The sequence below is a fragment of the Haliotis rufescens genome, unplaced genomic scaffold (assembly GCF_023055435.1).
Source record: "Haliotis rufescens isolate VD_foot unplaced genomic scaffold, xgHalRufe1.0.p SCAF_27, whole genome shotgun sequence".
NCBI classification, from domain to species: domain Eukaryota; kingdom Metazoa; phylum Mollusca; class Gastropoda; order Lepetellida; family Haliotidae; genus Haliotis; species Haliotis rufescens.
In genome coordinates, this window is record NW_025963968.1 from 6,275,543 (window position 1) to 6,397,438 (window position 121,896).

The following is a 121,896-nucleotide window of genomic DNA, read 5'->3' on the forward strand; positions in this document are numbered from 1 at the left end:
TTTGAGTTTTGTTTGTTGTTTAACGCCGCACTCAGCAATATTCCAGCTAATGACGGCTGTGTGTAAATAATCGAGTCTGGACCAGACAATCCTGTGATTGACATCATGAGCATCGATCTACGCATTATGGGATACGCTGTATCAACCAAGTCCCGCTAGACAAGCATAATCGCCTGACAAGCACGTGTTCCTGTAGACCTATTCTAGACCAGATCTTCATGGGTATTGAGCTATTTAATCCATAGAGCTTCCTGTATTTTGTGTACACATCGTCGTCTTTCTGTTTCCAGATTCATGTCTGACGAGTACACAAACCACAGTACAAGACTCTCCGATCCACCACGAGTGACCCGAACGCCATTTGCCTGGATCTCGCCCAACCTCTCAAGCATCTCCCAGCAGCACAGCATCATCCCCATGTCAAGTAAGAGCATCTCCGACGTCAAACAACGCCTTTTCCGGCAGATCTTCTCCTTCTCGTCTGCGTCAGGCGACACCTCCATAGCTGACCACGCCAACAAAACCTTCAACCCTGCTTCCGCGCCAACCACGTCGTCGCCGAAGGACGTCGATGAGGAGTCTAACCTGGCAGAGAGCATCCTCTCGGAAGAGATGAGACCCGACTCTGGATTTTCCAGCCTGCCTTCCTTTGACGGCAAGACCTGCTTCAACCAGTACCAGAAGCGCTTCGAAGACAGACTTGTTGACGTCATGGTGCACATCCTGGGTAAGGTAGAACCCGTTCTAGATGAGCCGCATCGTGGAGCTAAGAGATCCAAGACGGTAAAATCAGCTCTCCCCGATGTCTCGCCATCACCACTTGGACTACAGTCGCCTCCAGAGATCAGTGTCTACACAGCTGACCCCGCGTCATCTTCTCCACTCGACGACGTCTTTTCGTCCCTGCCGCCGTCACATCTGCGATCTTCAGCCGTCTCTGCTGCTCCGTCGCCTATTTCTGCATCATTTTTCGACATCTCCGACATCTCATTAGACTTTTTTGACTCATTCCCCGACAACCCACCACCATCACCATGTTCCGACGTCTTCAACTTTCCAGGATCTCGCTCGTCACACTCCTCTGACGTCCTCTCGTCAACATCGGCGTCATCACTGCTGCCACCACACGACGTCTTCAACGACATCCCGCACCAGCCAACATCACTTGCCACTCCATCCTCTTCACCCGTCCTCAGCCAACAAGTTGACCCTTCCACGAAGAAGTCCAAGGAGTGCAAGATCTGTCACAAGATACTGGCGAGCTCCTCCAACCTCCGGATTCACATGCGCATCCACACGGGGGAGCGTCCATACCTTTGTGTATATTGCTTCAGAGACTTCCGGGACCGCACGACCTTCCGGCGCCACGAGAGACTCCACACGGGCAAACCGTTCGGGTGTGCCACCTGCGGCAAGGCTTTCGTGACCAGGAGCGAACTGAGACATCACATCAACCGACACCACAGCAGCTAAAGACTTACAGAAATGTGTGCATAACTTATTTGAGAGGCATTGTAGTTGGAGTACTAAATAACGATAAGATATATGGATGAACAACTTCTTTATTACAATTAGGGGGCGGTCGGGTAGCCTAGTGGTTAAAGCAGTCGCTCGTCACGCCGAAGACCCGGGTTCGATTCCCGACATGGGTACAATGTGTGAAGCCCATTTCTGGTGTCCCCCGCCGTGATATTGCTGGAATATTGCTAAAAGCGGCGTAAAACCTCACTCACTCACTATTACAATTAGGAGCGACGTTTCGGTGTAGGTTCTAACACCGTTCTAACACTTGCCTGATAACGGTGTTAGAACCTACACCGAAACGTCGCTCCTAATTGTAATAAAGAAGTTGTTCATCCATATATCTTATCCTGACTTATTTGTGAACATGTTGCTGTTCTCGGCACCATACCCGTGGACATCCGCGATCTTGCAGCCATTCGCGGCGACATTGGTTCCTTGGCGGCTGTTGGTGTTCTGAGTTGTAGGTCAGACATGGCGACTGAGAACGTGAACAACCCAAAGACATTTCTTGTGCGAAGACACAATGCATCATGTAGTTAACTGATCTAAGTATTGAGGATAGAAATTATATCTGACCATCCAGTTCTCCATGCATCTCCACATGTATATTTCCCGACGGTGTATATATTGTCATCCCCTCTATTTATTGTATTTATGTATATATCAATCTTATGTACATACTTAAATGTCATTTTCATGGATTTTCAAAATACAAATAATACGAAACTTTCTCGTTATTTTCTTGCTATTTTTCTCACTGAAGCTCAAGTCTTGCTGTTGTGTAACGTTTCCACAGTACCATAACCTTCGTACTGTACGGGTTTTTGTGGAGGTGTGGTTCATATAAACCCGTAAAGTATGCAGAGAAACCCGTGTTACCGGGGTTCTGATTGGGTGTATTCTTTAGTATTCTGAGATAGGTAATCTTCAAATCATGAGTTCCAGACCCTGACGATGGACACATGATGGTATTAATTTACTGTACTGACCAACAAAAGTGAATATACATATTACCCATGTGGACATGTTCATTGGTGACTCAGGGCATGTAGTGGGCATGTAGTTGTTGGTTGTCTTTCCAAAGTCTCGTGGTGAACCATCAATCTCCCAGTATCATGACCAAAAAGGCGGTTTATAGAGCGTCCCCCAAAATATCGTTTCACTGACCTACCTGGGGAGACTTTGTCCAGCGTTCTGATGTCTCCTTGCGGTCCTGTGAAGACCTGGTAGTACATGCCTTGGGTCAGACTGAACCTCTTTGTATTCACCATTAACTGATAGAGTGTGTTTTGTTAGTTTGTGTAAAGCACTCAGCAATATGACGATGGTCTCTAAATAATAGAGTCTGAACCAGAAAAGTCAGTGATTGACATCATGAACATCGATATACGAAATTGGGATACGATAACATACATCAGCCAAGTCAGCGACCACCCGATCCCGACAGTCGCCTAGGACAAGCATTGGTTGCTGAAGATCAATTCTAACCCGGATCTTCCGGGTTCGATAGAATGTGAGCTAGCTCATACATTGTCGTGTTTTGGGGACTTACGTAGAAAACCTTACAGAAGACACCATGTAGGTGATAAGCAGACACAGCAAGTGTGATTCAATTCGTTCGGATGTCTGATAAGTTAAAATCGTATATGACATTCATCGACATTCCACAGTTAACGACTGCCATGATGTCATTCAGTTGCCCAATGGAACCGGGTAGTGAATGGGTACCCGGTAGGATGAGATGGTGATGTGACTGTCAACCTTCTAGCCCCTCACAGGCAGTTTGGGCTGTAAACTCCCAAGGGCGCTGAGAATGGAAATCGAGGCACACTGATCCATCGACCGGGGTAATAATTTAGCCTTTGAGCATGTTTAAGGATGTGGATTTGGGCCTATTATTAGGAGTTGTCTGTCACCATTCATCACCCAGTACCGTATTACGGGATAGGTCTGTCATGTCCTTACAGTGACATTTGACACTACAATATTAAAGGAAGCACGAATGCAGTACACTCTACTCACACAATGATATTACATTCCGATGTCGAAGTGACTATAACTCTTCACTCACTCACTCACTCACTGTTGTCAGTGGTGTCACTGGCTTCTTTATTCAAAGATGTAAACACACAGATGGGATGAATGCCCTCGTATCTAGGTTCGGTCAGCATTGTTTTGTTTTCTGAATCATACTTTTCTAGCCCCACTCATGTGAGAGCTAGCGAGGTTCACACTGGAATGTGAATAAAATGCTTTATAACAGCCAAATGGTCTTCACTATGCATAGCCCAAGCTATGTGTCTGTTCAGCTGTGTGTTGATCTGGGAGTTATTTTTTGTGAAACACTTTGAAACGCATACTACTCTTGTGATGCTTTTAGCATCATCGGGCCTATCACAAGGGCAGATCCAGCGTTTTTAAAAGGGAGGGGGCCAAAATATGTATCACTCGTAGTATCCAGCCTATCACTAGCAGTGGGTTATACCAAGAATTATTACCTGGCCCCTGTTCCATAAAGCGACCTTAGCGCCATGATACTCACATCCTCTGACACAGACAATAGTGTTAAGATCAGGTCTTTACATCACTAAAGCTTATACATCATGGATGTCACACATCATCTTATTAAACCCACAATCTACATAAGAAAATAAAGAATGAGTGAGGGAGTTGGGTTTAATGCCGCTTTTAACAGTATTCCAGTTATATCACAGTGTGTCAGCTTAATGTGGGAGGAAAGCCCGAAGTTGTGCAGGTCTCAGACGTTTACCAATTCCCTGAAAGGAGCACGGGTATGGTGCTGACAAACCTAGAAACATAATCGGGCGAACCTGAATTCGAACCCACAATCATAGGTTTCTGGCATGCCCAAGGGATGCAACTCTACAAGCGAATCGCGGCGCCTTAGACGACTGGGCCACCCCTGCCCCCAGAAAATAAAGAAATGGGATAGCATTGAGTTTAAAGCATGTGTTCGCCACAAGGAAGATCTGGGCTCGATTCCCAACCCTGATTCAATATGTGATGCCCATTTCTGGCGTCGCCTGTTACGATATTGCTGGAATTTAACCAAACCAAACTCATTCACTCACATGAGATATTTATAGTCTTCTTTCTGAAACTTAACACGTCTGATAGATGAACAGATCCACTAACATTCCATGTATTGATGCATCATGGGTAATCATGGCCGTACTGCGTGGCCTGAAAAAAAAAAGAGAAGAAGAAAACAGGACCAGGTGGTCAGGCTTGGTGACTTGTCACCCAGTTGCGTACATTAAAGATCATTATGTTCATCACTGGATTGTCTAGTCCAGACTTGATGCATGTCATCGTATCCCAATTGCGTTGATTGATGCTCATGATGTCAATCACTGTATTGTCTGGTCCAGACTCGATTATTTACTGACCGCCATCAAATAGCTGGAATATTGCTGAGTGCAACGTTAAACAACAACAACAAACAAACAAACAAACAAACAAAATCATGGCTACATAAAAAAGAAAATGTATGAAAAAAATACAAAGTTTATTCCATAAACTCGTTTGGTTCACCATGAAATGCAAACATAAATTATTGCTTTTAACAATGCTGACAAGTGTAATGTTCATGTCTCTCAAACACGTGAGGAGACATACTATCCACTCTACCAAACACAACAGACATTAACTCCTAACAGTAACTATATCCAGTCTGTTTAGTCATACAGTGCCATTATCAATGACCATGTGTTTGTGATCTGCTAAGGCTGTGTATTGGCAGTATAATTGTATTGCAATATATTGCGATACAGGTATCTGTATAGCAATACATATTGAAATATACTTGGAGCTCAAGTGTTCAACAGTGATTGACACTGATTGCATACTACTCAAAAGAAGTTAAGGATCACCTGATTCTTTCATATTACAATAGTTAATCTCTCATGCCATGACAGATTAACATTACCAATATGAAAGAATCGGGTGATCCTTAACTTCTTTTGAGTAGTATACACGCAGATGCTATTTTTTACATACTAAGTAAATAAGGTCAGTGGCCACCATTTTGAAGTCATGGATACAGGGGAGATAACGACATGTGAGAAAAATCATTTCAGACATTTTGACAATCAAAGGAAAACATATTTTGTGAATGAATTTCTGGGTAGATTTTAGGTTAAACGATACAAATATTATAACTTTATTACATATTTTTTTACCCAATATACCGGAACACATTAACAAATACTGCAATACGTATCAGTATCATATACTGGTAATAGTGTGCAGTCTCATATGCTTCCTCCATATTGGTGATCTGTGAATTGAACTGACATTGGATTTAGTGGAGCTGCATCTAATACAACATTTGGACCATTGTCAGTTGACAATACCTAGTTATTAAGTGAGTGAGTGAGTGAATGTGGCTTTAGACTGCTTTTAGCAATATTCCAGCAATATCACAGAAGGGGACACCAGAAATTGGCATCCATAATATTCTCTTCCTATTGTATATCACTTCTAAATGCCTTTCAAAGACTTAATATTTTGGCAGTTATACAAGCTTCATATATCATCACGACATCTAGACACGCGATGCTTTACAAATACTTCCAAATGTTAACAAAAGAGAAAACAATGAAACCCAAACAGAACAGATATTCTATAATTTTGTAAGAGTTACGTCCTTTTCCGAAAAACATCCCAACATCATGCATCATTGTTCACATTACTCAGATCCCCATAAAGCCACTGCCAGAGCTTGCTGTGCTGTGTGTACCAGCGTCCATCAGCTAGGCGGGCAATCTTAGTGCTAAGATGATCGTAACTCCCATACTTCAACGTAGGCTTACGATAGTTGTAGCGCTAAGATCGCTTTGAGGAACGGGCCCATGGACTGCCAGCCTAGCTGATGGACCCTCGTACACATGGGCTCCATGCCTCAAAGAAGTCACTGGCAGAGCTTGTCCATCAGCTGGGCCGGCAGTCCATGTCTCCATCACTGGTCGCCTTCATCTTCTTGAACTCTTCCTGCAGCTGTTTCTCTATATCCAGTATCTCCTTGGGTTTCTGATACTGTGAAGACAAGAAACAATGTATGAATGAAATACTGTGGTAGACACATCGGCTATATCCAACTACACAGATTGTTTTGGTCTAGAAGTTATGCAAAATAACAAGATAACAGAATAAAACTAGTTACTTGTCTCAGACTAACGGACAAGTTGCCATGTCTATCCCTACCAATATCTGAGCATCAAAAAATCTTTCAAATGTATCACCTCAATACATTCATTATTCAATTCACAAAGTGTTTCCTTTCACCAATATCAGTTATAAACGGAGTGCGTAGGGTTTAACACCTCCATACAGTCTATTTCATAGATATGCATTCATACAGCATGCCAGTCTAATGAGTGAAGAAAGTGATGCAGGTCACAGACATTATCGTTTTTGTGTAACCAATGATCATGTATCTGGTGCTGAAAGGATCATATGTATCCTGCCACAGCTAAGAGAAACAACTCTGTACCAAGACTAACACCTTGGACTAATGGGCCACCTTTGACCCAAAATTATCCTGAAAATTCTTCTAATCCTGCCAAACAAGCGATGGAGAACCTACTGATATTATAAGTGTGTTATTGGCATGAGCCAAGTGGATCTGATCAGCTGACAGCTTCAGTCCCAGACGCTCCATGTCAGGAATGGTAAACTTCTTGTAGTATCTGAAATCAAAGCAGAACAAGTTACATAAACTTAAACTGGACACAAAAGTGGCTCCAACATTTGAAATTTTGGAAAATTCACAGATATTGACAACGATGACAGAATACACTTTTATCCACAGACACATTCAGCACTACTAACCACAGTTTCATTAAAATCAGATCTTAGTTCTTGTACCACTAAACAAAGACCTGAGGACAACCCATTACTGGTCAGGTTAGAGCGACCTTTCGCGAACCTTGACAGCCGATAAAATGACTGACAAGAAGTTGACATTAGCCAATCATAAGGCAGTATTCTCGTGCTTACGACACTACTGTCAAATTGGCGACTACGCTTCGAAACATATTTTGACAATTTATTGATTAAAAATTTGCAAATTGTACAAAAAAATAATTTGGAATGGCTGATAGATGGCCTAGATTGTATGGATTCAGTTGCAAAGCCTGCAACTGTCATTCAGAAAACCTTGTGTTAGATGTTGAGAGGTTGCATGATTTAAAAACACATTCTGACAGATACTTTCCTGATCTGGTACGCAACACTTTGATTGGTCAGATGAAAGGTCGTTCTGATGTGACCCTGAATGGGATGTCCTCAGATCTTTGTATAGCGGTAGCTGGAACTAAGGTCTGATTTTAATAAGATTGCTTAAACCATGCAACAGCATTTTAGTGATATCCCTGCATATGTATCAGCTTCATGTGAGAGGAAGACCCAATGTGACACATGAAAAAGTCATTCCCACATTGTGACGACCATGGTACGGATACAGCTCCATAATCACCGGATCTGACAAGCTCCTCACAGTGATAGCCCGTTCGCGGAGCTCTCTATACTATCGCTGCCACCAGTCAAAACTCCCCACTGTGAATAGGTGGCCACAACCATGCTTTGAGTTGAACTCGCAACCGAATGACCATTTTGTTTACAAACAAGTGACGACTGTCGTGACGCCGAATACACTTATCGCTGCTAAATTACTTTCTTCGTTTGTCAATTTAAATTTGTTTCATTAAAACTATCGTGTTATTGATATAGTAAGAATGTAAGGGAGAAGTTGGATGATTTTCTGTTAGTCTGCAATCTCGAACCAATCTGATTATTAAAACAACAAAGTAAATTCATCATGAAAACATGGTCAGTCGTAAACCTTTTCAAAATTAAATATCATGGCATTCCCAAAGACATAAACAAAATTATCAACGTTACTACATATGGGGTTAGAGGGCAAATTTCAAGATTCTTGTAATGGCCATGCCCACACTGGTGGCAACGATGTTACCGAGAGTGTAACGAACGTGTCACGCGCTGGGAAGGAGCTTGCTGATCTGACATCTAAGGGACATAACTCTGTCCAGCACCTTTGTTAATTGGCCTATTTCTGGAAACCAAAGACAACGCACCAACTGAGCTACTACACTGTTGCAGAAGGATCATGTGAGATTCGGGGCTGCTTACTAGTTCTTGCAACAGGTTGCCTGACAGGCCTATATTGTCCTCATAATATCATGTTTCATGTCATGCATACACGCTATGTCAGGAAATCTTCTTTCTTTCTTTCTTTGTCAGGTTCAATGACTTGATGCATGTCATCGTATCCCAATAAAAAAAACTGATGCTCATGATATCAGTAATGGGATTGTCTGATCCAGACTCAATCATTTACAGACTGACACCAGACAGCTGGACTATCCTGAGTGTGGCGTTAAACAATAAACAAACAACATCACATTGTTCTTACTTTTTGTTTGAGGTTCTGATGATGACCTGTGTGGAGGACTCATCTAGACTGGCGCTGTATATCTCGATAGGGTAGGGCAGGTTCCTCACTCGCCACTGGAACTTGCTCTTGATGTCTTTCCTGGTGAAAATGGGCTGTAAATAGGAAATTCATCATATTTTTAACAACAGTATTGAAGTACCATGAAATCACCAACAAACAAAACGTACTGCTTATGAAACCAAAGACAGATCTACAACACAGGGTACCAATGGGTAAATATTTTGAAAGACATACAACATAAATTGGTCCTTCAGTAATTATTTTGTGTTATTTTTATTCAGCTTAAAGAGTTGGCAATAATGGTGCAATTGATGAATGAACAAATGAATGTTGTTATACGCCACTTATTATTACTGGGTATTCCTGTTTTATTAATGCACTTTAGCCACCAGTCCAAAGCCCAAATCTAGTTCTGTCTAGTAAGCTCATAATAATACTCCACATCATAACTTCAAATCTATGCCAAATGATGCCTAGAGCCAAGTTTGGGTCATCTTCCCGAGGCAAGAGAGTTAACTGACTATAAAAGTCCAGTTTCCACCCTTGCTGAACTAGGCTGGTATTAACGAGTCTATGCATAGTCCAATCAAAATCGTGCAACGAAATCGAAATCCGGTTCATAAACTGTCGTGCAGATTTCGGTCGATTGCAGGATTTGCAAAGCATGTGCACCACCAACTCATTGTCAACAGATATTTTCCAAACATTTTTATGTTTTTAATCAAGGTGCTCGCGTTATTTGATGCACTTCGCGATCTAAGACCTGTTTTATCACAATATAGATCTTGATTATGGACCAGATCTTCTTGACTGGGCACCACCGTTTTGTTTGAAACAAATGCAAGTGATGGAATCTGATTGGTCCACAGGAGAGGCTTAGAAGGGACACAACTCGTAATAACCACTGGTGGCGCTACAATCGAGCCCAGGAATTCCAGCCAAGTTCGGCAAGGGTGGAAACTGGACTTTTAATGTCAGTTAACTCTCTTGCCTAGGGATGAGTCCGGGTGAGTAGACTCCAAAGTTTTTGGCACAAACTGCTTTTGTAATATTCCATTTCGGCTTGGCAGAAAAGTAATGGATACTATGATAAGCAAATCTCTACGCATGATGACACACAAACACAAAGATGACCATTCACAAGTTGACTCTCCCAACAACATGCAATATTATGGACCTTTCTGCCCCAAAATACCAACAGGGGATGAAATAACTGACTCATTATATCAGATGATATTTGATTGGTTAAAAGTCTTGTTATCTTATGCCACACATTTGATTTTCTCCAACTTTGATGTGAATCAAAATACGTTTACGTCACTTGTATTGGAGTGTGAGGTTGTGATTACAGGTATCGAAACGCGTACATCTATTGTGACCTACATTGCTGCTACTCTCCACCATGCCCTCCATCTCCATCCTCCGCGGCACAACTTCCTCTCCCACCTCCGTCTCCCACTTGCCTGCCCCGCCCAGCTGCCCTTGCCGACGCCAGCGACGAACTGGTATGAAGTAAAAGTAAATACATGTCAACATTTAGTCAGGTAATGTAAATAAAACTATGGAAAACCACTGCAGGACCATTTTTATATGTGTCTAGTTTATATTTGTATACTTATCCTGCATTACTCCTTAATGCATATTACTGCGTGTTCTTGACAGAGAAAAGAGCTGTGTGATGGTCTTTGCTTGTAGAAAGTTTTCCAACTAGCTGAGAGGCCAATCCATCACGCAGCTCCCATGTGACAACCGGAAGTGACGTCACGGATCCTCACATTACTCTGGAGTACGAACATCGGAAGGCATCGTGGGGAGGTAGTTCCGCGATGGGTGGGTCCCTTTAGACGCAGTAATGCAGGATAAGTGTACAAATATAAAAAATATCTAGGATTTAGGAGTAAAAAAGTAAAAAATATGTTGTGATTATTGCATTTTTGTTTGTCTGTTGTTTAACACCACACTCAGCAATATTCCAGCTCTCTGATGGCGGTCTGTAAATAACTGAGTCTGTACCAGACAATCCAGTGATGAACATCATGAGCATAGATCTACTCAATTAGGATATGTTGACATGCTTCCACCAAGTCAACGAGCCAGACCATCCACTCCCATGGTCACCTCTTATGACAAGCATGGGTTGCTGAAGGCCAGTTCAAACCAGATCTTCCTATAAAAGGAATCAGGATCCATTACCTGAAGAGAATGGGATACTAATCTCTTAATATTGTTTAAAGAGAGAAGGTGATGTGAAAAGGGATTTAATGTCGCGTTCAAAATTATTACACTTATATAACAAAGTGCATGCCGCAGCTTAACATGGACATCTCACTCAGACCCAGAATACTTGACTCCGAGCTGACCAGTCCTTGTTTTCAAACTGTTCATGGTCTTCATGTTACATACCGACGAGCTCACTGGTCTGAAGGTCATACTCCTCTGTCATCTCTGCCCCATCTTTAAATGTGAAATGTATCTTCCTTCTGCCTACAATTGACCAAAATAGTGAGTGAGTGAGTGAGTGATTGAGTGAGTGAGTTGGGTTAAATGCTGCTTTTAACAGTATTCCAGTTATATCATGGCGTGTCAGCTTAATGTGGGACGAAAACCCGAAGTGATGCAGGTCTCAGATGTTTACCACTTTGGTGAAACCCACGAGCATGGGTATGGTGCTGACAAACCTAGAAACATAATCAGGGTGAACCGGGATTCAAACCCACAATCATAGGTTTCTGGCTTGCCCAAGGGACGTCACTCTGCACAGCGAATCGCGGCGCCTTAGACGACTGGGACACCTGTGCCCCCTGTACAAAACAGATAAACTTGTAGTACAGTTAGTCAGGCACATCATCAGTGATGATATCATTTCTTGAGACTCAAATTTCCTCTTAACTTATAGGTATGCTGTTTTTAATTTTATTAGCCCAAGGTGATTTTTCATAGCCTTGGGCCTACAGGTGAGTGTTAATTTCCCAACCTTGTAAGCCACATAAAACACATGACTGACACAAAGTGATTTAAAAAAATTAAAAATAGATTTCAATAAAACAGATAAAGTTTCATCATTGGTTTCATTGGGGTAGTTCTACAATCTTTGTCACATTGGCACTTCTCAGCATCATTGCTAGGCCTAATGCAATGTGATCGTAAGCTGTCGGCATTGTCTGATTATATACATGTGAGATTACATGAGGTGAGGTGAGGTGAAATGGGGTTTAATGTCGCGTCCAAGATTATTGCACTTAAATAGCGACGTGCATGTATGTGTGTGTGTTTGTGTGGCTGCTTGTACTAGTCCGGACTGATGACGATTTATAGTGCTAGCTCACTGAGATACCATGCCCAGTTTAACTTGAATATCCCACTCAGACACAGTATACTGACTCCGAGCCGACCAGTCCTTGTTTAAGCCCCGTAATGCCGAGTGCCAGACAGGGTAACAACAAGTACCATCTTTTAACGTCTTTTGGTATGATGCGGCCGGGGATCGAACCCTGGACCTTCCGCTCTCCGGGCGGACACTCTACCACTGGACCACGGAGGCGGTCGAGATTACATGAGAGCATGGTGATCAACAAAAAGACACTGTCAATGTATTTGGGGGAACAAACAGAACACTATATGGATGTGAAAGATGAATTTTTTGATAGGCATTACTTAGAAGTTGACGGATGACAAGTAGACACAATTTATAGATAACAACTCCTCTAATAATGTAAAGGCAACGTTTCGGTATAGATCCTTATACCATGCTTGACAACGGTATAAGGATCTATACCGAAACGTCACCTTTACAGTATTAGAGAAGTTGTTATCCATAAATTGTGTTTACTTTGATGTGAAAGGTCTCAAAATAAAAACCCGCAATATTTAGTAATGGCTGGTAATTTCTGCCGGTCCCAATGACCAGAGATATGAAACCCACTGGGAACATTAATCAGCTAGGAGAAAGTCTCACAAGTAGGATCGTGAAATGATTTGAACAGTGTACTAGAGGAGGTGAAGTTGTTTTTTAATAAAATATGTGCTCGAAGTGACTTGTGTTTACAGTCCGCCAAAGGCGATGGCGTCTTTCTAACATAGCAATTACAGGAGGTATTCCCGGTGATGGTAAACGAGCGTAGCAATGTGCCACGACGGGTATTAGCATGCCCCAAAGTTACAATGTGTTAACAATATTTTGTTACAGCGGTGAAACTCGGCCGTGTTAATCTCATTTATGAGGTCACCGTAGCAACAGTTTAGGACTACAATATCCGCCGCTTGTTTTCGCAAGCGACATGTCTTGTATGCTTCTCGGGTAGTTGCGCAATGTTACTCAGAACACTTACCATCTTGAACTAAGCACGTTTTCTGTGCCTCTTTCAATTTTTCCAACCACGTTGACGCCATGTTGTTTATTGGATACTGCGGATTTTCCATACTCCAGTTCTAGAGAGTTCTTTGTTTACAAATGTTTCGAGCACGTGTTGCAACCTGTCAAAAATTTGTTTTTCATATAGATCGAGCATTATCTGTCTTGGACCAATAATACCAAGACATAGAACATGTATAGTATCTTTCTTATCTATAATTGATAAGAAAATTACCGAATTAGACATGATTTTAGATTCAACGTGTATCATGATAGAGTTATCCCCCTTACTACACGAAGTGACGATTGGCTCAATACGCCTTCTTTACCGTGCTATAAAATGAAAGTTAATTACTTTAAGGCAAATTAACGTTATGTATTATTGCTCACATATAATTTCAATATGTGGTAACCGTTTTTTGCGATATGCAGCCGCATCGTCATATACAATTTCTCCCCGCCAAAGTTAATTTCGACAGATTTTAAAAAATTCTATTGCATTCGAATTTGTAATGAGTTCTTTCAAAATGAAGTGGTGTATAAAAATACACGTGCTTTGCACACACACAACTGTCATGCAGTCTCTGATTATATCATGTGTATGGTGAATTTAGGAATAACAGGCACAGTAATGAAATTGGGAGATTTTAACGCGCCTAAATGATATTTAAGAGAGGGGAAATTAATGAATGCATTTTCTACTCCGAATTCGATACTATTGCAGCATATCTCCATAATCAGAAAATAATCGAGTCTGGGTATGGTAAACTACAGTGGTTGATAGCAGGAACAACGACCCAATTGTGTTTGATGCCGCACCGTAATATTCCAACTATGTGACGGCGGTCTGTAAAAAATTGAGTCTGGACCAGACAATCCAGTCATTGATATCATGAGCATCGATCTACGCAATTTGGATACGATGCAATGTATCAACCTAGTCAACGAGCCTGAACCATGAAAATACAACCCATCCACCCCCTCCCTGTAAAAAAAAGTTAACTACGGCCTTGCACCCGATCCCGTTAGTCGCCTCTTACGACAAGCATAGTCGCCTTTTACGGCAAGCATGGGTTGCTGAAGACATTCTAAATCGGGTCTTCACGGGCGACCTAATGTTAAGGAACTAGGAATGCCAAATTCCACAATTCACCAACAACACAGTCTATCACACGTGAAAGATATCAATATATCAATAATTTATTGTTGACAAAAACATTCAAAATACCGTAATTTAATTTACAAACCTATATTGATCTATATTAGAAGCGTACCGTCAACTCGACGCATAATTTATCCTTGACATATAAGTATTTTCGCAGAGTAGATATTGACAACCTCGCTTATTTCACGTAACGGTTTGTCAATCAATATTTATGTTAATTTCAATTTCCCGCCATCAGGGTCAAGGTTGGGAATGACATTACGATCCCCGCGAGCATTGTTCACTACTTTTAGAGAAAAAGAATAAAATTGAACAGACAAGTGATATCTTCCAACAATCGGTTTCAGGAAATAAATCGAATTTCTAAAAAAGAGGTACGACGCTTTTTGACACTCAGCCAAATTGCATTCAATCGACAATCGGGTGTGCAACTAAACTCCGCCCTGATTGGTTGAGTGACAGATGACGTCACCGTGCATTCACCGACATAGCTGCATGGGAGCTGCATGTCGGGCAGGTGTTTGATGGCGAAACCTGACTGTTAATGGTGAAAATCTGCGTCCAAAGGGTCGCACCAAAGTAGAAGTAAGTATTGCCCCCCCAATACTTTATTTAAATGGATGTTATGCGAGAACTATCCATCCTTTGTGCTGTTTCCCCTCACTGAACCACTTCCATTCATCTGCTTAGAGGAACCGCTCTATAAATAGACCAATGTGTGTCAATGCGCTTTCTGAGAGCTGCACTCTAAAATTTCAGACCCAACAATGTGGCAGATTTTGTTTCAAGAGAAATAATTACTCTTTCCTGTTTCAGGAGCTTAGAACAAAGTTATCAAGCTTGAGATTTCTTGTGTTGTCAGGATATAATTGTTTTAATGAAACCATGCATTTCACTTCTCAAAAGAAAATTACAGTTAAAGGCACTTAGTGTGATTGATTAGGTTGCAAATTTACTTTTTTTCCAGAGCTAGGAATGCACATTAAATTCCCGACTGTCAACTGAAAGTTTCCACTTGAATGTATGTACCTCTTTCACGGAATGACAGTGTGTTATGTCACTCACAAGTCACCTGCACCACTGTGACATGTTGAAACTGCCTGGTCAATGTGATGCATCTTTTCACAGGGTCACCTTGACATGCTGTCATATGAAACACTTTGTATTATCAGGTCAACTCGTCAGTAACGAATAAAGGAGAAGAATATAATGTCCACTTGATCATAATAACGATGTACAAGGAACTGTATCGCGCCAAGCAGACCAGTTGGTTTGTAGTGATCCATACTGCTCTACTTTTGATAGGGACATATAACCTGAGCTGGTTACTCCTTTTTACATGTACTGTATATAGTGTTTCAGATGGGTTAATGACTACACCTTAGCGGCTGATAGTTATCTTTTGCCATTGAATTGTCCCAAAGATCCTTTTAAGAATGTATACTATTATGATATTAATAAATGAACGTCCTATGCAGAATTCCTAAGTTTATTGGTTGAATTGTAATGGCAGTCTCTGAATTTAAGGGGGTCTTGGGGTCATTGAGCACTTGAATCTAGGGACCCCCAGGGCGGTCTGGTAGCTTCGTGGTTAAAGTGTTTGCTCGTCACGCCGAAGACCCGGGTTCGATTCCTGACATGGGTACAATGTGTGAAGCCCATTTCTGGTGTCCCCTGCTGTGATATTGCTGGAATATTGCTAAAAGTGGAGTAAAACCATAATCACTCACTCATTCACTCACTCACTCGCTAGGGACCCCCAAAAGTATAAACATTTAAAATTGGACTCCTTGACATTAATGTTAAATTTCGAACACTATATGATCCTTTGCTATTACTTTCATACATTTTCTATCCATTGCCCCATTGCACTAGAGCTAATGACTAGGGCTGGGACGATCCGATACGTATCACGATACCTTGCCCACGATCAGATCCGAATCGTGATACTTGCATTAGCACTTATCTGTGGTGCGTAAGCCATCTTTTCCATAGACAGGATTGCCAAATACCTGGACCACTAATGATTAACAGTTGACAGTGTCAGGTATGGCGCAATGGATGAAAATATTTACATTTTCATTACTCATTTCAATGTACTTAGTGTTTGGTGTAACACTATTTTCAAGAAAACATTTGTTTGGTGTGACGCTATTTTCAAGAAAACATTTAAGGTAAGAATCGATACATTTTACTTAGTGTGCTGTGATCGATACTTGTATCAAGAAGTAAAAATCGTGATCAACCGATGTGTTGATGTATCGTCCCAGCACTATAAATGACTAAATAGGCGATAATACAGTCCCTAAGTTCTTGTGTTTGAAATGGGACATGAAAGTTAGGAATCTTCATCATACATGTCCAGAGCACTAGGACAAGGGAATCCTGCTCAAGTCCCTGGCCATGATGTTAAAAGATGATACTTGTTGTTACCCTGCCTGGCTGGGCTGAAACAAGGTCTGGTTAGCTTGGTGTCAGGATACTGTGTCTGAGTGGTTTATCCATGTTAAACTGCGCCATGATATCTCGGCGGGCTAGCACTATAAAATCGGAATTTGTCGGTGCTATGCAAGTAACCATGCACACTCATCGCTATGTGAGTGAAATAATCTTGAACTTTATGTTAAACCCCATTTCACCTCACCTAGTTCCCAGGATATGTTGAAGATTAGCAATCTTCTATTCTGTCAGCCAAGTTCCTTCTTTGTAAAACTATTCAAATAAAGTTGCAGTGATTGTTGATATCGATAAAACCTATTTTAGCCACACAACCTTTCCGAGAAGAAACCAAAAACGAAAAACATGTTCATCATCAATGCTGCACATATTGAAATGTGGTCTAAAGTCTTTTTCCTGTATCTGGTTTGAATCCCGAGGAACTTGTGTTTGAAGTTTGTTAATATTAATTTTGTCATGGGTTGAATCACTGTGCCCCAGCCAATCAAACATGGATTTTTAATTGGTTTCTAAATAATATGTTTTTGTTGTTTAAATTTTGTGTTCATTTTTTCATGATTTCAAAGTTTGGGGCTTATTGTTAGTAATGTCTGAGTGAGTTATTAAAGAATGATGGACATTTAGAAAAGAATATTACTAATGTTGGAGAGGTTGTACATAAACCAATAGTCGGATGACGACCACATGTTACTGATGACTACTTAACAGCTGGTGATGCTAGCCCTTGTTAACTATATAACGTTTGCGCTACCTGTGATGATCCGGGTTTTAGAATTGATCTTCAGCAACCCATGCTTGTTGTAAGGGGCAACTATGGGGATCGGGTGGTCGGATTTGGTGACTGATTGATGCATCTCATATCACAATTGCGTAGATCGATGCTGGTGATGTCAATCACTGGATTATCTGGTCCTGATTATTTACAGACCGCTGTCACATAGCTGGAATATTGCTGAGTGCGGTGTTAAACGACAAACAAACATATAACATTTGTTGATTATTTTATGACATGTTTGACAGCATGAAAATGATTTACACTCAAAGCCTAATAGGATTTGTCTTGGTCTCTGTATTTGTGAGAATTGAGGACTCTGTAATGGATTTTGCTTGTGCAAGGTATTACCATTGCATATCCTTTGTATTTACCGGGTACACATTATATGCCATATTGCATATCCTTTGTATATACACATTATATGCCATATTGCATATCCTTTGTATATACACATTATATGCCATATTGTATATCCTTTGTATATATATACACATTGTATGCCATATAGTATATCCTTTGTATATACACATTATATGCCATATTGCATATCCTTTGTATATACACATTGTATGCCATATTGTATATGTAGGAGGCGACTAATGGGATTGGGTGGTCAGGCTCGCTGACTTGGTTGATGCATGTCATCGATCCCAATTGCGTGGATCGATGCTCATGATATCAATCACTGGATTGTCTGGTCCAGACTCGAGTATTTACAGACCGCCGTCATATAGCTGGAGTTGTGCTGAGTGCGGCGTTAAACAACAAACCAACCAACCGACCGACCATATTGCATATCCTTTGTATATACACATTGTATGCAATATTGCATATCCTTTGTATATACACATTGTAAGCCATATATGCCATAGTATATCCTTTGTATATACATGTTGTATGCCATATAGTATATCCTTTGTATATACACGTTTTATGCCATAAAGTATATCCTTTGTATATAAAAGATAAATTTCGTGGTTTATGCTGACAGCCTGAAATGTTTATATACGACAGATATATTTTTCCAGTATTTATTTGCCCATAATTAAGGGTGCATATAACACACGAGTACGTATTATACGCGAATAAATAAGTCTTGTGTACATTGATCAATCGGAAAGGGTGCTAATTGGGTTTGTTCACTAGCCAATATATTAGCAAATATCGTCGTGGGAGCTTATTAGAGCGGGGCGCTTATTACGTCGAATACAGTACACATATACACTTTGCCACATAGCATATCCTCTTTATAAAAAGGAGGTGCGGGTGATCCAGTCATCTAAGGCACTGCATTTTTCTGGGCAGAGTTGTGTCCCTTGTGCACGCCAGAAACCTGTGATTGTGGGTTTGAATCCTGGTTCACTTGATTATGTCTCTTGGTTTGATAGCACCATACCTGTGGTCGTGGGTTTCACCAAAGTGGTAAATGTCTGAGACCTGCATTACTTATGGCTTTCCTCCCACATTTAACTGATGCCGTAATATAACTGGAAAACTGTTAAAAGCGCCATTCGTATACACAGGGATGATACTCATGTTACAAGGCTTGATTGTGTTACAAAATAACCAAATGTTTGTGTGATAAAGAGGGGATAACTTTTAGGAGAGGGGTGTTCATTTCATCTGTGACGTTTTTTGAGACATTTAACAATGACTGTTGAGTCTTGAGTTTCAAATGATAGTCAGTGTTTTGTCTCTAGACTTGAAATATTTCAAATAATAACATTCCAACTGTCACCTCCAATCCTGTGTTCTGCATTGTACGGCAAAGTGCCACCATGCTTAAAAGAATTCATATTCCATTCCTTCAGCTGTTTGAAGGCCATTGCCCTTAGGGTCTCATGATGAACCTGCCAAAAGCACATGTTTATTAAATACCTCCCAGTCGACAAGCCAGTCATGTGATCCGGCACACTGAATCCGGTTGGGATCTTTAATGTGATAAGCATTTTAATGTGGTAGACTGACAATAGAGGCAGCTAGAATTTCTGTTGGGTCCGTTATAGTTCAGAAGAACCAGCAGTTAATTTGCCATGCATACGATAGGCTGGGATTAAGGGGACATGCTAGCCCTGTGGCACACTGGCAGACCTATTTTGAGCTGAATAATAATTGCATGAGTGGAGTGCCCTCAGGTAAGCTGGTTGGTCCATGAATGTTGCATTTTTTTTGCAGGCTAGATGTAATTTATTGATTTGTTGGTATATGAGTTATTGTGTTTTGTATTTTGGAAGATGTAAAATTACATGTCTTTGAAAGGCATTTAGAAATGATACACATAAGGACGAGAATTTATGGATGTCATCTTCTTTATTATGAGGATCACAACGTTCTGATGAGGGAGTAAGCATGTACTCCGAAACGTTGTGTTCGTCATAATAAAGAAGTTGACATCCATAAATTCTCATCCTTATGTAGAATATAATGTTTACCATCATACTTAATACCAGAGATTTCATTAGAGTCGATTGTTAATTGTATAAACTGGAAATTATGATCCTTTTTGAAGGGATGTCATTGAATATTACAATATCAGTACATCAATAACTTGGTAATGACGATTCTGTATCAATACAAATTTATGAATATCAATATTAAATTAATAATTCAATGCCACAGAAATGTATTATATTACCATGGTTGAAATGGACAATGAGAAAGCAGACAATTATAGACATTTAATGGATCACATACAGAATAACTGCTTTGTTATTTATTGATATCATGTGTCGATGTATTGTGGTACCTCTGAGTCGATATATTGAAACTCAACTTTCCAATCTATAACACCCCTGCGTTCCTGTTAAGTGTCTGCTTCCATGACAGATTATGTTCTGGTGGAGCACACTTTCTAGCCTAAATACCAAGATGCACAATTTGTTCTCAGTATAGACTGGTGGTCACTTACACTAAAGACCCGTGAAGATCCTGGGTAGACCCATGCTTGCCGTAAAAGGCGACTAACAGGATCGCTGTCTTGGGTGACGCATCTCATTGTATCCCTATTGCGTGGATCGACACTCATGATCTGGATCAATCATTGGATTGTGTGGTCCAGACTTGATTATTTACAGACTGCCGTCATATAGCTGGAATATTGTTGAGTTGGGCGTTAAACAACACACACGCACACGCACATGCACACTCACACTTACACCTACACTAAAGACACTTCAATATAAAGTTAGCAAGTTCAATAAAATTTCAGGAGATTATTTTAAGAATAAATGTTGTAGCCTAATTATTTATAAATGTCAGTGGGACGTTGACATACCCAAGGTTTGTACAGGCTTGACAAGGCCTTGAATTTTAAGGTCCCTCTTGAAAAGCCTTGATAATCACAAGAATAGCGTATAAAAAACCCTTTAATTTGTACAAAATAACATACGTGTACTTGTTAATAAAAGTATTAACATTCATGACAGACTATTTTGTTTGTCAGTTGTGAAGAAAATCTTATTGTAATATGTGCAATGTTCCTACTGCTATTTAGGTCTGATGACTGATATATAGTATGCTGGATTTAAAAAAATATTGACTAGGGCTAATAACCCATCTAATGTGCTCTTGAAAATGACCGTTGAAAGCCTTGAAAAGGCCTTGAATTTGAGTGTTCCATATCTGTATGAATGTTGATATCCTTAATACTCAAGATGATACAAGGTGGTCCCGGTATGGCGTACAACAGCTGAACCTCAACAGTGTCAGTCTCAGTCTCCCCCTAAGTTTTTCATGGCCACTTTTTAAACAGGGTTTCTCACCCACACACTGTAGAAAAAGGGGGGCGGTCGTGTAGCCTAGTGGTTAAAGCGTTAGCTTGTCACGCCGAAGACCCGGGTTCGATTCCCGACATGGGTACAATGTGTGAAGCCCATTTCTGGTGTCCCCCACCAATATATTGCTGGAATATTGCTAAAAGAGTCGTAAAACCTCACACTCACTCACTCACTCACTCACTCACTGTAGAAAAAGGACAAGAGGATAATGGTGGTGTAGGATGTCATTCATATCAGATAATGTGTGACCTTGAGTTCATCATAATCAGGGATCGATTTATTTGTGCTAGTAAAACAATAAATATAGTTATTTACTGTTCTTGTAAACATGGTAAGTGTGATTGTCTTTAGTATGCAGGAGGTCATTCCGTAAAAGATTTTGTACTGAGCCTCAAAATGTTGCTTGACACGATGCTCCAAGTATCATGTCGTAGCATTCCGGAATTCTTCCCTGTCCATGTTTCCGCTGCTGTGACACTGTTTGTGGAAATCTGGTACTGATAAACCGGTCCGTCGGTTAGTGAAGTCCAAAGCCGATCAGTGGGGAACACCGCATCAGTTGGGGCCTCGGGTTACTGGGATCTGTGTGAGCAACTTAGGACAGACGCGTAACACAGAGATAACCGCCTCCATGGTCTCGTGGTAGAGCGTCCGCCCGGAGAGCGGAAGGTCCGGGGTTTGATCCCCGGCCGCATCATACCAACAGACGTTAAAAGATGGTACTTGTTGTTACCCTGTCTGGCGCTCGGCATTATGGGACTAAAACAAGGACTGGTCGGCTCGGAGTCAGTATACTGTGTCTGAGTTGGGTATTCATGTTAAACTGCGGCATGGTATCTCAGTGAGCTAGCACTATAAATCGTCATCAGTCCGGACTAGTACAAGCAGCCACACAAACACACATACACGTACATGCACGTCGCTATATAAGTGCAATAATCTTGGACGCGACGTTAAACCCCATTTCACTTCACCTCACCACTTCCATCAAGCAGGTGCTGATGCAAGTTTGGAGGAAAGGGCAGGGTACCTGATGGTGACCTATTATGACATGGATGTGTGTTTTGACTGACCTCTGAGTGAATTCATCAACTTTGTTATGTAAAAAAACAATTCATGAATGAAAATAAATGGTCAACTTGTTTTTCATTGGTCAGTTGATTATCAGTGTGTACGGACTAGTGGAATAGCCATTCTCTCATGAGTTAAGGAGGCAGGTGTGGCAATCAGAACAGTAAGTAGCCAGAAATTGGCAGAAAGTTGCTGGGATTTGTTGAGATGATCTCAGCAGCCGATATCCGATTCAGTCTGCAGCTAATGTTGGTCATAATGCCCGGTTAGGAATTAAAGATATCCCAATCCAGTTTGTGAGAAATATTTGTTATAGGTGATTTTGTTTGACCTCATTAGCATGATTAGGGCTGGCAAAAAAGATGGATAATCAGAATTATCGTCGATGGGAAGAAATATTAATGATTATAATATCTTACATAAACTGTTGAGATGAAACAAAGTTTAGATTTACCAAAACAGATTTGTTATTGTCAGTTATGTCAATTGCTGAAGATGTCCACAAAGTAATCCCTGCATTTTTGTGGAGTGAAATATGTTGATTTTTTTCGGAATTTCACTTGGGTATTTCCTCAAAATTACTTCTGCGATATTTATCGATAATTGAGTGATATTTAGTTTACGATTATCAATCTCTTTGATCTGTATTGAATAGCCAGCCCTAGACATCATTGCATTGAAATCAATGTTAGAATAACTTTGAATGTAAGAATATTACAAAAAACCTACCCACCCAATTTGCTCAGCTGAAAATCATTTAACAAGTAGAAAAACGAATTTTGTGTACCACAGCAGCACAATGTTCCTGTATGAAATGTCGGCTGGCTTTCTGCATGAAATAAACAAGACTCCACACCCTAACATACACAGATGTTTATACACCTACTTGACGATCACATCTCACAAATACAGGGGTTCATACAAATACTGAAAGATTGTGGACAACATACCTGTCATGTCCAATATGTTGTGTGTAAATGTAAATGTTAATGGTCGTATTCAGATAATTTTCTACACCTTTTTATACCAAGGAGAATAACGGGTGGATTTTATTTCAATTAATTGGCACTTGACCATATTGGTTGACACTGAGCATGCTGAGCTGATAAAGAACGGCCTTCAATGGCTGTATGTCTGAGTGGGCTTAGACAAGCTGTGCAGCTGTGGTGGTAAGGTCCAGAGAAATACAGTACTTTGTTTTAAAATGTTTGCTTGCTCAAGAGGATGGGACGATCATGACGATATATGAATTTCAATTACCATTTCTTGTCTTTGTTGAAAATGATGCTTAGCGATATGACCTTGCCGAATGTCACTCCGGAGCTAAATAGGGGACGGATAAGTCCCAGGTATCCTACGATTGCCTCCATGTCGGGATTCCAGGGCAGGATAAGTCCAAGTGGGGATTCCAGGGCAGGATAGGTCCAAGTGGGGATTCCAGGGCAGGATAGGTCCAAGTGGGGATTCCAGGACAGGATAGGTCCAAGTGGGGATTCCAGGACAGGATAGGTCCAAGTGGGGATTCCAGGGCAGGATAGGTCCAAGTGGGGATTTCAGGGCAGGATAGGTCCAAGTGGGGATACAGGGCAGGATAGGTCCAAGTGGGGATTCCAGGGCAGGATAGGTCCAAGTGGGGATTCCAGGGCAGGATAGGTCCAAGTGGGGATTCCAGGGCAGGATAAGTCAAAGTGGGGATTCCAGGGCAGGATAGGTCTCAGTGAAATCCAGGGAGGTAGGTCCAAGTGGGGATTCCAGGGCAGGATATGTCCCACGGTGTCCATGATTATTTCCTATGTGGCGATTCTGGACAGAACAGATCCCCAATGATTACATAAGCATAATAGTAAGAGACGGTATTGTTCATTGATGATTTAAGTATTTGACATGATTGATTGTGTGTCACTGCTCTTTGAAAGCATCAATTGCTTATGTTCTCAACCACTGGGCCAGTATTGATCATTTACAGGTCGTACGAATATAGCCTTTTTGGCAATGATAGCAGCAAAGAAGTAAACAAATATCTCCCCGCTCAATGGCGTTGAGTGCTCTGATTGGTGAATATCACCATGTGCGTTTGTTATGGTTGGAGCACGGACCAATCACAGCACTCGCAATTGAGCGCGGACAGTTTTTGTTTACTTCCGTGATCGACAGCCGTGATTGAGCCAATATTTTGATAAGATCCCTCGATATGGGGAATAAATTGCAAAATGTTAAAATACCATGATGGCGAGTGACATACCATGTCTATTTATATACATGGGTCTGGTGTTTCAGTCATATCACTATCCTGCTTCAGGGGCCTGTGGATAGCAGCTAGGTACTTCATATGTACACCAAGTGTGCTTCCTGTTTCCTTATCAGATGCATGTGACAGAAATAACTTGTTAGTAGTTCAAGATATGCAGTACATTGCTGTGTTAGTCTTCAGTATGTATCAGTGTTGGAATTCAGGGAAGTCACATGTTCCTTGTTCACGCGAATGTTTTAACCACAGGTGTGTATTCCAAGGATTCTTTCGTGTTGGGTTTGTTTGAAGTATTGGTGCATGGTTGTGGCCACAAGGGGATCCGTGATTGTTTAAGGCATCTGACTGAAACTAAAATGGTTTGATTTGACAGGTCCCGAGACGACAAAAACTCTAGCACTATTGAATCCAGCTTTTGTTGTGTCATAGACCCTGGGATTCTGGGTTGGAATGGGTCTCGGCAGCCTACCTGGTGCCGATATGCTTATCAAACGTGTGGATCAGGTGGCCAGACACGGTGGATGGGAAGCTGCATGTTATTGTGCCCTCAATGATTGGGGTATTACTCATAATATCAATCACTGGTTTGTTTTGTCGTGATTCAGTTATTTGTTGGCTGCTCTCAGCTGGAATATTGTTGAGTGTGGCATCACATAACAAAAAAATAAAATGTCTTGGACAGTGTTTTTTTTACCCAAACACATACTTATTAATTTGGAACGTAAACAAAGTAAGCTGTCAAGAAACAAGAAACGAGACATACACCTACAAACAGCAACCAACCTGGATCAAACTTATTGTTATGGTCTCCGAACTTTTGTGTACTCCTGCCAGGTGAGGTACAAAGCTCGAGTGATTGTTTTAACAAGAAGGTTATGAAAAGGACCCCTTGACATTCACCCTTGGAACTGTGTTTATGCAGTGATTTCGGCCAACTGGGCAGACCAACCAGCAGCTGTCACCTGACACAGGTGTTTTGCATCGGACTTGGATCCGATTACTTTACAGGTTGAGTTAACTGTGAAATAAAACCTCGCCCACTCATACAAAAACCCACCCACCCAGCCACACACCCACCCACCTACTCGCTTGCTCGCCCTCCCGCTCACTCACTCACTCACTCACTCACTCACTCACTCACTCACTCACTCACTCACTCACTCACTCACTCGCACACTCACTCACTCGCACACTCACTCCCACACTCACTCGCACACTCACACACCTGCCCACTCACTCTTAAGATATGGTCCTCATATTTTTGGTATTCTCAGAATACGACTTAACTTCAATGGCCCAACTTCAATGGCCCATTCATTTTGCTAGTCTGTATATTGTTTTATGAAGGAGAAATAGGAAGACAACTTGTTACCATCCCTTAAGCATGTTCTGTAAGTCATGGTGACCTAACACTGGAGACAGTAATAATATTAGATCTGTGCTGTAGCGCCTTACCGTAGACTTGGGTAGACTTCTATAAGCTGTACTTGGGGCTTTCATCCAACGGCCAACCTGCCACAGTTAGACTCAAGTACTGTTCCAACCCATGAAACCGTCTCCGTGGTCTAGTGGTAGAGCGTCCGCCCGGAGAGTGGAAGGTCCGGGGTTCGATCCCCGGCCGCGTCATACAAAAGACGTTAAAAGATGGTACTTGTTGTTACCCTGTCTTGCGCTCGGCATTAAGGGGCTAAAACAAGGACTGGTCGGCTCGGAGTCAGTATACTGTGTCTGAGTGGGGTATTCATGTTGAACTGCGGCAAGGTATCTCAGTGTGCAAGCACTATAAATCGGCATCAGTCCAGACTAGTACAAGCAGCCACACAGACACACACACGTACATACACGTCGCTACATAAGTGCAATAATCTTGGACGCGACGTAAAACCCCATTTCACCTCACCTCACCTCCAACCCATGAAACCCAACTCACTTGTTCATAGGGCTAGGCTGATACATCAAGCGTGCAATCCAATACGTTTCACGATATCCTGTTCACGATCCAATATATATCACGATACTTGCATGTGCTTTTTTTGTGGTGCGTAAGCCATCTTTTCCATAGACAGGATGGTCAAATACCTGTCACACTAATGATTTACACTTGGCAGTGTCAGGTATGGCGCATTGGATGAAAATATGTACGTTTTCACTACTCATTTCACTAGTAATTAGTGTTTGGTGTAACATTTATTAAAGGTAAGAATTGATACTTTTCACTAAGTGTGCGATTGTGATCGGCACTTGTATCGAGAAGTAAAAAATCACGACCCACAGATGCATAGGTGTATCGTCCCACCACTACTCGTTCACCTCATTCAAAAGAGTTAATCAAGAATATCTTACAGTTGTCACAATCATTAAAGTGGAATTTCCCCTTGCAGTCATCAGCTTCATCTGAACATCTTGATGGCTATAATTTCCAGGTTATGTTGTTATTAACTGCAGCCTTCTGCCTGTGTTGAGACAGGTGTTGAGTGGGTGTAAGGTGTTCAGTGTAATGTGACAGATTGCAGCGCCCAAATTGACCGTCTGCTATGAGATTGCTATCAAGGTGATACTAATTTCGGCTGACCTTTGTCTCACCCCTGTGTTGTCCAAGGTGTGCAGGTTTATAGAGTTGTTGCAACTGCCTCAGGGGGAGGAAGAAAAATGTAGGAGATAAATTAATAATCAATAAGGATCATTGGCCTGTGAGATGGTGTTCATATATTACACTTTAGGCAGCGAGTGTGAAAACATTCCTAGATGCCCAGGTGAAGTCGTGGGGTTGAACCACTTCCTAGCCATGCACAGGTTTGTGTGATGCCCATGTGCCATAATTATGAAGCCCTTCTCAATGTCCAATCTTTATGGCTATATACTACTCAAAAGAAGTTAAAGAACACCCAATTTTCTCATACGCAGTGCTTGATTTAAGGAGCTTGAATTAACTTGCACCAAGTGCAACCTTGTTGCCCCAGACAAAACCAGGTTGCACCCTGGTCCCATGAATTTATCAAATAACCTTGAAATACCTGCCGTTTAATGTCAAGCCCCCCCAAAGCATGACAAATTACACATAACAGGGTTTATTAATGTAGGTAAATCTTTTAGACGTATTGAAGGTGTTCAAAGATTGATGTTGTGGACATGTATGGTTGGACACAAGTATATAAAATATGTTGACATGCACCTAGTGCTTGTAGACATAAATCTTAGGTTGCGTTTTTCAATAATAGGTTGCACTGATGCGTGTTTTATTTAGGTAGATCGAACCATGCTATGACTCGTTAATCTGCCATGGCTGGTAGGTATTGCTTCACAGCCCTCCAGATGGGGGTGTTGACCTTGTTTTTAGAAGTACCGAAAACTCTGTAATCTGACTTGTGTCTAATCCGACATTGTCTCTAATCTGATAAAATGTTTTGGCCCTGGTACAGCTCCTTATAATTATTATCATATAAGTAAACTATGTGTAATCCGACATCTGTCTAATCCGAATTCTGACATTGTTTTGTGGTCGTATGAGCTTTTCTTGCTTTGTGCAACATGACGGTTAATCCTGAATTGTTTCGTTTCTTGATTGGCTGGATTACCTCGTAAATCATTGAGGGTGCTTTCAGATATGAAACTGTCTGAACCGACATCTGTCTAATCCACATTTCCTCCTGGTCCCGAGCAATGTTGGATTAACAATGTACTGTCTATTACAGCAGCATTGTGATTAGTCCTTACTTACATTCAAGAGTACTTCTGATATCAGTAAAAGATCAGACGCTTATGTCACACTCTAGCAAGACAAGATTTTTTCAATATGTTTTTGTCATTAAGTTGTTAGCATTTGTTTTCATTGATGTGGATTGAACATTTTTGAATCTGGATATGCAACACTTTAGAAAGATCTAAGTATGTTTTGTTTGTTTGTTAACACCGCACTCAGCAATATTCCAGCTCTATGATGGCGGTCTGTAAATAATCAAGTCTGGACCAGACAATCCAGTGATTGATATTATGAGCCTCGATCTACACAATTGGGATACGATGACATGCAATCAAGTCAGCGAGCCTGACCAGCCGATCTTGTTAGTCGCCTTTTACGGCAAGCATGGGTCTACCCAGGATCTTCACGGGTCTTTAGTGTAAGTGACCACCAGTCTATACCGAGAACAAATTGTGCATCTTGGTATTTAGGCTAGAAAGTGTGCTCCACCAGAACATAATCTGTCATGGAAGCAGACACTTAACACTAACAGGAACGCAGTGGTGTTATAGATTGGCAAGTTGAGTTTCAACATATTGACTCCGAGGTACCACAATACATCGACACATGATATCAATAAATAACAAAGTAGTTATTCTGGACCAGACAATCCAGTGACTGATATCATGAGCATCGATCTTCACAATTGAGATACGATGACATGCAATCAAGCACAGCACAGCACAGCACAGCACAGCACAGCACAGCACAGAAAAAGTGTATGATGATCATTAAGAATTGTTTGTTTGTTTGTTGTTTTACGCCGCACTCAGCTGTATTGCAGCTATATGACGGCAGTCTGTAAGTAATCGAGTCTGGACCAGACAATCCAGTGATTGACATCATGAGCATCGATCCACATTATTGGGATACGATGACATGCATCAAACAGGTTAGTCGCCTTTTACGACAAGCATGGGTTGCTGAAGACCTATTCTACCCCGGAATCTTCACGGGTCTCTCTTCCGGTAGGTGGACCACGCTGATGAAGTAATTTCAATGTTTGTTTCTGATGCTGTAGCTTTTACTTCTGTGCTGACACAGCAACGTTTGTTCATCATGCTGAAACCTTGGTTCAATTCCCAAAATGGGTATAATGTTGGATGTCCCTTCCTGCTGTTCCACTGCTTTGATATTGTTTGAACCCCATGGGAATTTCAGGCTGGGATAGGTCCCCAGTACCCTTTAATTGTAAGAGACAAAATAGTGGCTGGACCCGCAAAGGTCCAGGTTAGAATCGGTCTTCTGCAACCCATACTTGTCTTAAGGTGGCTAATGGGATCGGCTGGTCAGGCTCGCTGACTTGGTTGATGCATGTCATCGTGTACCCCAATTGCATAGTTTGATGCTCATGATGTCACTCACTGGATTGTCTGGTCCAGATTTGATTATTTACAGACTGCAGACATATAGTTGGATTATTGCAGCATTGATTGCTTTTCACTATACCCTGATGTTGTGGGTCATTTCTCATAATATCAATCACTGGTTTGTCTGGTCTCATACTATCAATCACTGGTTTGTCTGGTTCAACTTCAAGTATTTACTGCCCTGATGCAGCTGAAATACTAATGACTGCGGTGTTCAACATAAAGAAGCGATAATGGTGTCTATAAAATCTCACTCATAATACTGTGAATGACATAACAGATTCTACCCCTAGAAGTAGACAGCCAATATAGATACTGATGTAAATGATTCAGTAACATGTTTATGCAGGTTAGTCAACATGCCAGAACTAGCGTGCACAGTAGACTTTTTATTCTCCATGTTCAGTGTGATTAAATCCTAGTTTCAGGCATTACATTGGATACAGGAAGTATGGTTGTCGGGTTTAATTGTCTTATCAGGGGTTAAATGGTGCAGTGGTTGGGATGGTGGACAGTCCAAACTCTCCAGACGAAGGGACCGTCTCAAAAGCTAGCAGGCACCTGCAGTCCAGCCATTCTGAGCCCTGAATTGTTCAACCCTAGGTGTTCAGCCCCAAGTTGTTCAGCCCATGTCGTTCAGCCCAAGTTGTTCAGCCCTGAGTTGTTCAGCCCTGAGTCGTTCAGCCCTGAATTGTTCAACCCTAGGTGTTCAGCCCCAAGTTTTTCAACCCTGAGTTGTTCAGCCCTACGTGTTCAGCCCTGAGTTGTTCAGCCCTAGTTGTTCAGCCCATGTCGTTCAGCCCTGAGTTGTTCGTCCCCAAGTTGTTCAGCCCTACGTGTTCAGCCCATGTCGTTCAGCCCCTAGTTGTTCAGCCCTAAGTTGTTCAGCCCTAGGTGTTCAGCCCTAGGTGTTCAGCCCTGAATTGTTCAGCCCTAAGTGTTTAGCTCTGAATTGTTCAGCCCTAGGTGTTCAGCCCCGAAGTGTTCAACCCAAGTTGTTCAGCCCAAGTTGTTCATCCCTAGTTGTTCAGCCCTGAGTTTTTCAGCCCAAATTTTTCAGCCCATGTCGTTAAGCCCTAGTTGTTCAGACCCGAGTTGTTCAGCCCTAGGTGTTCAGCCCTAGTTGTTCAGCCCTGAGTTGTTCAGCCCTAGGTGTTCAGCCCTGAAGTGTTCAGCCCAAGTCGTTCAGCCCTAGTTGTTCAGCTCATGTCGTTCATCCCTAGTTGTTCAGCCCTGAGTTGTTCGTCCCCGAGTTGTTCAGCCCTAGGTGTTCAGCCCATGTCGTTCAGCCCTAGTTGTTCAGACCCGAGTTGTTCAGCCCTGAGTTGTTTAGCCCTAGGTGTTCAGCCCATGTCGTTCAGCCCTGAATTGTTCAGCCCTAGTTGTTCAGCCCTGAATTGTTCAGCCCTAGGTGTTCAGCCCTGAGTTGTTCAGCCCTAGTTGTCCAGCCCTGAGTTTTTCAGCCATTGTTCAGCTACCAAGTCTGCCCTAGTCATTCCGCCCAAGATGTTCAAACACCAGTTGTTCTGCTCATAGTCTTTCAGGCCCATGTTCGATCCCTTGTGTTCAGTAAAACTTAATGTAAGAAATTAGTATTCAAAAAGGATTTGTGAACTTCATATGATGTTGTGATGAGTTATCAGCCTATGAACCAGGATATTACGACACACTGCTGTGTGTGCTTTCAAGAATCCCACAGACACGTGAAGCGACAGACTCTCCGACCTTACGCTCAGGTTCATCGTAGTAATCTGCACTTTCATTATCTCAGTATTTATAGTCACTGACAAGACCCTGACTCTCTACGTTCCCACACCCTTTCAATCCTGTAAACCCTCACTTCATCAACAGTTCATCAACAGTTTTTGCATGCATGGCAGAAATTCTGATGATAATGTTAAGAGCCCATGTGCTCATGGTAAAGGGCATGGCCATTCTATTGTCAATGAAAAGCAAATTTCCTGTTGATATTTAAAATTAGCTGCAGTGTTATGAGAAAAGGTTGCTAGGCATTCTTTCCGTTGAGTAGCGACAGTAGGACCACTTGCCACCAGGATTTGGCGTGAGATCACTTGCTTTGTGTGTTTTCACCTCCATTGTAACTGGTTTTAAGCTGTAAATTTTGTAATTAAATGGTGTATGGTTTCTTAAGTAAGATAATGGTCTAACTGGATTTTCATAACCTTTGTTATCTTTGTAAGATCCTGTGATAATGACTGGAGGTAAATGGTTTTAGGAAGACATCCTTTTTTTAAGTTTGTTTGTTTGTTTGTTGTCTCCCTCTGCAATTTTGCAGCTATGTGAATAATGAATCCTGGACCAGACAATCTAGTGATTTATGGGCGTTCAGGTAGCTGAGTGGTTAAAGTGTTCGCTTGTCATCCCGAACACCTGGTTTCGATTCCCGACATGGGTACAATGTGTGAAGCCCATTTCTGGTGTTCTGAGCCTTGATATTGCTGGGCTATTACTAAAAGCAGCGTAAAACCAAATTCACTCACTCACTCCGAGTCAAACCCCGAGTCTAACCCCGACTCTGCATCTCTACTTCATATTTACTGTTATTCTGATGTTTTACTTCAGCCGTGAAGTATTAGACCACTAAGATCCAGAATATCTAACAAGCATCTGATACCTTTACATTTGCCATTAGGAGTATCTGTTCATCAATAATTAACAAACATTTTTCAGGATCTTCAGAAAAAAAGGAAGAAAAAACTTTGTCAAGCATGATGACTACAGCATGTCAGTGCGAGTGACCGTAGTTGTTGGATGAAGATGTGAGGTTGTCTTATGTTGATACTGATGCTGCTTCCACGTGGTATGCGCATCAGGAAGGAAGGCCAAGGATGTCGCACATGTCAACAAACATTGCATTGCCTGCCTTGGGGCTGTCAACAAATTCGAGGCTGTATCGCATTAGTCGAATTCTGCAAGTAAATTCACAGTGAATAAACAAAGATTTTTGTCCCAATGGGAGTAAATATAGCTGAGAGTAGAGTGAAACATGCTACATCATGTGACTCAACATGCTGCCTCAGCAGAATTAGGAATAGCGACAAGATAGACGACATTACGTAATAGAAGGGAGTTGTACTTGAGTTGTACTTGAGTTGTACTTGGGTCTTTAGTACAGCTGACACAGCTAACAACTTTGTTCTCGTGAGATGACGGCTATGCAGCGAACGCTTTCGTGGTGAAGTTGGGTATTGTCATTTTTTCCGTGCTGCTTTCTAGTGTGTGCATTCTGCACACTTTATCCATGTTGCTCTTTGCAAGCCCATCACTTACTGGTGTCATGGTAACCAAGATGATGATTTATGTCCAATTATTATTATTATAATGATAATTATGATGGGTACTATTTATCATAATGCTTATTATGAAATTGAAGGACTCCTGTTTTTTTCTGCTCAGGGTTTATCTATGAATTCAAGCTACGTACCTGAGGCAGCAAACTGGTGAAAAAATATTTGTCACTATAATTTTTTTTATTCAGTAGTACTTGTGAAAAGGCATTAAACATGTTTAGGCTTTTTTCTTTATGTAGTCTTGTTCTTACATTTGGAAAGCTTAAATGTTATTTAGGATGATAATAACCTGAGTGTGGATATCCTTACTTCTACCACTGCCCCTAGGCCAGAGATGGCCTCTTAGAAAGCCCACATGTGTATCTCCTTGCAGGTTTCTACCTTGAATCTTGTGGCACCATAATTGCTCAAGGTGTTTTTTTTTAGATTTGTTTTATGTTAGGGTGTCTCCTTCAACTTGTGACACTATGACACCTTAATTTTTGACATTAGGGTGTCTCCTTCACTCTAGTAACACGATGACACCTTGATTTTTGACGTATGGGTGTCTCCTTCACTCTAGTGACACCATAACACCCTGATTTTTGACATTAGGGTGTCTCCTTCACTCTAGTGACACCATAACACCCTGATTTTTGACATTAGGGTGTCTCCTTCACTCTAGTGACACCATAACACCCTGATTTTTGACATTAGGGTGTCTCCTTCACTCTAGTGACACCATAACACCCTGATTTTTGACATTAGGGTGTCTCCTTCACTCTAGTGACACCATAACACCCTGATTTTTTACATTAGGGTGTCTCCTTCACTCAAGTGACACGATGACACCTTGATTTTTTACATTAGGGTGTCTCCTTCACTCTAGTGACACCATAACACCCTGATTTTTTACATTAGGGTGTCTCCTTCACTCAAGTGACACCATAACACCCTGATTTTTTACATTAGGGTGTCTCCTTCACTCTAGTGACACCATAACACCTTAATTTGTTACATTAGGGTGTCTCCTTCACTCTAGTGACATGATGACACCTTGATTTTTTACATTAGGGTGTCTCCTTCACTCTAGTGACACCATAACACCCTGATTTTTGACATTAGGGTGTCTCCTTCACTCTAGTGACACGATGACACCTTGATTTTTGACATTAGGGTGTCTCCTTCACTCTAGTGACATGATGACACCTTGATTTTTGACATAAGGGTGTCTCCTTCACTCTAGTGACACGATGACACCCTGATTTTTGACATTAGGGTGTCTCCTTCACTCTAGTGACACGATGACACCCTGATTTTTGACATTAGGGTGTCTCCTTCACTCTAGTGACACGATGACACCCTGATTTTTGACATTAGGGTGTCTCCTTCACTCTAGTGACATGATGACATCTTGATTTTTGACATTAGGGTGTCTCCTTCACTCTAGTGACATGATGACACCTGGATTTTTGACATTAGGGTGTCTCCTTCACTCTAGTGACACGATAACACCTTGATTTTTGACATTAGGGTGTCTCATTCACTCTAGTGAACCATAACACCTTGACTTTTTACATTAGGGTGTCTCCTTCACTCTAGTGACATGATGACACCTTGATTTTTGACATTAAGGTGTCTCCTTCACTCTAGTGACACGATAACACCTTGATTTTTGACATTAAGGTGTCTCCTTCACTCTAGTGACACGATAACACCTTGATTTTTGACATTAGGGTGTCTCCTTCACTCTAGTGACATGATGACACCTTGATTTTTTACATTAGGGTGTCTCCTTCACTCTAGTGACACGATAACACCTTGATTTTTGACATTAGGGTGTCTCATTCACTCTAGTGAACCATAACACCTTGACTTTTTACATTAGGGTGTCTCCTTCACTCTAGTGACATGATGACACCTTGATTTTTGACATTAAGGTGTCTCCTTCACTCTAGTGACACGATAACACCTTGATTTTTGACATTAAGGTGTCTCCTTCACTCTAGTGACACGATAACACCTTGATTTTTGACATTAGGGTGTCTCCTTCACTCTAGTGACATGATGACACCTTGATTTTTTACATTAGGGTGTCTCCTTCACTCTAGTGACACGATGACACCTTGATTTTTGACATTAGGGTGTCTCCTTCACTCTAGTGACACGATAACACATTGATTTTTGACATTAGGGTGTCTCCTTCACTCTAGTGAACCATAACACCTTGACTTTTGACATTAGGGTGTCTCCTTCACTCTAGTGACACGATGACACCCTGATTTTTTACATTTGGGTGTCTCCTTCACTCTAGTGAACCAAAACACCTTGACTTTTGACATAAGGTGTTATGGCAGCATGGGCAAGCCTTTTTCATTATCTGGAACATTTGACATTTTTACCTTGATGCGATACATTCGTGTATGTAATTAATTCCAGAGATGATTTGGGTTATTTCCTTCATTAGATGTTCCAAAGACGGAAAGGTTTTTGTTTTTAAATCAAATTACTGAATCTTCTGTGTTTGACTGAATTCTAAGTAGCTCCTTTCAACGTAATCTACCTTGGCTTAAGTACGCCAACTTGCATGACTCTTAAAACGGATATTTGTTTTGCGAATTTTATTTCCCATGGAGTTTAGGTGTAGGTTTACTTGGGAGTGTACTTCAAGGACTTCACTGTCGTTCCTGGATTAATGATCTTTTTCTCAAAGATAACTTAATCAATTATTTTTTAGAAGTTATAGATAAGACAAACCAAATTCCTGAGATCTGTGTCTGCATCAGATAACAAATATTTTTTTGTAAAACAAGTATGTCAAGAACATATACCAGGTTAAGTCTAACTAAATCTACCGTGTTCGACGTAATAAGCGCCCAGGGCGCTCTCAAAATTAGAAATAGGGGCTCTTATTAGAATATTATTTTGGTGGGGAAAAAAACAGTGTTGAAAGATCGTAAATTTCGTGGTTTATGCTGACAGCCTGAAATGTTTACATACGACAGATATATTTTTCCAGAATTCTATTGCCCATAATAAAGGGTGCATATAACACATGAGTGCGTATTATACACGAATAAATAAGTCTTGTGTACATTGATCAATCGGAAGGGGTGCTGATTGGGATTGTTCACTAGCCAATATATTAGCAAATATCACCGTGGGCGCTTATTAGAGCGGGGCGCTTATTACGTCGAATACGGTATATGCTTGTTTGTCCTGGGGAGCTAATCTTGTGTAGGTGGTTGGTGCCATTAAGTCTTTGTGCAAGGAATTACAAGGTGGAATTCAGATTTATATATGCTGTACAGGGGATCATGTTCTCTAACTGTTTTTGTGTTGTATTTTTTTATGCAATGGCACACAATGTAAACACACAAAGCTTCTCAATTCATGATATGATATTGTCAGCTAAACACCGCCCGTTCTGGCCAGGAAACAAGAAATATGAACTGAGCAGACGCGCCATATACTTGGCGAACAATTGATGAAATTTGAGACTTTGAAAAACCTCTGTCTTCCCTTGCGCTGTGTATTCAACACCTCAAGTCATCCTTTGGAGACTGACCCGTGAAGATTCTGGGGTAGAAGAGGTCTTCAGCAACCCATGCTTGCCGTAAAAGGCGACTATGCTTGTCGTAAAAGGCGACTAACGGGATCGGGTGGTCAGGCTTGCTGACTTGGTTGATGCAGGTCATCGATCCCAATTTCGTGGATCGATGATCATGATATCAATCACTGGATTGTCTGGTCCAGATTCGATTATTTGCAGACCGCCGTCATATAGCTGGAATATTGCTGAGTGCGGCGTCAAACAACCAACCAACCAACCAACCAACCAACCAACCAACCAACCAACCAACCAACTTTTGAGACTGGTGATTCCCCACACAGATACAAGCCCATCTCTGGCGTCAGCTGCTGTGGTTGCAGTATTAGGTGTATGACCAAGCATCCCTCCCTCACTCACTCATTCATTCTAACTCAAGCCAGGGGGATGGGTGCCGAGTCCATGGCTCATCAGTTCGCTGTGCAGAGTTGCGTCCCTTGGGCATGCCAGAAACCTATGATCATGGGTTTGAGTCCTGGTTCACTCTGATTATGTTTCTTGGATTGTCAGCACCACCATACCCATGCTCATGGGTTCATCAAAATGGTAAACGTCTGAGACTTGCATTACTTTGGGTTTTCCTCCCACATGAAGCTGACATGCCATGATATAACTGAAATACTGTTCAAAGTTATTAAACCCAACTCACTCACTCACTCACTCACTCCAGGCACTAGGTGATTGGCCATTGGTATTATAGCATAGAGGCGGTTGCCTTGACGGCGCAGCTAACTTGGGAGTTGGGTTACTTCTTGGATTAGTAACTTCGTTGGATTGGTAACTTCGTTGGATTTGGTAAGGGTCTGGCTGAATTTTTGTGAATTCATACTTTCTTTTATTGATTTATGGTGCCTCCATTACAGTCTTCTTCATCTCATTTGAACTAGGGCACGGTTCTGTGGAGCTTGTGTGCTATGGTTTTCTTTCTTGTGGAATGGCAACAAAGATAGGGCATAAACACCTACTCACCCTGCTATCATGTGATAGATTGCTGGGGTCGTGGCTGGACCATAGTCCAAGGCACTGAAAGTTGCTTGCAGAGTTTTCTCCCTTGTCTGAAAGGATCCGCTTTTGGTTGACATCCATTGATTGAGCCTGATAGTGTTCTGTATGCATTATGCATGTCCTTGATGTTGACATCCATTGATTGAGCCTGATAGTGTTCTGTATGCACTATACATGTCCTTGTGGTTGACATCCATTGATTGAGCCTGATAGTGTTCTGTATGCACTATGCATGTGCTTGTGGTTGACATCCGTTGATTGAGCCTGATAGTGTTCTGTATGCACTATACATGTCCTTGTGGTTGACATCCGTTGATTGAGCCTGATAGTGTTCTGTATGCACTATGCATGTCCTTGTGGTTGACATCCATTGATTGAGCCTGAGAGTGTTCTGTATGCACTATGCATGTCCTTGTGGTTGACATCCGTTGTTTGAGCCTGATAGTGTTCTGTATGCACTATGCATGTCCTTGTGGTTGACATCCATTGATTGAGCCTGATAGTGTTCTGTATGCACTATGCATGTGCTTGTGGTTGACATCCATTGATTGAGCCTGATAGTGTTCTGTATGCACTATACATGTCCTTGTGGTTGACATCCATTGATTGAGCCTGATAGTGTTCTGTATGCACTATGCATGTCCTTGTGGTTGACATCCATTGATTGAGCCTGAGAGTGTTCTGTATGCACTATGCATGTCCTTGTGGTTGACATCCGTTGTTTGAGCCTGATAGTGTTCTGTATGCACTATGCATGTCCTTGTGGTTGACATCCATTGATTGAGCCTGATAGTGTTCTGTATGCACTATGCATGTCCTTGTGGTTGACATCCGTTGATTGAGCCTGATAGTGTTCTGTATGCACTATGCATGTCCTTGTGGTTGACATCCATTGATTGAGCCTGATAGTGTTCTGTATGCACTATGCATGTCCTTGTGGTTGACATCCATTGATTGAGCCTGATAGTGTTCTGTATGCACTATGCATGTCCTTGTGGTTGACATCCATTGATTGAGCCTGATAGTGTTCTGTATGCACTATGCATGTCCTTGTGGTTGACATCCATTGATTGAGCCTGATAGTGTTCTGTATGCACTATACATGTCCTTGTGCTTGACATCCATTGATTGAGCCTGATAGTGTTCTGTATGCACTATGCATGTCCTTGTGGTTTCATGAAAGGGATAAATCATGGGCTGAGGTAACTGAAATACGATTTAAAGCAGCTTTAATTCCAGTTTTCCCAATGTGAGCCTGCTTTTGTCACCATCCTACAAATCGGAGCTGGCTACACCACTATCTGGCGTTAGCTTCACCTATTACCATCCCAAGTTATGTCCATCCCACAATCCAGACCCCTCGCCATATCAGCTGAGATTTGCAAACAATAGCGATTGCGATGCACTTCAGTTGTTTATTCTCCGACTTATTAAAATTGCAGATACAGCCGTCCACGCCAAACTTGACCTATGGGGCTTTACTATTGGAATGTTGGCGGTCGTAGCTGGTGCTGGTTGATTGTGCATGTGATAAGTGTAGTAATCGCCTTATGTCAAGTGACATAAGCAATAAGTCTGTATCCAGTTTCAACCATGCCACACACTATTGTTTACAAACCGTATCTATTGCATTATTATCTCGACTGGTTAGTACAGTGTTCGTGGAGATAGTATCTTGCACAATACCAGCTGCGATTATGTACTTCCAAGTGGAGGGGACCGCCTCCGTGGTCTTGTGGTAGAGCATCCGCCCGGAGAGCGGAAGGTCCGGGGTTTGATCCCCGGCCGCGTCATACCAAAAGACGTTAAAAGATGGTACTTGTTGTTACCCTGTCTGGCGCTCGGCATTAAGGGACTAAAACAAGGACTGGTCGGCTCGGAGTCAGTATACTGTGTCTGAGTGGGGTATTCATGTTAAACTGCGGCATGGTATCTCAGTGAGCTAGCACTATAAATCGGCATCAGTCCGGACTAGTACAAGCAGCCACACAAACACACACACGTACATGCACGTCGCTATATAAGTACAGTAATCTTGGACGCGACGTTAAACCCAATTTCACCTCGCCTCCAAGTGGAGGGAATATCAAGCAGCCCAACCCCTGCTAACCTTTATTTGCACCATTTTCAATTTGATCTGAAATGAAGCTGTGTCATAAAGGAATATCTTCGCGAGCTGCATCTTATGACAATCATGTTGTCGCAGGTTATGTACCATTATGAGAAATATGGTGATGCATTATTTACTGTAATATGACAGTCATGATGTTGCACATATTTACCGTAATTTGACATTTATTGCATTGCACATATTTACCGTAACGTGACAATCATGGCGTCATACCTATTTACCGTAATGTGATAATGGTGTCACACCTATTATGTGTCTCCCCCACTTACAATTTCAGCTGAGTCTCAAATGAGGCAGGGTTCATTCCTGGACCATAACTTAAAACCGTACATTTTAACGAAACTTGGCACATGCATGAAACATTTTTTTAATGTTAGTCCACTTGACCAAGACAAGGAGAATTCATGAAGGACTTATAATAGTCTTTGTTGAGGTCCACTTAAGTAGATCATTTTTCGGGATAAGTGAAAAAACAAATTTAGTTTCTCATTCTGCTACAGCAGCAAACCACATGGACTCTAGGGCCGCCATAATTTTGAACCCTGCTGGCTGATATCATTGATACAAAACAACTGATCTTGGATCTGTGAAGGGTGGATCTGTAGTTGTCATGTTCATGGTGCCTGTATTGATGGGTGGCATGAGATGTTTGTCCAGCCTTTTCATGTCTAAACAAGGCCACATAGTACTTAAACTAATGAATTTGTTATCAAGGGACCTGTTTACAATTTCCATGAATAGTACAGCTGATATTAAATGTTGTGGAACACATTAATGTAGAGTTATGTCCATCACGTTCTTCAGTTTCCATTATATTGATGGATGTTCTGAAGGTCAGCAATAATCGATGATTGATCAGCTACCTTAAGTAAATGCTAAGATTGGGAAGAAAAATGCCATTTGAGATAAACAATTTATTTAAATTGTTCCTCTTTTATCTAAATATAAATTGTCAATGCAAGAGAACAACCTGCCTTGATGTAAATAATTCAGTGTGCAACATCAATATGAAAACAATCAAGTATTTTTATTGATGGAGTACAACTGGAATATTATTCTTAAAACTTTTAATTGATTTTTTAACAGGTTCTTTGACATACAATAACTGGAAAATTTTGAAAAATAGCAACCAATTATGACCAATGATTGATCATTTGGAACAAATTAGTTTTAGTCTGTGATGATTGATAAAATCCCTAATGTTTCTTATGCTGTTAATCTGTACATTGTATAATAATAATATACTCAGCTCTACTGAAACATGGTATAATATACACACCTTTATTCTGAAACACTGTATAATATACACTGTTCTATACTGAAACATTGTTTAACATACACAGCTGTATACTGAAACATGGTATAATATATACAGCTTTATACTGAAATGCAGTATTATATACTGTTCTTTTCTGAAACACTGTATAATATACACAGCTCCATGCTGAAACATTGTATAATATACACATACACAGCTATGTACTGAAACATGGTATAATATACACAGCTCTATACTGAAACATGGTATAATATACACAGCTCTGTACTGAAACATTATATTTTGTACACAGCTCTATACTGAAACATTGTATAATATACACAGATCTAACTTGAAACATTGTATTATTCCTCAGCTCTGTACTGAAACATAAAATATAAACAGCACTGAAATGACAACAGAAACTACCAAGAAAAGAACATACTTTGTATTTACATGATCAAGTAGCCCACAGACACAGTGTGTCACACACAGACTGAGTCACACAGACACAGTGAGTCACACACAGACACAGTGAGTCACACACAGACACAGTGAGTCACACACAGACACTGAGTCACACACAGTGAGTCACACACATACACAGTGTTTCACACACAGACACTGAGTCACACACAGACACAGTGAGTCACACACAGACAGTGAGCCACATACAGTGAGTCACACACATACACAGTGTGTCACACACAGACACTGAGTCACACACAGACACAGTGAGTCACACACAGACACAGTGAGTCACAGACAGTGAGTCACACACATACACAGTGTGTCACACACAGTGAGTCACACAGACACAGTGAGTCACACAGACAGTGAGTCACACAGACAGTGAGTCACATACACAGTGTCACACACAGACAGTGAGTCACACAGACAGTGAGTCACACAGTCACACACACATACTAAGGCACACAGACACAGTGAGTCACACACAGACACAGTGAGTCACACACAGACAGTGAGTCACTTACAGTGAGTCACACACATACACAGTGTCACACACAGACAGTGAGTCACACAGACACAGTGAGTCACACAGGCACAGTGAGACACAGACAGTGAGTCACATACACAGTGAGTCACACAGACAGTGAGTCACATACACAGTGAGTCACACAGGCACACACACTCACACAGACAAAGTGAGTCACACACATACAGTGAGTCACACAGACACAGTGAGTCACACAGACACAGTGAGTCACACAGACAGTGAGTCACACAGACAGTGAGTCACATACACAGTGTCACACACAGACACAGTGAGTCACACAGTCACACACACATACTAAGGCACACAGACACACAGTGAGACACAGACAGTGAGTCACACAGGCACACACACTCACACAGACAAAGTGAGTCACACACATACAGTGAGTCACACAGACACAGTGAGTCACACACACAGTGAGTCACATACACAGTGTCACACACAGACAGTGAGTCACACAGACACAGTGAGTCACACACAGACACAGTGAGTCACACACAGACACAGTGAGTCACACACAGACAGTGAGTCACTTACAGTGAGTCACACACATACACAGTGTCACACACATACACAGTGTCACACACAGACAGTGAGTCACACAGACACAGTGAGTCACACAGACACAGTGAGTCACACAGACACAGTGAGACACAGACAGTGAGTCACACAGACACAGTGAGACACAGACAGTGAGTCACACAGACAGTGAGTCACATACACAGTGAGTCACACAGTCACACACACATACTAAGGCACACAGACACACAGTGAGACACAGACACAGTGAGTCACATACAGTGAGTCACACATAGACACACACACTGAGACACACACACTGAGACACACACACAGACACAGTGAGACACATAGACACACAGTGAGACACACACACAGACACAGTGAGACACATAGACACACAGTGAGACACACACACAGACAATGACACACATATACACACACACACATACACAGATACTCACACTCACGCTCACATCCACACACTGTTCCAAATTAAGGGTTTGCTGGGGTCCTTGAGGGTAGGACCCCAAATCTTTAACATTGGGGTTATCACAAGAAGCCCTTTCAAGCCCTGTGCACATGAACTTTTGTGATAAGGACTATAAGTGTTTTGGCAATGTCTGCTGTGTGACCCTAGGTGAGTGGGAACGTGGTGTTCCGACATGTGTGATACTGACTATAGGTAACAGGTTTGTTGGGCCACTGACAAGTTGCATACACAGCACCCTGTACTGCAGGCAGGCAGGCTGTGTGCATGCGGCCCACACATTGGGCAAGCTGACAGACCGGGAGTTCACTACCAGTGTTTAACAGTAAGTAAACCATACACCAGAACCACTCCGAGTGGTCATTTGTGGTATGTCATTAATTTATATTTCACATTACCATGACTGATGTGGATTTCTGTTGTCAAGGCGTTATAGTCGTAGGTGTTTGTTTTCTGCTTGTTTTTCAGTATCGACTCCTTCAAATTTCATTTTTAACATAAATGCAGGTTTAGAAATTAATTGTTATTTACCCCAGTCTGTAAAAGTCATCTCATACAGTTTTCGTCTAGCTAGTGTAAGAGTGGTAGTCCACAGGGAAATGTCACTAGGCCTTCCTACATTTTACTAGATTCTGAGTTTGAACCCTGACAAGGTTATCACAAGGATTCTTAGACCTTTATTATTGGTTTCAGACACTTCAAGGATGTTATTTTGTTGTCATTCAGGTTTGTGACTTTTATGCTGAGTGTTTTCTTTTTCCTCTAAGATTTGTATTCATGATTGGGACGGTTGGGTAGCCTTGTGGTTAAAGTGTCAGTTTGTCATTCCCAAGGCCTGGGTTTGATTCCTGAAATGGGTACATGTGTGTCACCCATGTGACATGAATATTGCTAAAAGCGGCTTAAAAACTCACTCACTCACTCACTCACTCACTCACTGTATTGATGATGAGACATATCACTCGCTCACAGTATTCATGATGTGACATATCACTCTCACAGTATTCATTATGTGACATATCACTCTCACAGTATTCATGATGTGACATATCACTCACTCACAGTATTCATTATGTGACATATCACTCTCACTGTATTCATGATGTGACATATCACTCACTCACTGTATTCATGATGTGATATATCACTCATTCACTCACTGTATTCATGATGTGACATCACTCTCACAGTATTCATGATGTGACATATCACTCACTCATTGTATTCATGATGTGACATCACTCTCACAGTATTCATGATGTGACATCACTCTCACAGTATTCATGATGTGACATATCACTCACTCATTGTATTCATGATGTGACATATCACTCTCACAGTATTCATGATGTGACATATCACTCTCACAGTATTCATGATGTGACATATCATTCACTCAATCACTCAGTATTCATGATGTGACATATCACTCATTCACCCACTGTATTCATGATGTGACATCACTCTCACAGTATTCATGATGTGACATATCACTCACTCACTCACTCAAAATATTCATGATGTGACATCACTCATTCACTCACTATTCATGTGACATCACTCTCACTGTCTTCATGATGTGACATTTCACTCACTCACTTTATTCATGATGTGACATATCACTCACTCACTCACTGTATTCATGATGTAACATATCATCCACCCACCCACTCACTCACTCACTCAGTATTCATATGTGACATCACTCTCACAGTATTCATGATGTGACATATCACTCACTGACAGTATTCATGATGTAACATATCATCCACCCAACCACTCACTCACTCACTCACTCACTCACTCACAGTATTCACGATGTGACATATCATTCACTCACTGTATTCATGATGTGACATCACTCTCACAGTATTCATGACGTGACATATCGTGTACCATCAACATGATCAAGTCAACTCACCAGTGCCAATTTGTGGTTGTCAATGATTGATCAGCTACACTGAGGCAAACCCTTACGCATCATTACTGTAATAAGTAATGAATAATTCCTCTATGTATATTGACTTGTCTGAAATTGTGTAGACAACCGAGGAGAAATGATATTTTAAACATAGCCTAAGCTAATATTCATGACTTGGTATTAATACGAATTTAGGTCATGGTTCATTTGTCAAGTACTAGTTTATTGATATAGGGTCTTGGCTTATCCTGTGTAGATCATGGCTTATTGATATAGGGTCTTGGCTTATCCTGTGTCGAGCATGGCATCATCAGACTAGCTACGAAAGAAATGTAAAACCGAAATAACAAATGCTTGGTTCTGGTGACATGGCTTTCCCTTCATTACGCATGCGATCCTTAAATTGAAAAAACGTGTGTGTGTTTCTTGTTTAAAGCCACACTCGGTAATCAATGTTTCAGTTTATTAGGGGGTAGTGGGGTAGCCTTGTGGTTGAAGTGTTTGCTCATCATGCCGAAGACCTGGGTTCGATTCTCCACATGGGTACAATGTGTGTCCCCACCGTGATGTTCCTGGAATATTGCTAAAAGTTGCGTAAAACAATACTCACTTACTCACTCTCTCAGTTTATTCAAAAAATTTAGGGTCCCCATGACAGATGTACGTACTGTTATGACTTCGCCATAATCAGGATAATTTTTATCTAAAAATTATGATATTATGAGGCTAAATTCAACTATTATGGAAATAATATAACTATCAATTTGTTAAAAAAAACAGCGTACATTTTGTATTTTACTCATCACATAACGTGTAATTTGCTCTCAAGATTAACATGACATTCTATCCGGGAGTATACTGCAGGGAGCTCCTAATTATTATCTAATTCAGAATTATTCGGTTGTTTCTAATCTTTGTCAATAACAGTTTGGCGAGTATGTGAAAATATGTAAACACTATTCCAAATGTAAATGCGTCTTGACAAGCGTGCTCAGTACTATAGCGATGATATCACTCGCAGTGGCGGGTGGTGATAGAAAAAATTCGCCAAAATGCAAGATTCAGCTATTAACCCAGTCGTAGGGTCATTACTGACAAATAAGTAAAATGACTGAAAATAACTCCTATTTTATCCAGATATTACTGATAAGGCATTAAATGGGTGGGCACCTTTGCGTTAGAATTTTGACAGTTTGAGTGCAGCTGCTTTGTATTTCAGGGACAGACTAATCTAGTAGTCGACTATGTTTGTAAACCAGTTTGCAGCTTTTATAAGGCAAATAATGATCATCAGAATTAGATATTACAATGCCTTATTGTAAAATATCTTCCGGAAATTAAGAAGTTATGGGTAAAGATGTTGTAAACAAAATGTGCTATTAGCATGATGAAGGGACGTTCATGTTCAGTGAACATGTTGTGTAATTAAGACTTTCTTGTGATAATTGCTTTAAGCAGCATGAGAAGTATTGTGTTAAGACCTGCCCAGAATATAGTCTTCATGTATTATTGAAAAGGCTTTTGACTAACAAGGATTTGAACGATTAGCCTTTAACTGACGTTGATCGATTTTACCTGTTTGGGAAATTACACATTAATTAGACTAATTAGATTTCCTGTTTTATTGATTAAGTTTAGATCAACATTTTTTGTAAAACAATAGTTGAATTCTGTCAGGATATATCTGATGTAGGAAATTCTTCCATGACCGCAGGAAATCTGCAACCATCTTGGAGATATACCTCGTAGGGCATCATTTAGATCATACTCGTTTTGAGTTTTAATTAGTTGCCTTTGTGGGGAGTTCGGGTTAGAATAGGTCCCCACCAACCTATTCTGGTTGTAAGAGGCGACCATATGCATTGGGTGGTCAGGCTTGGTGTCTTGGTTGATTGTGTGTCATCGTACCCAGACAACATGGTTCCTTGTTTACGATACCAGTAACTGGATTGTCTGGTCCAGACTCGAATATTTACATTCCGCTGTCGTGTAGCTGGAATATTGTTGAGTGCTGCGCTAACATCAAACAAACATACATTCATTTGTTAAGAAGGTTTGTACCCTGTTCAGGTGGTAGTAGGATTGTTTATCCCCGCTGCTTCAGGTTGATTATACTGCTCAAAAGAAGTAAGGGACCCCTCTGTTCTTTCATTATGTTCCATAACAGATTAACCATACCCGATTCTTTCATATTACTAGAGTTAATCTTTCATGGCTTGCCTATAGTAATATGAAAGAATTGGGAGGTCCTTAAGTTTACATTGATCGTGCGGCGATAAACAACAAACAAACAAACAGATGAAAAACTAAAGGAGTAATCATACGGTGGGGTCACGATACGCTATGTATCCCGCTATTTTGGGTGCGATACTATTCGTATCCTAACAGAGTACTTTTATTTCACAAGTTGATATTCTTTCTTTTTGCAGGTGAATCACAACCCTGAAACATTTGTAACTAAATTTCAGAGATCAAAGATGGGATATTGTTGGCCAGATATATTGGCTAGAGGGCGCTGTGAATGTCCAGCCAGGGGCGGTTGGGTAGCCTAGTGGTTAAAGCGTTCGCTCATCATGCCGAAGTCCCGGGTTCGATTCCTGACATGGGTACAATGTGTGAAGCCCATTTCTGGTGTTCCCCGCCGTGATATTGCTAAACCATACTCACTCACTCACTCACACACTCACTCACTCACTCACTCACTCACTCACTCACTCATGTCCAACCATGAAATACAAGATATTCTGCGTAAGCTGACGGTTGAACAGCTTCTGTTAATATCCAAATGTTTTTTCAACAATATAACTTGCATTGAATGTATCCTATATATCATGATACAGGGCTCGTAAATCGATGAATTGTATTGTGTCCTCTATGGTATACAAAACTGTATCGCTGTATCGTTACACCACTTTTAAAAAACCTATATTCACTGTACTTGAGGAAAATTGATTCAAACCCTTTGCCACCTGTATCACGGTTGTAGTATTTGTGAAATGTTTGATATGCTAATCTTTCTTCTCGGTCTTGTGTATATGTTGTAACAAGGTATTTTGTGTTGACATATTGTAGGTGTGACTTTGAATGGAATAGATTCAAGTTGGTGGGTTTCCTTTCTACAACTGCTAGCTGGCATTATGTTGTTGGGTGTTTCACAAGCAGTAAATATAGCAGACGTCAGACTGTGGTGCATCTCAGCCTGTGGTCATGCTCTGAATCTAGCTGACTGAGACTTGGCGAGTTAGCTTTGTGTATCCTGAGTTGTAACTCTGTTTGGTGATCAATCGACTGTGTGCTGGTCATGTTGTACTTGTTTGCTTGTTTGTTTGTTTAACGCCACACTCAGCAATATTCCAGCTATATGACGGCGGTCTGTAAATAATCGAGTCTGGACCAGACAATCCAGTGGTTGACATCAAGACCTCTTCTACCCCGGATCTTCATGGGTAGCATGGTATTGAAATGGGAAAGCAGTGTTTGAATTTAATTTGGATCCTGCGGTCCTTCATATAAATCTAGGGATCTAAGCAATTTGATGACCATTCACTGAAATGTAAAAATCAAGAATGACCCCAACTCAGCAGAGGAATTACATGGCCCACGTATGATATTTCGGATGAATTGGGGCATAAGGTTTTGGTTCTGAAACTATTCTATCTCTGGCAGTCAGTTTTCAAAGCTTATCTTTCTTCTGATAACCGATCAAAACATTTATATTTCATGATTCCCTACATTTTAAATATATTATGTGGGCCGTTTCTTAGATTCTTAGATTCATATAATACACAGAAACAAAACTGATAACAAAAACATGAAATATTGAATGAAAAAATATTGCAGCACTAGCAACCATTTAAAAGCCAAATACTTCTGGAGATAAAAGATTTTTTAGGATCTGTTTTCTTCTAAAATGTGGCATTACGTATCGCATTCCAGAAGGTAAAAGAAAACAGGGATAGAAATTAACACTCGCCCGTAGGCCCAAGGCTAGTAGAAATTACCTCTGGCTGAGATTATAATTCTACTCGCCTGGAGGACCTGTAAGTGTTTTCACATGTGCTGTTCAAGATCCATTGTCAAACTGTCGTACATTGCCACCTGTTAATTCTTTGAGGTTAGAAATTTAATTTTACACTATTAACCTTTTGTATGGCTAGCCAAAACAATTTTGATATTCCTGTTGGCTTATGTGGTTTTTGAGTTAATTTCCCTGGAAAACACACCCACCAAATGTGGCTTGGCTCTGATAAAATTTTATTGAAAAGATAAAAAATGTGCATGTCATGAAGGACGGAGAAAAGGAAGAATGAATTTTACTCACCATTAAAATGATTTTGTTGAGTAAGATCTGTTTTTGACATTAGGAGAACTTTACCACAATTCAATTGAAAAGGTGAAAATACAGAGGTGGAATAAAGATATGATGTGAACTAGTGGAAATTGCTAATTGTTGGATTGGTTGCTGCAATGAGGTTGCTGTTATTACTGAATGCGACTCAATTCTTAATGACCCGTGAAGATCCGGGGTAGAATAGGTCTTCAGCAACCCATGCTTGCAGCAAATGGCGACTATGCTTGTCATAAGAGGCGACTAACGGGATCAGGTGTTCAGGCTCACTGACTTGGTTGATGCATGTCATTGTATCCCAATTACGTGGATCAATGCTCATGCTGGATTGTCTGGTCCAGACTCGATTACGTACAGACCGCCATCATATTGCTGCAATATTGCCGAGTGCGGCGTTAAACAACAAACAAACAATTCTTAATGATCATGTGTATGATCATGTGCTGTGCTGTGCTGTGCTGTGCTGTGCTGTGCTGTGCTGTGTTCGTTATTTGTTGTCAAAATGTGGATTTTGGTGGGTCAGTTCCTTGTTTATTTTCAGCTGATCCACTGACGATTTGCTTGTTGTGATATTGATGTTCTAGCCAGGGCAGAGGATCTTATAGATTGCAGAAATTATCATACCTAAGATACTAAATAATCAATGGGTAATGTCTGCTGATATAAGATTCCTGGTCTCCCCAGCGTGTAGCTCCAAGATTTGCCTCAGGATTTCAATCCGTGATTGAATTTACAGTTCAGAGATCTCTTAAAATTCTGTGGACATTTTGTTGCAGGTGACTGTTTCTAGTTGGGGGTGCCTACATATACTACTCTCAAAGGGTTTAAGCACCACCCAGTTCTTTCATACTGCTGTAGTTAATCTGTCATACCGGGGCGGTCGGGTAGCCTAGTGGTTAAAGCGTTCTCTCGTCACGCCGAAGACCTGGGTTCAATTCCCGACATGGGTACAATGTGTGAAGCCCATTTCTGGTGTCCCCCGCCGTGATATTGCTGGAATATTGCTAAAAGCGGCGTAAAACCGTACCCACTCACTCACTTATCTGTCATACCACTCTGTTTGATTGCTCTGTCTCTTTGGCACTGCCTCTCCTGCAGAAATACTACCTACCCTTTTCATTGCCAGATTGGACCCGGAAAGATCCAGGGTAGAATAGGTCTTGAGCAACCCATGCTTGCCGCAAATGGCGACTATTCTTTTCATAAGAGGCGACTAATGGGATCGGGTAGTCAGGTTCGCTGACTAGGTTGATGCATGTCATCGTATCCCATTTGCGTGAATCGATGCTGATGATGTCAATCACTGGATTGTCTGGTCCAGACTCGATTATTTACAGACCGCCGTCGTAAGCTGTAATATTGCTGAGTGCGGCGTTAAACAAACAATCAATCAATCAATCAATCATTGCCAGATTGGCCTAATGACATCACTGCACCCATGACGTCAATTCTGTATATCATCATTAGATGATGTCATATGCCAGGATTAAAATAATCTGTGGGACACCTGCCGTGGGTCTGAGCTCTATTTATATACACATGATATATGTCATGGAGTGATAATCCTTCCTTGTCATAATTTGCTGCACGAGTTATCAGGAGTTTTAGTAGTCAAAGGTTTTGCTCACCTTTATTCAATTTAAGAGGCAACTACATGCATGGCTTGGTGACTAGGTTGATGCAGGTCATCATATCACAATTGCATGGGTCGATGTTCATGATGTCAATCACTAGATTATCTGATCCAGACTCGATTATTTACTGACCGCTGTCATATTGTTTGAATAATGCCGAGTGTGGCGTTAAAAACAAATAAACTTACACCAACCGATTCTGTAAAACTATTGGACATCTTCAAATGTTAGGAAGATGTTCACAACATCTTTCTTTATGATGAAGAAAAGTTTTGCCTTTGAAAAATCAAAATGGCCGCCTTAAATTGTGTGTATGAAACCCACAGGGGGCCGGTGAAGTAGCCTTGTGGTTAAAGTGTTTGCATGTCACGCCAAAGACCTGGGTTTGATTCCCCATATGGGTACATTGTGTGAAACCCATTTTTTGTGTTCCCCGTCATGATATTGCTGGAATATTGCTGAGAGCGGCGTAAAGCCATACTCACTTTGTTAATAGCAGCGAAAGGATTGTCTCAAAGTTGTGTTGAATTATTATAAACAGGGTTAGAAACTAACAGTTTTTGTCCACTAGTCCTTATAATGATAACATATAACAAAACCCTTAAAATGGGCCAATTTCTTCTAGTCCTTAGGATACCTTTACTATTAGGCAGTTTGGTAAGGACTACAGGACTAGTGCCCATTTCTAACGCTGATAAACAAGATGAATGTAAATTTATTGTTTTCAATCAGTTCAGTCACTAAGGTCCATGTTCCTGGTTACACGACTGGAAAGTTAGCACTTTGTTCTCAACCGGTGTATTTGAAGACCCTACCTCATTTCCAACACCTGATCCCACTGTAAGATCACAACAGTAAACATACCGCTTGTCCTCAATAGTCCATAGATATTATCGCAATAATTTCCTCAGGCCAAATGATAGGCTGTAATAACCTACACCGAGCCATCCTGCTGCCGCCATTGTTCGCGACAGTGCTATTGTGGAGTTTAGTATTTACCGCAACAAAAGAGCAAGTGACTATTGACAAACAGAGAGCTTGGTCGGGCTGACTGGTCGCAATAGGGTATTGTTGTAAGAGATCTGGCTATGGCGGATATAAACATTGCCATATCATGTTCGATCCTGGGTAGTTTTTAAATGAGCTTTAGGATATGAAGTTCTGTGTTGATGGTTTGGTTGTGTTTGGATTAGGTTTCATGATAATTTGATTGAATCGCCTACAAACATTTGTGTATGTAGTAATTGTTATTGTTGTGTTATATTCATCTTTTGATTTTGAAATGTTTGGACTTGTATGCAGGTTTCAGTAGTCTGGAGCACCATTTCGATGTGTCCTATCACATGGTTCACTCTAGGAATTTTCTCACATAGGCCATTTATCAGAAAATTTGCAATATTCCAGAGGTATACCTACACTTGCCAATACAGCACAATGTTAAAATGCACCAATGTCTTTGAAAACGTTGGCCTTGTTTTGAATTAAGGAGCTAAAAGCACAAGCCCCCCCCTTCCCGGAATTATCCCTGCTGGAAGCAAGATTCACTGAATTACAAATGTCGTACTTGCATGTCTGTTTGGTACCCTGAAGGTTAGTTGGGTCTTTTGTGAGTGAGGTGATGGAGTTAATTCCCAATACGTGAGTGAGTGAGTGAGTGAGGTGATGGAGTTAATTCCCCATACATGATTGAGTGAGTGAGTGAGTATGGTTTTACGCCGCTTTTAGCAATATTCCAGCAATACCACGGCAAGGGACATCGGAAATGGGCTTCACACATTGTACCCATGTGGGGAATCGAACCCGTGTCTTCGGCATGACGAGCGAACGCTTTAACCACTAGGCTACCCGACCGCCCCTCCCCATACATGATGTAGAGACCAGTTTTTATCATTCGCCAAAACAGACCTCATTGGACTTAAACGCAGAATAGGTATAATTCTGAATTCTGAAAGGTATAATATTGGATCACTGAAAATCAGTTATGGCACCAGGTGCTTAAGTATCTTGTGGATCAGTTTCAAGATGGCTGTTACATAGATTGTTGTCTACGAGACGTATTGTTAGTCCACTGTTCATCTTTGCTCCAGCCACTAGTCAGTCTGCGACTTTAGGGGCGGTCGGGTAGCCTAGTGGTTAAAGCGTTCGCTCGTCACGCCGAAAACCCGGGTTCGATTCCCGACATGGGTACAATGTGTGAAGCCCATATCTGGTGTCCCCCGCCGTGATATTGCTGGAATATTGCTAAAAGTGGCGTAAAACCATACTCACTCACTCACTCACTCTGCGACTTTAACCCGAGTTAAGTAAAATTATGTTCAGCCAAGTTAAACATATTATAACACAAAAATCTACTGAAAGTGATACCCAGAGCCAAGTTCGGGCTGGTCGACTCGAAAGGAACGAACAAGAATGGTCATGAAAACATCCCCACACGTGTGCTAGCTTGTCAACCGGCTGGATGGTCAGTTCATAGACTTGCACAAGTCTCTATGGCAATAATGATTAGTTTAAATCATAAGTTCTAGATTATGTTAATAATCAGAACATGTCCCTATAAGAGACTGGAGTCCTGTCCACATCTAGACTTGCCTATTAGGAGGATATAATTACTTCACGTCCATGGACTTTTCTTTCAGTACAGCCTTGGAGCAAGTCTAGTCAGTTCACACCAATGGAGACATTCAACGAAGAATCTTTACCAGCCTCCTTGGATGTGTTTGCCTGATGGTTTTTCACTCCACTTTGATGACTGTCATATTAATCCTGTATAGCACTTGTTTGAAGCTAAGGCTGTGTTTCCACATATGCTGACTTGGCTGTTTAGTGGTTGTCGTATTTGCTGTTATCACATGGTTGGTCCTATTTGGTTAACACAGCTTGAGGATACAAAGTTGGAGACGTCCCTCAACAGCCTAGCCAGAAGGAGGCAACATTTAATACAGATGTGTTTCACTTTGATTATATTCACTTCCATTCAACGTGTTTGTTGATTTGAATTTATTTAGACAGGTATAGCAGCCATGTAAAATTGACATGGCTTTTGAAATAGATTTTTGTCATGATATGTTTGAACTTTATGTGATGAGTGAGCTGAACTCATGGAACTCTTTCTTCACCCGTAGGAGAGGTGCAGTGCGAAGTTTGATTTTGATGTTTGGATTTTCTGAAAAAAATACAGCTATTTTTCGACCTAGACATTTTTTACTTTAACACTTGTGCGACTTATACCTATAACTTGAAAACTACTGCATGGATTCTTTTAAAAAAGTAAGCAAACTGTTCCATACTAGTAGAAGTGCACTGCAAAGTTTGATTTTTATATGTCGATAATCTGAGAAAATTTGTGAATTTTTACATATTTTAACTTAACATGTTTTTTTACTTCAACATTTGTGCGACCTATGACTTCAGAACTACTTCATGGATTCTTTTTAAATTTAAGGAACAATCTCTATACTAATAGAGGTGCAGCATCTGAGAAAATATGATTTTTTTCATCTTTTAAACTTAGCATTGCTTTTTACTTTAACATTTGTGCGACCTATAACTTAAAAACTACATCAACGATTCTTTTCCAATTAGGGTACCGTTTCTATACAAACAGGAGGTGGAGTGCAAAGTTTGATTTCAATAAGTGGATTTTCTGAGAAAATATTACTTTTTTTCCTGTTTTGAACTTAGTAATATGTTGGGAGTCAAAGTCAGGGGTATTAGTGAGCCTTGCTCACTTTTTGCCTTTTCCTTGTTATTATTGATATTGAAGTAGTGAGTATCAGATTTAAATTAATTGTTTTTCATTTTTGTGTATTTATCAAAGTAAATAAGTAACATAGAGTGAAACATATAGTATTGACAATTGTTTCTGAAATGAAGTATTTTAATATATAATGGCAAGGAGCCCAGATTTTTAGGAACTGAAGAAATCTAGGGAGTTTGTGATGTTTTTGTAACAGTAGTATAACTGTTGTATAACAATGGTAGTATAGCTGTATAACACTCGATTTGGAGTCCAAGCCAGCCAATCAGAACAGGGAAATATGGTATACCATGCACAGAGAATTGTTATCATTGAAGATTAGTACTCATGGTTATGATGTGTGGGTGGAAACAGGCAGGGTCACATGTGGACTTGGTGGAAACAATATTGGGTAGGTCATGTCGAGGGGATGCTCTCCACGGCACATGTGCCTGGTGACAAGTTTTACAAGCCAAGGTAAGAATGTTATTTGTCATGGTATTAAAAGTCAATATGAAAACTTCTCAATAAAATGCTTGGGCGGTATTCTTTGTTTAGGTAAGTGTTTAAGTGGTAGAGAATGTAACATAGCCGTGTATTGTAGCACTTAACACTTTCTTTATCTATGATAACAGGTATGTAGTGACAGAGTGATTTAGTGCAGACAGAGCTTGGACCATCAACATTTCTCACACACTGACTCATCATATCGTGGGGTGGCCCAGGGGGTGGCACGTGTTGCTTGAGGGGGGTGGAGAGCTTGTGTTTTTTTTTGAAGAGATTGGTGGGGTTGGGATGTTGTTTGAAGAGATTGGTGGGGTTGGGATGTTGTTTGAAGAGATGGGTCGGGTGGGGTGTTGTTTGAAGAAATGGGTGGGGTGGGGTGTTGTTTGAAGAGATGGGTGGGGGTGGGATGTTGTTTGAAGAGATGGGTGGGGTGGGATGTTGTTTGAAGAAATGGGTGGGGTTGGGTGTTGTTTGAAGAGATTGGTGGGGGTGGGGTGTTGTTTGAGGAGATGGGTGGGGTGGGGTGTTGTTTGTAGAGATGGGTGGGAGTGGGATAATGTTTGAAGAGATGGGTGTAGGTGTTTGGGTGTTGTTTGAGGAGATGGGTGGGTTGGGGTGTTGTTTGAAGAGGGGTAGGTTTGAGGGGTGGAAAGGGTTGTTTGATGTGTTGTTGGTGGGTGGGTGGGGTGGTGGGGTGGTATGTATGGACGGTGGTTTCATGTGTTGGGTCGGGAATGGTGTTAGGATGGGAGAGGATGTGTTGGTAGAGGGGTAGGGACGGTGGTTTCATGTGTTGGGTCGGGAGTGGATGTGTTGGTAGAGGGGTAGGGACGGTGGCTTCATGTGTTGGGTTGGGAGTTGATGTGTTGGTAGAGGGGTAGGGACGGTGGTTTCATGTGTTGGGTTGGGAGTGTTGGTAGAGGGGTAGGGACGGTGGTTTCATGTGTTGGGTCGGGAGTGGATGTGTTGGTAGAGGGGTAGGGACGGTGGTTTCATGTGTTGGGTTGGGAGTGGATGTGTTGGTAGAGGGGTAGGGACGGTGGTTTCATGTGTTGGGTTGGGAGTGGATGTTTTGGTAGAGGGCTAGGGACGGTGGTTTCATGTGTTTGGAGTGGAAGTGTTGGTAGAGGGGTAGGGACGGTGGTTTCATGTGTTGGGAGTGGATGTGTTGGTAGAGAGGTGGTTTAAGGGTGGGGAGAGTGTTTTGATGGCATAAAATGATGATGATGATGATGATGATGGTAGGATGTCAGTTGTGATAGGATTGTAGTGATAGGGCAATGTAAGCATGTGATCAGATCTAATTACCAAATGTTCCAACCAAGGACTAAACATCTGCAAGCTTGATATTGTACCACGCCACACCTTACACACTCAACCTTCGGGAGTACAGGACTCACAAGCTACTTAAGCCATCAAGCTTTACATAGGTCTCTAAAGTATCATTTTCCCATAAATTTTTAATGGCATCACAAACAGGTGAGGCTGTAGCAGTAACCTTTGAGAGGGGGCAGCTTGCCAACTTCATGCCGTAACCTGTAGGATAGGGCAACTTTATGCAGTCACAGCACCAACACTTCGCTGTTATCTCGGTGCGCATCTTGTAATACAAATAGTCTCAAGTGTGGGACTCTTGCCGCCCACTTTCAGAAATGTTAACAAACATCAAAGGACATGTGTTAATTTGTTGTTTCATATCAATCAGCCTGTCTTGCTTGAAATTGGGGCGGTCTGGTAGCCTAGTGGTTAAAGCGTTTGCCCATCACGCCGAAGACCCGGGTTCTATTCGCAACATGGGTACAATGTGTGAAGCCCATTTCTGGTGTCCCCCTCCATGATATTGCTGGAATATTGCTAAAAGCGGCGTTAAACCATACTCACTCACTCACTCACTCACTCAATCATGTTTGGGGAATTAACTCCATCACCTCACTCACTCACGTATGGGGAATTAACTCCATCACCTCACTCACAAAAGACCCACTCACTCACTCACTCACTCACTCGGGGGCACGGGTGGCCAAGTCGTCTTAGGCGCCGTGATTCGCTGTGCAGAGTTGCGTCCCTTGGGCACGCCAGAAATCTATGATTGTGGGTTCGAATCCCGGTTCGCCCCGATTATGTTTCTAGGTTTGTCAGCACCATACCCGTGCACGTGGGTTTCACCGAAGTGGTAAACGTCTGAGACCTGCATCACTTCGGGCTTTCCCCCCACATTAAGCTGACACGCCGTGATATAACTGGAATACTGTTAAAAGCAGCGTTAAACCCAACTCACTCACTCACACACTCACTCACTCACACACTCACTCACTCACACACTCACTCACTCACTCACTCACTCACTCACTCACTCACTCACTCACTCACTCACTCACTCACTTGAAATTAAGGTTTGTATTTCATAACTTCCTATGCTGTTAACAGTCAGACCTGCCCAAACGTCAATTCCCCAGGAAAAACAGGTTAAAGGGTTGTGGCACAATGACTATATTTCACTTATCCCAACCACCTGTTTTTTTTCAATTTCTTAGGAAGATAGTACATGATGTCAAGTGTTTGTTCCCGAAGCCGATAAGCATTGCTTATTATGAAAGTATTTATGGGTTATTGCTTCTGTTAAGGTTATGGAGTTGCCAAGTCATTAATTACTACTATTATGTTCCTGGTGACAGCGTGCTACTATTACATACATTCAGTGGATTAAATGTGCCGTTTTGATCTTGCTGGTGAACCGGCACAAGACTTGTGGCATTTGCCGATGTAGTTTCAGTAATTGCATGTTGTAGTAGGTCCTAGCAATGCAATGTCACACTAGAGTGGGGCGGTATTCAGCGACTGACAACCGAACATATTTGTTACGCTCCATTGAACTGTAATCCTGTGTATGGAACATCACACGACCCTCACAAGAATTCACGTCTGCTCCTATGAAGCAGATTCCGGGCAGATTATCAGACAAGTATTGGGACCATGCCAGGCAGCCATTGTTTGCAAATCTCCTTTCAACCAGATTTACATGAAGCAAAAACAGAGGTCTTGTACGCCTGCCATGGTCTTTTCATACTTAGTTGTGAATGTGCAAAGCCGCTTTGATAAACGCTGGCTGAGGTCCAATGGTATCGCTGTGGTGTTTGGGTAATGTGATCAGGATTAATCAGATTGGTAAGTGGACTTCTTTAGCAGTGCAGCTGACCAGTCTACAGTTGGTGTTGACTTTGGGCCATCGTGTCCACATTTCCTGAGCCCAGTACACTGCCTTCACTTGACCTGGGAGACCTCTCAATAGGTCTTCAGCAACCCATGCTTGCCGTAAAAGGTGACTATGCTTGTCGTAAGAGGCGACTAACGGGATCGGGTGGTCAGACTCGCTGACTTGGTTGATGCGTGTCATCATATCCCAATTGCTTAGATCGATGCGCATGATGTTAATCACTGGATTGTCTGGTCCAGAATCGATTATTTACAGACCGCTGTCATATAGATGAATATTGCTGGGTGCTAAATTAAACAACTAATGAAAATATAAAATATGTTCTCGGGAAGAGTCTGTCTTCAGATTTGATGAGGGGCACTAGTGCTCCTGTGGGTTATATCATCTATGTAGAGTTGTGGCCCTTAGTACTACCCGGATACACTGATCATAGGTTCAAACACTGATTCACCCACATTATTGTCCGTATGCTTTTGCAGTCTCCGCCTGTGTTCATAGCTTCACCAAAATGGTGAACGGCAGTACTCAGTACAGATATAGCCCAACAACTTCATTGTCTTGAGCTGTGCAGTGTTTCATCCCATGAGCACACAAGACACCTATGATCGTAGGTTTGAACCCGGGTTCACCCCGATTATTTTCAAGCTTTGTCAGCACCATACCTGTACTGGTGGGTGTCACCGAAGTAGTAAAAGTAGGAGACCTGATTCACTTCAGGCTTTCCTTCCCCAGACCTCCGTGGTCTTGTGGTTGAATGGACGCAATGTTAAACACCATTTCACCTCACCTCACCCCACCCCACCTTTCCTGCCATGTTTAGCTCACATGCAGTGATACAGCTGGAATACTGTTAAACCCAACTCACTCACTCACCCTATCGATCACTCACTCACTCACTCATCCACCCTTCCACTCACTCACTCACTCACTCACTCACTCGATCACTTACTCACCCACCCTACCACCCACTCACTCACTCACTCACTCACCCAACTCACTCACTCACTCACTCACTCACTCACTGAACCCATCACAGCATACATGTAATCAACTTGGACTGACCCCCAATGTGTGCTGTCTGTGATGTGTCAGGCTGACAAGTACTACACATCTGACCAGGTGTACTTTTAGCAGTTGTGACAATACATTACAAGATATAGGCACTCTTTACACACGAGGTATGGCTGTTACTCAATATCAATATGTGATGTATACAGGCAGGTGACCCGTAAGTGTTGCCTGCCCATCTTCAAAGTTGCCTGCCTGCAGTCAGACATTATGAATAGTGAAAAATCCGAAAAATCCGAAAAATAATAAGATTGAATAGGAAAGAATGTCACAAGTGGATAATGACGGTTTGGTTTGAACAAATTAGGCCACTTTTTTTGGTGAACGTTTAACAAACACTGAAAAATGTGGCATGCAATTAAATGTACTGTGTACCTCAATACCTGGTAACATGCTTATAAATAACTGTGTTGCATATCATTTTGTATTGATTCGTATCGATATGTTGGCCAATTTTACAATAGTGGTATTGTGACTTGACATATCAGTGAATCATTCAGTCCAATCAAGGCCAAGCTATGCATATAATTTGGAGTGGAAATACCTTGATGTCCCACATTGTGTGGAATCTGGGTTAGGATTACGATTGGTCTACAGCAGCTAATGCTTGTCTCCATGGTGATTACATGTTAGAATTGGTCCTCAGCAACTAATGCTTGTCTCCATGGTGATTACATGTTGGAATTGGTCCTCAGCAGCTAATGCTTGTCTCCATGGTGATGACATGTTAGAATTGGTCCTCAGCAGCTAATGCTTGTCTCCATGGTGATTACATGTTAGAATTGGTCCTCAGCAACTAATGCTTGTCTCCATGGTGATTACATGTTGGAATTGGTCCTCAGCAGCTAATGCTTGTCTCCATGGTGACGACATGTTAGAATTGGTCCTCAGCAGCTAATGCTTGTCTCCATGGTGATTACATGTTAGAATTGGTCCTCAGCAACTAATGCTTGTCTCCATGGTGATTACATGTTGGAATTGGTCCTCAGCAGCTAATGCTTGTCTCCATGGTGATGACATGTTAGAATTGGTCCTCAGCAGCTAATGCTTGTCTCCATGGTGATTACATGTTGGAATTGGTCCTCAGCAACTAATGCTTATCTCCATGGTGATAACATGTTGGAATTGGTCCCCAGCAACTAATGCTTGTCTCCATGGTGATTTCAGGTTAGGATTGGTCCCCAGCAAGTAATGCTTGTCTCCATGGTGATGACATGTTAGGATTGGTCCCCAGCAACCTATGCCAGTCTTAATGTATTGTCACGATATGGCTGAAATATTGCCGATGTGACTATAAACCTTAACTCACTCACTTAATGGATTGGGTGTTCAGGTTTGTTGACCTTGTTGATTGTGTGTCATCATACTCTGGTGGAGTAGATCGATGCTCATTTAACAATTACATCATTGTTTAGTCCAGACTATATTTACGTACTGCCGGCCGGCATAAAGCTGGAATATTGCCGAGTGCGACGTTACAAACAAGCCTTTGTGTCCCAAACAATTCTGTCAGATGTTCTCAAGAATCTTCTGTAACATGTACCCAATAATTAACTGTTACAAGTTCTATCTTTTGTAAGTCCAGAATAATAGTTTGCATGTCCAGAACACAGCCTATGAAATGCACCCTCAGCATTAAATTGGCTATCAGACATATTTTATTGGTATTCGGTGGTATAAATATTTCATTCAATACGGATTTCTGTGTGGAATTATCTACACAAAGAAGGAACTATTAACAACGAGACTCCTGAAGGTCCGGGTTAGAATAGATCTTCAGCAACCCATGCTTGCCGTAAAAGGCAACTATGCTTGTCGTAAAAGGCGACTAATGGGATCAGGTGGTCAGGCTCGCTGACTTGGTTGATGCATGTCATCGATCCCAATTGCATGGATCGATGTTCTTAATGTCGATCACTGGATTGTCTGGTCCAGACTCGATTATTTACAGACCGCCGTCATAAAGCTGGAATATTGCTGAGTGCGGCGTAAAACAACCAACCAACCAACCAATAAACAACGAATCTTGTAACGACAGTGTATGTAGCTTTTGTAATGTGATCATTGAGGACATCAGCCATGTCTTTTGGGAATGTAATGAAATTAAACAATTTTGGAATGATCTCAAACTTTTGCTTAATAATTATCTTTCACAAAAAATTAAATTAACAAAATATCGTATTTGGTTTGGTTGTAACTACTCTAATACTTTAATCAATCAAATACTTTTATTTGGGAAAATGCATATTCATGTATGTTGAATCAAAGGAACCAAACCGAAAATATATATACTTTTAAGACTACTTAAAACATATGTTCAATGGATAATTTTTTTGCTATAAAAAGGATGACAAAAATAACTTTTATAACTAAACTTTAGGTCACTTTTATTCTCAGCATTTGATTCTTAGCTCTCTGTTGATACATGCTATGCTTGAGTGTGATTGTGTGTTGCAACCTTTTTGGTTTAAAATGTGACAATGTTTGTTTCCAAACCTTAAATTTTTAAAGAGTGTACTGTGTCATTCTATGCAATCTGAAATATATTTTGATGGAATACTGTATTACGCTCAAACTCTGGGAACAATAAAATAACTATAAAAAAATAAAAATGTTCATATTAGGAGTAATATTTTATCAGCTCTAAGTTTTTTATCGATCGTAAAGAAATGTGTAACCTACATAAAACATCTAGAAAAATAGCTTTAGCAATGGGTACGAAATTGATTGCCATCCTGCATATTATGATTATCTGTGTGCATTTCGATATCCTTGAAGAGATTTACAGCGTGCACATTATATCCCATGCTGGGATCGGTGCCAGTGAATGACTCACTGTTTATTGACATACTGGTACTGGCTATTTGCATCAATATATCTTCTTGATAGTCCCCGTGTTTGCAATCCCTCGCTCTCGGAGCAGGGCCTTTGTTCTGTTCAAGGTGTCATTTGTCAGGTGTGTTTGCTGTTGTGAATATTGATAATGTTGATCACACTGCTGAGTATTTGTGAAAGCTTATGTTTGATGTGTGCCTCTCCAAGTGTTTTCATTGGTTTCTGTGTGTGGTTTGTTTCTTCATAATTGATTGGTTTTGTTGTGGACAAAGTCGTGTTGTGAAATATACCTGTGACAGCCCGTCAGGAAGAATGTACCCATGACTGACTCTTTCCTTGTGTTTTATTGTATGTTATCTGAAGTCCTACAATCTTTGCCTGTTTTTGGTGCTGATTCTTGAAGTGGCCCCACCCAGTTGAGGCCAATAGTTCATGCAGGTGATAAATCAGGTATACCCTACAGACATTTTTGCTGTATTTATGATGAGTTGGCAGGAATAATTCCTTTGTTAGTTGTTTACATTTGTGTGAGAGGTGGTGGGTTGCCAAGTGGTTAAAGCTTTTGTTTGGAGTTCTTAAAAAAAGGTTAGTTTTGAAGCTGTGATGGGCCTATTATGCTGTCATCAGCTACTGGCTGTGGTCACTCACTCACTCACTCACTCACTCACTCACTCACTTTAAGAAAGCCTATTTGTCATGTGAATGGAATGTAGATTTTGTTGTTTTGGAATTAATTGCTAAGCCTTTGATAGAAATGATTGTTTGAATAAATGCAGTTATTTGACAAAACAAACAATATGGTGGTGAACAAACAGCGGAGGCGAAAGATGTGCTGGCTGGCAATCATCTTGTTGTCTGCATGTTTTCGATGTCTGATAGTGCTGATGGAGTACAAGGAATGAGGCTGCTGATAGCTCAACACTGCCCAGTCGTTGGCATGACAGGACTCAACCAATATAGTCATTACATGGAAAATGTTTGGAAGGGAACATCTCAAAAGTCATTTACACCATTTTGGACATCAAGTCAGCAGTCTGTGTACTTTAATGGTTCAAAGATTTGTTTTATTTTCTTTCTCAAGTAATATCTATACTTTACTGCCCTTTATTCATTGACACCAGCCCCGTAAAGATCTATGCTTGTTGTAAGAGGCGACTAACGGGATCAGGTGGTCAGGCTCGCTGAATTTGTTGATGCTTGTCATTGTATCCCAATTGCTTGGATTGATGCTCATGATGTCAATCACTGGATTGACTCAGTTATTTACAGACCGCTGTCATATAGCTGAAATATTGTTGAGTGTTACGTTAAACAACAAACAAACAAATCATTGAGTCAAAATCTGTGAAGTTTCGCCTTGATTATGGTTCTTGGTTCATCCAAAACAAACACTTGTGGGTTTCACCAGACGTCCATGAAATGTATTAATTTGGATTTCCTCTACTATTCCACACTGATATGAATGAATACTGTTCAAGGCAGCATTGTATCTCTAAATAATAGAAAACTTGGAACAGACCTACTCCAAACATCTATCTGATTTTGAGATGTCCCCTGGGGTGTGTGAGGAACCATTGTAGAGAATCAGCATCTTCAGAATCAGCTTTCTGAGTATCACAGGCTTCTAGTCTGTCTCCCAGTCCCTGAACCATCTTATATTGACTCCCGCCTAGCCCTGTCTGTAATGCAAAAGTCCTAAATTAAGCAAGGCTAGATTTTTCTTAGGTTCTGAACTTCTTCACTGGAGCTCCTTTTCAATTTACATGGAGTTATTTTTTTCTATCAAAATCATATATTTTCAGTCTAACAGGCTTCCGTCCACTTATCTTGTCACGACTGGGTGTCAGTAGCCTTGCTCCAAGGCTGTACTGAATGATAAGTCCATGGGTGTAGAGTAATTCTAACCTTAGGCAAGTCTGGATAGTACAAATCTACTGACTTCAGATTTATTGCCTGAGAGACTTATGCAAGTCTAGGGCACCAGCAGCTCTCTCGAGGCTTAATGCTTGTCAGTGGGATTATGCCGAGTACAGATAGGTCAGGAGGTGTTTGATCTGACCACGATGTTATTACGTCTTGCACAGTTACCTTGTACTTGGATGCAGGGTGTCGTGGACGGCCTCACTGTATGATTGGCCACTGATTAGTAAGGGCTGTAGATGATTGGATACTGATTGGATTAGTGAAGGTGATATATTTCGTGTTACATCTGAAGTGCTGCACGAGATGAGTATATCCAAACAGTTGTTCTTGATAGTATGTATTGTAGACTGGTTTTGTCTCACATGATGGCCCCTTAGCAGAAAGTCAAGATGTCAAGACTTTCATACAATTTCAAAGAAAGTAATTATTCTGGCCACAGGTATTAACACTAGGGCTGGGACAAGTCCAAATTTACTACCCTGGTACCCACCCCCCTATTACCCGACCCTACCCGGGTACCCAACCCCCTATTACCCGTCCCTACCTGGGTACCCACCCCCCTATTACCCATCCCTACCCGGGTACCAACCCCCTATTACCAGACCCTACTCGGGTACCCACCCCCTATTACCAGACCCTACCTGGGTACCCACCCCCCTATTACCCGACCCTACCCGGGTACCCACTGTAGGTCTGAGGAGATGTCTCAAAACATTTTTAGCCCTTATTAACACTGAACATTTGGTAAAACAAGACGACTAGGAAATAATGTCAGGTAGTTTGTGAAAAGTGTTACCATGGTTACTATTAGTGTGATAAGTGTTACTGTTAATGGATGCCCTGAAGTCATTATGGCCACTGTAGCATGTTTAGACCTATGTATTCTGCTGGTTGGCGATGCTGTGTTACAATTGAAGGATGGAAGTCAAAGGGTCCATGTCATAGTCTTTACGCTGTGAATGGTTGAGTTAAGGGCCCTTTGATTCAAATACTATGCCAAAGACCTAATGCTGGTGATGTTTAATAATGAATATCTTATTCATCAACTCCAAGCCAATGAGACCGCCTCCGTGGTTTAGTAGTAGAGCATCTGCCCGGAGAGCGGAAGGTCCGGGGGTTTGATCCCCGGCCGCGTCATACCAAGAGACGTTAAAAGATGGTACTTGTTGTTACCCTGTCTGGCGCTCGGCATTAAAGGGCTAAAACAGGGACTGGTTGGCCGGGAGTCAGTATACTGTGTCTGAGAGGGGTATTCATGTTAAACTGCGGCATGGTATCTCAGTGAGCTAGCACTATAAATCGGCATCAGTCCGGACTAGTACAAGCAGCCACACAAACACACACATGTACATGCATGTCGCTATAGAGGTGCAATAATCTTGGACGCGACGTTAAACCCCATTTCACCTTACCTCACCAAGCCAATGATGCCTCATTGCATAATTTGTCTTTGAAGTATCCTGATCAGTGTAAGATATATTTGGAAAGTAATAATTTTCAAGATATTGATCTGTTACTTGAAGATGGGAGTTCACGATATATCAAACTACTGAACTATCACAATTGTTCGATCACAATTGATAGTTTCAATATTTATGATTAAAACATATATTATGCAAATTACAAACCTGCCTGTGTGGTTGGTTAGCAAGGATTACGACAACTTCAGATTAGAGTTACTTGAACTTACTTCCCTTTGGTTTGAGTTGCGACAGGAAAATTTACCATGTTTGAGATTGTCAGCATTACTTTGAAGTTGGTTTACTACTATCGCAGTCCTATTGCAAAAGTAAGGGCTACTCTTGCAATACAATCGCAGTAGTGAAAATAGCCCAATCTCATTAAAATCAGATCTTCGTTCTCGCTACCGCTAAACAAAGATCTGAGGACATCCCATTAGGGGTCACGTCAGAACGACCTTTCGTCTGACCAAACAGAGCGTCGCTTTCCAGATCATGAAAGTGACAGTTGGAATGTGATTTTCAATCTTGCAAGTCTTGAAAACTTTAACACGGGGTATTCCGAACGATAGTTACGGGTTTAACGACTGAATCGATACAATCTAGACCATCTAATAGCCATTCCAAAATGTTCTTTTGTTCAGGTTTCAAATTTTTAATCGACAATTTGTCAAAATATGTTTCGAGGCGTAGTCGCCAATTTGAAATTAGTGCCGTAAAGCACGAGAAAGCTGCCTTCTGATTGGCTAATGTCGACTTCTTTTCGGTCCTTCTAAAGGTCGGTCAAAGTTCGAGCAAGGTCAGTCTGACGTGACCCGTAATGGGATGTCCTCAGATCTTTGTTTAGCGGTAGCGACTTGCGAAAACTAAGATCTGATTTCAATGAGATTGGAAAATAGCCCAACTGCTCACCCCTAATTGAAAAGGTCTGTTCAGGGTGTGTCATTGGAGAAATTCATTTGACTCAATCATATTACATCGCTCACTCCAACTGAAACCACTACCTAACAAATGTCATGAAAAATGTGATCGCAATTCCATGTTAACTTGTCTATCAATGGACTTTATGTATTTTTGTGTATTTCAGAGTCCATCAAACACGTGCACTTGGCCCGACCAACCTCCCCCAGTCCAGCATGGAGCTTTCTCTCTCTCGCCTGGGGTCTGAGTTTCAAGCTCAATGATCCGATGTGGTGGCAGCCACTTTCTGATTGGTCAAGGAGTGACCACGCAACCACACCTCCATGGCCCGGCATTGAGCCCCTTCGCACCCTGGTTTTATGCCTTCCAGGCCTCGCTCTTATCTCAGACGATGCTAGCGCTGATAACGGAGAAGCTTCAGAACCAATCTCTTGATGATGCAGCAGCCGCGGCAGCCGCTGTTTCAGCCAATCAGGCAGCTAGACACTTGAAAATACCAGTAAGTTGTATATATGCTACACAAGACAAGTTAAGGAACACCTGATTTTCATATGACTCTCTTTGGCGGTGGGGTAGCTTGGTGGTTAAAGTGTTCGGTCATCACATCAAAGACCTGGGTTTGGTTCCGACATGGGTACAATGTGTGAAGCCCATTTCTGGTGTCTGCTGGAATATTGCTAAAAGCTGCATAAATCAATACTCACTCACTCAATTCATATGACTGTAGTTAATTTGTCATGGCTGGTGAGTATTCAGCAATAAAAGCATTTTATTCTGCTTGTCCTCATAATAATAGCACATATCAAAACACTTTTGAATGGCAAATTTCTAATGGTCCTTAACTGTTGGGTGATTAGGCAAGGACTAAAGGACCAGTGCCATATTCTATCACTGTTATACTAATGCAGCACACAACCTTCCAATAGTGGCTGTTCTTTAACGTGTTAAAAAAAATATATTGGTATTTGGGCTGTTGTTGATTGAAGCATTCAGGGAGGTTTGGGTGATCCAGGGGTCTAAGGATTGCAGATCCTGGTGCAGTGTTGCACCAGGATCTGCTGATTGTAGGTTTGAAACCCTAGATTTCCCTGTCCGTCCACAACATGGTAAATGTCACCCCTGGTCTTTCTTGACTGACATGCTGATGTTATCAGTGAAATACTGTTTTTATCCACCTCACGCAGTCATGTTTACACCCGTGAAGATCTGGGGTAGAATAGGTCTTCAGCAACCCATGCTTGTTGTGAGAGGCAACTAATGGTTAGGGGTGGTAAGACTCGCTGACTTGGTTGATGCATGTCATTGTATCCCAATTGCATAGATCGATGCTTATGATGTCAATCACTGGATTGTCCATTCCAGACTTAATTAGTTAAGGACCGCCTTCATACAGCTGGAATATTGCTGAGTGCAGCGTTAAACAATAAACACTCATGTTCACCTGAGTGAGCAAACTGAACCAAGTTGTAAAGCCTGATTTGATAGCCAACGACTCGTGAAGTCAATTAACAACTGTAAATCATGAACTGAATGCATCGCCAAATGAATGCGAGTGTTGACCCTTGACTTAAAGTGCATCTTGAAATTAATGAGAGTAGCCCTACCTTTGATCTTTAAAAACAGATCAGCAAACAATAACACCAACACTAGACATTGATCGCCGTGAATAGCTCCCCTATTGCTGATTCAACATGAGGCAATAATCACTCTCTCTGTAGACATTGAATTCCATGATATTGTATAGGGTGATAGCGCTTCTGCAGTGAACCGACATGACAGTATACTTCAATGTGTCCCGATAATGATATCGATTTATAATGTGAGCAGGGTCACTCACATTTTTTGTGTAAAATGTGATGGGATTCAAACCATAGACCTTCCGCCTTGACCAAGAAGGTTAACCCCGTCATCAAGCTCACAAGGTCAGATGTCATCTGAAGGATGCCCTGCTATGCTCGCAATACTTTCATGCTTTGCAATATGTATGACAAGATAGTCATAAGTAACGCTATGTTTCCAATATGTAATCAATATTTTGTTGTTGAGTGAACGAGCTTCCACTGTTTGTGAGTAGACATTGAATCATTGAATCATTAATCTACTTGCTTATCTCACGTGGAAACCATTACATGTTTATGTCCAATGTCTTGAGGACAAGAGAGCCTTATGTCTCATTCATGCAAGAAAGACCGCCTCTGTGGTCTAGTGGTAGAGCGTCCGCCCGGAGAGCGGAAGGTCCGGGGCTCGATCCCCGACCGCGTCATACCAAAAGACGTTAAAAGATGGTACTTGTTGTTACCCTGTCTGGCGCTCGGCATTAAGGGACTAAAACAAGGACTGGTCTGCTCGGAGTCAGTATACTGTGTCTGAGTGGGTATTCATGTTAAACTGCGGCATGGTATCTGAGTGAGCTAGCACTATAAATCGGCATCAGTCCGGACTAGTACAAGCAGCCACAAACACACACACACACACACACACATACATGCACGTCACTATATAAGTGCAATAATCTTGGACGCGACATTAAACCCCATTTCACCTTATCTCACCTCATGCAAGAAACTTAATGCCTCAACAAATATTAAGTGAAAATATCTCTTAGAAAACGATGGATTGCCCCAAACACTCTACATTGAAAGCATTTTCTTTCTGCTCAACTAACCTAAAATATTAACTGTTTCACTGAAACAAATTTGTTGGACAGGATATGCTAATTTGTCAGAAGACAATGTCTGAGGATCAATTGTTTATATTTCTTTAGCTTAACAATTTGCAAATTGGAAGTATTTAATATTTAATTACGGGTGTTATTTATTCCTAAGTGTCTTTCCTGACCATGAATGGAGAAAAGTGTTTGATCTGTGATGACCAGGGCTACTTTGTGTGTGGGCATGCTGCCGTACTACATGCTTAATCGCTGTGGGATACAAGAATTGACCAGTGGTCAGCTGGCGACTGCCTTCCCATGTGTTTAACATCAATAACAGGTAGTTTCCACTTCCCGGGTGTGTTTGTCCAGCCAATCCCAATGTGTACATGGTGTTGACCAGGTCCTGAGACTGACCAGGGGTTTGTGGGAAGTGTCACCCCAGGGGTTGGAGGGACCAGATGGCCCAGGTCACAACCTAGGCTTGAACCCAGACCGTGATGGCACTACGTCTGTCAAAGTCAGAGGAGAGGGTGGATGTTGATATAGCCATGGTCCTGGCAGTAAATTTGTGTAACTTAATGCCTGTCATTTCCAACATAGCACCACATTGGTATGGTGTGCTTGTGTCTGCCATGTATATGGGGTCATTATTGCTGTCTCTGCCACGTTGGGATAATATGGACCATACTTCGCCAGTCATATGAACCGTAAGGTGGCAGGTATATGGACCGTACTATGCCATGTATATGGACCATACTGTGGCAGGTATATGGACCATACTATGCCATGTATATGGACCATACTATGCCAGTCATATGGATCCTACTGTGCCAGGTATATGGACCGTACTATGCCATGTATATGGACTATACTGTGGCAGGTATATGGACCGTACTATGCCATGTATATGGACCGTACTATGCCAGTCATATGGATCCTACTGTGCCAGGTATATGGACCGTTCTGTGCCAGGAATATGGACCCTACTATGCCATGTATATGGACCATACTGTGGCAGGTATATGGACCATACTATGCCATGTATATGGACCATACTATGGCAGGTATATGGACTGTAGTATGGCAGGTACATGGACTGTATATGGACCATACTATACCATATATATGGACCATACTGTGGCAGGTATATGGACCGTAGTATGGCAGGTACATGGACCGTACTATGCCATGTATATGGACCGTACTATGCCATGTATATGGACCGTACTATGCCATGTATATGGACCATACTGTGGCAGGTATATGGACCATACTATGACATGTATATGGACCATACTATGCCATGCATATCGACATGCTGCGGCAGGTATATGGACCATATTATGCCAGGTATATGGGCAGTAATATGCCAGATATATGGACCCTACCGTAGCAGGTATATGGACCCTACTATGCCAGGTTTATGGACCTACTCTGCCAGGTTTATGGACCTACTCTGCCAGGTATATGGGCCGTATTATGCCACGTATATGGACCTACTACGCCAGGTATATGGACTGTACTATGCAAGGTATATGGACCCTATGGGCTGTATTATGCCACGTATATGGACCTACTACACCAGGTATATGGACTGTACTATGGACCCTGTTTGGACCCTGCTATCCTGGTATATGGACCCTGTATGGACCCTGCTATCCCTGTAACCACCGAGGACAGCAGGTCGTCGTGAGAGCTCCAGCAGGAGATGTGACAGGCGTGCAGGAGATATCATTGATTGCTGGCTCTGTCCCATTACATGTGATCAATCATGCAGACCCACACAATACCTCCCCTTACCACTTCTCAAACAAAAGAGATTTGTGTCATGTAAATTGCAGGTTTTCTGTTGAAACTGTATTCAGTATTTGACCTACTTCGTGATGCACAATACCCAGAAGACATGCTTGTGTTATTGTTAGTACAGAACGTCTATTCCTATAGCTGGATCAGTTTTATGTTACCTGCCCGGGGACTAGTCCCCTTTCATATGAGTATCTGCTTTACGTCGCTGAATAAAGATGAAATGTTTGATATCGGAGATGTATTGATATTTTACAAGAAATATTTGATGGAAAAGTAAGTAGTTTTGTGTCATAGATCGGCGTTGATTTTGCGAAACTTTGAAACTATAGGTAGTTTTGGAAATAGTATTTTAAGTGTTAAATTTTTATGAGCTGTTTTCTATACTCCTTTTATAGAGATAACACCTGCCAGTCTCCCAGCCCCGTATCAGCACCTGGGGGTGATACCACTTGTATCTTCTCAACCACAGGTGATAACCTTTGTATCACATGGCCAGGCCATATCGGATTAGATATAATCCTCTACTGTTCATGGTTATAATGTATTGATAGTCACTGAAGGGCAGGGCGATCTAATGTTTGTTACACTGTCTTTCTTTACACAGTGGGTTTGTAGTTGTAGGAGATAATTTGAGTAGGTTGGCACATAGCACTACGTAATCAATTCTTGGCTTTATCAGAGGTGACCCTGTTGGTACAGATTCCACGTATTTGTAAATTGGGACGTTTGTTTATGTGGCAGATTAGGTCCAGATTAAGTGTAAGGTCCAGACAAGGTATTGTACATGCAAGTCTCAAGAGTTATCTGTTCTTGAATTCCTCATTTCACACCAGGTATGAGCTAAAAATAAATGATTTGTTTGCCCATTCTGCATTGGAACCAACCCATAAAAAACACACCTGACTATTAATTTGGAACTTGTTCTTGACCAAATTTTTTTTGTTAAACTGTGATTGACATATAAAGAAAATGGAAAATAAATACAAAAAACTTGTCTTTGATAATATTTTCTTGTACATTTTGATATTGGTATATCATCTGTCAGTCCTGTGATGGTTGAACAGCAGTTGAAATACAGTTTGGGTAGGTTGCAAAACAAATGCCAAATAGTTGGGGCAGTTGTTTTTGCTACATCAGCTGATGAAAAATGCTCCACCTACTCACACACACAATTAATGACCAGTTGCTTAGTGGGGTCTTGAGTATATACACAACAATGTCCTTTGTGTTATATTGACATCCATCAATCATTGTCAATCTCTGAGATTTTGTGGATAGGTTAAATTGCTCAGTAATATTGTGGCTAATGCTGGCAATGTGTTTCCTGAAATTATGATGAATGATTTGTTAACAAGTGCAGATACATATTTTAGATTGTTTTGCAGGCTCAATAGCTTCCCCGGTATTTACCATATATATACTTCACAAAAGAACTTAAAGAACACTTACCATTTTCAACGTAATAAGCGCCCAGGGCGCTCTCAAAATTAGAAATAGGGGGCTCTTTTTAGAATATTACTTTGGTGGAAAAAACAGAGTTGAAAGATAAATTTCGTAGTTTATGCTGTCAGTCTGAACTGTTTATATACGACAGATGCATTTTTCCAGAATATAAATGCCCATACTTAAGGGTGCATATAACACACGAGTGCGTATTATACACGAATAAATAAGTCTTTTGTACATTGATCAATCGGAAGGGGGGCTAATTGGGATTGTTCACTAGCCAATATATTAGCAAATATCGCAGTGGGCGCTTATTAGAGCGGGGCGCTTATTACGTCGAATACGGTAATTCTTTTATATGATTAGAGTTAACACATCATGGCCATGACATAATAACTTCAGTCCTGAAAAATTGGGTGCTCTAACAAGTAGTATTTTAGCAGTAATAATTATACCAAACAATAAGCATTTTTAAAATAAATATTTTTGGAATAACTGCATTGTGAGGGCAGCTATTCTTATGATTGTGGGTTTGAATCCTGGTTCGCCCCGAATATGTTTCTAGGTTTGTCAGCATCATACCCATGCTCTAGGGTTTCACCAAAGTGGTTAACGTCTGAGACCTGCATCACTTCAGGCTTTCCTCCCACATTTAGTTAACATGCCATGATATATCTGGAATACTGTTCAAAGCAGCGTTAAACTCACTCACTCATGAAAACGAAACACCTGTGTATCACTTTTTTAGTATATGCTGATCTTGTGAAATAATGTTATTACTGCAGGCGATATTTTTATTGGAATGCATGTGAAAGTATCATAGTAAAATATTAAATTGTTCCCTTGTCTGTTTCCTACTCAACAAGCAGTGGCAAGACAGTGAATAAACAGTTCTCTGTGTTCTGGAGAGTATAAAGTTGCTCTTTACAGGGATGGGCAGGGAGTGTGGGCGTGGGTGTCGTATGGAACGTCATGTGTATTTGGGTGTTGGACAGGTGGCAGGGGTATGCTCTAGGGCTGGCTAAAATGATGGATAATCTGAATTAACATCGATGGGAAGAAGTATTAACAAAAATCGATATGAAATTGTTGTCATCAATAATAATTTTAGATTTACCGAAACAGACTTGTTATTGTTAATAATGTCAGATGTCGAAGAGAGAAAGCAACTGTTTTTGTTACATCTCAAATGTACACACTGCTCACCAGTGGCATAAAATGAGTTGGTTTCTTTCGGGACTTTCTTGGGGCGGTCGGGTAGCCTAGTGGTTAAAGCGTTCGCTCGTCACCCCGAAGACCCGGGTTCGATTCCCGACATGAGTACAATGGGTGAAGCCCATTTCTGGTGTCCCCCGCCATCATATTGCTGGAATATTGCTAAAAGCGGCGTAAAACCATACTCACTCACTCACTCGGGACTTTCTTGCATATTTGCTTAAAGTTACTTCTCGGATATTATCGTTAATTGATCTATGTTTATTTAGCGATTTTCGATCTCAGTTGTTTCTATCGATAGCCAGCCCTAGTATGCTCTACAGTACATTAAATTCTCTTTGGAGGTTTTGTCTTGAGGAAAGCTTGTATTGGAAGTTGTGTCTAAAGGAAGCCTTTGATGGAATTAAGGCTTGCTTACCCAGCTCAGAATCTATACTACTCAAAGAAGTATAGAATGCCCAATGTTTTCATATGACTATAGTTAATCCGTCCTGGCTGGTGGTATTGCAACAAAGCCTTCTAGTTGGGGGTTCCTTAACTTGTTTTGAGTAGAATATATTGAAATAACATTTCAAATCTACCTGTTTTTCTGCATTTTTGGCAGTCTCCCAGACAAAAATAAAAGATTAATAGAGGCATGTGAACAAATTGTTTTCCCTATTGTGAATGAGGTATCTCGCTCAGCTTGCTACACAGGGAATATGTCTGCTAATTACAGGTATAATTAGCTGGCCATCTGTCACGCTCGTGCATGACGGTGAGTGTGATCTGAGTGCAGCAGCGAGCCATGTCTGGAACTAAATGCCTTTCATGCAGCGTTGGTTATGCATGCACAGCAGGTTGTTGTGTGCTGGTTGTGGGACAACTAATTACCCAATGAAACGTTTGTTCATTTCAACTTGAACAGTTTACTTCTGGTCACCGATGTTGTGAGGCCCTACTGAATTTGCTTGTTTCATGGATTCTGTTTGTTAAGATACTACTCAACCTTTGCTGTGGACCACATCTTTGACCAAACATGACTATTGTCATGACTGTTTCATGGATTCTGTTAGTTCACATACTACTCAGCATTTGCTAAGGTCCACACCAAAGATGACTATTTTGGTCCTTAAGCAAATGTTGAGCAGTATGTCAGAATGCTGAGGGGAGACATTTTTGCATTACAAGTACAGACAGTGAACAATAAAGTTTAATATATTTTTTTTTAAAGGACAATAGATCATGAGGCTGTTACTTTTTCCTAAAAACTGATCTCTAATTAATTAGAGAATAGCTTTAAAGAAAGTACTTAATTACCTGTCCTGATCGAAGACGTTTTGTGAGTCACAGCGCACTGGTACAAGATCAGATGAAGTAAAGCAACATTGGTCGTGTAGAGGAGTTGGATTGGTGAGCGTGGTTATAGTTGAAGTACATCTCACACAGGCAAGTAACTTTTGTGAAATATGCCTCTGTCCACAAGCAGTGAATGGGTACCCGGCAGGAAAAGATGGTAATGTGACTGTTACCTTATAGCACCTCACAGACAGCATAGTTGTAGACACATGTTCGTAGCGGCTATTTTTAGACTGACAAAAACGCAGGGATGGGGGTGGGGGTCTTTAGACAAGTAGTAAGTAATTTATTTTCGCAAGTGTATCGCCTTGTATCAATACAGAACAAAACCTATCGTGTTTTGTATCATCGCATGAAAACATGATGTACTGATGCATCGTTTCATTCCTAGTGACAGGTTGATTGCGTGTCATCATTTCCCAATCGTTGAAATGATGGTCATGCTGTCAGTCACTGGATTGTCTGATCCAGACTCCATTATTTCTGCCACAGCTGGAATATTGCTGAGTGGGGCGTTAAACAACTAAGAAACAAATCATGCTATCAACTGGTTTGACTAGATTTACAATCCAGATTGATATGGCGGTAATTTTGATAATGACAAATGTTGATGAATATATGTCGAGTATGTGTGTGTTCCTGATAAATATTCCATGAATACAGCAGACATTCCAGCATACCAGTCATTATTTGTCTTGTCCAACATTGTTGTTTGTGAAGATGTGTGTGTAGTTTCGTTTCATTTTAAGCGGACCGCCTCCATGGTCTAGTGGTAGAGCATCCGCCCGGAGAGCGGAAGGTCAGGGGTTCGATCCACGGCCGCGTCATACCAAAAGACATTAAAAGATGGTACTTGTTGTTACCCTGTCTGGCGCTCGGCATTAAGGGGATAAAACAAGGACTGGTCAGCTCGGAGTCAGTATACTGTGTCTGAGTGGGGTATTCATGTTAAACTGCGGCATGGTATCTCAGTGAGCTAGCACTATAAATCGGCATCAGTCCGGACTAGCACAAGCAGCCACACAAACACACATACGTGCATGCACATCGCTATATAAGTGCAATAATCTTGGACGTGACGTTAAATCCCATTTCACCTCACCTCACCTCATTTTAACGCTCATGAGTTGTTGTTTTTAGGGGGGGAAAATATCACAGTACAGGCAGTGAAAGAATTTGTTGCCCAAGTTGACTAGCCAGGAGGGCTTGTTACAAACTATGTTGCAGGCTCTTATCCTATTTTACCGGTCCTACTTTATGGCTACAGCCTACATACTTTGACTTAACTTTAATTTGTTCTGTGTGTTTAAGACCATTACGCTGAACAGCGACAAAACTGCTTGGCTGCTTGTTACTATACATTTTTCTGAACCCATGAAGATCCGGGGTAGAATAGGTCTTCAGCAACCCATGCTTGCCGTAAAAAGCGACTATGCTTGTTGTAAGAGGCGACTAACGGGATCGGGTGGTCAGGCTTGCTGACTTGGTTGATGCATGTCATCGTTTCCCAATTGTGTGGATCGATGCTCATAATGTCAATCACTGGATTGTCTGGTCCGATTATTTACAGACTGCTGTCATATAGGTGGAATATTGCTGAGTGTGGCGTGAAACAACAAACAAACAAATAAACAAACATTTGTCTGACGTTTATGGTGGTTCTCCGACTTTCACTCACATTGCTAATAACACATGTGCATATCAGTCATAATCAGTGTACAGCAAGGAGTCAGTTTAGTACTTCATGTGGGTTTCTGATAAACTACGAAATGAAAACAAAATGACAACAGACCTTTGACATTAAATGATGCGGACTTGAGACAGTTTTACAGAAATGTTACTAGCCCAGGGTAAAAGTCACTTGCATTTGGCTAGTGGGCAGGTAGTTATTTCATCCCTGAGTACAGGCATTAAGATTTTATGTATGTGATATTTATAAATATATATCACACACTATAGTTTAGTGCACACTATAATATTAGTGTTAGAAATAGGCACTAGTCCTGTAACCCTTGCCAAACTGCCCAATAATTAAGGTATCATAAGAACTAGTAGAAATTTGCCCCATTTAAAGGTTTTGCTATATTTTATCATTATAAGGACTAGTGGACTAAAAATGTTAATTTCTGCCTCTGTATTAATTATATATGGGTCATGTCCTTGTTCAATGTGTATGTCTTGGAAGTGCATTGGTCTTTCCCAATATCATTACAGTGGCACTCCCCCATCAGTGATGTCAGTGTTACCTGGTGTGGCACTCCCCCGCTTCCCTATCAGTGATGTCAGTGTTACCTGGTGTGGCACTCCCCCGCTTCCCTATTAGTGATGTCAGTGTTGCCTGGTGTGGCACTCCCCCGCTTCCCTATCAGTGATGTCAGTGTTACCTGGTGTGGCACTCCCCCGCTTCCCTATCAGTGATGTCAGTGTTACCTGGTGTGGCACTCCCCCGCTTCCCTATCAGTGATGTCAGTGTTACCTGGTGTGGCACTCCCCCGCTTCCCTATCAGTGATGTCAGTGTTACCTGGTGTGGCACTCCCCCATCAGTCAGTGTAACCTGGTGTGGCACTCCCACGCCAGTGATGTCAGTGTTACCTGGTGTGGCACTCCCCCGCTTCCCTATCAGTGATGTCAGTGTTACCTGGTGTGGCACTCCCCCATCAGTCAGTGTAACCTGGTGTGGCACTCCCACGCCAGTGATGTCAGTGTTACCTGGTGTGGCACTCCCCCATCAGTCAGTGTAACCTGGTGTGGCACTCCCACGCCAGTGATGTCAGTGTTACCTGGTGTGGCACTCCCCCATCAGTCAGTGTAACCTGGTGTGGCACTCCCACGCCAGTGATGTCAGTGTTCCTTGGTGTGGCACTCCCCCATCAGTCAGTGTAACCTGGTGTGGCACTCCCCCACCTGTGATGTCAGTGTTGCCTGGTGTGGCACTCCCCCGCCAGTGATGTCAGTGTTACCTGGTGTGGCACTCCATCAGTGATGTATCTGTGATAGTAATGTCGTTGTTTGTTTGCAGATATCAAGAGAGGAAGCCATTAACCTTTCACCTACCTCACCAGCCAGTCTTGCAGTTAAAGGTAATCGTTTGGACGATGGTGGAGGGGGACAGGGGATGGAGGAGGGGGCTGGGGTTTGGGGAGGGGGTGGAGGGGACAGGGGGTGGAGGAGGGGACAGGGGGTAGAAGAAGCGGAGGGGACAGGGATGGAGGAGGGGACAGGGGATAGCAGAGGGGGTTGGGGGACAAGACGGGGGTGGAGGAGGGGACGGGGTAGAAGAAGCGGATGGGACAGGGGTGGGGGAGGGGATGGAGGAGGGGACAGGGGGTAGTAGAGGGGGTTGGGGGACAGGATGGGGGTGGAGGAGTGTGTAGGGGAGGGACAGGGTTGGGGGAGAAGATGGGGTGGAGGAGAGGGAGTGGGTTGTGGAGGCAGGACGGGGGTTGGGAGAGGGGGGACAGGGGTGTGGAGAAGGGATGTGGGGTTGGAGAAGGGGATGGTTTGGAGGCGGCAGACGGGGGTTGGGAGAGGGGGCTGTGGGGGTGGAGGAGGCAGGACAGGGGATTGGGCGACAAGTTGACTGTCAGTGTGATCATACAAAGAGTGCGAAACGCCGGTGTCATTATGTTTCAAGTGTGGGAGGCGTTAAGAAAATAAAATTTAAAGTTCAAACGTTCTTCCTGTTGATGTTTCAGAAGTAAAGATGATATTGCTGGAAAAGTGTTTCTCCAATACACAGCATAAACAAACGTCTTCTGGGAAAATGAAAGTGTAGCTGAAAGTGCACCTAATGACTGAGTGCCAAGTTTCTTTGGATTTGATCATTTAGAATTACAAGCAAACTTGTTTGGCGGTGAAGCAATCTTTTTTGCAAAGTGTAATGTCTTTTGTCAGATGTGGAATTTGCCAAATGATTTTAAAAATTGCTTTTGTAGGGAAGAATGTATGGGCATTGCCTGTCCCCCCCTCACAGATGCCACCGCCCTCTGCAGGAGGGAAGGGGAAGGGAGACAACTCTGGCAGCAGACATGGCAAAAGTTGTGATAAGCACTCGTCTGTGGTAACATGTCGCCACAAGAACCCGCTACACAAATGTATTCTCTGTGATACGAACTCCGGCATCGCACCACCGAAGAAAAAACACTGCCGATCTCTCTCAGTGCCGGTTGACTCCATGACATCATCTCCATGGCAACCAGATGGAACCAAACTTTGGCGACCAATAGCTGTGATTCCGTTGACAAACAATAATGTAGATCAGCAGAACAGGAACATAACGTCCCGTGTTCCTGAGTTCAAGCCCACATGTAGAAATGTGACAAACTTTACCCGGTTTGTGTCGTCACCATTGAGTATGGACAGTGGTCATTTCACGACATCAGACTTTCAGACTCCGCCTGGTTCCCCTGTACCAAGGCCAGCATCCGCTCTTAGTGATTTTTCCCAGAGTTCATTTGGAGCACCGTGGCTCGAACACAGCCCATTACGGAATAACAGATTTGAAATTCTCCAGAACCGAAGTCTTTCTTATGAGGAACAGATATCACTTGGAGCTGGATCTACGCCGTGCATGTCCGAACATCTAGGCTCAAACCCGTCCTCGCCATACCGACACAAAATCCCAAGGTGTCGCTCTCAGCCGTGTGTTCTCCATGATAGACGTTACGCCAAGAAACGGCGACGTGAAGATTGCAGACCAACCCTTAATTTTCAAAAAATGACTGAGGTTAGTAGTAATATTCAGAATCTGCTTGTTTTTATTTTCCTGGGAGGGGCGGTCTGGTAGCCTAGTGGTTAAAGCGTTCGCTCGTCACCCCGAAGACCCGGGTTCCAATACCGACATGGGTACAATGTGTGAAGCCCATTTCTGGTGTCCCCCACTGTGATATTGCTGGAATATTGCTAAAAGAGCCGTAAAACCATACTCACTCACTATTTTCCTTGATTTCCTTTATTGATAATTATTTCCTCTACCTGCATCTATTCTAGATATTTGTGTTACAAATGTAAAGATTTAACGGGTAGGTCAGGTGAATGTGAACTAAGTAGAGACAATTTGTGGATAACAACTTCTTTATTTACTGTGAAGGCGACGTTTCGGTATATATCCTTAAACCGTTGTCAAACAAGACTGTTGATGGTGTTGATTGCCACATCTCCATGTTGATGATGGATGAATTGTGTGACAGGCATTACTCAAAAGTTGACGGATTACAAAGTAGACACAATTTATGGAGAACAACTTCTTTATTTCCTGTGAAGGCGATGTTTCGGTAAAGATCCTTACAACCCACCCCTTTCAGTGACCGAATTAACTGCCTGCCCGCCTGCCCGTGGCTGGTAACTTTTCTGTCGGGCTGCGTGAAATTTTACTCCCCCTGCCTGACTGTCTGGCAGATAATTTTTGAGACTACTTATATTTTCAGTTTTATTATGACCAAACATATGCAAAAAGAAGGTCTTCACGAAGGGGAGCATAATTGGTACCCATGGGGATGCCTACTTCTTGTCTAAATATCTTGCCCTCAAATTGTACATGGGGTGGTCGGGTAGCCACGTGGTTAAAGCGTTCGCTCGTCACGCTGAAGATCCGGGTTCGATTCCCGACATGGGTACAATGTGTGACATTGCTGGAATATTGCTAAAAGCGGCGGTTAACCATACTCACTCACTCACTCACTCACTCACTCACTCACTCACTCACTCACTCAAATTGTACATAGATGTTATCAGTGAAGATGTCCAGCTTTTTATATATTGTTTTGTCATTGAGTTTCAGATGGCATTTGCTTTCATTTTTGAAAAAGTGTACTTGACCTTTGAAGATAGAGATGTAACTATCATCTATGGTCATAGAATTTAGTAACAGATGCCCGATAAGTTGTGACGTTTGTCTTGGAGGATAGAGATATTTAAAGTTGAAAAAATTCCGCCTCAGCTGGCTCAGTCACTATGGCCAAGGGTATGGATGTCAGCACAACTATAGAGTTATAGCTGACTCAGTAAAAAAAGAAAAAGAAGATTACTCCCATCCCACACTATATCTCTCACCTGACATGCTCAAAAAACTTTTGACAAGATTTATTCATATGTTAACCAGAAAGAATATTTTAAAGGACAAAATATTGCAGGTCCTTTGAAGCATGACAGGCTATATGAAGTATACAGACCCACCAAGATTGTTGTTGAGCAACACCAGTCACAACTATACAGGTTATCCTTGCATGTAATGTTAGGAGAAATGGCACAAATGTTGTGTAAATGGAAGGTCCATCTGCCTCTGATTATGTTGAGTTGAAAAAAACACATTTACGGATACAGAACATGTGTCTCTATTTTCCTCGTGAAATAAAAGTTCATGTTGCCACTGAAAACATCTATCTTTTTGTCTACAACCTTTTCCCTTAAGAAAATATTTTCATTGCGCCACCGATAAACCCGCTCCTTGTGTCCCCTTTCCACTTACTCTTTTCTTCTCTTTCCTTTTCCTTGCGTATCCACCCTTCATCCTCCTCACGTCCGCCGACCCACAACCCCTCCCTCCATCCTGTTGCTTGGTCTGTCAACACCATCCCCGTGCCCGTGGGTTTGCACCAATGCATCACTTTACCATATAAAGTTGACATGACCTGATATAACTGGACTACTGTTACCCCCACCTCATCCCTCTTACCCTCAACCCCCTCAACCACTCCCAACTCTCAGACCCCCTCCCCCCTCCACATCTTCCTCAACCTCCTACCTCCTCCGACTCTTCCTCCTCCACCTCTTCCTCCCAACCCCCTCCCTCCTCCCACCTCCACCTCTTCTTCCCCAACCCCTACCTCCTCCACCTCTTTCTCCCCAACCTCCTCTACCTCTTCCTCCCAACCCCCTCCATCTCTTCTTCCCCAACCCCCTCCCTCCTCCACCTCTTCTTCCCCAACCCCTTCCCTCCTCCCACCTCCACCTCTTCTTCCCCAACCCCTACCTCCTCCACCTCTTCCTCCCCAACCTCCTACCTCCTCCACCTTTCTCCCCAACCTCCTCCACCTCTTCCTCCCAACCCCCTCCCTCCTCCATCTCTTCTTCCCCAACCCCCTCCCTCCTCCCACCTCCACCTCTTCTTCCCTAACCCCTACCTCCTCCACCTCTTCTTCCCCAACCCCTACCTCCTCCACTTCTTCCTCTCCAACCCCACAACCCCCTCCCTCCTCCACCTCATCTTCCCCAACCCTTAACCTCCTCCCTCCTCCACCTCTTCCTCTCCAACCCCCTCCCTCCTCCACCTCTTCCTCCACAACCCCACAACCCCCTCCCTCCTCCACCTCTTCCTCTCCAGCCCTACAACCCCCTCCCTCCACCTCATCTTCCCCAACCCTTAACCTCCTCCACCTCTTCCTCTCCAACCCCCTCTCTCCTCCACCTCTTCCTCTCCAACCCCCTCTCTCCTCCACCTCTTCCTCTCCAACCCCCTCTCTCCTCCACCTCTTCCTCCCCAACCCCCTTCCACCTCCACCTCTTCCTCCACAACCCCACAACCCCCTCCCTCCTCCACCTCTTCCTCCACAACCCCAAAACCCACTCCCTCCTCCACCTCATCTTACCCAACCCTTAACCCCCTCCCTCTCCACCTCTTCCTCCCAAACCCCACAACCCCCTCCCACCTCCACCTCTTCCTCCCCAACCCCACAACCCCCTCCCTCCTCCACCTCTTCCTCCCCAACCCTCAACCCCCTCCCTCCTCCACCTCTTCCTCTCCAACCCCCTCCCTCCTCCACCTCTTCCTCCCCAACCCCCTCCCACCTCCACCTCTTCCTCCCCAACCCCACAACCCCCTCCCTCCTCCACAGCTTCCTCCCCAACCCACAACCCCCTCCCTCCACCTCTTCCTCCCCAACCCTCAACCCCCTCCCTCCTCCACCTCCCCAACCCCACAACCCCTCCCTCCTCCTCCTCTCCCTCTTCCCCTCGCCCCTCCTTCTTCCCCTCACCTCTGCTGATGACATTCAGTGCAGCATGTTCATGCACTGACTGGAGGCTTGTCTTGTTATGTAACTTAAGTTTCCAGCCATGAGGATGAGTCACTATCGGTCTTCACATGTTCCGCCCACACATGACTGTGATGTACCTGCTGGGTATGCATACAATGGCAGTGAAATTAAGGGGTACTGGAGTCTTTAAGGTTTCTCATGTGGGGACGCCCCCTTTTACTTGCCACTCCTTGTAAACTTGATTTGTAAATTGATCATTGTTCGCGTCTTGACATGGAATTCTGTTTGATATAGATTAACAGTTTTTCTGTTCTTTAGATCCTTCAAGTACAAGCATTTTACAGGTTGAAGGCAATAATTTATTTTCGTGTAGATATTTCAGTGTAATCTTTCAACAATTGTATCCTAGTTATAGACACAGTATGGAAGTCACTGCCTAAATGTCATTGTGGGAGTCGGGGTAGCCCAGTAGGTAAAGTGTTTGGTCGTCCAGGTGAACAACAAGGTTTGACTCTCCATTAAGGTACAATGTGTAAAGCCTTTTCTAGGTACTTCAGAGGCAGAGCATGGGTTGTCTAAGTCGCGGCAATTTGTGTGCAGATTTGCATCCCATGACTGTGGGTTCGAATCCCATTTCTTGCTGGTTATGTTTCTAGGTGTGTCTGCACCATACCCTTGCTCGCAGATTTCACCAAACTGATAAATGTCTAACACCTACATCACTTCAAATTTCGCTCCTACATATTGCGGACCTGCTGTTATATAAGTGACATACTGTTCAAAGCGATGTGGGGGCAGTCCGGTAGCCTGGCGGTTAAAGTGTTCACTCATTACGCCGAGGATCTGTTTCCACGGCAAAGTCTGATTAATAGATTAAAGAGGCTATGAGTGGAACTTTAATGTATAGTCAATGAATGAGAGGTCTTGTCAGTAGTTATGAAAGGGTAACGGATCTTGTCTGACACACTAAATACAGGCATTGTGTATAAATGAACTCTGCTGCAGTGCCACTTGTAGCTTAGACATGTATACTCTTATGAGGTCATGTCACATGGGACTTGGGAGCGCTAAGCAGTGAGCCCTGAGCAGCTCCTGGGAGCCCTGGGTAGCTCCTACGAGCCTTGTGCAGCTCCTACATGCCCTGTGCAGCTCCTGGGAGCCATGAGGAGCTCTTGGGAGCCCTGAGCAGCTCCTACGAGCCTTGTGCCGCTCCTGGGAACCATGAGGAGCTCTGGGAGCCCTGGGCAGCTCCTATGAGCCTTGTGCAGCTCCTACACGCCCTGTGCAGCTCATGGGAGCCATGAGGAGCTCTTGGGAGCCCTGAGCAGCTCCTACGAGCCTTGTGTCGCTCCTGGGAGCCATGAGGAGCTCTTGGGAGCCCTGAGCAGCTCCTACGAGCCTTGTGCCGCTCCTGGGAGCCATGAGGAGCTCTTGGGAGCCTTGTGCCGCTCCTGGGAACCATGAGGAGCTCTTGGGAGCCCTGAGCAGCTCCTACAAGCTCTGTGCAGCTACTGGGCCAGACTCCCCAATGTACCATGTTGTCCTTTAGTCAAGAAGTAGCCTTAGTTAGGTTTCTTTAATAGGTCTTCAGCAACCCATGCTTGTTGTAAAAGGCGACTCTGCTTGTCATAAGAGGTGACTAACGGGATCAGGTGGTCAGGCTTGCTGACTTGGTTGATGCATGTCATCAATCCCAACTGCGTGGATTGATGTGCATGACGTCAATCACTGGATTCTCTGGTCCAGACTCGATTATTCACAGACTGCCGTCATATAGCTTGAATATTGCTGAGTGCGGAGTTTAAACAACTTACAAACTAACAAACAAAGTCTGTATGAAAGACATTCTTGTTCTCACTAAACATGTCAAAACAGATTCATCCTTAAGACAACATGACATTTCAGAATGTTTGTTTTTGTGTTCTGTAATGTTGCTCAATATTGCACAACTGGAGGAGGGTGTGAAAGGTTCACTTTGACATATGGGTGCACAGGATGCACATATAACTGCACCTGCTGTGCTTGCTGAATCTCAGTTGGACGACGCCCCCTCACACCCACGCCTCATGGCGCTGTGAATTATACATACAGCTCTCGTCATGAGAACCGAGGGAAGAATGTTACATGAGTTTTAATCTGCTAATGTTTTTATGAAATTTGAATCAGTCACTCTTGTCCATTAGTTCCAATCGTTGCCTGTATGGTCCCTGGAGATTGTACCTCACAAAAAAGCAATTTTAAAATGACACTTGAAATCTATTATTTATGTTGGTGTGCTATACTCATGTGGGAGTCGAAATGATGAGAAGTACTTTTGTTTTAAATGTTCTGTGTTCGACCACATTTCCTCCTATTTTATGGCTGTTGTGGTCATGTCTTCTAACAGGGTCATTGTGATTCATGGAAAGGATTTTGAAGTTATTGTTTTGTACAATTGTGTGTGCCCTTGTGACAAAACAATGGCACTCTTTGTCTTTGTTTTTTTTTCCTTCAAGGAAGTAGCTGTTTTATTTTAAAAATTATATTAAATATCAGCATGGATAATAAGTTCATGCGGCACATAGAGCTATGAATTATTACTCCCTCATCAATCGATGTGTTAATCTAATCCTCCTGTGAAGATATGGACTTTAACACTGCAGATTCTGCCAGAGATGTGTGATGCTATTCCTTGTAGCTTTGAAGTTGAGGGGGCTCAGGTGGCCCAGTTGTCTGAAGCGCCTAAATACGCTGTGCAGAGTTGCATCAAAGTTCAAAGCAACGTTAAACCCAACTTACTCACTCACTCACTCACTTAAGGTGAGACATTGTTTTTAGCTCCGTTACTGTTCCTGTTGGTGCTGACGTTCCCATCCTATTCCAAGCCATAACGTGGAAACCAATGTTACTATGAAACTTGCTCTATGCATTGCTCAATAGCTTGATTTTTGTGTGTGTTTCCATGGAAACAATTTTTGACTTAGTTTCAAACAGGGGTAGTGTTTGTTTCCGGGTCATATGTTGAAATCTGTTCAACACATTTCAGCTTCACTAGTACCTATTGCTATTTTGAAATTGTTCTAAGTTTTGTTTGTTATGTTTCTATGGAAACAATTTTGACTTAGTATAAAAGGAGGGTAGGGTTTGTTTCCAGGACATAACTTGAAAACCTTTCTTGATTATTTACAGACCGCCGTCATATAGCTGGAATATTGCTGAGTGTGGCGTAAAACAACAAACCAACCAACCAACCCAACCATAACGCTCAAACTAATGATGTTACTTCTGTATGTTTATATTCAGTGTGGGAGGTACCAGTCGTAACACTAGGGTCGCCTTGTACATCTGTTACTATGTTTATATTCAGTGTGGGAGGTACCAGTCGTAACACTTGGGTCGCCTTGTGCAACTGTTACTACTGTATGTTTATATTCAGTATGGGAGGTACCAGTCATAACACTAGGGTCACCTTGTGCAACTGTTACTATGTTTATATTCAGTATGGGAGGTACCAGTCGTAACACTAGGGTTACCTTGTACATCTGTTACTATGTTTATATTCATTGTGGGAGGTACCAGTCGTAACACTTGGGTCGCCTTGTACAACTGTTACTATGTTTATATTCAGTGTGGGAGGTACCAGTCGTAACACTAGGGTCGCCTTGTGCAACTGTTACTACTGTATGTTTATATTCAGTGTGGGAGGTACCAGTCGTAACACTAGGGTCGCCTTGTAGAACTGTTACTACTGTATGTTTATATTCAGTGTGGGAGGTACCAGTCGTAACACTAGGGTCACCTTGTAGAACTGTTACTACTGTATGTTTATATTCAGTGTGGGCGGTACCAGTCGTAACACTAGGGTCGCCTTGTAGAACTGTTACTACTGTATGTTTATATTCAGTGTGGGAGGTACTAGTCGTAACACTAGCGTTGCCTTGTGCAACTGTTACTACTGTATGTTTATATTCAGTGTGGGAGGTACCAGTCGTAACACTAACGTCGCCTTGTGCAACTGTTACTATGTTTATATTCAGTGTGGGAGGTACCAGTCGTAACACTAGGGTCGCCTTGTACACCTGTTACTACTGTATGTTTATATTCAGTGTGGGAGGTACCAGTCGTAACACTAGGGTCACCTTGTGCAACTGTTACTATGTTTATATTCAGTGTGGGAGGTACCAGTCGTAACACTAGGGTCGCCTTGTGCAACTGTTACTATGTTTATATTCAGTGTGGGAGGTACCAGTCGTAACACTAGGGTCGCCTTGTAGAACTGTTACTACTGTATGTTTATATTCAGTGTGGGAGGTACCAGTCGTAACACTAGGGTCACCTTGTGCAACTGTTACTATGTTTATATTCAGTGTGGGAGGTACCAGTCGTAACACTAGGGTCGCCTTGTAGAACTGTTACTACTGTATGTTTATATTCAGTGTGGGAGGTACCAGTCGTAACACTAGCGAATCCATCACATTAATTTAAAAAAATACTTTTATTTTTTAATGTATCTATCTTATTAGGTGTTAAATGGATGGAGGTATATTTTTTATTGTTTAAATATAAATAAATAAAAATAAATAAAAGTCAAAGGGTTTACTAAAAAATATAAAAGATTGACAAAGTACTAATTATTTACAATATATACGAAGGTAAAATAATACATATGCAGTTTTAAAATCCTGACTCGGTTTCCTTGTGCATGTAATGAGATTAATATTTATTACAAGATTGAGAGGGTTTTGAATTTTAGTTCTATTTTCCTGGAAGTGAAAAAAAAATTTGAAGTCAAAATGAATGTAGCTTTAGATCACAGCAAAGTACCCTTATAACAAGACATCAGACCATGCCACTTAATTTGTCAGAAGCCATGCTTTCTATATCCTAGTCCCTTAGTGAAGAAAACTGGGTCAATGTTTGAACAAATGATACCAGTCAAGAGGTTTGACATGAGGTATCCAGAATGTCATGATTAATCAAGGATGTCAAATATGGAATTTGTCGCTGAAAAGATGGCTACCTTTTTAAAATGCCCAAATTTAATATCCTGTCTGCTTTTAGAGAATGATTTGACAGCATGACAGCTTAAAGTCACATCAAAGAAGCATGCTGTCTCTTCCAATAAAATAATTATTTTATCATCTGACTGACTGTATAAATTGTATTTTAAACATTTGATTTAAATAATAATGAGATTTGAAAATATGAGAGACATTCAATTTTTTACAATCGTTTTGAGAATAAATTGACATATTGCATTGTTGGAAATTTATTCGTGGAAGTGAAAGGGTCCTTGTCATGATCCCATATTTATTTTTAAAAATATTTTTTATTCAATTCAGTATTTGACATTACAGAGTTATACATGGAGTAGCACGTCTTGTAGCATACTTGTTAGGTATAGGTTACCTATACAGCAGACAGCAGGTCAGCAAGTTTAAGTTCGCTACAGGTGTCCATCAAAGTTTACACATGGTGAAAATGGGCAAATATTTGCCATATTTATTAACTAAGTGTGGAGCTAAATCCTTACAAATTGGTTGTGTAAAAAAAAAATATATTTCAAAAAAATATCATGATCCCATGTTTATCAGATGGTGGTTCCTAGATGCCAGGGGGCATGGGTGGCCCAGTTGTCTAGGGCGCCGCGATTCGCTATGCAGAGTTGCGTCCCTTGGGCACGCCAGAAACCTATGATTGTGGGTTTGAATCCTGGTTCGCCCCAATTATGTTTCTTGGTTTGTCAGCACCATACCCGTAGGTTTTACTGAAGTGGTAAATGTCTGAGACCTCAATCACTATGGACTTTCCTCCAACATTAAGCTAACATGCCATGATATAAGTGTGATAATGTTAAAACTGGTGTAAAACCCAACTCACTCATTCATTCCTTGTTGATGCCATGTGATATAATGATATATTCTTAACTTGATGCCTGACCTTGATCAGTTCTCTGCGACATATCCTTGATACTCTCCTCTGTGACATATCCATGTCACTCTCCTGTCCTCAGTGACATATCCTTGTTACTCTCCTGTCCTCTGTGACATATCCTTGTTACTCTCCAGTCTTCAGTGACATGTCCTTGTTACTCTCCTGTCCTCTGTGACATATCCTTGTGACTCTCCTGTCCTCTGTGACATATCCTTGTTACTCTCCAGTCTTCAGTGACATGTCCTTGTTACTCTCCTGTCCTCTGTGACATATCCTTGTTACTCTCCTGTCCTCTGTGACATATCCTTGTTACTCTCCAGTCTTCAGTGACATATCCTTATTACTCTCCTGTCCTTGTTACTCTTCTGTCCTCTGTGACATATCCTTGTTACTCTCCTGTCCTCAGCGACATATCCATGGTACTCTCCAGTCTTCTGTGACATATCCATGGTACTCTCCAGTCTTCTGTGACATATCCATGTTACTCTCCTGTCCTCTGTGACATATCCATGTTACTCTCCAGTCCTCTTTGACATATCCATGTTACTCTCCAGTCTTCTGTGACATATCCATGTTACTCTCCAGTCATCTGTGACATATCCATGTTACTCTCCAGTCCTCTGTGACATATCCATGTTACTCTCCAGTCTTCAGTGACATATCCTTGTTACTCTCCTGTCCTCTGTGACATATCCTTGTGACTCCCCTGTCCTCTGTGACATATCCTTGTTACTCTCCTGTCCTCTGTGACATATCCTTGTTACTCTCCGGGTCCTCTGTGGCATATCCATGTTACTCTCCAGTCCTCTGTGACATATCCATGTTATTCTCCAGTCCTCTGTGACATATCCATGTTACTCTCCAGTCCTCTGTGACATATCCATGTTACTCTCCTGTCCCCTGTGACATATTCTTGTTACTCTCCCGCCTCTGGGATATGTCCTTGTTACTCTCCAGTCCTCTGTGACATATCCATGTTACTCTCCTGTCCTCTGTGACATATCCATGTTACTCTCGAGTCCTCTGTGACATATCCATGTTACTCTCCTGTCCTCTGTGACATATCCATGTTACTCTCCTGTCCTCTGTGACATATCCATGTTACTCTCCTGTCCTCTGTGACATATCCATTCTACTCTCCAGTCCTCTGTGACATATCCATTCTACTCTCCAGTCCTCTGTGACATATCCATGTTACTCTCCAGTCCTCTGTGACATATCCATGTTGCTCTCCAGTCCTCTGTGACATATCCATGTTACTCTCCAGTCCTCTGTGACATATACATGTTACTCTCCAGTCCTCTGTGACATATCCATGTTACTGTCCAGTCCTCTGTGACATATTCTTGTTACTCGCCAGTCCTCTGTGACATATCCATGTTACTCTCCAGTCCTCTGTGACATATCCATGTTACTCTCCTGTCCTCTGTGACATGTCGTTGTTGCTTCAACATCAATCCTTCCATGCCCTCCATCACCCACACGAGGAGTCCTCCATCACCCACACGAGGAGTCCTCCATCACCCACGCGAGGAGTCCTCCATCACCCACGCGAGGAGTCCTCCATCACCCACGCGAGGAGTCCTCCATCACCCACACGAGGAGTCCTCAATCACCCACGCGAGGAGTCCTCCATCACCCACGCGAGGAGTCCTCCATCACCCACACGAGGAGTCCTCCATCACCCACACGAGGAGTCCTCCATCACCCACACGAGGAGTCCTCCAGCCCTAACCTTACCGGACTGTGGCAATCTCATCTCTGACTCCAACATGACCAGGCAGTGATATGGTGCTATTTATAGATCTGGCATCATTGTCAGACTTAACAAGACACTGCAAGGGGGATCTGTGACAGTTGTATCTGCTGCCGTAGTAGTAGCGTAGTTGCTGTAGTAGTAGCGTAGTGGCTGTAGTTTAATCAAACCAGCCTGGACATGGCAGCAGGGCTGGGGAAGACGACCACCATTGAGGAGTTGCACCAGGAGTTCTGTATTCAGCTTTCACTGACGAAGGAGACAGTTTCCATGACCCAGTAAATGAAGCAGTTACATGTGGATCAGCCTGTCTATGAGTCATGGAGCAGATGTATTGATTTGTTTCTTAGTCGTCTGGATTTGCGGGAAAACTGCCCAAACAACTCCTTATTCTTTTGACCGTTCGTGATAATTATGTGAAATGTCCTTCTTCATTTGGTCAAAAACTGAAGATGACCCCTTGCCGATGTACGACAAATGTCATCCATGAAGACTATACAAAACCTCTCTGTAATCCATTGAGCGGATTTACCTACAACTAACTCCATATATGTAAAAATATATATGACTAAATTCTAATCCATGAATAATTCAACAATATTAACAGATTCCTTTTTTAAATCATTTGCTAAAAAACCTGTTGACAACAATCCGAAATCAGTGACATGTTCAGTGTAATGATGCAACTATGTCCCGCCCACCCTATTTTCAGCCAATCGAAAAACAGTAGACCACGAGTCAGACAAACTCGTTTTACATAATTGCAAAATATATTGCTTGGTTAGCCAATCAAATGCCACTGAATCAGTTGTTTTTTTAATTTGATAATATGTAGACAAGGAAATCTTGTACAAACACTTTGAAATTACATCTCCGTTACCTGTCTGTCGAAACAGCAGGTCTGTATCTGCCCTTCTTCCAAGCATTCTAAAGAGCTTGCGTTGCGGCGCGTCTATTTGCCACCAGCATCATGTGTTCAAATCCCCTATTTGCTTTGTGGTTCATCCCCAAATAATATATAAATACTGAAGAACTTATCAAAGCAACGCTAAATTTAACTGTACTCAGTGATATTGCTGTCTCCCACCGTGATATTGCTGTCCCACGCCGTGATATTGCTGTCTCCCGCCGTGATATTGCTGTCCCCCGCCGTGATATTGCTGTCCCCCGTCATGATATTGCTGTCCCCCGCCGTGATATTGCTGTCCCCCGCCGTGATATTGCTGTCCCCCACCGTGATATTGCTGTCCACCGTCGTGATATTGCAGGAATATTGCTAAGATTATCCCTGTGACTACAATCTCAGGTGGTTTTGATGATCCAGCATGTTTTTGTTCGGCCTACGTGTAACTAGTGTGGATGTAAGTGCTGTGGGACTGTACCAGGCCAGGTTTCAGTGTCCCGCCCACACTCTAGGCCATGCACTGTAGGTGCAGGACAGGCTGACACTGGTGGGATGTCGTACGTGCCCACGCGCCGCTGGTGCACCATGTTCTACACATCTGCACGGAAAGTTCATAGGAGTGCTCCTCATTTGAAGCTAAAAACATCGATCATAATAATGGTGTCAACATTAACATGAAGCTATAACATTAGGGTTTCACCTCAAAATAAGCCCAAAGTTCACTGTTGACATTAGGCCATGTTAGGCAAAGTGCTGGGTCAGCATCACCAATGAAAGCAAAACTTTTCCTAAACAAACAATATTGAAAAGTTACAAGGGAACGTACATATTTTTAGATAAGTCATGAGTTTTTCTGATGAAGAGGACAAGGTATACTAGTCTCATGTTGAGTTGTTTGCTTGTTATGGTAAAGATGAGTGTCCAAATTCACTGGATTGTCAGGTCCAGGCTCGATTATTTACAGATCGCCTGGCTGCAATATTTCTGAGTGCAGCTTTAGACAACAAACAAACCTGGAACCCATAATCGTAGGATACTGATATACTCAAGGGAAGTAACTCTGCATTGCCAACTGTATAGACTGGGGTACCTGTGCCTCGTTTGTGAGAAGGTTAAGGCCAGATTTAAATGATGTCAAGATGGACGGGAAGTGTGCTTATAAGTCGATTGTAGTAACTACAAGCCTTCAGAATTATGACGAGAGATAGGGACCGAATGAGGAAACTGTAGATGCATGCCAATTGTTGAAATACATCCATGAAAATATCACTGACAGATGGCGCTTATAAAATGTTATAAAATGAACAAAAAGTTTGAACACAACATAAACTCTGCTATTTGTGGCGTTGGAAAATATTCCATGTTTGAAGAGGTATGTGGAAAACCTAATATGACAAAACTATCAGGTAAAGTACACTTACTGATAATGTGTCGGATACCCACAGACCTTGAATTTCAGAAAAGTGAATCATGTGATTAATGAGTTGGTGTTTGTTTACAGACTGCTTATGGCCGCGTGCGGAGATCGGTGCCCGTGGGTACACCTGGGGCGGATAGCCAGGTAAGGTGCATTGTGTCGGGGGTGGGGTGCATTGTGTCGGGGGTGGGGTGCATTGTGTCGGGGTAGGGTGCATTGTGTCGGGGGTAGGGTGCCTTGTGTCGGGGGTGGGGTGCATTGTGTCAGGGGTAGGGTGCCTTGTGTCGGGGGTGGGGTGCATTGTGTCGGGGGTGGGGTGCATTGTGTCGGGGGTGGGGTGCATTGTGTCGGGGGTGGGGTGCATTGTGTCAGGGGTAGGGTGCATTGTGTCGGGGGTAGGGTGCCTTGTGTCAGGGGTAGGGTGCCTTGTGTCGGGGGTGGGGTGCCTTGTGTCAGGGGTAGGGTGCCTTGTGTCGGGGGTGGGGTGCATTGTGTCGGGGGTGGGGTGCATTGTGTCGGGGGTAGGGTGCCTTGTGTCAGGGGTAGGGTGCCTTGTGTCAGGGGTAGGGTGCATTGTGTCAGGGGTAGGGTGCATTGTGTCAGGGGTGGGGTGCATTGTGTCGGGGTAGGGTGCATTGTGTCAGGGGTAGGGTGCATTGTTTTAGGAGTTTGGGTGCATTGTGTTAGGAGGTGGGGTGCATTGTGTTAGGAGGTGGGGTGCCTTGTGTCAGGGGTAGGGTGCATTGTGTTAGGGGGTAGGGTGCCTTGTGTCAGGGGTAGGGTGCATTGTGTTAGGAGTAGGGTGCCTTGTGTCAGGGGTAGGGTGCATTGTGTTAGGAGGTGGGGTGCATTGTGTCAGGGGTAGGGTGCCTTGTGTCGGGGGAGGGTGCATTGTGTCAGGAGTTGGGGTGCATTGTGTTAGGAGGTGGGGTGCATTGTGTTTGGAGGTGGGGTGCATTGTGTTAGGAGGTGGGGTGCATTGTGTTAGGAGGTGGGGTGCATTGTGTTAGGAGTCGGGGTGCATTGTGTCAGGGTAGGGTGCATTGTGTTAGGAGTTGGGGTGCATTGTGTCGGGGGGTAGGGTGCATTGTGTTAGGAGGTAGGGTGCATTGTGTTAGGAGTTGGGGTGCATTGTGTCGGGGGGTAGGGTGCATTGTGTTAGGAGTTGGGGTGCATTGTGTCAGGGTAGGGTGCCTTGTGTTAGGAGTTGGGGTGCATTGTGTCAGGGTAGGGTGCATTGTGTTTGGAGTTGGGGTGCATTGTGTCAGGGTAGGGTGCATTGTGTTAGGAGGTAGGGTGCATTGTGTTAGGAGTTGGGGTGCATTGTGTCAGGGTAGGGTGCATTGTGTTAGGAGGTGGGGTGCATTGTGTTAGGAGTTGGGGTGCATTGTGTCAGGGGTAGGGTGCATTGTGTTAGGAGGTAGGGTGCATTGTGTCAGGAGGTAGGGTGCCTTTTGTCGGGGTAGGGTGCATTGTGTCAGGGGAAGGGTGCATTGTGTCAGGGGGTGTGTGCATTGTGTCAGGGGGTAGGGTGCCTTGTGTCGGGGTAGGGTGCATTGTGTCGGGGGAAGGGTGCCTTGTGTCAGGATTAGGGTGCCTTGTGTCAGGGGGTAGGGTGCCTTGTGTCAGGGGGAAGGGTGCATTGTGTCAGGGGTAGGGTGCATTGTGTTAGGGGTAGGGTGCATTGTGTTAGGGGGTAGGGTGCCTTGTGTCAGGGGTAGGGTTCATTGTGTTAGGAGTAGGGTGCCTTGTGTCAGGGGTAGGGTGCCTTGTGTCAGGTGGAAGGGTGCATTGTGTCAGGGGGAAGGGTGCATTGTGTCAGGGGGTAGGGTGCCTTGTGTCAGGGGTAGGGTGCCTTGTGTCAGGGGTAGGGTGCCTTGTGTCGGGGGTAGGGTGCCTTGTGTCAGGGGTAGGGTGCATTGTGTGAGGAGTAGGGTGCCTTGTGTCAGGGGTAGGGTGCATTGTTTTAGGAGTTGGGGTGCATTGTGTTAGGAGGTGGGGTGCATTGTGTTAGGAGGTGGGGTGCCTTGTGTCAGGGGTAGGGTGCATTGTGTTAGGGGGTAGGGTGCCTTGTGTCAGGGGTAGGGTGCATTGTGTTAGGAGTAGGGTGCCTTGTGTCAGGGGTAGGGTGCATTGTTTTAGGAGTTGGGGTGCATTGTGTTAGGAGGTGGGGTGCATTGTGTTAGGAGGTGGGGTGCATTGTGTCAGGGGGTAGGGTGCCTTGTGTCGGGGGAGGGTGCATTGTGTCAGGAGTTGGGGTGCATTGTGTTAGGAGGTGGGGTGCATTGTGTTTGGAGGTGGGGTGCATTGTGTTAGGAGGTGGGGTGCATTGTGTTAGGAGGTGGGGTGCATTGTGTAAGGGGGAAGGGTGCATTGTGTCAGGGGTAGGGTGCATTGTGTTAGGGGTAGGGTGCATTGTGTTAGGGGGTAGGGTGCCTTGTGTCAGGGGTAGGGTTCATTGTGTTAGGAGTAGGGTGCCTTGTGTCAGGGGTAGGGTGCCTTGTGTCAGGTGGAAGGGTGCATTGTGTCAGGGGGAAGGGTGCATTGTGTCAGGGGGTAGGGTGCCTTGTGTCAGGGGTAGGGTGCCTTGTGTCAGGGGTAGGGTGCATTGTGTCAGGGGTAGGGTGCCTTGTGTCGGGGGTAGGGTGCCTTGTGTCAGGGGTAGGGTGCATTGTGTGAGGAGTAGGGTGCCTTGTGTCAGGGGTAGGGTGCATTGTTTTAGGAGTTTGGGTGCATTGTGTTAGGAGGTGGGGTGCATTGTGTTAGGAGGTGGGGTGCCTTGTGTCAGGGGTAGGGTGCATTGTGTTAGGGGGTAGGGTGCCTTGTGTCAGGGGTAGGGTGCATTGTGTTAGGAGTAGGGTGCCTTGTGTCAGGGGTAGGGTGCATTGTGTTAGGAGGTGGGGTGCATTGTGTCAGGGGTAGGGTGCCTTGTGTCGGGGGAGGGTGCATTGTGTCAGGAGTTGGGGTGCATTGTGTTAGGAGGTGGGGTGCATTGTGTTTGGAGGTGGGGTGCATTGTGTTAGGAGGTGGGGTGCATTGTGTCAGGGTAGGGTGCATTGTGTTAGGAGTTGGGGTGCATTGTGTCGGGGGGTAGGGTGCATTGTGTTAGGAGGTAGGGTGCATTGTGTTAGGAGTTGGGGTGCATTGTGTCGGGGGGTAGGGTGCATTGTGTTAGGAGTTGGGGTGCATTGTGTCAGGGTAGGGTGCATTGTGTTAGGAGTTGGGGTGCATTGTGTCAGGGTAGGGTGCATTGTGTTTGGAGTTGGGGTGCATTGTGTCAGGGTAGGGTGCATTGTGTTAGGAGGTAGGGTGCATTGTGTTAGGAGTTGGGGTGCATTGTGTCAGGGTAGGGTGCATTGTGTTAGGAGGTGGGGTGCATTGTGTTAGGAGTTGGGGTGCATTGTGTCAGGGGTAGGGTGCATTGTGTTAGGAGGTAGGGTGCATTGTGTCAGGAGGTAGGGTGCCTTTTGTCGGGGTAGGGTGCATTGTGTCGGGGGAAGGGTGCATTGTGTCAGGGGGTGTGTGCATTGTGTCAGGGGGTAGGGTGCCTTGTGTCGGGGTAGGGTGCATTGTGTCGGGGGAAGGGTGCCTTGTGTCAGGATTAGGGTGCCTTGTGTCAGGGGGTAGGGTGCCTTGTGTCGGGGTAGGGTGCATTGTGTCAGGGGTAGGGTGCCTTGTGTCAAGGGTAGGGTGCATTGTGTCAGGGGTAGGGTGCATTGTGTTAGGGGGTAGGGTGCATTGTGTCAGAGGTAGGGTGCATTGTGTCAGAGGTAGGGTGCCTTGTGTCAGGGGTAGGGTGCTTTGTGTCAGGGGTAGGGTGCATTGTGTCGGGGGGTAGGGTGCATTGTGTTAGGAGGTAGGGTGCATTGTGTCAGGGGTGGGGTGCATTGTGTCAGGATTAGGGTGCCTTGTGTCAGGGGGTAGGGTGCCTTGTGTCGGGGTAGGGTGCATTGTGTCAGGGGTAGGGTGCCTTGTGTCAAGGGTAGGGTGCATTGTGTCAGGGGTAGGGTGCATTGTGTTAGGGGGTAGGGTGCATTGTGTCAGAGGTAGGGTGCATTGTGTCAGAGGTAGGGTGCCTTGTGTCAGGGGTAGGGTGCTTTGTGTCAGGGGTAGGGTGCATTGTGTCGGGGGGTAGGGTGCATTGTGTTAGGAGGTAGGGTGCATTGTGTCAGGGGTGGGGTGCATTGTGTCAGGAGGTAGGGTGCATTGTGTCAGGGGTAGGGTGCCTTGTGTCGGGGGTGGGGTGCCTTGTGTCAGGGGGAAGGGTGCATTGTATCAGGGGTAGGGTGCCTTGTGTCAGGGGTAGGGTGCCTTGTGTCAGGGGTAGGGTGCCTTGTGTCAGGGGTAGGGTGCATTGTGTCAGGGGTAGGGTACATTCTGTCAGCAAGGGAGCGCTGTGCGGGGGGTAGGTTACATTGTGTCAGCATGTGGGATAGGGGGGTAGGATACATTGTGTCAGCAAGTCTGGGGTAGGGGGGTAGGGTACATTGTGTCAGCAAGTCTGGGGTAGGGTACATATGCACATGTAGTTTTGACAGATTCACACCTGAGTTGCACACTGGTTGCATGACGTAGACTTCATTGTTTGTCATCACATAGCTTGAATATTGCTGACTCAGGCATTCAACACCACTCTGTCATTCTCTCCCTATCCAAAATTAATTGCAATTATGTATAGAATCTATATTTCCTCAAGCACCAAGGGTTTTCTTTGTTTTACAGAAACGCAGTTCTCGATTTCACGAAGAGTTGGAGTCGGCCATGAGTCTGATGCCTATTGCCAGCTCTCCCTTAGACCCAGACATTCCCATCCGGAAGGTCATCAACACATACCCACCTGTCGCAGAGCTCTCCAGGGTCGCGACCCTTGACCTCCCGCCCACGCCCCCTCAAAGTAGCAGCTGTAGTGGTTTTGATATCCAGCAACCAGTGCGTCTCATCGGAGAAGAGGACTCTGAAAGTGGATGTGGTTGCCGTGGAGATGACCTTGAAGATGAAGGAATGGAGCTGTTTCCTCTATGCGACCTTGATATTGAACAAATCGAAAACCATTAACTCAACAGTTGTAACTCAGGAAGTTGGCATTGGGAAGAGTTATCTACTCTTGTGAGAGGGGAATTATCTCCCTTTGTCAGAACTTTACACAGTTGTAAAATATATCCGAATCAAGCCTTGCCCTTGTTGATAAGAGAATATCACAATATATTTGAAACTAAATCCAGAAAGTGCATTTTATGTGAAGTTTACTGTATTAGGGTATAACCCTACTAATTGAATGCTTAATTGTGTATGATTAGGTTTACATATTTTCATGATAAACTTTTCACGTCCTAGCGGCTGCTATTGTTGTATCCACCCGTTATGATCCACGACACGGAGGCTGCTGTGTCGACATCACTCATCTTCTCAACGCACATCAAATGACACTTATTTGCTTGTTGAGATTGTCACATTCCTAGCCCCGAGTTTCAGTATGGCGATGTTTGTCATGGCTGCACAAGCTTGTTACCAGTTTCATTTAAGATCTTCCAGTGGTGTATGCGGACCTTGATACTGCAGATTTGTTGATGTAGCATCCATTTTGTGTGTGCGTGCGTGCGTGCGTTCGTGCGTGCGTGCGTGTATGTGTGTACTTGCACATTTGTGTGTGTGTGGGTACGTGTATGTGTATGCGTATGCGTGTGTGCTTGCATGTGTGCTTGCATGTGTGTGTGCTCAATTAACTCAACTATGGTATGTCGTTGTGTATGAGTTTTTCGTACCTAGAATTAGGGGGCTTTCAAGGGGGTTCATCTTATACACAGGGTTGAAGAGTTTTGATGGTTTTGTCCCCAAGACAATGACATTACTGTTAGCATGTCACATCGGAAACACCAGGTCAACAAATCTGTACTGAAGTATGCAAACTAATCATATAAATAAGCATCGATTTTTAAGACTTGTACAGAGGGCTGGTGAATTGAAATAATAAATGCATGGACTGAAGGAGTGAAAAGTAAAACTTGTTAAGGGGAATTGTTTTAGGGAATCGTTTACATGATAAAAGTCACGTCAACTTTGATTATTCGATCTTCTTTTTCCCGTGTTTTCATTCAAACAGACCTAGATTTGGGAAATGACTTATTGTTCAATTATTCATTTGGACTGGGAGAAAATCATTGGAAACTATTTCTCTTTCAAACTTGAAGAAAAGTTTCTAGTTGAAGCTTCAATATGTATCCGTTCAGCTTTATGATGGCGGTCTGTAAATAATCGAGTCAGGACCAGACAATCTTGTGATTGTCATCATGAATCGCAATGCAATTGGGATACGATGAAAGCATCAACCAAGTCGGCGATGGACATCTGTAGGTATGGAAGCGTGACTGGGTGCGTGTGTATGGACGGCAGTTGGTGACAAAGTCTGTAGGTATGGAAGCATGACTGTGAGCGTGTGTATGGACGGCAGTTGGTGACAAAGACTGTAGGTATGGAAGCCTGACTGTGGGAGCGTGTGTATGGACGGCAGTTGGTGACAAAGTCTGTAGGTATGGAAGCTTGCGTATGGTACACAACAGCTGTGAGAGTCTGTTTCAAGTAGTGTTACACATTCACTAGATAATTGATAATATTTAAATCATTATTGTCTTATATTGCTTGTTTTGTTTTTTTAATTTAATTCCACTTGATTTAGGAATCCACAAATTGATACCCACCGGTAAATAGCACCTCCATGTAAATATCACAGATCAGGTTGTAGAAATACACGCAGGATATTTTTCATCCAAGATGTAGATTTTGAAATCCTGATCCCTAATCGTGTGGCATGTTAACACATAGCAAGATAACAAGGTATTTGTTCCCTCTATGTAGAATGTCATTTTCACAGCTTTGTTGGAAGTTATTGTTTTTGCAATGCAAGTAGCAACAGGTGTACTTATATCTGAGCCACTTGCAAAATGCAATCTTAGTGCTATGGCTTCATTAAATCTGTGTTTAGTATGAGAGTTATCAAGGTCTTAGTGCTGAGATCGTTTAGTGCAAGGGCACTGAAACAAGTATGGAAGGCAGGTTTTGCATTGTCAGCTTTATAATTGTTTAGCACATTGAATCAGTATGTCATTGTATGGGTTTCGATAATTACGGAGACTCGTTTGGTGGAATCTAGAGTTTAATAAGTACCTTGTAGGTTATTCAGTTTTTGTTGTGACATCTTCACTGCTCATCCTGCATGTGAGACCGGTGTGACACTCAAGTCTGATGGCCACAGTGTCTCAGGCTAGAACTTGTTTTGGGGAAACTATTATTTCAGTCTGGTTCTGTAGAAGCTGCTGCTAATTAGGTTAGAAACATTCCAAGATTCTGTTTGACCATGTTATGAACAAACACGGGAGGACAAAAAACATGCACAAGCTTGATAGACGTAATCAGAATTCACTGCAGAGTAGATAGATGAAATTAATGTACCTCTTTTACATCACTAATTTAATAGCTTTGTAATTTTTTTAATTGTTTTTGTACAATATCTCAAGTTTGAAATTAACTTAAGCATTGAAGTGAGGGATACTTTCATTTTTATGAGAGCTTCGAAAGGTTTGACTGAACACTTCATTTTAGGATGCACTGATTATTTTGAGTGTAAGAATTGTAATGAAATATTCTCCTTGAATGATAAAAATGATTGTTATCAACGGAAAATGATTCTACGCGGCAAGATTGCTTTGGTACATCTTGAGCTGTGAATCTTTTTACAGATTGTTGCTGTTTTACTAACATAATAACCATGGTTACGCAGTGACCTGATGAACAAAATGGCAGTTGCTTCCTAACAACTGATGACCTACTAACGAATGTGTTGTTCAAATACATCGGGCCATAACATATTTATTACAGGATTTCTCATCTCATCCCTAATGCTGCTTCATACCATCAGAACATCATTATTTTCCTAGCATTTTTAAGGTCAGATATAAGATAAAAACATCTCTCTATTTTTCGAGAAGATATGAATGGAAATTTAATAATGAGTATGTTATGGCCCCAAAGCAGTCATTATTAACCAAGTCATATTTCGCAAGACTATTTTCTGTGAGTTTAGCCTTGATACTTTGTCGGCCACAAGTGGCATTGATGGCCTGTGTATAGATGAAATTTGTAATTTTCATGAAGGTTATATAATATTGAATACACTCTGAAGCCACAGTCATAGCATCACTATTTGAGTAGAAGGAATTACAAACTTTGGTAAATAAGCAATTGGTTAACCATTTGTTAGATGATGTATTTGGGCTCAGAGTCTTGGTTAAGTTCACAGTGTTTGAGCACGGTGTACAACTGCAGAGGAATGCAGTGTGACAATGTGGACATGTTCACCAGCTTGGTGGCTCTACATTTAATTGGACATATCTATGTAGGTTTCATTACTGTCTCTCTCACTCCAACCTGCCCATTGTATTCCTCCCTATTTCAGCTCCGGCTCAACTACACCCTTCTCCCACCCCAGCATTGTCCTCCCCTTGCAGAACTCTTCCCCTCCCCCTCCCCCTCCCCCTCCCCCTACAAACACACCCATTCCATGCCAATGTCGTCAGCCACAAGCATTCCCCTCTCTGACAGGCACATTGCTCTCCAATACCCTATATTCATGTCCCACAAAAGCACAAGGCTTTCCATACCACATCCCAACTCCACATACCCCTGCCTTGTAGTTAGATGCCCCATCCCTCCTGAGCTCAACCCCTCACCCTGAGATTTAGACGTCTCCTGAGCTCAGACCCCCACCCTGTGGATTTAGATGCCCCACCCCTCATTAGCTCAACCCCTCACCCTGTGGATTTAGATGCCCCACCCCTCCTGAGCTCAACCTCTCACCCTGTAGATTTAAACCTCTCCTGAGCTCAACCCCTCACCCTGTGGATTTAGATGCCCCACCCCTCCTGAGCTCAACCTCTCACCCTGTAGATTTAGACCTCTCCTGAGCTCAACCCCACACCCTGTGGATTTAGATGCCCCACCCCTCCTGAGCCCAACCCCTCACCCTGTAGATTTAGACCTTTCCTGAGCTCAACCCCACACCCTGTGTATTTAGATGACAAATCCCTCCCAAGCTCAACGACACACATTGTTGATTTAGATGCCCCTCCCCTCCCCTCCCGAGCTCAACCCCACCCCTCCCGAGCACAACCCCACACCTTGAGGATTTAGATGCCCCTCCCCTCCGAAGCTCAGCCCCACCCCTCCCGAGCATAGCCCCACCCCTCCCGAGCTCAACCCCACACCTTGAGGATTAAGATGCCCCTCCCCTCCCAAGCTCAGCCCCACCCCTCCCGAGCATAACCCCACCCCTCCCGAGCTCAACCCCACACCCTGTGTATTTAGAAGCCCCACCCCTCCCGAGCTCAACCCCTCCCGAGCTCAACCCCTCACCCGGTTTCTTTTCATTCCCCATCCCTCCCGAGCTCAGACGGTTTCAATGCCTCCTGTCTACAGCCCTGTTGCCATTCCCTCACTGCCGCCATGACACTACACTTTAAGGGACCGATATAAGCATCCTGTGATCAGTCAATGTGTTTAGCGTTGCTTAGAACCAGCCGGAATTGAGACTGTGACACTACAGTACAGCACTTGCAGCTTGGTCGTAGTATTCTCATCACGTGGGGATGTATATTTGTATACATTGAATATTTCATGATAAAAAAACAAAAAATGACACCAGTGTGTATTAATCACAAGTAAATATTCTATATTGGATATGGCATTTACTGTAGGCAATCCTAAGTCGGCAGATATGGATCCGACTGTTTTGGTTCAGTGCTGAGACTGTTTTGGTCATGTGCCGATTGTTCCGGTCACAGCGCCGGTGGAACGCACAGAGTGTGGATGCTGTGTCCACGCTGTGTTATAGAGAGCTAGTCAATGCAGAAAGTTAGAATGGGATACATACCCTGTTTATCTGTCAATTTATGAATAAATTTGCTGTGAAATAGACTCTATTTGTTATTTTCATTTTCAGTCCAAAGCATCAAATTCTTACAGCTGGGGGCCGGTCGGGTAGCCAAGTGGTTAAAGCGTTCGCTCGTCACACCAAAGGACTGGGTTCGATTTCCAACATGGGTACAATGTGTGAAGCCCATTTCTGGTTTCCCCCACTGTGATATTGCTGGAATATTGCAAAAAGTGGCGTAAAACCACACTCACACACTCGGATTCTATACAACATTCCATTGCTTGATCTCCACAACCCACCGGGACCTGGTCCACAGAAAATCTTAAAGTTAGGAATATTGCAGGTTAACACAGACATAGAATTGTTAAAGTGCATACCCGTGTTATAATCGTGTCTGAATCGGACAATCCAGTGATATCAAGAGCATCAATCCACACAATTGGGATACGATGATTTGCATCAACCAAGTCAGTGAGCCTGACCACCTGATCCCGTTAGTCGCCTCTTATGACAAGCATGGGATTCTGAAGACCTATTCAACCCAAGATCTTCATGGGTGTTATCAGTTCCTGCAATGCTCTTATCTGCTGTTCCAAAACTTGCCACAATACTGTGACGACGACGTAAAACCAACTCACCTCACTATTCACTATTCAAGTTGAACAACACTGCAATCAGCAATATTCCAGCTACATGATGGCAGCCTGTAAATAATCAAATCTGGACCAGACAATCCAGTGTGCACGCCACTAGGTACAATGATTCTATGAACCAATTCACCGAGCCTCGCCACTTGCCTCTAACAACCAATTAAAGTTGCCGAAATCCCACTGTGGAAAGAAAAGCGCAAAGTCGTGCCTCTTCAGCAGCCCCTCTTAAGTTTGTTTTTTGATAATGGAGCCAATTTTAGATGCCAACCTTTTTCATCCTTAAGAGTGACATGGGACATATTGGCATCGGTTTCACTGTGTGAGGTCTTAAAAACTTTTTTCCCCAAACTACTGCATCCCAAGAGGAGTGTCGACATAATGGTTGGGTGTGCAATACAGTAGACATTAGTTGCCTATATATGTACATAACAGGTGCAAAATAGTTCGCCAATAAGAGATTTACGGCTCGTTGGCGACCATACCGGTCACTACTTGGGAAGGCTGTTCAGGAAAACACACAATCATGAGCAGTTTACACTTTATTCACATTTTCACTACATTCAGTGACAGGTTAGATTTTCAAAGCTTCTTAGATATGTGTATTGGCACATATTAAATCTATTTATCATAAAGGACAAGAATATGCAGTGATATTTCTCACGATATGTCGGTGTTAAGCAGGATATCGTGATTCCCTCATCACTGCTATGTCATGTGACAGTTTGCACATAGTGAAAACCTTCAGACAATCCAAAATAACTCACTGAAAAGATAACGACCACCTGATTCTTTCATCTAAACTGTCATGCCTTGAATTGGGAGGAGTACATATGGTGAGTGAGTGAGTTGGGTTTAACGCCGCTTTTAACAGTATTCCAGTTATATCGCGGCGTGTCAGCTTTATGTGGGAGGAAAGCCCGAAGTGATGCAGGTCTTGGACATTTACCACTTTGGTGAAACCCACGAGCACAGGTATGGTGCTGACAAACCTAGAAACATAATCAGGGCGAACCGGGATTCGAACCCACAATCATAGGTTTCTGGCGCGCCCAAGGGACGCAACTCTGCTCAGCAAATCGCGGCGCCTTCGACGACTGGGCCACCTGGGCCACCTGTGCCCCCAAGTACGCATGGAGCGAGTTTGGTGCCACATTGAACAGTACTTCAGTTATATCATGGCATGTCAGCTTGATGTGTGAGGACAGTGATGCAGGTTGCAGATGGTGACCCGGTGAAACCCACGGGTATGCATGGTGCTGACGAACCAAGAAACAATCAGGGTGTATCAGGAATCAAAACCAAGAAACTTTGGAATGCAACTGCACAACAACGGCAGTGCCTTCGTAGAACAACTGGAGTCCATTGTGTAAACCCCATGGAGTTCAAAAGGGTTCACTGTAATTGATCAGGATTTGCACGAAACGATCAAAGAATATCATTTTAGTCCTGGCCCTGGAGTCTTGGACAGTCCTGTTTCACCCAAACACCCCGATGTCGGTAAGATGGTTAACCCACCGTCACTGCGTGGTCTCTCTCAGGCTTTGTATAATGGCCTACATTGCTATCATTGTGAGACTTGGTATGTGAGAGATAAACTAAGGCAAGAAACCCAACTATTTTGACCTTGTACAGCATTCAGAAGGTTATTGTGCAACATGTGCCAGATATATGAACAGAATCAATGGTAAAGGTCTGAACAGTTCTAGACATGAAGACGACCTATGCTGGTGGTTTGTGGGGACTTTCAAATGGTGGTGGAAAACACCTTGAACAAACTCTACACAACCCGGTGACTAGTAATTCATTGGATTCAAGTGTGCGAGGGAGTGAATGTTGTTTGATGAGCAAAAACCTACGCCATCTTAGCATGACACACTAGTCCCCGAGACCACCAGTCCTTATTAGTCCGATGACACATTGCACAGACCACCCAGTCTTTAATAAATCCGATGACAAGCATGAGATGGACGACACCAGACTGCCATAGACTGGTAGGTACAGCAACCAGTTCCGTAGTCTGATTACACAATGTCCGACACACAGGAAGCAGCTCTGATATCACAGAAACTTCCAGCCCTCTAGCAGCTATTTAGAACAGGTTCGGCTTGAGTCTAGGCCAAAGATTTACCCATGTGGCCAGACCAATTGTTTCTTCCATGATTTGTGCAAAAGTCTGCCTTCAGTTCGTAAAAAGCAGGAAATAAACTGATACAAAACAGATTCATTTTGACAGACATCTGTAAATCTTATTTCACGTTATATATATTTATTATCAAGTCCCAAAAAGACGAAGTTTGAGAGTTTGTTCTCATATTTTCAATACTTGTAACTTTAGAAAACTGTTTCTACAAAACTCTTCCTTAAACTGCATACCTGGTGCCGGTCCACCCATCCACCCTGAATGAGTGACTCCGTGACCCAGTTACCCTGAAAGGGTGGCCAGTATGGAAACAACAGAGGCAATGTTCGATTCACAATACCCCAATTTCATGGCATAACAAGAATGGGTGACATTTCTAAGAATGAAAAAATAATATTTAATGATTACATATACGATGATTTGAACGAACAAATGTCTAAAACTAAATGATGTTGACATGCAAGTGAACAACGTTTGAGATATACTGCTGGCGATAGTGAAAGAGGGTTCCCATCACGGGAATGAGAGGGTGAGTTTGGTTTAATGCCGCTTCGAACAGTATTCCAGTCACATTGTGCCAGCTTAATGCGTCAGGAAAGCCCAAAGTGATGAAGGTGACAGACGTTTACCACTTCGGTGAAACCCACGAGCACGGGTATGGTGTTGACAAACCTGGAAACATTATCAGGATGAACTGGGATTCATACCCACAATCATAGGTTTCTGGCCTGCCCAAGGGATGCAACTCTGCACAGCAAATTGCCCATCACTGGAATATTTTCTTCCTTTCATCATTACAACATCAATGTTCTCCGTCAGCAAGAAGTATGAAAATACTTCATGGGTTCACAATCCTGTGTAGGATTGATCTAGGTTTTCTGGGAATTGACGTGTGAATCACGTTCTTCTCGGCGGTGCCATTGGTGTTCGGGGGATCATAGATTGGGAGTGGCATGGTGCATTCAGATAGGAAGGCCAGATCAATGAATTCTCTTCATGTACAGACAAGACTACCTTGCAAAAGTAATCTTAAAAAAACACTTTTTGTTAAAATATTATTAACCCCCAAACAACACATTGGCACATTGACCGAAAGTGGCCTCAAGACGAGAAACAAAATTTGTCTGGCCCAAGATAGAGACAATACAAACTGAAGGCTCCTGCAAACACTCAGATGTTTCAAGGCTTATTCTCATTGCTACAAACTCGAACATTACAAATCTCACTACTCCTAACTAAGAAGTATATATGCTGTTACCATGGTTACATGTGAAAAGTGAAAGAGTTTGGCTTGACAAAATATACAAATTATATCATACACATCTGCAACACATAACTTCGCTTTAAATTTCATAGATATATGTTATGCACCCACAAAACAAAAAGCAAATCAAAACTTAAATATCAAGAAAGAATATTTCTTGTTTGATAGTCAATACGTTCATTGTTACCACATCATTTGTTGATGAATTCTCAAAATAATGTAATGTTGTTCAAAACTTTGTTTATATAAAGCACAAAATAAAGATGACGACACAGATTATAGATGAATATACATATGCTCACACTTCTCTCATTCAAAACACATACTAGTAAACCTACCTATACATATCTAGAATCACAATATTCAGGTACAAATCTGTCTATGTATCACTGGACACAATATCACTCCAGAACTAACATAAAAATTGACGATCCAAATCAATATTTTAGTTAATGAGCATAATTCATATTGAATGGAATATGAAGTGAGTGTACATCCATTAGCACTTATTATTGGAACACAGCTCTCTGCCCGGACAAACCATAGTCAATCACATTTTACAGATGATCTATCTCAAAAGTTAGGAAAAGTGACAAAATAGAGAGAGAAAACCAAAAACAAGAAAACTATTTTTCTTTTGACAATGTTTTCATAACATTTTCTGTTTTCATTTTTGCTTAAAAACTGAATGTCATACAGGGGAACTGCTGGGGTTGATTTAACTGCTGGCCCTTTGGCCTGTGGCCAGCTAAAATATCAAAGGGCTTGCTGAAACATAAAGTAGATGGCCCATCTGCTAAGCAAACATTTCACCCCTTTCCATGTATACCAGTATTTATTGTTTTTGAATAGGATCATCTTGGTAGAGTGACAACTGGCTGACATTTTGTAATGTTGTGAACAACAACTTGTTATTTGCTCATAAATCCCTATGAAATGAGGCAAGTGGAAACCAAGATTTAATCTCAGAGTGCAGAAAAAATTGTTTTAGGGGTGAGGAGTTCTAACATTTTCAGAGCCACTTAGTTGTAGGCAAGCTAGTTTGGAGAAGGGCCAGTAACCCTGCTGGCTACATACAAATTTGTTGTTAAATCTACCCTTGAACTGTTCTACCTTGGAGCTCCCACAGGGAGACAAACATGTTACATGTCTCTGCTGAATCATGTACTGACATGTTAATCAATGACTTTGAATGAAAAGCTTAGAATAGACAGGTAATGTGTTTAGTCCTGAGTCTACATGGGAGCTGACAGGATACAGCTCTGTTGTTGAGACCAGTGGGAGACAACCAGAAGACATCAGTCTAGTGTCTAGCAGGTCCTGTGTGCCCCCGGCAAGTGTCCTCTCCAGGTGGAGGAGTGAATAGGTTGGTACATACCTAACATGTGCAACAGTGTTCCTGTGTTGAGGGTTTGAACGCATTCATGACATATCAACAGATCCAAGCTATTGCAATTCACATGGTGAATGTATTTACTCGCTGTCTATCACACACAGTCAGCATTCACCTCACGACATTCACATCAACAAACACATGTCTTCACAGAAGAATATCTTAACAAGCAACAAGGGGAGATAACTCTGTCACTGAGCATTTCAAACATACCACTTCCAGTTGCCAAGGATATCAATAAACAAGTTGAAGACATCTATATTTCACTTCTTGTTACATCGCCTTGGGTACTTTACATCCAATGAGGCCAATCACAAAATTGACATAAAATTAAGCCCTAATTTTGTTAATACTGACATCAACATACAAACATTCACTGGAAACTTGCTTTCTTTTCCAAAGTCTTCACAGTGAATGAGCTTCGAAAAGTACTTCGGTTATACCACGGTGTGTCAAAGTCATGAAGAAAGTTCAAAGTGACAAAAAGTGTAGACATGTACCACTTTTACATGTGGTGCTGTCACCACAAAGGATCATAATCAGGGCAGCTTTCCATCCTGGCACAGCAAAGGGATGCAACTCTGCACAGAAAGATGTTGTGCCTAGACAACTGGGGCAGCCATGCCCTAATAAACTTTATAAGATCATTATCACTCTGAATGCAACTCATATTTCATGATATGCCATTTCCTTCGAAATGCACATACCACTTAAATCAACAGATGATTTTCCAAATCCTTAGAACTGTTTACCTATGTAATAAAAATATCATTTCCAAAATGTCAGAAGTGTACCATAAAAAATTAGAGAACTGTACAACTGCCCCAAAACAGATCTTAAAAATATATCTACAAATTACAATATAAATATCTGGATATTTGGCAATTGAAGTCTTCTGAAGCAGCAGACAATAATTTACATGGAAATATAGACTTGAAAAGTGGTGATTTCCTATCATTCATCTCAGTTGACAGGGAAATAGTATCTTCAAGTAGAGCAGCTGGCAGTCACAATGTCCTCACAACACCTCATAGTATCACACAACACTGATTTGTTTTCTTGGCCTGCAATACACAAAAACATCTCTTGTAGAGGGCACATTCAAATTTCTGTAAAAGAAATTAAGATATAAAATATATAAATAAACATCTTTTAAAACTTCTTTTACTTTTTTTAATAACACCAACTATGCATTCTGATTCATATGAGGACAGAAGTACCTGACCTATGAATTGCTCTCGGAATGAATTCACAATAATCTCAAAGTCTGATACTGGAATGTTTCAATAAGACCACAACAAATCTAACAGTGTATCGTATCAAAAACTCTGTCACATGACATGGGCCAGAAGAGACAACTGAATGTATCTTTAACAGAGGATCAGTATTAGATACAGTGTGGTGGTTTTGTGCCATAACACTTCAATGTGGGATGAAACTCCACAGAGACGAGGGTTGTACACATTAACCACCCTAGCATGCCTAGTGCAGCCAATGATTGTTTGTTTGTTTGTTGTTCAACGCCCACTCAGCAATATTCAAGCTATATGACGGCAGTCTGTAAGCAATGGAGTCTGGATCAGACAAGCTTGTGATTGACATCATGAGCATCAATCCATGCAAATGGGGTATGACGACATGCAACAACCAAGTCAGCGAGCCTGATCACCCGATCCCGTTAGTCGCCTCTTATGGCAAACATAGTTGCTTTTTGCAGTAAGCATGGGTTGCTGAAGACCTATTCACGGGACACACCCGCTTATAGTGTCAGCCCAAATACAACAAGCATGAGAACGGTACTTTGTACATTCATCACCAAGGAAACTTCCAAATCATCTTTTTGGAAAGCTGTCATTAATCATTTTTACATAGACCTGCTGGAAACAACGGGGACTCACGGTTTTATAGAAAGCTTTGGACTGTGTACTGAGGCCCTCAGACTTGTCCACGAGATCATCCAGCTTCTCCCCACGCTGCAGGACGGCATCGATTGTGTTGTGCTGGAAAAGATTTTCAGCTGAATGAATATCTGACTGTTTGTTTGTTTGTTGTTTGTTTAATGCTGCACTCAGCAATATTCCAGCTATATGACGACAGTCTGTACATAATCGAGTCCAGACCAGACAATCCTGTGATTAACATCATGAGCATCGACCTACGCAATTGGGATACGGTGACATGCACCAACCAATTCACTGAGTCTGAGCCCCCAATCCGGTCAGTCGCCTTTTACAAGCATGGGTTCTGACTGAGTGGGTGAGTGAAAATTGTTTCCTGCCAAATCAGCAATACTCCAGGTATATCCTAGCTTTCCTTTACACCATGAAGTCTTGGGCAGACAAACCAGTGGTTGATGGCATGAGTAATGTCCCATGCCAACGGATTTGGTTAATGCACATCCTGCCTCGCGTAGCACCCCCTGGCTCTCATTACAGTCCCGACCGGTGGGCATTCCAGGTTAGAATAGGCCCCCGGCAACCTACGCTGGTCGTAAGAGGCAACCGCAGATCGGGGCATCAGGCTCAGTGACTAGGTTGATAATGTTATTGTACCCTGACATGGTGGATCAACACGCGGATTCGATTATTTACTGGCTGCAGTGATAGAAACTTAGTTTTAGTCCACTAATCCTTATAATGAAAACATCTAGTAAAACCCTTAATAATGGCAAATTTCTACTAGACCTTATGATACCTTAACTATTGGGCAGTTTGGCAAGGACTATAGGACTAGTGCCAATATCTAACGCTGAGCCGCCGTCATATAAATAGAATATAAGTGTAGTGTTAGTTAAACAACAAACATTTCAGTCACACTCTCACAAAAAGTCTGGAGTGGACCTATTGTGACCCATCATACTTTGCCCCTGAGTGGTTGTTGAAGGTTGTTAGATGGAGCAGTCAGCAACATTCCAGCTAGAAACAAGCATGAAATACTCATGTCCCCCGCCAATATGACATGTCTGGTTGTGTGCAAGGCAAGAAATATTGAATGGTTTTCAAGATCTGCTCAGAGATCAGCTCTTAGTCAAAGTCGTTACTATGGAAACTTGAAAAATATATTTTTCAAAAATCCTCAACTATCAAAAGGCAACAGTTTACCACTAGACCTATCTATGTGCCAAGTTAAGTTAAGATATCTCTCATGGTTTTTGAGTTCTGCACCGGAAACGAAACATGGCAGACGGACGGCACCCATTCCTATATCCCCCTTCCCCTTTGTGGCTGGGGATAATAATTGGCTTGGTGAACAACTTGACAGCATAAACACTGACGCACAGCTTCAGGATGACATGACACAGACTGGTCAGCTGTACCTTGTAATCACCAGACCTCATTTAGATGTCAGTCTTGCTACAAGTGTGGTACTGGGGAACTATTCTGCCACAACTCCACCCATAAACGTCATCAACTCACCAATATTATCTTAGTCTCATCCAGGTCATTCTGTATCTTCGTCATTGCATCAGCTTCCTTGGGGTTCTGGTATTTCTGAAGGTATTCATTCAACTGTGGGAAGTTGATTTGACTGAAATAGAGAAACAGATCATCTACCACTGGTCGCTGGTGTACACAGAGAATCTCACCCCACGATACATAAGAGAATCTCACCCTATGATACAGGGAATCTCACCCCAAGATACAGGGAATCTCACCCGACAATACTCCAGAGAATCTCACCCAATGATACATAAGAGAATCTCACCCTATGATACAGAGAATCTCACCCCAAGATACAGGGAATCTCACCCGACAATACTCCAGAGAATCTCACCCTATGATACAGAGAATCTCACCCTTCAATACAGAGAACCTCACCCAATGATACATAAGAGAATCTCACCCTATGATACAGAGAATCTCACCCTACGATACAGGGAATCTCACCCAACAATACTTCAGAGAATCTCACCCTACATTACAAAAAGAATCTCACCCCAGTGTGTTTTGATATCAAAGATACTGATGGAAATGAATCAGCATGAAAAGGGAACACTTAGTTTTAGACACAGTAAAATAATATGCTATCATGCGGTCCAGCCTTGTCTTCCAAATACACATTGGAAACAATGCACACAAACATGTCTCAACATTTGATACAGATATGTGTTGAATTTGTATGCGCTCTATTTCAAATGTACGAACAGCAAAGCTTATTTCCCATTATTTTTCATTGTTCCCTTATTCGTTTCCATCAGCATATATCCACAAATGTTGAAATATTTGACATCAACATGATCAAAGGACAAAAGGGTAAGACTATATTTATCATCCTAAATTTTTCAGTTTGTAAACAGTAATAACCAGTGTCTTGAGTGTACAAAGTACAGCTAACCAGCTTTAGCAGCAGAGGGATTAGTGATGTCATTTGATTCTGATGTCATGGTAGCTGATGACATCACAATGGTCTGCAAAGCATTGTGATGCAATTTCAACCAAGTGATATCTCCTGTGGAAGCCAATTTTTTTAGTAAAACTGATAGTATCAGCCGAGGAATGACCAAGACAAGCAAATAATTTCTCCAGTGAAAATCGAGCCATGATAACAGCAAAGGGAAACTCAGTCTGTGACTCTACTTGTCTGAACTTGGCTCTTCTAATCTTTTGCATAATTTGTAGTCCAGTTAAGCATCTTTTGTTTTATCCAGTGGACAATCATTAGACCAAGCAGAAGGTTACTTGACTCTATTTACTAAATCAACTGGATCATTTTGCCGAGGAAGTAATGCTTGTTTTCTATACACATGACAAAGTGAAGCCCTACCCGCTACTGAGGACATCCCAGTTCGACTTCGGGTATTTGGCAGCAAACTCATCAAGCACCTGAAACAATAATGACGAGGTGGTACAGTGAAGGACTTGGTTTTCATGCCGCTTTGAACAGTATTCCACTTATATCACATCGTCCCAGCTCAATGTGGGTGAGTGTGAGTGAGTGAGTTAAAATTTAACGTCACATCGGCAATATTTCAGCCATATAGTGACTATGTGGGTGGAAAACCCGAAGTGATGCAGGTCTTAGATGTTTGGTGCTGACAAACCTACAAACATAATTGGGGTTAACCGGGATTTGATCCCACCATAATATATTTCTGGCGTCATAGACGACTTTGCCACCTATGCACACAATGCTGCCCCCCAACCCCCCCTGCCAAATTTAGATACCTCTCATCCATGTTTATTACCGTATATCGCTGTGTATAAGGCGACCCCACGTATAAGACGACCCCCCTGTACACGCCTTAAAAATCAACCCAAAATCCTATACTCCGTGTATAAGGCGACCGGGAATGAAACATATCACAAGTCTGACTGATATAGAAGATTAACGTGCGCTTTCCGACTGTAGCGTATTTCGCACACGGACATCAGAAGTTAGTTAGTTACTTTGGAGATTTAACGTGCGCTTTCCGACTGATGCGTATTTCGCACACATTACAAGTGCGCACACAAACCTTATATATGCAATAAAAATATGTTTATCTTGCGTTGTTTTTGTTGTACTTGTTTTTCATTGCTGGTGTAATACCGAATAAAATGTTTTATTTCAAGAACACATATCAACGTCCCCACTCCTAAAACATACACCAATGTCATTGTCACACTACGTTTGCAAATACTTGATTCTAATCACTGATTCAGGAATCAAACCACAATAACATGACCCTTAATAAAGGCAATGTGCCATGTCATAACAACCAGTAGTGTTATTTTCAATAAATATATTCATTGATAAATGTTAGTTAAAGACCAACCCTGACCATGCTGACTATAAACAGTCCGCAAGGTGTCAGTGTTTCAGTTTCCAGAGATAATCTATCAAGCGAGATAATCTATCAAGCGCAATGCCAGGCACTCATGTTTGTTTGTTTATTTGTTGTTTTGCTGCACTCATCAATATTCCAGCTATATGATGGGAGGTCTGTAAATAATTGAGTCTGGACCAGACAATCCAGTGACTGACTTGAGCATCGAACCGCGCAATTGAGATACGATGACCTGCATCAACCAAGTCAGTGAGCCTGACCACCCAATCCAATCAATCTCCTTTAACAACAAGCATAGTCAACTTTTACGACAAGAATGGGTTGCGGAAGACCTATTCTACCCCGGATCATGACGGGTTCCAGGCACTCATAGTGTCCACTAGGGGTGACTATTGGTTGGGAAATGACTATTGCAATAACTATTGATATTGTAAGCAACTATTGTGATAAATATTGATAGTTTTCAGTGTATCATTTTAGATGGATTTTCTTTTCTTTAACATTGCCAAAAGACTTCCAAACACATGATTTTCCACCCAAGTTTGTCACAAACTCCACTTGAATGTCACCCTCTGCCATTTTACTTTAAGAAGACCGGCTGCTATGCAGCAAGGGCAGTTAACTCTTATCCTCAATTGGCTGCGTTTGCGAGTGTGTTTCGGTGACTCAATCGCATGATATGGTAAATACAATCAAAACTATGGATATTCCTGACTGAAATCGATACTATTGATTAGAAACTGATTTAATAATCGATTTATTGACTTCAAGTGCTTACCAATAGCAATTTATCAATATTTCGATTTATCATGACACCCCTAGTGTCCACCACCGGTTTGTGGGTACATGATACAAAGCCACAGTTCTGTCAGTGTGTGCAGTCGTAGTCTAGATTTGGCTTGAATCATCTGGTGGCATCGAGGCTTGAAAGACTCACATGAGTGTCAGCCCGGGAATAATCTCCAGTGTGGGAGTACATTTCTAATGAGAAGCACTAATATTCAGCTTGGTCCGTCATACTACTATACAGGACATGCTTATTGAATGAACGGTTTAATAGTTTCATCGATCACTTGATGCTGACTTCAGTACATCATCAATACCATGTGTATAGTCACAACAGCCATCAAAGGTATAAGATAATTGCAGCAAGCTGTAACCTTGGTTACCAACATATTGATTGATGAAACAGGTGTCGCAAAACAACATGTTCCACAGCGTTTTTTGTCTGTATTTTTTACATTTTTTATTTTTTACAATAACAAACCTAGCATGTCCAGTGTTACAATATTTAACACTATCAAACCTAGCATACGACAGTCATAGCGTTAAGATGATATAAATATCCATATCCTATCATTGACTTACAACAGTCGTAGCACTAAGACGATAGTAACACTCATACCCTAACATCGACTTATGACAGTCTTAGCACTGAGATAATTTTAACACCTACACCCTAACACTGACTTATGACAGTCTTAGCACTAAGATCATATAATATTACTGCCCATACCCTAACACTGACTTACCACAGTCCTAGCCTAAGGACAATAGTAACACCCATATTCTAACACTGATTTACAACAGTCACAGCACAAAGTCGCTAGACTACACTATGGCTAGCACTACTTCCCACTGCTGTCCATCTAGCAGAATTAATCATGAAAGTCTCAAGAATGAGAGCATTATGGCAGCCATTATATCTTAGCTATGTAGTGATGGAAGTGAGTGAATGTTGTTAAATGCGGCAGTCAGCAATATTTTATCATCAGCATAAATATTAAAGTCGGACCAGACAAACCAGTGATCGACATTACAAGAGCAGTCCATGCAGTTGGGATGTAACCAGGTCATACACCCAACCCCTGTCATCCCATGAAGATCTGGGGTAGAATAGGTCTTCAGCAACATATGCTTGCTGTAAAAGGCGACTATGCTTGTTGAAAGAGGCGACTAACGGGATCGGGTGATCCGACGCGCTGGCTTGCTTGATGCATGTCATTGTATCCCAATGATGTCAATCACTGGATTGTCCCAGACAAGATTATTTACAGACCACCATTATATAGCTGGAATATAGCTGAGTGTGGTGTTAAACAACAAACAAAGAAACAGAGGTCCAGATAACTTCTTGTCCATTGAGTTTTTAGTCGATGGTTTCTATTTTAATTGGGTTATTACATTTTTTCATTGGGTAACCTATATTTTTTCACTCATCTATTCATCACTCTATTGGGTTTTCACAAAATGAGTACACATTTTAAGATTTAAAAAAAAAAGGCTTGGCTCGGAATGTAAATAAGCTCGTAATTAAGATTTGGAAATTAGTTCCGCTGTACGCATGCTGAAAAAGCTTCATTGTGTATTTACATGAGCTGTTTTTATACATTTGAGTTGAGTTCTGTATGCATTTAATTGAAAGGAATTGAGTTTTGAATATTTTTTGGGGGGTATTTTATGCAAATATGCTGCTTATCTGTAGCTCTGAGAAACCAACTTCATCCTTATCACATGGCACTTTGAGCAATGTTCCCTGTACCTTGTTGAGCAGTGTGTGGGCTACCCTCTGTGGGTATTCGTGGTCTCCGATGAGAACTCCTGACAGTCCGTCACTCCTCACGTACACATGACACATGTATTCTGAAACAGTGAATCATCGCCAGTCTTCACACACGTCAGTGTTCGTAAACCAAGCAGAGCCTGGGGTCTTTGAGATAAGCTGTTACAGTACAATGTATACAAATCAAGGGATCCCCGGAATCATTAATTCTTAACATTGGGGTCAAGACAAGGACTCCTTGACCACTGCAGATCACTCAGATCACAATTAACATCAGCTCGTCACATCTCACAACCACATGACATGGATTCTGAAAAAGTGAATCAATGCCCATTTTCTCACTGAACATAAAGATCAGCCCCATCACCATAGTCACTCGTCAAATACACAATCACAGGTAGTCCCAGACAGTGAATTGCCTGCTTCGAACAGTATTTCAGTTCTAACTTATATCAATCAGCTCTAACTTTATCAATCAGCTCTAACTTATATCATTCAGTTCTAACTTATATTACTCAGTTCTAACTCATATTACTCAGTTCTAACTTATATCACTCAGTTCTAACTTATATCATTCAGTTCTAACTTATATCACTCAGTTCTAACTCATATTACTCAGTTCTAACTTATATCACTCAGTTCTAACTCATATTACTCAGTTCTAACTTATATCACTCAGTTCTAACTCATATCACTCAGTTCTAACTTATATCACTCAGTTCTAACTCATATTACTCAGTTCTAACTTATATCACTCAGTTCTAACTCATATTACTCAGTTCTAACTTATATCACTCAGTTCTAACTCATATTACTCAGTTCTAACTTATATCACTCAGGTCTAACCTCTATCACTCTGTTCTAACCTACATCACTCAGTTCTAACTTACATCACTCCGTTCTAACTTATATCACTCAGTTCTAACTTACATCACCCAGTTCTAACTTATATCACTCAGTTCTACCTGAGATGTCAACTTGATATGCGAGGAAACACTGAAGTGACGCATGTCAAAGACACCTTCAACTTTGAAGAAACCGATGCATGAGAATGGTTCAGAAAACTTAGAAAAATAAATCAGGGCAAATCTGGGACATGAACATGTGATTCTAGCTTTCTGTTTTTTTCCCAGTTTCTGTATGGACAATAACACAGGATCATGTTGTGTAAGTCCTACCGTTTTCCTTGACGGAAGCTCTGGAGCATGTAGCTGTTCTCTCTGTGATAATCTTACTCGTGAAATCCATGAACTCCTTGATGCTGCAACAAACATCTTATAAATGAACAATCTACTCTGACACTCGCAGTGTTCTATCTTTATCATGTTTATGCAAATGTGCATATTTTTAGTATGTCAGCTACAAACAATTACCCAGTGTTCCTGTAGGTTTTTGAAACTGCCAGTCCTGCTAGACTGTCAACTCGAAAAATTACCAGTGCCCCCTAATTTTTGTCAGTCCCAACTTTCAACAACTGCCAAAAAGGACCAAAATTACCTGGTTGTAATTCCTTCAACATAATGTTAAATGCAATGACGTCATCTCTGAAGTAACTTAGTTAGATCTACACGTCATTCACACAAGGTTCAGTCACAATTTTCTCATATTTTTTTTAATTTTTCAAAACTAAGTCGCTACAAATATATATATTTAACCTTGAAACAATGCAAAATGTTATTTCCTTGCACTAAAAATAGAAAAGGGGAAACACTGACAAGAGAAAACAAGCTGACTTCGTTCGAAAAATATATTTATATGAATATCGCAGATGTTTTGTTCAAAAACAAAGATTTGGGAACTTTATTTCTTGGTCCAAAGGGACTGGCAGTCACATAAATTATCGGTCCAAGCCTAATTTGACCAGTAAAAAACTGGTATTTACACTGATGACCTCATACTCAACATTGCTAAATTATTTTATTATAGCAATATAGAGAGAGCGAGTATTCTAGTGAATGAGTGAGTTAGGTTTAACGCCGCTTTTAACATTATTTCAGTTATATCATGGCGTGTCAGCTTAATGTGGGAGGAAAGCCCGAAGTGATGCAGGTCTAAGACGTTTACCACTTCGGTGAAACCCACGAGCATGGGTATGGTGCTGACAAACCTAGAACATAATTGGGGCGAACCGGGGTTCGAACCCACAATCATAGGTTTCTGGCGTGCCCAAGGGACGCAACTCTGCACAGTGAATCGCGGCGCCTTAGATGACTGGGCCACCCGTGCCCCTGCAAGTATTCTAAGCTGACAACTGCTGCCTTGTTAGGACTATTTGTTATGTAAACTTCTATGTTATTACAATTGCATTCCATTACCAATAAGTACCATTGTCATGTCCAGGTATAAAAGGCATGTAGCCTAATTGTTCTGAATAAAGAAAGATTGAAAAACATTGATTGGAGGAATGTTGTTGCAAACTAATTCACAGCTTACTCTTCAGCACTACAACGTCTAGTCTGGGCAAGGCAAATCAGTGGCAGATAGCATGAGCAAGGATCCAAGTCACAACACCACGCAGTTAGATCTCACATAACCAACCAATCCTCAGTATCCAAAAATAATACAAAACTTCTGGTAGGGAAAAGTTAATGATAAAATTCAAATTTAAAATATATCTTTCTATTTCCTCAGACTGTTATTGTGTAAAGTAGGTAGACCATGTTTATATGTCAACATTGTGAGGCAAGTTCAGAGTTCACTTCCTTTCATTAAAGACCAGGATCTGTCGCGATTCGTCATAATAGTGAGTGTGGTTTTATGCCGCTTTTAGCAATATTCCAGCAATATCACGGTGGGGGACACCAGAAATTGGCTTCACACATTGTACCCATGTCAGGAATCGAACCCGGGTGTGGTTAAATATATCTTAAATAATTATTTAAACTGATAATGACAGAAAATTAATTAATTTACTTATTTCTGATCAGCAGAATAAAACAACAACACTGTTTATCATTTTTATTTTTTTCTGTATTACAAATTTTGGAAGTTGGCAGATTCATAAACCAACTTTGAAATATAAATGGTCTAATTTTAGGGCTAAGATTAACCCCTACAACTATCACAAGTTACCTGCTCCTCTGGAAGTAGCCAAAAGATGACACTTCATGGGCTACAGCCATCTCTTTAACCTTGGAGGACCCATCTTTATATAACACTGTTAATCCAAACAGCTTCATGGCTGCTGATTTTCTCCTCTGATCTGTGGTAGGGAAAACACATGACAAAAATGTTCAAAATGTACAGTGTTTAACATTTTAACAAAGACAGCATGGAAACATAAACAAAAATATAATGGCTTGGTTAGCTTGTTGTTGCTGTAACGACATGGTGAAATATGCAGGAAGAAGAAGCAACTCCACTACACATGTCTGCTGGAATCAGCCAATATTTGTAAAATCTCCAGTAATGGTGGGCATGAGTGTTTTTCAAGTCATGGTGGTCATTTTCAAGCAAAACTCGAACAACCTTAAAACCTTAAATTTAATCATGTTAATTGGATTAACTATAATACTAGGGTGTGATAGCTAACCCTAACTAAGAAGCACACCTAACACTAAAGACTGCAATGTGGAGTTTGATTGGCAAGCAGTGCCCAGCCCTTAAAGTAGGGAGTATGATTGGGAAGGTATGCTTGATTGGAAAGGGGATCAAATGGCTGAGGATAAGAGTTGGGTGTCACCTAACGGTTAAACCCCTGAGCCAACTTGCTCTTTAAGCTGCAGTGGATTAAAGTGTATTAATGTAAATAAACTAGACTTCAACAAAAATCAACGTATCGTGGTTGGTCATGGATGGGTAACTCGGGTTGGGTGGGTACTGAGTAGGACCCTGGCACCCATTGGACAACCCAGACCCCTGGTTAGTCATGTGATACATTATGCAATGACAATAACAATCAACCTCCATGGTTACACTCCAAGTCACTAATGTTTGTACTTTTCTATGACTATGCATTCGTTCTGAATTTCATACATCTAAGTAAAGATAAAGCTTCAACTTCAGTGTGTGCATCAGATATTTTTATGTGTATATCCGTGTAAGTTATTACTAGGGCTTGGATAAAAACATTCACATTTGGGGCATTCTGTACCCAACTCATGAGACCCAAAGTCGGTACCCTGCGAGTAAGTTTGGCCTCGTCGCCGCCCTATATCGATATCGTGGACATAGACCGAATATGTTTATTACATTCTTACGGGATTAAGACAATGACGATATAACCCTTTATGTTAATGAGACCAAAATACTGAAAACTAACGCAAAGAAGATACAGGTTCATGTTAACTAGTACGCAGTTGTACTTACATCACTCAAATCACTTGACAGTGACACTGACAAGCTTGTAGGAAAGGCAATAGTCCTACGCGTCGGCAAAAAAACTGGTGGATACTTGTGGAACGCAGAAGCAAACACAGTCAAGATCCTGACGCTTCAGTAAATCGTAGGGTAGGTTGTATATTGTAAATGGATAAAAGGTTCGTTAGGTCTCTGTTCAGTATGTACCACTAAACACAAGTTTGATATCCAACAGAAGTGCCAAGTTGGTCGTGACTGATACCGGATATGACGTCACGTTAAGCAGAGTTATCTGGAAGGGAGAGTTCCGTACTTTGTCATGTACTTCGGACAGGGTTACATTAGCATGTACAGTACAGTGATGTGCATTCGCACATCACTGTGAGGAGCTTTAAAAGCCAAAACGGTTGCATGATCTGAGAACTTATATTAAACCGAATAATGCAAAGACAAAATATACTAATTATAGAAAAAGACGCATACCTCTTGTCAAACGCCGGTTGAAATAAATTTATGATGAAATTAAAAGTGAACATTTTTATTAAACGCGAACACTCAGAGATTGGTAATTTTTGTCGGGGGTGGTGGTCTTAGGACCCCATGGTCCCGCA

General features: G+C 42.3%; 3 protein-coding genes across 5 annotated transcripts; 1 reads left to right on the forward strand and 2 right to left on the reverse strand.

Moving 5' to 3' along the window:
* Positions 1 to 5,036: 5,036 nt before the first annotated feature.
* On the reverse strand, positions 5,037 to 13,470 carry LOC124115916 (protein DPCD-like). The gene is made up of 6 exons (XM_046477080.2): positions 13,351 to 13,470; positions 11,426 to 11,506; positions 10,406 to 10,524; positions 8,981 to 9,114; positions 7,133 to 7,235; positions 5,037 to 6,582 (listed from the first exon to the last, which is right to left on the reverse strand). Exons 1-6 carry the CDS (start codon positions 13,439 to 13,441, stop codon positions 6,478 to 6,480), a joined length of 633 nt encoding a protein of 210 aa, XP_046333036.1. The 5' UTR covers positions 13,442 to 13,470; the 3' UTR covers positions 5,037 to 6,477.
* Positions 13,471 to 14,998: 1,528 nt separating this feature from the next.
* LOC124115917 (protein FAM53A-like) lies at positions 14,999 to 103,250 on the forward strand. 3 transcript variants are annotated; one of them, XM_046477082.2, is made up of 6 exons: positions 14,999 to 15,123; positions 67,029 to 67,361; positions 78,341 to 78,401; positions 79,257 to 80,047; positions 93,369 to 93,428; positions 98,007 to 103,250. In XM_046477082.2, the coding sequence occupies exons 2-6, from the start codon at positions 67,122 to 67,124 to the stop codon at positions 98,337 to 98,339; spliced, it is 1,485 nt and encodes a 494-aa protein (XP_046333038.1). In that variant the 5' UTR covers positions 14,999 to 15,123; positions 67,029 to 67,121; the 3' UTR covers positions 98,340 to 103,250. The 3 variants fall into 3 exon arrangements, with proteins under 3 accessions (XP_046333038.1, XP_046333037.1, XP_046333039.1); XM_046477081.2 differs by lacking the exon at positions 14,999 to 15,123 and adding an exon at positions 43,508 to 43,620; XM_046477083.2 differs by lacking the exon at positions 14,999 to 15,123 and adding an exon at positions 58,475 to 58,606.
* Positions 103,251 to 104,385: 1,135 nt separating this feature from the next.
* On the reverse strand, positions 104,386 to 121,575 carry LOC124115919 (synaptobrevin homolog YKT6-like). Its single transcript, XM_046477084.2, has 8 exons — positions 121,295 to 121,575; positions 120,059 to 120,188; positions 118,165 to 118,247; positions 116,966 to 117,066; positions 113,421 to 113,479; positions 112,073 to 112,184; positions 110,555 to 110,656; positions 104,386 to 109,720 (listed from the first exon to the last, which is right to left on the reverse strand). The coding sequence occupies exons 2-8, from the start codon at positions 120,163 to 120,165 to the stop codon at positions 109,685 to 109,687; spliced, it is 600 nt and encodes a 199-aa protein (XP_046333040.1). The 5' UTR covers positions 120,166 to 120,188; positions 121,295 to 121,575; the 3' UTR covers positions 104,386 to 109,684.
* Positions 121,576 to 121,896: the final 321 nt, after the last annotated feature.

Coding starts and splice junctions, on each gene's coding strand:
- LOC124115916 (XM_046477080.2), bottom strand. CDS start 13,441: ATGGAAAATCCGCAGTATCCAATAAACAACATGGCGTCAACGTGGTTG. Junction 10,525..11,425: donor TCAGACCAGTGAGCTCGTCG/GTATGTAACATG, acceptor ACTTCATACCAG/TTCGTCGCTGGCGTCGGCAA. Junction 9,115..10,405: donor TGGTGGAGAGTAGCAGCAAT/GTAGGTCACAAT, acceptor TCCTATTTACAG/CCCATTTTCACCAGGAAAGA.
- LOC124115917 (XM_046477082.2), top strand. CDS start 67,122: ATGATCCGATGTGGTGGCAGCCACTTTCTGATTGGTCAAGGAGTGACC. Junction 67,362..78,340: donor CTAGACACTTGAAAATACCA/GTAAGTTGTATA, acceptor GTTTGTTTGCAG/ATATCAAGAGAGGAAGCCAT. Junction 80,048..93,368: donor ATTTTCAAAAAATGACTGAG/GTTAGTAGTAAT, acceptor GTTTGTTTACAG/ACTGCTTATGGCCGCGTGCG.
- LOC124115919 (XM_046477084.2), bottom strand. CDS start 120,165: ATGAAGCTGTTTGGATTAACAGTGTTATATAAAGATGGGTCCTCCAAG. Junction 118,248..120,058: donor GGCTACTTCCAGAGGAGCAG/GTAACTTGTGAT, acceptor TGTTTGTTGCAG/CATCAAGGAGTTCATGGATT. Junction 110,657..112,072: donor ATGAGACTAAGATAATATTG/GTGAGTTGATGA, acceptor AATCTTTTCCAG/CACAACACAATCGATGCCGT.